At 40.2% G+C, this 128,146-nt stretch overlaps 5 protein-coding genes across 10 annotated transcripts; 3 read left to right on the top strand and 2 right to left on the bottom strand.

Annotated features, from left to right (window-relative positions):
• Positions 1-62,406: 62,406 nt before the first annotated feature.
• HNRNPH2 (heterogeneous nuclear ribonucleoprotein H2) lies at positions 62,407-68,156 on the bottom strand. 3 transcript variants are annotated; one of them, XM_043570885.1, is made up of 3 exons: positions 67,992-68,102; positions 65,122-65,191; positions 62,407-64,643 (listed from the first exon to the last, which is right to left on the bottom strand). In XM_043570885.1, exon 3 carries the CDS (start codon positions 64,588-64,590, stop codon positions 63,241-63,243), a length of 1,350 nt encoding a protein of 449 aa, XP_043426820.1. In that variant the 5' UTR covers positions 64,591-64,643; positions 65,122-65,191; positions 67,992-68,102; the 3' UTR covers positions 62,407-63,240. The 3 variants fall into 3 exon arrangements, with proteins under 3 accessions (XP_043426820.1, XP_043426818.1, XP_043426819.1); XM_043570883.1 differs by lacking the exon at positions 65,122-65,191 and having other exon boundaries at positions 67,992-68,156; XM_043570884.1 differs by lacking the exon at positions 65,122-65,191 and having other exon boundaries at positions 68,004-68,117.
• A 138-nt stretch (positions 68,157-68,294) lies between these two features.
• Positions 68,295-75,992, top strand: GLA (galactosidase alpha). The gene is made up of 7 exons (XM_043570886.1): positions 68,295-68,597; positions 71,032-71,206; positions 72,248-72,425; positions 73,021-73,112; positions 74,600-74,761; positions 74,971-75,168; positions 75,581-75,992. The coding sequence occupies exons 1-7, from the start codon at positions 68,404-68,406 to the stop codon at positions 75,842-75,844; spliced, it is 1,263 nt and encodes a 420-aa protein (XP_043426821.1). The 5' UTR covers positions 68,295-68,403; the 3' UTR covers positions 75,845-75,992.
• On the bottom strand, positions 69,978-79,934 carry LOC122477650 (60S ribosomal protein L36a-like). 3 transcript variants are annotated; one of them, XM_043570890.1, is made up of 6 exons: positions 79,808-79,934; positions 79,292-79,397; positions 79,036-79,103; positions 77,833-77,955; positions 70,793-70,803; positions 69,978-69,990 (listed from the first exon to the last, which is right to left on the bottom strand). In XM_043570890.1, the coding sequence occupies exons 1-6, from the start codon at positions 79,916-79,918 to the stop codon at positions 69,987-69,989; spliced, it is 423 nt and encodes a 140-aa protein (XP_043426825.1). In that variant the 5' UTR covers positions 79,919-79,934; the 3' UTR covers positions 69,978-69,986. The 3 variants fall into 3 exon arrangements, with proteins under 3 accessions (XP_043426825.1, XP_043426822.1, XP_043426824.1); XM_043570887.1 differs by lacking the exon at positions 70,793-70,803 and adding an exon at positions 75,449-75,451 and having other exon boundaries at positions 69,980-69,990; positions 77,810-77,955; XM_043570889.1 differs by lacking the exons at positions 69,978-69,990; positions 70,793-70,803 and adding an exon at positions 77,426-77,551.
• A 4,650-nt stretch (positions 79,935-84,584) lies between these two features.
• BTK (Bruton tyrosine kinase) lies at positions 84,585-116,246 on the top strand. 2 transcript variants are annotated; one of them, XM_043571535.1, is made up of 19 exons: positions 84,585-84,701; positions 92,790-92,960; positions 93,504-93,602; positions 96,864-96,932; positions 98,490-98,571; positions 104,557-104,685; positions 104,998-105,065; positions 106,004-106,191; positions 106,618-106,680; positions 107,256-107,310; positions 107,587-107,666; positions 107,825-107,952; positions 108,650-108,724; positions 109,201-109,372; positions 109,893-110,109; positions 111,379-111,443; positions 112,252-112,370; positions 112,888-113,045; positions 115,745-116,246. In XM_043571535.1, exons 2-19 carry the CDS (start codon positions 92,820-92,822, stop codon positions 115,814-115,816), a joined length of 1,980 nt encoding a protein of 659 aa, XP_043427470.1. In that variant the 5' UTR covers positions 84,585-84,701; positions 92,790-92,819; the 3' UTR covers positions 115,817-116,246. The 2 variants fall into 2 exon arrangements, with proteins under 2 accessions (XP_043427470.1, XP_043427471.1); XM_043571536.1 differs by having other exon boundaries at positions 92,715-92,960.
• A 621-nt stretch (positions 116,247-116,867) lies between these two features.
• On the top strand, positions 116,868-119,716 carry TIMM8A (translocase of inner mitochondrial membrane 8A). Its single transcript, XM_043571537.1, has 2 exons — positions 116,868-117,085; positions 118,632-119,716. The coding sequence occupies exons 1-2, from the start codon at positions 116,954-116,956 to the stop codon at positions 118,791-118,793; spliced, it is 294 nt and encodes a 97-aa protein (XP_043427472.1). The 5' UTR covers positions 116,868-116,953; the 3' UTR covers positions 118,794-119,716.
• The last annotated feature ends 8,430 nt before the right edge of the window (positions 119,717-128,146 follow it).

Here is a 128,146-nt window from a genome sequence, read left to right as displayed (position 1 = left end):
GTCTGTAAATGAAATCTTTGTCATTTTTCCCTCACAAAAAGCACAGTTTACAGGATCTCAAGCAGTCACCAGAAGAAAGAGGCCTTTTCACTCGCTGCCTTCTGTAACAATTTCACTGTACCACCCATACAAGCCCCTCAGAATAATACCAGAACTCAGGGACAAAGTATGCAGAAATTAGTCCCCATTCAGCTGTCCCAGCTAGGGAATCATACTCTAAATATGGACCCTTAGGCAGCCTCTTTCTTTGAATGCTGAAATATGACACTCTAGCAGGAAGCTCTCCCTACAATGGGCCTCTGTGTGGGGGACGCCCCTCTAGGAAGCAAGCCAAGGAGCCCAGAGTGCTCTAGAACCTTGATATGACTTCTCAGAACTCAATTGCTCATGACTAACTTATATTCTCCATCAAATTGAAAGATTCATAAGTTGATTACATAAACATTTAATATTTTATTAAAGTAAAATACAAACCCCACAAGCATAGGATGACAAATGGCTAATTTGTGATAATCTAAAAACTTACAAATCATTAGTAAAATGAGAACTCAATAGAAAAATGAACCAAAGACATGAACAGATTTGTTCTCAGAAAAGAAATACAAATAACTGATAAATATATGAAAAGATGCTCAATTTGAAAGAAATGCAAATCCAAACAACTGTGTCTTACGTGTTTCAGCTAGAAGTTTGTCAAAATATAGAAATTTGATAATGTCGATTGGTTTGTGGGGAAATGGGCACTCCCACACTGTTGGGCCACATATTGTGATGCAAACTTTTTTCAGAGAGCAATTTGACAAAATCTATTAAATGATAAATACAATATCCCATAAATTCTTTGACCCAGCCATGCTTTTACTAGGAATTTAACCAGCCCATATACCTACACAGTTTCACAAAGCAATGTATATGTATTGTATATATGTATTATAAATACATTTTATATATGTAATGTATAAACATTGTATTATGTATTATATATACATTGTATATATGTATTGTATATACATTGTATTTATATATATATGTGTGTGTCTGTGTGTGTATATATATATATACACATATATATATATGTATATCTAGTAAAGAATATCTATTGGATATCTATTGCAGTACCTATAAAGGTTAAAAAAGCTGAAGAAACATACAATGTCCATCAATAAGGAAAAAATTAAATACATCATGTTAAATTTATACGATATGGGGACGCCTGGATGGCTTAGTCAGTTAAGCATCTGACTCTTGATTTCTTGATTTTGGCTCAGGTCGTGATCTCACAGTTTGTGAGTTTGAGCCCCATGTCAGGCTCAGCACTGACAGTATGGGGCCTGCTTAAGATACTATTCCTCCCTCTCCCTCTGTCCCTCCTCTGTGCTTTTTCTCTCTCCCCTCTCTTTCTCTCACACACACACAAAAAATAATAAATAAACTTTACAAAAATTGTACAATATGGCTAATAAAAAGATTTAGTTGTGTGTATTCTGATGTAAATATACTTAGGGTATTTTATTATTTGCTGTTTCTTTTCTGTAATTACATGCAAATTCCACAAAAATATATTCTGGTATAAGAGTCAAAACCAGAAAAACACTAGTATCACTTTAAATCCACTGTCCTCACCCAAAGTGCAGTTACCTCCCCATTGTTATAAATTTGCTGTGTTAACTGCTGGTGGGAATGCAAACTGGTGCAGCCACTCTGGAAAACAGTATGGAGATTCCTCAAAAAATTAAAAATAGAACTACCCTATGACCCAGCAATGGCACTACTAGGTATTTATCCAAGGGATACAGGTATGCTGTTTCAAAGGGACACATGCACCCCCATGTTTATAGCAGCACTATCAACAATAGCCAAAGTATGGAAAGAGCACAAATGTCCATTGACCAACGAATGGATAAAGAAGATGTAGTATATATATATATATATATATATACACAATGGAGTATTACATGGCAATCAAAAAGAATGAAATCTTGGCATTTGTAACTACATGGATGGAACTCGAGTGTATTATGCTAAACGAAATTAGTCAGAGAAAGACAAACATATGAATTCACCCATATGAGGACTTTAAGATACAAAACAGATGAACATAAGGAAAGGGAAGCAAAAATAATATAAAAACAGGGAGGGGGACAAAACATAAGAGACTCTTAAATATGGAGAACAAATAGAGGGTTGCTGGAGGGGTTGTGAGAGGGGGGATGGGTAAGGGGCATTAAGGAATCTACTCCTGAAATCATTATTGCACTATGTGCTAACTACCTTGGATGTAAATTTTAAAAAATAAATTAAATTTTAAAAATGCTGTGTTAAATGCTTTTCTATACATTATATACAAACAAATATCTTATTGAAATATATAAATGGTATCATATTTAACATACTGTTTTGCAACTTTTTTTCCCATTTAACATTGTATCTCAGAAAGCTCTAAGTTCTAGTACATTTATATCTGTTTTATTATTTTTAATTGCTACATACCATTCCACAGCTTGGCTACACTATTGTGTATCTAATTTCATTCCCCCACACTAATTAATGAACATAAAATTGTTCTCGGTCTGGGGCTAATAAAAACAAGGCTACAATGATCAATCTGGTACATACACCTTTGCCCACAGGTGGAAGAATTTCTTCAGGATATTCTCATATAAATAGAATTGCTAAGTTATACATTCAATGCTGCCCAATGAAGGATATGAGATTTTATATATTTAATGGGTATGCCACCAAACTGCTCTCCAAAGACATCAGGTAATTTATACCCTTGTCAAGCACATGACAGGACCCTTTCCCCCATGCTCTCATGCACACTGTAAATTAGCAATTAGTACCAATATAAGAGGCAAAAAAAAAGGTATGAGGTTGTCCTTTTAATTCACATTTTCCTAAATATCTATAAGCTTGAGCATCATTGCATACGCTTATTGGTCATTTGCATTTCTTCTCCAAAATATCCTTTGAGTATTTTTTCATTTAGTATTTTTCTCACTGATTTGTAGTTCCTTGTGCATACCTATACATTAGTTGTTTTTCTGTTATATAAGTTGGACATATATTCTACCAATCTGTCGCTGACATCTTAATTTTATGGTATTTTTTATATCAGAATTTTTATATTTTGATGTATTCAAATATATTAAATTTTTCCTTTGGCTTCTGGGGTATGTAATCCATGTATATTTGAATACATACACACATACACAAATACATATATGCATATATATCATATACATGTGTTTATATGTACATGTATGATATGTATGTGTCCATATATATTAAAATGTATGGCCAAATCCCAGTACCATTCATATAATAGTCCATTACTCCTCAACCAATTTAAAATGACTAGTGGTAAATTCTCATTTCTACTCAGATATGTTTCATGAATTGACTTTTCTGTTCCACTGATATATATATATATAATATACATATTTAATATATGTATATATACATATACATATATAATATCACACACACACACACACACACACACACATATATATATAACTGCCTCAATAGCACATTTTGAATTGGTATAGCTTTGCAGCAAGTTTAGGTGTCTGGGAGAACAAAGCATTCATTGCTCTGCTATTTCAAACTGTGTTTGGATATGCTTGGACATTTCAAGTTCCAAGTTTCATTTTTTTAAAAACCCTGTTGGGCTTCTATTACAATTGCATTGGATTTGCATATTAACTTGGGGAATAATTAAAAGCATAATAATAAATTATTTTCATCCAGGGCCATGTAGTATTCTTTAAATTTATTTATAGCTTTTGTGCCCTTTAGTAAAATTGTATAGTTTTCTTCATGTAGATTGTACATATCTCTTGTTTGCTGTATTCTCACATATTTCATAGTTTTTGTTAACATTATGAATGGTACCTTTATGCACATGATATTCTTTTTTGCTTTTTAGGAAAATATTTTCAGTTTTTATAAAAATTATGCATGCTAACTATAAGCGATGCAATGCAGTAAAGTACAAAGATGAAAGGTAAACTATCACTCAGATTCCAACACTGTGAAATAACCATCAAACTTTCAAAGAACAATCAAATGTCCTGGAACATGATATGTTCTTTAGATCTGAACATTTCATCCTTAAGGAATATATTATTAATATCTGTGTACATATATCTCCTTATTTCCTTTAATTTATTCTGTCTTTCTCATCTCTAGTCATGTGATAATCTCAAGTTCTTCATTTGTCCGCAATTCAATTTTTAGCCATGTCTTTCCATTTCAGCTGTTTATAATTTATTACTTCTATGATAATGTTATTTGGGCCTAACTTGTTCCTTAGTTTGCAATCTTCCTTTTTATCTAATTCTGCAGTCTTATCATCTCATCTTTGAGCTCTTGGGGTTTTTTTTTATTAAACCTATATTCTTCGTAAGTTCTTCCATAAGTTTTTTTTTAATTTTTTTTCTCAATGTTTTTATTTATTTTTGAGACAGAGAGAGACAGAGCATGAGCAGGGGAGGGGCAGAGAGAGGGAGACACAGAATCCGAAGCAGGCTACAGGCTCTGAGCCATCAGCACAGAGCCCGATGTGGGGCTCAAACTCACAGACTGTGAGATCATGACCTGAGCCGAAGTCGGACACTCAACCGACTGAGCCACCCAGGCGCCCCTTTCCATAGTTTAAAATAGACATTTCCTTCTGTACTTTGAGGTATGTCTTTTCACATTTACATTCTTTGTCTTTCATATGCCGTATTTTATATAGCTCCTGAGGGGCAAGGTTAAGGACCTGGCTGCACACCCCCACTGGGCTTAGCTCTGCACTCTTCTCTTTCTTTACTTGCCTGTGACTTTTTGAAGATTGTGTAATTGGGATGTGCCCCTTTCTTTGCCGATGACTCCGACTTCACACCTGCTGTTTTTTCATTCCTTTTGGTTTGCATTTTTTCAAGTATTGGGACAGATTCCGTAAGGCAGCGTCTTTCCTCTAGTCTAACACTGAAGCTTCTTCTAATCTAATGTTCTAGTTGGTCATTACTGATGCAAGATGAGGCTACAGTTTTTGTATGTTGCTCTTATATCAGGCCACCCTAGTGAATATTATTAGTTCCAAAAGTTTGTCAGTTGATTCTCTCTGATTTTTTAAAAAGACAATTAAATTGTCTGTAAATGACAATTTGGTATTTTTCCTTTCTAATATTTTGTACTGCTCTTTTCTTCTTTTTAGTTTATGGACAGAACAAGAACTTCAGAAAAGTGTTCAAAAATAGTGTTGAATTCTGAACTTCAGAATAGTCAGAGTCTAGCTACTGACTATAATAGGAATGCTTAGTCTTTTATCATTAAATACAATGTTTCTGTACATCTCTGGCACAAACCTTTTGCAAATTAAAGAAACCTCCTCTATTCCTAGAATGCTAAAAGTTGTTATCAGGAATGGAGGTTTAATTTCAACAGATGATCTTTTGTACCTATTGGGATAATCATATTTTAATATTTTAATATAATTTTACTATTTAATATTTTACATGTTTTTACAAATTATTTTACCACAGTGGTTTGCAACCAAACTGTTCAAATAATAAATTGCACTTAAATTCTTACAATAAATCTCACATGGTAGCAACTGTTTTTAAAATACTGTTAATATTTGATTTTATATTTTTTGTACATGTTTGTTGATGAGATCAGTTTACAATTTTGTTTTTGTGCACCATCCTTTTCCAGTTTGGGTACTAAGATTATACTAGCCTTGTAAAATGAACTGGAAAGTTGTCTATGTTCTGGAAATAATTTATATAACAAGAAAATTTTCTACTCCTTGAAAGTTGGAAAAACTTTGCTAGAAAACATTCTGAGGATGATAATTGTATTTTTTTCTTTTTGTATGTTTTTAAAGTAGTAGATCTTAAATTACTTTTTGACATTTATTTATTTATATTTATATGTATATTTATATATATACAATAAAATACTACTCAACAATAACAAGCAATAAGATCATGATAAATGCAACAACATGGATAAATCTCAAAAGCGGTATGCTGAATGAAAGAAGTCAGACACAAAGGAATACTGTAGGATTCTATTTAAATGAAACCCAAGAACAAACAAAAACTATCTGTGATGATAAAAACCAGTAAGTGGTTATCTGGGGAATAGAGGGAAATAACTGGAAAAATATATAAGGGACCTTTCTGGAATGATGGAAATGTTCTATATCTTATTTTGTGTGGTGTTTACATGGTTATATGCAATTGTTAAAGCTCTTCAAACTAAAAATTTAAGATATGTGTGATATATTGCATGTAAATTATTATCTCAATACATCCCAATTTCACCCCCAGAAAGAGTTGCTTCATTAGTTTGGGTAACTAAACTTTTTTCTGTGAATTTCATACACACGTATGTACCTATAGAAATATTGTTAGGGGACATCATATTGTACATATGTTTCACAAATTGATAGTTTTCAGTCATCAACATATGTTGGAGCTCTTTCCATGTCAGTAAATGTGGATCTTTTTAACTCTTATAGTGTATTGCATAGTGTGGTTATAGTTTGGTTTATTTAGCCATTGTTTTACTAATAGACATTTAGGTTTTCTTTAATTTTTTTAATTTTGTTTTCATAACAAACAAGTTACAAAAATTATCTTTGAAAATTTTGCCAATCAGAAAACTGAGAAGTGCTATACCATTGTTGTAGATTACATTTTGCTATTAAGTAGTGATATTGCACATCTATTCGCATGTTTGTTAGTCATTTGTAGCTCCACAAATTGCTTGCTCACATCTTTTTCATATTTTTCTGTTGCATTATTTTTATCTTGTTTTTTCAGAAGACCTGCACTTAGTGCAGATAGCACTTGTTTCTATGTTTTGTATGTTGGAAATGTTTTTTTTCTAGTATACAGCTTATTTTGATATTATTAGTATATAGCTTCTTTTGATATTATGTTGTCTTTCCACATACTGAAATTTCTCAATTTTGATGTAATCAAATTCATGTTTTAATTTATAAATTTTTTCTTCCCCAACTGAAGCCCATAAAAATACTCTCACATATTTTTATGATACTATTATAAGTTTTAAAAATCAACTTAGAATGTAATAAGAGACATGAGATAGTCTCTGATGTCATTTTTTCCAAATAGATATCCATCTTCCCAAAAGCATGTATTGAAGAGTTTATCCTTTCTCCCACTAATTTTTTTATTGAAGTATAGTTTAAACACAGTGCTACATTAGTTCCACATGTACAACATAGTGATCCATCAAGTAAATATGTTATGCTATGCTCAACACAAGTGTAGCTACCAACTGTCACCATACAATGGTATTACAATATCAATGACTATGTTCTATGTTCCCTATGCTCTACCTTTCATCCCCGTGACTTATTTATTCCATAACTGGAAGCCTATATATTCTGCACCTTTCAACCACCCCCTCCAATCTGGCAACCGTCATTTTATTCTATTTATGGATGGTTTCTGCTTTGTGTTTGTTTATTCATTCTTTTAAAATGTTTATTTATTTATTTTGACAGAAAGAGAGAGAAAGAGAGAGAGAGAGACAGAGAAAGAATGTGCCAGTGGGGGAGGGACAAAGAGACTGGGAGAGAGAGAATCCCAAACAGTCTCCGTGCTGTTAGCATGGAGAGGCCCAAGAAGGCTCAATCCCATGAGCCATGCATGAGATCATGACCCGAACCGAAATCAAGATTCAGATACCTAACCGACTGAGCCAACCAGATACCCCTCATTTGTTTTTTTCGATTCCACATATAAGTGAAATCATATGGTATTTGTCATCTCCCACTGATTTGAAGTACAAACTTTACCATATATTTAATTCCCATATATATTTGGATCTATATGAAAATATATAGGTTAGTATTATTTAATTAATTTAAAAATTTAGCACTATGTACTCAAACCAATTCTTTTCTTCAGTTTTTTTATTTAGAGCAAAAGCAAGGGAGGGGGGAGAAAGGGAGAGAGAGAATCCCAAGTTTCTGTGTGGGCAGAGCCCCAAGTGGGTTGATCCCATGAACCGCCTGTGAGATCATGACCTTAACCGAAATGAAGAGTGAGACACTTCACCAACTGAGCTACCAAGATGCCCCACTAATACTTTTCTGTTTTGCTTTGCTTTGTTTAATTTTATTTTTTTTAATTTACATCCAAATTAGCATATAGTGCAACAATGATTTCAGGAGTAGATTCCTTAATACCCCTTACCCATTTAGCCCATCCCCCCTCCCACAACCCCTCCAGTAACCCTCAGTTTGTTCTCCATGTTTATGATTATAGTACAGGGTTCTACATTTGTTGATTATGTTAATATTAATTTTGCTATTCAAATATGTATTCTTACTGGGGTTTTTGTCTTTATTATAATTTTATCAATACGGAGAGAGACCTGCTAAAAATCTCCCATTATTTTTACCATGAAATATTATTCCACAATATGAACAAACTGTAACTGCATGCAACCAAATGGATAAATCTCACAAATGCAATATTGAATGAAAGAAGGCAGATACAAAATAGCACAGAGTGTATGATTCTATTTAGATAAAATTTAAAAACAGGCAAAAGTAATATATGTTTCTAGGAGTCTGAATAATGGTTATTCTTGCTAGGGGGAGAGAGTTTTGTTACTGGATGGGGACACCAGTAGAGCTTCTAGGGTGCTGATAATGTTATCTTTCTTGATCTGGGTTCTGGCCACACAAATATGTCCATTTTGTGAAAATTTATCAAGGTGTACATTTATGGTTTCTGCACTTTCTGTTATATTTTCATAGGCTTACTCTAAAAGCGAATTCAATCTCACTAATGATCAAAAATCTTCAACATCAAATGACAGTGAAATATTGTATTTTCTTACCAGAAATATAATTCTTAATATTTGTGTAGAAGTAGATAAATGGATAGTGGCTTTGTATTGAAGGCAGATCTTTTTTTAGGCACCATGTAGTTATTTTTTTAATCCAGTCTGACAAGTTTTGTCTTTTAATTGGAATGTTTAGGCTGTTCATCCATGATGTAATTATTGGAATATTTGGGCTTAAATCTACCATTTTACTAACTTGTTTTCTATTTGCTTTGCCTATGCTGTATTCATTTTTCTCTTTTCTCTTTCCCTCTTTTGGATTGCTTGACTTTTTTAGAAGTCCATTTTCCTCTGTCTGGTATAGAGCACTCCTAAATAAGTTTTAGATTCCTTGGCTGTATTCCTCAGTCTCCTCTGTGATTCCAAAGCCTGTGCTTTTTCCTCCATACATCACTGCCTTGGAAACCAAATGATGTTGGTTCTATACTTTGCCCTTTAGCACAAGGAAAGGATTTTTATCTCCCTTTCTCATCTCAAGAGAAGTTGATCAACTAGTACCCATATGTACGTGTCATCTCATGATATATGTGCACCATTCCAATCAGCTGTAACACAGCCAAATCCTGATCCCTATAAGTTCATCATCCAAAAAGGGAAGCAATGTGGTAAAATTGCAAAAATATGCATATCAAAGACAAGGTAAGAACCCAGTCTGGATGTAACCTAGATATGTTTTTATCCTATCTTCATTTATAGGCACAATTTGATATTCTTGACTCTACCACTAGATGTCAGCAAATTCTAGAAAAGGATGGGCTGTTTGTGTTGTGGGATTGTGGGTGTTTATCCCTCTTCTCTTTTTGTCTTATTGTACGTTCCAAATGTTTACAAAGAACATGTATCACTTAAATTCTAGGAAAAATAAAATTACTATCACCCATAGCAGACACTTAATAGTGGTGAGCACCATACCTATTCTTGTTATAGAGCAAAATAATATAGTTCATTATCACTACTAAGCTATCACTGGATACCTTCTGTAACCCCAATATCTTTTCCAAACACAAGGCTGGTTCTCACCTTCTTTGGGACTCAAGTTTCTACACCTTTAATATGTGGATAACAGTCTTCCTTCAAAGGGTTGATCTGAGTATGTAATGCCACCATCTGTGTGCAAGGGCCAAGCTCTGTGCAAATTACTCCCCACCCAATTAAAGAGGCACACACAGAAAACACAGGAGTCCCTTGAGGAAACAGCCCATGGTTCAGGCTGCTCAGACCACATAACATTTGGTAGACAAGGCTGGATATGTAGTCTGGATCTACCAGGTAAGGAATATCAGCAGGGGAAAGGAGTTTGCAATTCTCTTGGTGGATTGCTTCTAAGGGTGTTTCTGGGGGAATTATAGAGTCAGTTTTAAAGAAAATGTTCTGGGACAGCCTGGGTGGTTCAGTTGGTTAAGCACCCGACTTTGGCTCAGGTCATGATCTCATGGTTCGTGGGTTTGAGCCCCACATCGGGCTCTGTGCTGACAGCTCGGAGCGTGGAGCCTGCTTGGGGCTCCGTCTCTCTCTCTCTCTGCTACTCCCCCACTCATCGTCTGTCTCTCTGTGTCTCTGAAAAGTGAATAAATGTTTAAAAAAATTTTTTTAAAAGAAACTGTTCTTGGCATCTGTGCATGACCTGGAAAGAGGCAGGTACAAGATTTGGGAAGCCATCACAGGGGGTTGGTATTTGGAGCTTAAGCCACCTGCTTTTTTCCCAGAGGGCCCTCTCTACAATGTGGAAAGGTTAGCAAACCTTGATGAAGAGAGAGAGAGAGAGAGAAGGGGGAGGGAAAGGAGAGAGAGGAGAGAGAGATATCAAAGAATAAAGAATATATGAAAGTGAATGGATAGCCTTTTTAAGTCTTTGTATATGAAAAAACATTTTCTTTTTTTTAATATACGAAATTTATTGTCAAATTGGTTTCCATACAACACCCAGTGCTCATCCCAAAAGGTGCCCTCCTCAATACCCATCACCCACCCTCCCCTCCCTCCCACCTCCCATCAACCCTCAGTTTGTTCTCAGTTTTTAACAGTCTCTTATGCTTTGGCTCTCTCCCACTCTAACCTCCTTTTTTTTTCCTTCCCCTCCCCCATGGGTTTCTGTTAAGTTTCTCAGGATCCACATAAGAGTGAAAATATATGGTATCTGTCTTTCTCTGTATGGCTTATTTCACTTAGCATCACACTCTCCAGTTCCATCCACGTTGCTACCAAGGGCCATATTTCATTCTTTCTCATTGCCACGTAGTACTCCATTGTGTATATAAACCACAATTTCTTTATCCATTCAGCAGTTGATGGACATTTAGGCTCTTTCCATCATTTGGCTATTGTTGAAAGTGCTGCTATAAACATTGGGGTACAAGTGCCCCTATGCATCAGTACTCCTGTATCCCTTGGGTAAATTCCTAGCAGTGCTATTGCTGGGTCATAGGGTAGGTCTATTTTTAATTTTCTGAGGAACCTCCACACTGTTTTCCAGAGTGGCTGCACCAGTTTGCATTCCCACCAACAGTGCAACAGGGTTCCCGTTTCTCCACATCCTCTCCAGCATCTATAATCTCCTGATTTGTTCATTTTGGCCACTCTGACTGGCGTGAGGTGATATCTGAGTGTGGTTTTGATTTGTATTTCCCTGATAACGAGCGACGTTGAACATCTTTTCATGTGCCTGTTGGCCATCCGGATGTCTTCTTTAGAGAAGTGTCTATTCATGTTTTCTGCCCATTTCTTCACTGGGTTATTTGTTTTTCGGGTGTGGACTTTGGTGAGCTCTTTATAGATTGAAAAAACATTTTCAAGCACAATCTGTACCATCCTATATATACTACTTAATATTTAATAAAAGGCTTTAAAAATAACGTTTTGTTTCTTTAAAAATGCCTTTTTATAACAGAATAATATTCCTGTGTGTGTGTGTGTGTGTATACACTACATCTTGGAGGGATGGGTGAAACAGATGAAGATGATTAAGGGTACAAATTTTTAGTTATAAAATAAATAAGTCATGGGGATGAAAGTACAGCACAGGGAATATAGTCAATAATATTGTAATAAAGCTGTATGTTGACAAATAGTAACTACATTTATCATGGTGAGCGTGCATAATATATAGAATTGTGGAATCACTAGGTTGTATATTTAAAACTAATATACCATTGTATGTCAATTATACTTCAATAAAAAAATTAATGTCGCTTCATTTAAAAATAGAAAAAAATGGAGACGGATGCCCCCTGGTGATCAGAATCAGAATTGCAGTACTAAAAGATTCAGGACAAGAGGCTTTTCAAGGGAAGGAAGAAATAAAGGGAGGGATTTGCATGTGGCCTTGTCCAGGTGTTCCTAGAATTTACCATCCACTGGTAGCAATCTCTCTGAATATAGGACCTTCTGTGGTCTCTAATCTCTAAAATTGGACATTTGTCTCCTCCCTGAGTTGAAGAGAAAGCTGCATATATGAGTGTATTATTACTTGGAGTGAAGAAGTTTGAAACATAGAAACACATTCACAGATACAGTGTCAAATCAGTTAGTTTAATCTGTTCTTTTCTCAACAAACCAGTATATTGTGAACACATTCCCAAAACATATGTGTACATAAATTTTGTCAGTTGGGTTACATATTTTTACTCTTTATAATTTTTATATTAATAAATTTTCCTGACTACAAATTTTAAGCATGACAAAAATATATATGTGTAAATTAAATTATCTTGAACATCTCTTTTGCCTAACCCTCAGTCCCTGACCCAAAGATATGCACTGAAAATAAACAGGTGAATGTTCTCCAGGTGTGTTTCTCTGTATATAGTTTATTAATGTAGTTACATATAAGCAAAAATTCATAAAATATCCTGAAGTACACCTGTTCTTCAAAATTGTAATCATGTTATACATATTCTTCTGCAATTTTCCTATTTCACTTAATATGAAAATCTCTGATTTTCACTAATATTTCATTAACTAGTGTTTATTGTGCACAATATTGCCCTTTAGGTGAATATTCTGTCGATATCATCAACCTACCTATCTGCCTAATATACCACATATGTGAACTCCATAGAGTGTGCAAATATTATTTCTGTTTTTTATATAACTTTTACATTTTTCTTGCCATACACAGTGTTTTAAATTTTGAATATTATTAATTAAAATTATACAGTTTTGTAAATCTAAAATTATTACAAAATAAAGTTTATGTTAAAAATAAATAATAAGGGGTGCCTGGGTGGCTCAGCCAGTTGAGCATCAGACTCTTGGTTTCAGCTCAGGTCATGATCTCATGGTTTGTGGGTATGAACCCCACATCGGGCTCTGTGCTGATGGTGTGGAGCCTGCTTGGGATTCAGTCTCTTTCCCCCTCTCTGTGCTCCTCTTCCACTCGTGCTTTCTCTCTCTGTCAAAATAAATAAATAAACTTAAAAAATAAATCATCACATCCATTAGGATGGATATTGTTTTTTAAAAAATAGAAAATAACAAGTGTTGGTGAGGATGTGGAAAGCAGGGACTCAAACAGATATTTCTGCACCAATGTTCATAACAGTATTATTCACACTGACAAGACTATCTCCTGGACCAAACTTTAGTCATGCATCTCTGAACCCCTTTCCCAACCTTTGGACTTCCATGTTCATTTTTGCATAGCCTAATTTTAGCAAAAAATCTTGTTAAGTCAATTCAGCACAAATCCCTACAATCAATGCATCACCCCAAGCCTGCCTTCAGCAAGGATTCTAGTTGTGTCAATTTAAACAGAATCCCTACCATAATCCTGAGGTTTCCTCTTCTATTTTCCAACCTGATCTCTACCCTGCTCCTTGGCTATAAATCTCCAAGGAAGATTTATAACCGCATTCACAATTGAGCCCCATTCTATACTGAGGTCTCTTTCTATCATCACAATCATTCCTGAATAAAATCTGTTGTTACCACTTTAACTACTATACAGCTGTTTTTCTTTAACAACAATAGCCAAAAGATAGAAATGATCCAAATGCCCATTGATGGATACATGTATAAACAAAATATGGCACATTCGTACAACGAAACATAAAATTCTGATACATGCTACAATATGGATGAACCTTGAAAACATTATCCTAAGTGAAAGAATCCAGAGACAAAAAGATAAATACCATATAATTCCACTTATGAGGTACCTCAAATAGTGAAATTCATAGAGATAGCAAGCTTAATGGTGGTTTCCAGGGGCTGAGAGGAGGGAAGAATAGGAAATTGCTATATAGAGGATATGGAGCAATATGAAACAAGTTCTGGAGATGGATGGTGGTGATGGCTCTACAGCAAAATAGATGTATTTAATGCCACTGAACCATATACAGAAAAAAAAAGATTCAAATGGTAAATTTATGTAATGTCTATTTTATAAATACATACATATATAAGTACATATTACAGTCCATTTAACAGAAACTGAAAAATACTCTGCCAAGCATCAAATGCTAGCCCCCAGGGAGATTAGAGCACTCAGAACCTGGAGGATTCAGGACACAAAGGGCAAGGCCTTAGAGTAATTCCAGCTTTAACTACTTATCTCTGCTAACTCAGCCCACACTCAGTGATAGGGATTGCACATTACTCACATGCATGAATACTAGGAGGCATGGCTCACTGGGTCCATTTTAGGGACTGCCTACTACAAATTTTCCCAATCTCTTTATATTGATCACTGGGAATGTTTTCACATATCGTGAAAATTAGCCCCAGGTAATTTGCAAATATTTACTCTAACCATTTCAGACAAGCGTGGCTTATTTCTTTGCCAGACAGCATTTTAAGTTTATTTATTGTTTTATTTTTGAGAGAGAGAGAGAGAACAAGCAGGGAAGGAACAGAGAGAGAGAGGGAGAGAGAATCCAGCACCCAGCCTGATGCAGGGCTCAATCTCACAAACCTTGAGATCATGACCTGAGCTGAAATCAACAGTCAGCTGCTCAACCAACTGAGCCACCCAGGTGCCCCTTTGACATACAGCATTTTAAAGTTTTGGGGCACCTGGGTGGCTCAGTAGGTTGTGCATCCGACTTTGGCTCAGGTCATGATCTCGCAGTTTGTGAGTTCGAGCCCCGCATCGGGCTCTGTGCTGATAGCTGGGAGCCTGGAGCCTGCTTCAGATTCTGTGTCTCCCTCTCGGTCTGCCCGCCCCCCGCTTGTGCTCTGTCTCCCTCTGTCTCTCAAAAATGAATAAATGTAGGGGCGCCTGGGTGGCGCAGTTGGTTAAGCGTCCGACTTCAGCCAGGTCACGATCTCGCGGTCCCTGAGTTCGAGCCCCGCGTCGGGCTCTGGGCTGATGGCTCAGAGCCTGGAGCCTGTTTCTGATTCTGTGTCTCCCTCTCTCTCTGCCCCTCCCCCATTCATGCTCTGTCTCTCTCTGTCCCAAAAATAAATAAACGTTGAAAAATTTTTTTTTAAAAAAAAATGAATAAATGTAAAAAAATTAAAGTTTTCAGTAATATTGTAATTTAAAAGCAATACAACTCCCTATTAAGAAAATAAAAAAGCAATACCCAGGCCAGCATCAATTCCCCAAGGAGATTAGAGCATTCAAAGCCCTGGCAGATTCAAGACACAGTAGGAAAATTTTAGCATAATTCCAGGTTTCACTACTAACCAAGAATTTAGAAGGGCAGTTCCCTGATTTGCTTCAACTCCCCTAATTTCCTGTAGCCTGATCTGAATTGGTGATTTCATAACAAGTAGCTTGAATAGCTGTTAAGATCAAAAGAGATCTTGGAAGCCTGGTGCTTAGTCCTTCACACACAGGGCTTTCCAGAGTGGGAGACATGATGACATCACAATGTCACATGAGCTACTTTGTAGACCAGTGATTGGTCCCCTCACACTTTAAAGGCATTACATACTATCACCCACTGCCTGAGTGTATGGCCCAAATAATGAGCCTGGCTAATTGATGCTTTTGTTTATTTTTCTATTAGCCACATCAGTGGTTCTCAAACGGTTGTCCTTGGACCAGCAGCATCAGCAGTACCTGGGAACTTGTTAGAAATGCATATCCTTGGGCCTTTCCCAGTTTCAGTCAAGTAATTAGTATTTAATGTCCTACAGGTGATAAAAAGCAATGTTTGAAATCCTCTGTTCTGGTCCAGAAATGACTGACAGACTCTTATTATATGTTATCACCTCTCTGATCCTCAGTCTCCTCAGTTAATGTGAAAAATACCCCCCACTTCACCACAGTGGTGAGAGGAATAAATGGGAAATCCGTTGCAAATGGTATCTGTTGATACTTCTGTGTTGTAAGATGAATTACCTCCTGGAGCTGGGAAAAGAATAAAAAATCCTTATACCATTTACTTTTATGTTAAGGTTTTTTTTTTTGAGAGAGAGAGAGAGAGAGACAGTGAGCATGCATGCACACACAAGCTGGGAACGGGCAGAGGAAGAGAGAGAGAGGGAGAGATAATCTACATGCCCAGTGCAGAGCCCGACGTGGGGCTCGATCTTATGACTCTGGAATCATGATCTGAGCTGAAATCAAGAGCCAGATACTTAACCGACTGAGCCACCCAGGTACCCATCCACTTCCTTTTTTTAATGTGTCAAAACTACCCTAAAAAATAGATTATTTTAAAAATGTGCTTTCTTGTCCTTACTTTTTCTTCTAGTTGACTATAATAGAAAATATAGTGAGAAAACTATTTTATAATGTCTGGCACACAATAGCACTTCAACAAATACTAGTCTTGGCCTATTTTAATTTTTCTCTTACGTAAAAGAGATGGCTTTGAAATAAACTACATGGAACATAGCTATCATAGCATCTGAAAATGTAAGCAAGAAGTAAAAGATGCACACATTTGCATAATGTGAAAAAATATTCAACCTTACTCATAATAAAAGGAATATAAGTTAAAACTAAAATGAGATACACTTTCTCACTTACCAGACTGGCAAAGACTCAAAGGTTTGATCACATAGTCCTTTGGTGAGGTTATGAACAGGAATTCTTATGTTTTGACCAGGAGAATGTAAAATAGTACCACCCAGTGGAAGGAAAATGGTCAAATCTAGCAAAATTACATGAGTATTCCCACTTTGAGGAGTCTATCCCAAGAGTACACTGGTAAAATTTAAGACATACACAGTTTTATATGAAATAGCAGAAGATAAAAAAAAAACAGTGATCAATAATGCACTAGTTGGATCACCTGCTATATATTCACATGTTGGAGTATTATGCAGCTGTAAAAAGAATGAGGAATATGTACTCTATCCACTACTTTTTTTTTTACTTTATATATATATGAAATTTATTGACCAATTGGTTTCCATACAACACCCAGTGCTCATCCCAAAAGGTGCCCTCCTCAATACCCATCACCCACCCTCCCCTCCCTCCCACCTCCCATCAACCCTCAGTTTGTTCTCAGTTTTTAACAGTCTCTTATGCTTTGGCTCTCTCCCACTCTAACCTCTTTTTTTTTTTCCTTCCCCTCCCCCATGGGTTCCTGTTAAGTTTCTCAGGATCCACATAAGAGTGAAACCATATGGTATCTGTCTTTCTCTGTATGGCTTATTTCACTTAGCATCACACTCTCCAGTTCCATCCACGTTGCTACAAAAGGCCATATTTCATTTTTTCTCATTGCCACGTAATACTCCATTGTGTATATAAACCACAATTTCTTTATCCATTCATCAGTTGATGGACATTTAGGCTCTTTCCATAATTTGGCTATTGTTGAAAGTGCTGCTATGAACATTGGGGTACAAGTGCCCCTATGCATCAGTACTCCTGTATCCCTTGGATAAATTCCTAGCAGTGCTATTGCTGGGTCATAGGGTAGGTCTATTTTTAATTTTCTGAGGAACCTCCACACTGCTTTCCAGAGCGGCTGCACCAATTTGCATTCCCACCAACAGTGCAAGAGGGCTCCCGTTTCTCCACATCCTCTCCAGCATCTATAGTCTCCTGATTTGTTCATTTTGGCCACTCTGACTGGCGTGAGGTGATATCTGAGTGTGGTTTTGATTTGTATTTCCCTGATAAGGAGCTGAACATCTTTTCATGTGCCTGTTGGCCATCCGGATGTCTTCTTTAGAGAAGTGTCTATTCATGTTTTCTGCCCATTTCTTCACTGGGTTATTTGTTTTTCGGGTGTGGAGTTTGGTGAGCTCTTGATAGATTTTGGATACTAGCCCTTTGTCCGATATGTCATTTGCGAATATGTTTTCCCATTCCGTTGGTTGCCTTTTAGTTTTGTTGGTTGTTTCCTTGGCTGTGCAGAAGCTTTTTATCTTCATAAGGTCCCAGTAATTCACTTTCGCTTTTAATTCCCTTGCCTTTGGGGATGTGTCGAGTAAGAGATTGCTACGGCTGAGGTCAGAGAGGTCTTTTCCTGCTTTCTCCTCTAAGGTTTTGATGGTTTCCTGTCTCACATTTAGGTCCTTTATCCATTTTGAGTTTACTTTTGTGAATGGTGTGAGAAAGTGGTCTAGTTTCAACCTTCTGCATGTTGCTGTCCAGTTCTCCCAGCACCATTTGTTAAAGAGGCTGTCTTTTTTCCATTGGATGTTCTTTCCTGCTTTGTCAAAGATGAGTTGGCCATACGTTTGTGGGTCTAGTTCTGGGGTTGCTATTCTATTCCATTGGTCTATGTGTCTGTTTTTGTGCCAATACCATGCTGTCTTGATGATGACAGCTTTGTAGTAGAGGCTAAAGTCTGGGATTGGGATGCCTCCTGCTTTGGTCTTCTTCTTCAAAATTCCTTTGGCTATTCGGGGCCTTTTGTGGTTCCATATGAATTTTAGAATTGCTTGTTCTAGTTTCGAGAAGAATGCTGGTGCAATTCTGATTGGGATTGCATTGAATGTGTAGATAGCTTTGGGTAGTATTGACATTTTGACAATATTTATTTTTCCAATCCATGAGCAGGGAATGTCTTTCCATTTCTTTAAATCTTCTTCAATTTCCTTCATAAGCTTTCTATAGTTTTCAGCATACAGATCCTTTACATCTTTGGTTAGATTTATTCCTAGGTATTTTATGCTTCTTGGTGCAATTGTGAATGGGATCAGTTTCTTTATTTGTCTTTCTGTTGCTTCATTGTTAGTGTATAAGAATGCAACTGATTTCTGTACATTGATTTTGTATCCTGCAACTTTGCTGAATTCATGTATCAGTTCTAGCAGACTTTTGGTGGAGTCTATCGGATTTTCCATGTATAATATCATGTCATCTGCAAAAAGCGAAAGCTTGACTTCATCTTTGCCAATTTGGATGCCTTTGATTTCCTTTTGTTGTCTGATTGCTGATGCTAGAACTTCCAGCACTATGTTAAACAACAGCGGTGAGAATGGGCATCCCTGTCGTGTTCCTGATCTCAGGGAAAAAGCTCTCAGTTTTTCCCCATTGAGGATGATGTTAGCTGTGGGCTTTTCATAAATGGCTTTTATGATCTTTAAGTATGTTCCTTCTATCCCGACTTTCTCAAGGGTTTTTTTTTTTCAACGTTTATTTATTTTTGGGACAGAGAGAGACAGAGCATGAACGGGGGAGGGGCAGAGAGAGAGGGAAACACAGAATCGGAAACAGGCTCCAGGCTCTGAGCCATCAGCCATCACCCCAGAGCCTGACGCGGGGCTCGAACCCACGGACCGCGAGATCGTGACCTGGCTGAAGTCGGACGCTTAACCGACTGCGCCACCCAGGCACCCCAAGGGTTTTTATTAAGAAAGGGTGCTGGACTTTGTCAAAGGCCTTTTCTGCATCGATTGACAGGATCATATGGTTCTTCTCTTTTTTTTTGTTAATGTGATGTATCACGTTGATTGATTTGCGAATGTTGAACCAGCCCTGCATCCCAGGAATGAATCCCACTTGATCATGGTGAATAATTATTTTTATATGCTGTTGAATTCGATTTGCTAGTATCTTATTGAGAATTTTTGCATCCATATTCATCAGGGATATTGGCCTGTAGTTCTCTTTTTTGACTGGGTCTCTGTCTGGTTTAGGAATCAAAGAAATACTGGCTTCATAGAATGAGTCTGGAAGTTTTCCTTCCCTTTCTATTTCTTGGAATAGCTTGAGAAGGATAGGTATTATCTCTGCTTTAAACGTCTGGTAGAACTCCCCTGGGAAGCCATCTGGTCCTGGACTCTTATTTGTTGGGAGATTTTTGATAACCGATTCAATTTCTTCGCTGGTTATGGGTCTGTTCAAGCTTTCTATTTCCTCCTGATTGAGTTTTGGAAGAGTGTGGGTGTCCAGGAATTTGTCCATTTCTTCCAGGTTGTCCAATTTGTTGGCATATAATTTTTCATAGTATTCCCTGATAATTGTTTGTATCTCTGAGGGATTGGTTGTAATAATTCCATTTTCATTCATGATTTTATCTATTTGGGTCATCTCCCTTTTCTTTTTGAGAAGCCTGGCTAGAGGGTTGTCAATTTTGTTTATTTTTTCAAATAACCAACTCTTGGTTTCGTTGATCTGCTCTACAGTTTTTTTAGATTCTATATTGTTTATTTCTGCTCTGATCTTTATGATTTCTCTTCTTCTGCTGGGTTTAGGCTGCCTTTGCTGTTCTGCTTCTACTTCCTTTAGGTGTGCTGTTAGATTTTGTATTTGGGATTTTTCTTGTTTCTTGAGATAGGCCTGGATTGCAATGTATTTTCCTCTCAGGACTGCCTTCGCTGCATCCCAAAGCGTTTGGATTGTTGTATTTTCATTTTCGTTTGTTTCCATATATTTTTTAATTTCTTCTATAATTGCCTGGTTGACCCACTCATTCATTAGTAGGGTGTTCTTTAACCTCCATGCTTTTGGAGGTTTTCCAGACTTTTTCCTGTGGTTGATTTCAAGCTTCATAGCATTGTGGTCTGAAAGTAAGCATGGTATAATTTCAATTCTTGTAAACTTATGAAGGGCTGTTTTGTGACCCAGTATATGATCTATCTTGGAGAATGTTCCATGTGCACTCGAGAAGAAAGTATATTCTGTTGCTTTGGGATGCAGAGTTCTATAAATATGTCTGTCAAGTCCATCTGATCCAATGTGTCATTCAGGGCCCTTGTTTCTTTATTGACCGTATGTCTAGATGATCTATCCATTTCTGTAAGTGGGGTGTTAAAGTTCCCCTGCAATTACCACATTCTTATCGATAAGGTTGCTTATGTTTATGAGTAATTGTTTTATATATTTTGGGGCTCCTGTATTCGGCGCATAGACATTTATAATTGTTAGCTCTTCCTGATGGATAGACCCTGTAACTATTATATAATGTCCTTCTTCATCTCTTGTTACAGCCTTTAATTTAAAGTCTAGTTTGTCTGATATAAGTATGGCTACTCCAGCTTTCTTTTGGCTTCCAGTAGCATGGTAAATAGTTCTCCATCCCCTCACTCTCAATCTAAAGGTGTCCTCAGGTCTAAAATGAGTCTCTTGTAGACAGCAAATAGATGGGTCTTGTTTTTTTATCCATTCTGATACCCTATGTCTTTTGGTTGGTGCATTTAATCCATTTACATTCAGTGTTATTATAGAAAGATACGGGTTTAGAGTCATTGTGATGTCTGTATGTTTTATGCTTGTAGTGACGTCTCTGGGACTTTGTCTCACAGGGTCCCCCTTAGGATCTCTTGTAGGGCTGGTTTAGTGGTGACAAATTCCTTCAGTTTTGTTTGTTTGGGAAGACCTTTATCCCTCCTTCTATTCTAAATGACAGACTTGCTGGATAAAGGATTCTTGCTGCATATTTTTTCTGTCTAGCACACTGAAAATCTCGTGCCAATTCTTTCTGGCCTGCCAAGTTTCAAAAGAGAGATCAGTCACGAGTCTTATAGGTCTCCCTTTATATGTGAGGGCACGTTTACCCCTTGCTGCCTTCAGAATTTTCTCTTTATCCTTGTATTTTACCAGTTTCACTCTGATATGTCGTGCAGAAGATCGATTCAAGTTACGTCTGAAGGGAGTTCTCTGTGCCTCTTGGATTTCAATGACTTTTTCCTTCCCCAGTTCAGGGAAGTTCTCAGCTATTATTTCTTCAAGTACCCCTTCAGCACCTTTCCCTCTCTCTTCCTCCTCTGGGATACCAATTATGCGTATATTATTTATTTTTAGTGTATCACTTAGTTTTCTAATTTTCCCCTCATACTCCTGGATTTTTTTATCTCTCTTTTTCTCAGCTTCCTCTTTTTCCATAACTTTATCTTCTAGTTCACCTATTCTCTCCTCTGCCTCTTCAATCCGAGCCGTGGTGGTTTCCATTTTGTTTTGCATTTCATTTAAAGCGTTTTTCAGCTCCTCATGACTGTTCCTTAGTCCCTTGATCTCTGTAGCAAGAGATTCTCTGCTGTCCTGTATACTGTTTTCAAGCCCAGCGATTAATTTTATGACTATTATTCTAAATTCACTTTCTGTTATATTATTTAAATCCTTTTTGATCAGCTCATTAGCTGTTGTTATTTCCTGGAGATTCTTCTGAGGGGAATTCTTCCGCTTGGTCATTTTGGATAGTCCCTGGCGTGGTGAGGACCTGCAGGGCACTTCCCCTGTGCTGTGGTGTATAACTGGAGTTGGTGGGCGGGGCCGCAGTCCGACCTGATGTCTGCCCCCAGCCCACCGCTGGGGCCACAGTCAGACTGGTGTGTGCTTTCTCTTCCCCTCTCCTAGGGGCGGGATTCACTGTGGGGTGGCGTGGCCTGTCTGGGCTACTTGCACACTGCCAGGCTTGTGATGCTGGGGATCTGGTGTATTAGCTGGGGTGGGTAGGCAAGGTGCATGGGGGCAGGAGGGGCGGGCTTAGCTCGCTTCTCCTTAGGTGATCCACTTCAGGAGGGGCCCCTGGCAGCAGGAGGGAGTCAGATCTGCTGCCGGAGGTTTGGCTCCGCAGAAGCACAGAGTTGGGTGTTTGCGTGGCGAGCAATTTCCCCGGCAGGAACCGGTTCCCTTTGGGATTTTGGCTGGGGGATGGGCGGGGGAGAGGGCACTGGCGAGCGCCTTTGTTCCCCACCAAACTGAGCTCTGTTGTCAGGGGGCTCAGCAGCTCTCCCTCCCTTTGTCCTCCAGCCTTCCTGCTTTCCAAGCAGAGCTGTTAACTTATGACCTCCCAGACGCTAAGTCGCGCTTGTTGTGGGAACACAGTCCGTCAGGCCCCTCTGCTTTTGCAAGCCAGACTCGGGGACTCTGCTTGGCCGGCCAGCCGCCCCTCTGCCCCTGCTCCCTCCCGCCAGTCCGTGGAGCGCGCACCGCCTCGCCGCCCTTCCTACCCTCTTCCGTGGGCCTCTCGTCTGCGCTTGGCTCCGGTGACTCCGTTCTGCTAATCCTCTGGCGATTATCTGGGTTATTTAGGCAGGTGTAGGTGGAATCTAAGTGATCAGCAGGACGCGCAGTGAGCCCAGCATCCTCCTACGCCGCCATCTTCCCCTCCCGGTTGCCTTGGAAATTCTATACACTACTTTGAAGTGATCTACTGAGGTATTGTCAAGGTGGAGAGATGTGTAAATAGTATGTTACCATTTATCTGAAAAGGGAGAGAGGGAGGGATGAGTACATAGATGACAGAGGTAGAAGATAATATATTTAGATAGATGATAGATAGATAAATAGATGACTGACAGATGATAGATACATGGATAGACAGATAGATAGATCCTTTATATCAAATCAAGATAATAGGCAGACTCCCAATCCACTTCCATCTGGAATTCAAGCTGTGAGAGTGGCAATAGCCAGGTGGCCCAGCTTGGCAAAGATCCACAGGCATCTAGACACCCATCTTCCCCAATGAGGCCACCACCCAGATTTTTACGAAGAAGGTCAGTTCAGCTGAAGAGACAGTAAAGAAAGAGCCCAAGAAGAGATCCACAGGTTGTTGCCAAGCCCATTTCTGCAAAAGTTGAAACTAAGTCAAAAACAAAATGCAACAAAAAAGGTAAACCTTTAGGAAAAATGTGCAAACATGAGAAAAAGGAGGAGAAAAAAGGGAAATTCACTGGAGCAGCTAACAAAAACACTAAAGACTCAGGAAAGAAGAAACAAAAAAAAGGAAAGCATGGTCTCTGATTCATCAAGAGAGAAAGAAGTTGAATCTGGCATAGTTATTCCAAGTCTGATCAGCTGTCCCAGTATGCCCCTTCTTTTACAGTACAGATGAATGGTTTTTATCACCCATTTTGAAATTTAAAATTTCTTAGTACCTCCAGAAACACATTTTTAAAGGATTAAATACAACCTTATATTATGAAACTAAAATATATATTTAGATAAGTGTAAATGCTTTGCTTAGGAGGTGAGATCATGTGCTGGCTGCTTGTTTTTCTGTTAAGCCGGAAATTAGTAGGATATTGAATTGAAAGAGGCTTTGACTGCATTTCATAGACTGGAAACAAGGGTAGTTTTTATATCCTGTTATATGAAGCATAACTAAATTGTAGTTTACAGTCATACAGTTAACATGTCACAAATATTTCAAATCATTTATTCATGCTGTTGTATTTATTGTCATATGAGAAATCAGGAAAGCTATGAAGGATAATTGGGATTGTGTCAAAAGAATTCAGGAACCAGTTTTAAAATGGCCAATTTTAGTGTCATTAAGAATAATAACTTCCTATTTACAGTTACACAAAAAAAACATAAAATACCTAGGAATAAATCTAAACAAAGAGGTGAAAAATCTATACACTGAAAACTATAGAAAGCTTATGAAAGAAATTGAAGAAGACACAAAAAAATGGAAAAAGATTCCATGCTCCTGGAGGGAAGAACAAATATTGTTAAAATGTCGATACTACCCAAAGCAATCTACATATTCAATGCAATCCCTATCAAAGTAACGCCAGCATTCTTCACAGAGCTAGAACAAATAATCCTAAAATTTGTATGGAACCAGAAAAGACCCCAAATAGCCAAAGCAATCTTGAAAAACAAAACCAAAGGAGGAGGCATCACAATCCCAGACTTCAAGCTATGCTACAAAGCTGTAATCATCAAGACAGTATGGTACTGGCACAAGAACAGACACTCAGATCAATGGAACAGAATAGAGAACCCAGAAATGGACCCACAAATGTATGGCCAACTAATCTTTGACAAAGCAGGAAAGAATATCCAATAGAATAAAGACAGTCTCTTCAGCAAGTGGTGCTGGGAAAACTGGACAGCGACATGCAGAAGAATGGACCTGGACCACTTTCTTACACCATACACAAAAATAAACTCAAAATGGATGAAAGACCTAAATGTAAAACAGGAAGCCATCAAAATCCTCGAGGAGAAAGCAGGAAAAAACCTCTTTGACCTTGGCCGCAGCAACTTCATACTCAACATGTCTCCAGAGGCAAGGGAAACAAAACAAAAATGAACTACAGGGACTTCATCAAAATAAAAACGTTCTGCACAGCAAAGGAAACAATCAGCAAAACTAAAAAGCAACTGAAAGAATGGGAGAAGATATTTGCAAATGACATATGAGATAAAGGGTTAGTATCCAAAATCTATAAAGAAGTTATCAAACTCAACACCCAAAAAACAAATAATCCAATGAAGAAACGGACAAAAGACTTGAATAGACACTTCTCCAAAGAAGACATCCAGATGGCCAACCGACACATGAAAAAATGCTCAACATCACTCATCATCAGGGAAACAAATCAAAACCACAATGAGATACTACCTTACACCTGTCAGAATGGCTAACATTAACAACTCAGGCAACAGATGTTGGCAAGGATGTGGAGAAAGAGGAACTCTTTTGCACTGCTGGTGGGAATGCAAGCTGGTGCAGCCACTCTGGAAAACAGTATGGAGGTTCCTCAAGAAACTAAAAATAGAACTACCCTACAACCCAGCAATTGCACTACTAGGCATTTATCCACGGGATACAGGTGTGCTGTTTCGAAGGGACACATGCACCCCCATGTTTATAGCAGCATTATCAACAATAGCCAAAGTATGGAAAGAGCCCAAATGTCCATCGATGGATGAATGGATAAAGAAGATGTGGTATATATATATACAATGGAGTATACTTGGGAATCAAAAAGAATGAAATCTTGCCATTTGCAACTATGTGAATGGAACTAGAGGGTATTATGCTAAGTGAAATTAGTCAAAGACAAAAATCCTATGACTTCATTCATATGAGGACTTTAAGGGACAAAACAGATGAACATAAGGGAAGGGAAGAAAAAATAATATAAAAACAGGGAGGGGGACAATGCATAAGAGACTCAAATATGGAGAACAAACAGAGGGTTACTGGAGGGGTTGTGGGAGGGGGGATAGGCTAAATGGGTAAGGGACATTAAGGAATCTACTCCTGAAATCGTTGTTGCACTATATGCTAACTAATTTGGATGTAAATTTTAAAAAATAAAGTTAAAAAAATAAAAAAGAAGTGGTATATATACAATGAAATATTATTCAGCCATAAAAACGAATGAAATCTTGCTATTTGCAACAACATGGATGGAGCTAGAGAGTATAATTCTAAGTGAAATAATTCCGGTCAGAGAAAGACAACTACCATATGATTTCACTCATATGTGGAATTTAAGAAACAAAACAAATGTGCAAAGAGAAAAATGAGAGAGAGAGACAGAGAAACCAAGAAACAGACTCTTAATTAGAGAGAAAAAACTAAGGGTTACCAGAGGGGAGATGGGGGGGGGATGGGTTAAACAGGTGATGCAGATTAAGGAGTAACTTGTAGTGATGAGCACTGGGTGATGAATTGTTGAATCACTGTATTAGACACCTGAAACTAATGTAGCACTGTATGTTAACTAACTGGAATTAAAATAAAAACTTTTAAAAAAACTTGCATCAATATATCAAAATTTCTGAGAACTCTATGAAAAAAAGTTTAATAAGTGCAATGAACTGATTGAAACACATCAAATATGTTAAAAATCCATGAGTTCAAGATATTGAAACAAAATCTCATTGGTCACTTTTGGAGGATAGTGCTGAGGGAATCCAAACTGCATCTCACAGTGACAAATAATTTTTTAGAAGAATTTTCCCTTTATAGAAGTATTTCAATTAATAAAGAATTAATTAAAGAATTTTAATATTATCATCTTATAAACCCCTAAAAAATAATGAATCTAGGTAATGATTATAAATGGCCACTAATATTACAAAAAAAAAAAACAATTCAGCCAGATATTCTGTATCTCTAAATGGAAATACACATGACACTTATGAAATATTCTTACCAAAAAAATCAATCCTGAATCAGATGGAGACTCTAGGTCTACCAGTTTACAGGGATGTTGATAATTGTTCAAGTTGCTTGGTGAGAATGTGGTAATTCATTACCATTCTCATTTTATGTATGTATGTTTGGAAAAGTCCATAATAAAAAGTAAGAGGCATACACTATAAATTCATGTCCTTAGTAAGAGTTAATCTCACCATGGACATTCATGTCCCTAATAAGAGTTAAACTCACCATGGACATAAATGTACCATTGGTCTAGTTTGGTGGAAATGATTCTGAAAGGCATTAATGGCGTTGGAAAAGGAAGTATAACTAATTATAAAGGTCAAGCATAGCAAGTCAAAAAAATTAAGCTAAACCCATAAATCATCCATAGGCACTCAAGATATTAAGAAAGTAAAAGTAGTAATAGATCTTTTTAGATATTAAAAAGTAGTAATAGGTCTTTTTAGATATTCGTGGTATTTTATTGGATTGGAGTCTATGCACCTGGTTAGAGAATGATGACAATGACTTTGTGCTTTAAAAAAAAATTGAGGGCACCTGAATGGCTCAGTCAGTTAAGCATCTGACTTTGGCTCAGGTCATGATCTCCCAGTTCATGAGTTTGAGCCCCACATAGGACTCTGTTGCTGGCAGCTGGAAGCCTGCTTCAGATTCTCTGTCTCCCTGTTTGTGCCCTCCTCCGTTCTCTCTCGTTCTCTCTCTCTCTCTCTCTCTCTCTCTCTCTCTGTCTCTCAAAAATAAATAAATAAAAATATTTTTAAAACTTTCATCATCTGAAACCTCTACATTACCCTCAGCCTCCTCCTCTCCCACTTTTCTAATCTCAGTAAAGGCTACCATCATCCCATCCAACCAGTTGCTCAAGCCAAAAACCTCTGCCTGGAGCATTTCTTCAGGCGCTATTTCTTAACCACATTCCTCTATTTATCCTTTATTTATCCTCAGTATTTATCCTTCAAGCACCACCCTAATAAATCTCTCAAGGGGTCCTCTGACCCTCACTCCTCCAATCCCACATAAGGTAAAATGCCTTTCCTATGTGTTGACAGAGTACTACTTCTCCCACTGTAGCCCTTATCACACTGCATTATAATTATTTGTTTAATATACTTTTCTCTCATTAGTCTCTAAGCTCCATAAGATAAATAATCATGTATGTTCAATATTTTATTTCCAGGATTTAGCACATTGCATGACATAATGTAAGTACCCAAAAAATAGTTGTTAAAACAAAAGACAAATAATCCCCTTGTTGTTTTGGTGCGTTCCCTGGTCTGAAGGTGACATAACTGCTTTAGTAGTGAAGAGATAGGATACTGGTTCAACAAACATCAGAAGTCTAAATGTTATAATGTTTTTCTGTCCTGATGCTCCACTTAACTGCAGATTGTGAGACAGTCTATCAATAAGACTTACACCTACAAGTGAGCTTACACATTATGAATGCCTGCTGTTAAAGTCAATTCTCTAACTGTACTCTGCATCCATTCCTGTCCAATATCTCAGGGACTTTGCCTACCTTGTTAATTTCTCCATCTCTATTAGATCATTCTAATAGATTATAGTAAGCCTGCTCTAGTATCACTCATTTTGAAAAGTCCTCTTTTGATCCATATTCCTGTTCACTTACCCACGACCCAATCTCTCAACAGTTCTTGAGAATGAAGTTTTTCCAAAGAATTATCTATTCTCGGGGTACTCGGGTGGCTAGGTCGGTTGAGCGTCCAACTTCAGCTCAGGTCATGATCGCTCGGTTCGTGAGTTTGAGCTTTGCATCTGGCTGTCTGTTCTCAGTGCAGAGTCTGCTTTTGATACTCTGTCCGCCCCCCTCTCTCTCTGCCCCTCCCCCGCCCATTCTCTCTCTCTCTCTCTCTCTCTCTCTCTCTCTCTCTCTCTCTCTCTCTCTCTTTCTCTCTATCAAATAAATACAATTATTTAAAAAAAGAATGATCTATTCTCATTGACTCATCTTCCTAATATCCCATTCACTCTTCAGTGCACTCCGAAATAGCACCCATCTTCATCATGCCACTGAAACTACCTCTGTGAAGTCCACTAAAGACTTCCATTTTGCCAAATCTAGTGGACATCTTACTTGAGTTATCACCTTACTTGAAAATTCCTTTTCTGAAACAGTTACGTCTCTTGAATTCTGGGATATCACTGCCACTAATGTTCCTTTTGCCCCACTAACCACTCCTTCTCAGTCTCCTTTGCTGGATTGTTCCCTGTGTTGGGGTTCCTTGGGTCTCTTGTCTTGACCCTCTTCTCTTTTGCTACTGTATACCCTTTCTCTGAGGCTTATAATTACATTCTATATACTAGTGACTCTCAAACCTATAACTGCAGCCCAGTCCTCTCTCCTGAGCTTTAAATTCAAAAACTGACTGATTACTTATCATCTTTAATTGGTGTCTTTTGGGTGCTTAAACTTGACATGTCTGATAGTAGAGTCATCATCTTATTTCCAAATGTACTCCTATGCCAATGTTACCTATCTCATGACCACTACCATCCAATCATTTGCATAAGCTAGAAAACTGGAGTAATTCTTCATTTATACCTCTCCTTTATCCCTAATCATTTATGAAATCTTACAATTTCTACAGCATTAATATCTTTTGACTCTCTCCAAATCTCTTTTCCCTCTTCCCAAGACCAGAAGCCCTAAGAACATGGTGTTCTCATTCCTACTATAATTCAATAATACTAAACTCACATGTGTGTTAAAATTAAAATTGCTACTGACAAAAACACTCTCCTTGGCCAAACTTTAGTTAAGCTCCTGTGAGCCCTCTCCTTGACTAGGCTTCAACATTGTCCTGTCTGTAGAATCCTGTTAAGATAGTCAAGCAGGAATATCTCTCATCTTGGTGACTTCTCTGAATAATTTTTCATCCACTGACCCCCTCACTCTGCTCGTTGCCTATAAATCCCCAGCTGTATTTGCCATATTCAGAGTTGAGTTCAGTCTGTCTTTCCTATAGCAATTGTTTCTCCCTGTTGCAATAGTCTTAAATAAAGTCCTGTTTGCAATTTTAACAAGTATCACAATAATTTTTTTTTTTTTTTTTTACCAATCTGGTGCCAAGACTTACATAGAACCAGATTCATCATTGGACCCACGGATTTCTCACTCACAAATCCAGGTACATACATTTTATGCCTTTGTCTTCAGTCCTGAATGATTAATTAGGGATCCATTGGTGAGTCTGACTCCTGATTCAGTGGGCAGAAACACATTAGGCATTTTTAACCCATTAAAGCACAGTAAGGACAAATTTTGAAACTTAAGATTCTGGATATGCTCCAGAAGCTGGGTTGGAGTTACAGACTATATAGAGGTGGGGTTAAAAACCCAAGCTTCTTTGTGAGTTATCACTAGTTAAAAATATTGGAGCTTCTCAGCTGACTGAAAACTCGCTTCTTGAAACCCTGCTCACAATATGCTCTTCCAACTCTGTCTGCTTCTTTTCTTATTGGCATGCTTTTATTAAGATAATTTGAAACTGCAAAGGCTCTTTGAGAAACTTAAGATCTCCTCCAAATTGCCTCCTCTAAAGCCTTTTCCTTCCTATCACCTCTGCTCTTCCTTCCTGATTTCACTTTTGATCTTTCTTCTAGTTCCCTTGAATCCTTTGTTATGTCTTCCTTAAACTCTTACCTCCTCCATCCCTGTGTCCACTCTATCAGACTTTTACCTTTTACTTTCCCACTTTGGCTCCCCACAGTCACCTGAACTTTAGGGCGCTAACTCTATTGAGGTCTCCCAAGGAATTCAAGGACCCCCCCAAAAGCAACCACCTGAAGCTGAAAGGGAAAAAAAGATTATTTGGAAACATAACTAGGTGTTTTATCTACTCAGATGGCTGTAGAGACATCTAGACAGGTACTAGATGTCTCCTCAGTCACTTGCCTAAAATTTGGTCCACAGCCTCCAAAGGGTACACATAAGGGCAAAAGAAAATCATAAGTCTCTGCTACAAAATATTAGTAAATGGGTGACCTTAACTTGTCCCATTTGCCAGAAACACTAATTTTTTTAAATTTTTTTCTTTATTTCTGAGAGAGAGAGAGCATGAGCAGGGAGAGGCAGAGAGATGGCAGGGGGGACAGATGATCTGAAGAAGGCTCTGTGCTGACAGAAGTGAGTTCGATGGGGGGCTCAATTGCACAAACCATGAATGATATCATGACCTGAACTGAAGTCAGATGCTCAACTGACTGAGACACCCAGGGCGCCCAGAAACACTATTTAAATAAAAACATAATGTGGAGAAAATATGAGAGGTAATTATTTTATATAAACCAATGAGTTTGTATTCCTATATTTAACTGACGGCTAAAATTTTAGAGTGAAAGATATAAGGTCTCTATTTGTGTCTGTGTATGTATGTATGTATGTATGTATGTATATAATGTTGTGTATAAGTGTTATTTTTCTACATCTGAATGATATTACCAAAATAATTTATAAAATCACTTAAAGGACTTCTATTCAAATTGGCTTAGTGATAAATGAGCATTTATATAAATTAAGTATTCTCCAAACTCTCTGAAATATAGAAACTAACCCAAATGTGTTTTTAAAGTTCACATGACCTAAGATAATCTTTGGTAAATAAAGCTAGTTTTAAAATTATTGGTAAAATCACAGGCACAAGGGTGTCTCAGTTGCTTGAGCATCCGACTCTTGATTTTGGCTTAGGTCATGATTCCAAGGTTGTGGGATTGAGCTCTGTGTCAGGCTCTGCACTGAGCATGGATCCTGCTTAAGATTCTCTTTCTCTCTCCGCTGCCTCTTTCCCTCACTCATACTCTCACTCTCTCTCTAAAATAAAAAAAATAATTAAAAAATTTTTAAATACAATACAACTATTGGTAGAATCAAAATAAGTATGTCTTAAGAATTGTCAGCATTAAATATAATGCAGACATAAAAATTTTTGTACCTAGGTTTACTCCTCAAACAAGCTTATGTTATCGTTACTGAATGTTAAAAATTATAAAACTACAAACCCAAACTAACAACAAAATGTAAAATAAATATCAATCACTTGATACATGTCGAGCATGCCAGTAAAAAAAAAAAGAAAAAAGAATGGAAGAACCATATGTTTAACTTTTCAGGATCTTTGATTCTATATTTTTTGATACTTTTCAATGAGAAAAATAACTGAATATGATGGCTAATTTTGTTTAATGTCTCATGAACTTTTTATTTTTTTTTTATTTTTATTTTTTTAATTTATTTTGAGAGAGAGAAAGAGTGAATGCGAGTAGGGGAGGGTCAGAGAGAGAGGTCAAGAGAGAGAATCCCAAGCAGGCTCCATGCTGTCAGCACAGAGCCCAACACAGGCCTCGAACTCACAAACCATGAGATCATGACCTGACCAGAAACCAAGATTCAGATGCTCAACCAACTGAGCTACTCAGGAGCCCCCTCATGAAATTTTCATAACTAGTTCATGCCATAATTGTTAAGAACAAGTAAATTAAATATAAGTGGGATAACAGTTTATCAATGAACTTTTCCACAATAATTATGTTTTATATCTACTTAAAAGTAGGTTCAAAAATCTTTTTGATAACTTGAAACCCTAAAGCTATACTATGTTAACTTAAATTATGGATGTTCATTAAATATCAAGGTCATTTCTAAATAAGATAAAATATTGGAACATTAATTGCTGAACCAGACACCCCTGAAACGATATAGTCTTATATTTGCTACAGAATGGTACTTTGTGGCAGACAGTTCACAATTGCTTACTTTCCAGTTTTCTCTGTAAAAAAGGGGGTGCTGTTGGGGCACCTGGGTGGCTCAGTTGGTTAAGCTTCCAACTCGTGAATTTGGCTCGGGTCATGTTCTCAAGGTTCATGAGTTGGAGCCCCACATCGAGCCCAGCATCAGGCTACCGAAGCCTGCTTGGAATTCTCCCTCTCCCTCTCTCTCTGCCCCTCCCCTGCTTGTGTGCACACACATGCTGTCTCTCTCACTCTCTCTCAAGATAAATAATTTTTTCAAAGGGGGGGGTGGGCTTTTACTAATGCTTAAAAATGTTTAATCAATAGATGTAAATGAAACTACTAGGAGTAATAAAAGTAAAGAAAAAACTCTGTATGCAAGTAATAAGATGTGTTTTTATAAGGAAAAAAAAGCAGTTTTGTCCTAAAGTAGAATGACTGATTGTTCCAGAATGAAAAAGAGGAAAAAGTAGGACAAAAGCCAAATGGATATCTAAAACATAAGTTGTAGAAAGTTTGTGGAAAAGTATATGTGTGATCAAGTTGCTAAGATCGAGCAAATTTTTAAGTTTTTTAAAAATGAGTTGTAATATACAAAGCACACTTGTGCAAAACTATTATTTGGTTTTCTATTAAAAATTACAATGTTTTCTTAGATTATTGGACTTCTCTTTATTTTTTTAATGTTTATACATTTTTGAGAGAGAGAGAAACAGTGTGAGCCAGGGAGGGGCAGAGAGAGAGGGAGACATAGAATCCGAAGCAGGCTCCAGGCTCTGAGCTGTCAGCACAGAGCCTGATGTGGGGCTCGAACCCACAAGCGGTGAGATCATCTTTTTGATAACGTGAACTCACAAGCCCCCAAGATTATGACCTGAGCCACCCAGGCACCCCGATTAGTCTTCTCTTTGAAAATAAATTATATAAAGGTTTTTCTTTACCTTTTAACTAATCTGCCTGGGAAATCAAGATTTTGTCTTATCAAAATAATTTCCTGTGCTTCATGTTGTCTTTATTGGGTCTTTGATTACTTAAGAAAACTGAATTTCTCATATTAAGAGCTAAGATTTTTTTACAGCTATGTAACTTTCTGCATTGGCCTTTTGAAATCTTTTAATTGTCAGGGTGCCTGGGTGGCTCAGTCAGTGAGCATCCAACTTCAGCTCAGGTCTTGGGGGTTCATGAGTCCGAGCTCCTAGTTGGGCTCTGTGCTGACAGCTCAGAGCCTGCTTCAGATTCTGTATCTTCCCCTCTTTCTGCACTTCCCTTGCTTGCACTCTCTCTCTCTTTTTCAAAAATAAATACACATTAAAATTTTTTTAAAGATATCTTTTGTCACTTTGTTTAAATGGATAACTAAGTATTGTTTCACAATTATCTCTGACCCTATTTACCTGTGTACAAACATTTTGACATTTTCCCCAAATAAAATTTTAGATGGAGTACTTTTGAGCTCAAATTAATTTTGAGTTTTCCCATAATGTCCCTAGAAATTCTCAAAAGAATTTGTCTCTTACATTGTAAAAGAGAACTATTAAACCAATTAGATTTATTTGGTATGTTAAATTACATGGGAAGCATTGTCAAATAAGTGATTATAAACCTTCTTAGGTTATATGTGAATGGATATATGTTACAAATATAGATACTCCAGAAATTGTTTGAAGTCCTCAGAAATTTATCAATGCCTTCTTTGTCCAGTTATTTATGTTAAAATATATTTCACAGAAATAACTAAATTTCCTTAGCAGAGAAACTCTCATGAGATCTATAACCATGACCATTTTAAGTCATTTGTGATTCACAGTTATTCTTCTCTGAAAGCATTTGATTCTTCTCTGAAAGCATTTATAATCAGCTACAGCAAGAATGCTCTGTGATGGCATTACTTGAATAACTTTGGGGCCATGAGACTGGACTGAGTGAGAATTTCTAGAACTATTGAAGAAGCTGATATATTCGTAAAATTGCTAACTCAAGAGTAAGCAGAACCAGAACTGAATTAATTACATGGGACTGAATAAACAGATGAGGATGATTATAATTTTTTGGTGACTCTTTGTTTGAAACATTGCTAGTTCTTTAATGTCTTGTTTTCCGTATCTAAGGAAACTTTTTTTCTCTTTTCTCTTAAGCTATCTATAATTTACAGCAATTTGATAAAGTATTTTTTGTGAACAAAGATAAAACAATTACTTTTACTCTCTTACTGATTCCTACAAAATTTGGAAACTCTCATTTTTATGGCAGTATAGTTAGTTGAATAAGTTCAATAAGAATCTGTTCTCCTTGAAACAGGACAAAATTGGAAACGTTGGAAACGTTGGTTATAGAAAAGTTTATATAAATATATATATTTGGCTGGAATATCATATTTGAGAATATGCATAGAATTAGATATGATAAGATAGCCTTAAGGAACTATGGTTGACTTTATGGAGCCAATAAAGCCCCTTGGCAAAGCCACCTGGTATCTTGCTTAGGGCTTCCAGCCTTACAATGTGAATCAGGAAGGTCAATTCCTGGCAGACCCAGGAACCTCTGAATATTTGGGAGACCTCAAAAAGAGAGGAATTCACCTGATCTATAGCTATTTCAGGCAAAGTCTGATGACTATTCCTTGGCTTGTTTTATTTGCCTTGAGAGTCTTTTAAAAGTCCAATCTGAGGGGCCTGGGTGGCTCAGTAGATTAAGCATCCGACTGCGGCTCGGGTCTCACGATCTCACAGTTGATGAGTTCAAGCTCTGTGTCAGGCTCTGTGCTGACAGCTGAGCCTGGAGCCTGTTCCGGATTCTGTCTCCCTTTCTCTATGCTCCTCCCTCACCCACACTCTGTCTCTGTCTCTCTCAAAAATAAATAAACATTAAAAATTTTTAAAGTCCAATCTGAAATACTTTTGAAAAGTTCCAGCAAAGCAGACTTAAAAAGAGTTTACATGGCCAATCACTATTCTTGCAGCACTTATGTAAATAATCAGGCCAAGTTTAATAAGACTAGGTTTATTCTGCAAACTAATTATTCTTATTGTGATGATCTTTGATAGAAATGTGGGTATTGAGAAAAAAATTATGTTTAATAGAAAATTATAGTATACCCTTGTAGGTTTTAAATTCTAGTCCTGTTCATTGTCTTTAAAGTTTTGTTATGTACCTGTAAATTGGATTGGGTCCTGAATTCTTTTTAGTTTTCTCCAATGTCTGGCTACAATTCTCCAAATTAACATTTCCAATTTTTCTCCCTTCTGACAGAAATCATTGAGAACAAAAACTTTCCTTTTCCCAAAGCCCTGCAAGGTGAAGCTGGATGACTTGGTAAAAGCTTCAAGAAAATCAGCATAACAGATCATGAATAAGCAACCTTTGTTCCTGTCCCTGTATGGGTTACTCAGAAAGTTCACTGAAATATGATGCCATCACCATGGACATTCAAACTGTAAACCAGGAAATCCATTGGATTACCACTGCTGTCCTCACTCCACCATTTAAAAATAGTTTGAGTCCAACATCCAGAAATCTTCTCAACTAAAGCCACCTTCTGGACCCAGAAACTGGGTTTCAAATTATTAATATTTGTTTTTCTTTTATTTTCATAGAAATTTGTCTCATTAAATGCTTGACTGTGAGCACCATCCAGAAAATATCCCCTACTACCAAGTCCCAGTAGATGATTCAGCTGGTCCCTAATGAACAAAAGGCAATCATCCAAGAACTGAACTTATATTGTTCCAGGAAAAGAAAAATGTCCCTTCCTTCCTTGAACAAGAAGTGTAATTAATAAAGACTCTTTGTGTGACCAAACTTTAGTTACGCTCCTGAACCTTCTCCTAGGCCCATGTGTGCACTTCCTTGTAAAATCCGCTTGCAGCAAGAAACCTGCTAAGTTTAACCAAAACACTCCACCCTTGATATCTGATTGGATTTCTCATTTTTTACCACCCCCTGGGTAATATCTGATCACCCTAAAATGTCTTCAGCAAAAACTCCTGTCAGGTTGCTTTCACCAAAATTCCCCTTAACCTTGACACTTCCCCTTAATTTGTCATCCACTGACCTCCATCCGGCTCCTTGGCTATAAATCCCCATTTGCTCATGCTGTATGGTATGTGCTTAATCTGCATCCTTTGTTAGATTTCTAACACCATACACTCCCACTCTTTAATTCAGACTATCATCACTTATTGCCAAAGCACCATGTTTCCTACCACATTGAGTCATTTGTATCTGCTATTCCTTCTACCTGGAATCCTGTTGTCTGTCCTCCACATTTAATGGACTAATTTCTGCTTTTTTTTTTCAAATCTTTTCTTAGACATAATTTACTTTGGGAAGCCTTCTTTACCCCAATGGTGTCCTAGCTTTAGCTTGCCTTTTCACAAACCTACTATGCACATCTCTTTCCAACTCTGTGTTCAGTGACATCAAGTTGATAGCTTTGAAATTGGCCACGAGGAAAGCACTTACAACATGAAAATCAGCAAAAGCTACAAGTCAGGACTTTTCTTTTTTCAGAGAACTGATTTTTAAACATTTACCAGCACACTGCTGCCCTGCCTCCTCCTCACCTATCCCAAATTTGTATCAGATGGCTCTGCTATGAGTTCTGATGATTCCCTAAAACCCATCATTATGTACTGTAGGTTATATGTGTGTCTCACCCTCCAGACTGAAATTTTCTTGAGGGTAGAGATACTATATCTCTAGAATCTTATCTATCTGGCTCACAGAAGGTACTAATTAGTACTAGTGCTCTTGGACATACTGGTCATCTGAATGAATTACTGTCAGAATGCATGCCTTGACAAACACTTGCAAATCCTGGGAGAAACATTAGCAGAGAAGACAGTTCCTGGCTGCCATCTGCAGTAACCACATATTCACCTGGAAAACAAGCAATCAGAGCAACGGGGAGTGAGTTAGATACTTTCTATCACCTGTGCCATTAAGCTGTGACTTGATGTAGGTATTTCATCTACACCACAAGTTTTAGGTCTGCCCTACAGAATAGACCATGCTATATATGGTCCAGGGCTCCTTACCTCTCTTTCCTATAAAGCAACAGAACAGACTGTAGTATTTGCCTCTCTGATTCATGCTGCTCTTGGCTGCTATTGTTCATCAGCCACCGCTTACAGTTAACATCAAAGGCCTGCAAGAGTCTGCATACAGATCCAGTAATTCTTGGCATAAAATATTTCCAAATCCACTTATCTACAAGAGATAGAAATGGTATCACGAGCAGAGCTCTGGTGCAGAAGAGAGTCACTCTAAAATAACTGTGCAGGGGCATCTGGGTGGCTTAGTAGGTTAAGCGTCTGACACTCGGTTTCAGCTCAGGTCATGATCTCATGGTTCATGGGTTCGAGCCCCACATCAGGCTCCGTGGTGACAGTGCAGAGCTTGCTTGGGATTCTCTCTCTGCCCCTCTCCTGCTCTATCTCTCTCAAAATAAATAAACATTTTTAAAAATGAAAATCTTGTAAACAGCTCTGTGAAATATCTCAGAAGTGGGTCCTTTAACACTAGTCAAACCTTTAAATGACTGCAGTCAGTCCTGGCCATCTTAACTGCAACCTCATGAGTGACCCAGAGCCATAATCGCCCAACTTAGCCACTTCCAGCTGACCTTCAGAACACGTGAGATAATAAAGGTTTGTTGTTTTAAGATGCTAAATTTGCAGCTAAGTATTTTTTCAACAATAGATAACTAATAAGACATTTTTCAAATAATTTACTCCCCTCAAAAAAGCAGACTTACATATATTACTAGCAGCAATGTACGAAGCTGCTATTCTATTACCCTGGTTTTGCTTAACAATTCTTTCCATAAGAGATATCACATATCTGCTCTTCTCAATCAGCTTTTGTGGAGGCTATACCGTTTGTTTCGGGGTAAAACTGAATGGGCAAAATTAGCACATTGGAAACTATAAGAGACCAACCAAGAGGGACTGAAAATCTGCTTAAAAATAACCAAGAGACAAGAAATCAAGGTGACTACAAAATTTAAAAATGGTTTCAAAGAGGAGGTAAATCATTTGCAGTATATTCTGCAGAGAATAAAATTATTTTTCCTAGCCAACAAAAAATAAACTGATATAATTGAAAACTACTAAATTGGAAAGAAATGGAAAAGCCAAGATCATATATAGCAAATTTTCCTATCCAGTTCATGTACTCTTCTATAAATTTGAAAACAGTGCTGTAACTGTGGGTGAACTATTTGTCTTTGATATGCTCAGAGATAAGAGCTTCTAGAAAAGAACACAAGCATGTCATCTAAATCCCCAAACATTAAAGGCAACTGTCAATTGGAAATAAATGTATTGAGCACCTATTGTGCTCAGGCAAGGGACTCTGTGGGGGAAAGATGGCTTACTTTAACTACCCTCTATTTGGTAGCTGGAGCCCAAATACAGACCCCTTCTCCTCAGGTCTACCCCTCATCTCCTTCCTCAACACTCTTCCTCCACAAAACAGGTAAGGGTAAGGGCAGGGGATCTAAAAATAGAGCTAGAAGGGGAGGGGAAATTCCTGCCGCTGCTGCTAATGGGACTTTATAATAATAAATATCATTTATGTAACTTCAATATATACTAAAGATTTGTATTCATCTTATCATTGAACCCAAAATAACTTCATTTCCTCCACTCCTCTCTAATCTCAAGAAACCTGCTTCTTTACCAAAGATAAGGCTGGTTTTCTCCTTCCTTGAGATTTGATTTCTTCCCTAAAATGAGGATAACAATGCTTCTTATGGGGTTGATCTGAACATGTAATGACATCATGTGTGTGCGTGAGGGCCAAGCCCTATGAAAATTGAACCTTAGCATGTTAAAGGGTTATGGAAAATGCAGGAGAAGCATTTTCAGGGAGCAGAAAATGGTCCAGTTTGCCAAGAGCACAGAGGGCTTGGGAGAGAGGACTGGAAATGTACTCTGAATCCGTGGGGTGGGGTGCATTGAATGTCAACTGAGGACTTTATAAATAATGTCAGAAAATCCAACTTGGTAAATATACTGTTGCCTGGGGCAGGAGTAGGGGTAGTTTGGTATAAGAATGTGAAGAATATTATTTCAAGTGATAATGACATACAAATGTTATATTTTATTTCCTTCTACTTATTCAAGATCTTATTTATTGTGGTTAATATACATCATGTCTTATTTTCTAGAATTCTGACTCCTAAATTTAATCCCAAATAAAGCTGTGTACATATGTAACACTTGCATTTTACTCACAACTTTCTGGCAGCAATACTATTTCAAGACCTTAGGAGATGGGGATGGAAGGAGGTGACAGCCAGTGCAAGCAGTATGTCCTTCTGTTGATAGGCAGTAGTATGCCTCTGAAAGTGTCTAGGTAAGGAGATTATATCCAGCTTTGATAAAACTGACCTAGGCAACTGTGAGCTATTAAAGAGAAATTATTCTGACATTTGCTAAAACAATAAGGAAGACTTCATTCAACACTATTGCAGTAAGGGAGAGAGATTGAACTCAACTCCAAATACAGCAAAGACAGCTAGGGATTTACAGCAGTGAGTAAAGTGAAAAGGGTCAGTGGATGGAAAATTATTAAGAGGACACATCAAGGTGAGGGAGATTCTTGCTAAAGGCAGGCCAAGGGCTTAGATATGAAAGGTGTAGGATAAGGAACTTGATCATATATCAAGGATGGGGGATTCCTAATAAACTGATCTTGGCAGGATTCTTGCTAAAGACAGGCCAAAGGTAGCAAGCCAAAGTCATGGCCTAGTTTAGAAAAGGTCTCTGAAGAGGTCTCAGAAGAGAAGTTTGACTAAAGTTTGGTCAAGAAGAATATCTTTGCCGGGGCATGGTTACCCAGAAAGAGTATGACAGAGGTAAGGAGAAATGTGGGTAGCCTCTATAGAGGTAGAATACTGGGAGTGTAGATGTGTTGCTTTCTCTGGTGGGCCCTCCCTACTGTGTGGAAAGGTCCCTTGATATTGGATGGGAAAGAAGCAGATCACCTGGGAGAGTGTCCTCTCAATGATCTCTAGGTATCTAGTCACAAGGCATTGGTCAGTAAGGTAGTCTAAAAATGGCTCCCAAAGATATGTTCACGTCCCAATCCCCAAAACCTGTAAAAACCTTATTTGGAAAATGAGAATTTGCACATGTAATTAAATTAAGGATTTTGACATGGGGACATTATCCTGGATTATCTGGGCAAGCCCTAAATGACAGTACAAATTAATTTATAAGAGGCAGGAAAGCAGAGGGAGGTTTGCATACAGAAGAAGAGGACACAATGTGACCATGGAAACAGAAATTAGAGTGATGTGGCCACAATCCAAGAAATGCTGACAGCCACCAGAAGCTGAGAAGAGGCAAAGAATAGATTCTTCCCTAGAAACCTCTGGAGTGGGTACACTACTGCCAACACCTTGGTTTTGGCTCAGTGAAACTGATGTTGAATGTCTTGCCTCCAGAATTATGTAAGAATGAATAAGTTTCTGTTCTAAGCCAGCAGTTTGGTTACAATTTGTTACAGCTGTCTCAGGAAACTAATACAGTCAGGCAAAGCAACCACATGGTTAACATCAGTATTGTCATCTGAGTGGCTGCCTGTTACACACCAGCCACTCAGTATGTGGTCATGAATGAATGGAAGTGACTACTGGGCTCAATCTCTGGTTAAGCACATGCATCCTCATGCAGGAGATTGCAAAAGCAGGGTCTGAGTATCTCTGACCCATGACCACTGTATGCTATGTCCTCCAGAGTCAAAATGCAGCATATTCAGGAGACCCTAACCTTTCTCCTATGTAAACCCTGAGCAAATCCCCCTACAGGAGTCTAAACACAACCCTGCCTCCAATCCTGAGCATTAAATTGGGTTTCTCTGTATTGAGGCCTTTTGGTAAATGGCTGTCAGGAATACGATGAAAAATGCCCATAATGTAGAGATCTCTCTAGTCTCTCATTGTAGTGTGAGAGACTTAATAGGCCCATCTTGAAGAAAGCCCCCTTTTGCTGATAATCACTGATTTGGGCTGGATGAAATAGAACCTGATCATAAATATGTACTTACATGTAAGGCATGATCAGCCTTTGCTGATAATGGCACAGATACTAAAATCCTGAGAAGGTGGAGTGATCTCCCAGAACATTGCTCCACTGCTGCTTTCTGTGGGTATGATGGCTTAGGACCTCAGCAGAGGCTCTTTGCTGTAATAAAATGAAAGCTGGACACTATGATGTATTGCAGCTGTGCATGGCCAGAGATGGGTGCAGCTGGACTGTGGTCACTGTCCTACTGGCCTCCAAACCATTTCTTCCTCCTTTCAGTAAGGGATACTGGGTGTTAATGGGCTCTGCAGCTGCCCCTGCCTTGCCCCTGCTCTGCGTTGATCCTATTCTTTCTTTCTGCAAAGTCATGCCTGCCTTTCCTTCCTGGTCCCTTTCTTATCTTTCTAAATTCAGGTATAAGTCTGAAGGTTTATAGGATGTAGGAAACTTTATCTGAACTGGCACCTGGCAATTCTGGCGGTGCCAGAACTGGCACAAGGTTTACAGCTGACTTGCAAATGGATCTACTGCAAGTTGATGAATGTTTACAGGTGAGCTTGGAATTTATTTAATAAGTGACAAGTACTGTTCCAAATCACAAGCTGTAACAATATCATGCTGCCACATTATTAATATCTCCATGTCTCAGGTGAGGAAAATAACTCAAATAGGGCTTCATGTCCAAAGTCACAGATCAAATAAAAGATTGAAGCAGGATGCTAACCTACATCTGTCTGGCTGCTAAGCACTATTTATTTTATATTAAGAATGGATTCTGGTCTAACAGATTGCAGTAGCCATGGTTTCACTCCCCAGGGCATCCACTACCACCTGTGTAACCTTGACTTGCCCCAAAATCTAGATTTCAGAACCAAACAACCCCCAAGCATTAAGCCTGGGATACAGGCTGATTCATCGTAACTACAGCTTTGCCCCACTCCCAGCCTCACCCCCACCTCCTACAAACATGCATGCGAGCTTTCACAATGGTGTATCCCTTGTCTGTGCAGCATCCATGATCTCCTCTTGTCCTTCTCAGTCTTGTGGACACAAACCTGGTTTTGCCCATTTAGCTTAACTTGGCTCTCTTCTGTCCTTCATGTGCCTTAGGTAAACCTGCCTTTTAGTCATGTTCAAATCAGATCCTGTGTATTCTTAGAACATATGCCTTTTCCCATCCCTGAGTTGTTCAAACTTTACACAGGTCTCCCACAGTCAGGAACCAGCAGGTCAGGTGGTCAGGGATGAAAAAGTTACACAAGAGGGGGCATGGCCCAAGGAAGGCTAACAGTCTGACACCCAGGGAGTCATTCATTTGCTGAATTTACCAAGTTTTCATCATGGCAGAGGTCAGAAACCTGCTTTGCAACATGAATCTATCTCATCTTCAGGGACTGACTTATATGCCCCTACTCAGGAACCTACTTGAACTGGGCATATTTGAAAGACTGCAGAAAATACTTGCACAAGGCCATCTGTATGTGGGCTGAGAAGACTACTTGGAAAGTACTCATGATTTGTATATTTGGGGGAAGCCTAAGAGGTTGTTGGTGGCTGTTGGTGATAAAATGGGCCCAATCAAAATCAACTTGTAGTAGAGGCTCAGGAGCCTCAAGGAAATGATTCAAGCTGTGTCTACTGCTTCAGGCAAGCCACAACTGAAGAACTGGTGGGGAGGCCTGACACAAAACTATTTCAGGTCACAGTGGGGGTAGAGAGGTCTGATGCAGGGGCATCTGGGTGGCTCAGTCAGTTAAGTGTCCAACTTTCATGATCTTGTGGTTTCTGAGTTCCAGTCCTGCACTGGGCTCTCTGCTGTCATCACAGTGCCTGCTTTGGGTCCTCTGTCCCCCTCTCTCTGTCTGGCCCACCCCTGCTCACATGAGTGCTCTCTCTCTCGCTCTTTCAAAAATAAATAAATATTGAAAAAAAGAGAGGTCTGGTGCAAAAGGAAATTCATACTGAGGGAGAACAGAGCCAGATACAATCATGTCATCCTGGAAACAAAATCTTGTCATTAGGGAGGTAGAGCTATTCCAATGACAGCACTGGGACTGGGACTCCTGGTAGTACCTGTTCCAACACCCCATAGTCTAGTGTAGGTAGATGATTCAAAAATAATTACTGAAGAAATCACAATGATTCTCAGATGTTGTCTCTCAGGCTTTTGTCAGAAGCCTAACAGTCTCTTTTCAGCAGCTGGCGGCTGACAGCTGGAGAGAGGTGCATTCTGTGCATCTGTCTGTGCAGATCACTGCTGGCGGCGGGGGAGGGGGGGGAAGGGGGAAGGGGGCTCCCACAGACAGGCTCCAAAAACAAACTAACCTTCTGAATGGGGCCCTGCACCGCACTAACCTGGTGACCCCACACACATGCTTGCTTTGCATTCAGAAAAGCTGACTTTCAGTCACTGTGAGAGCAGGTTGTGAAATGGTCCCTGTGACACTCCCAGCTTAGTGTCAGGTGCGGTGAGTGGAATCCCATTTCACCAGTTGCAATCTGGTTTTGCAATAGCCCTCGAGGCACATCTTAAAGAAATCTTCCTTTTTGCTGACATTTTAGGAATTCTCCCTAAGGAAAAAGGACCTTGATTTGTAAGTGAATTCGTAATGCTTTTCCATATCAGTTTGGGAGGGAGGATACAGAAGTTGTGTCATGCTGACATATAAGATTGTCTCTGGAATAGAGACCTCCTTTATGGATGGATGAATAAATGCAGAAATATGAGTGCCTGGGTGGCTCATTTTGTTGAGCATCAGACTTCTGATTTCAGTTCAGGTCATGATCTCAAGGTTCATGGGATCAAGCCCCACATGGGGCTCTGTGCTTACAGTGTGGAGCCTGCTTTGGATTCTCTCTCTGCCCCTCCCATGCTTTCTCTCTCTCTCTCTCTCTCTCTCTCTTTCTCTCTCTCTCTCTCTCTCTCTCTCTCTCTCTCTCTCTCTCTCTCTCAAAATAAATAAAATAAACATTTAAAAATTTAAAAAATAAATGCAGAAATAAATGAATGGGTGAAGGACGGGATGCCCACATAAGTTCCCTTCCTACCCTCTGCTCCACTCTCTTCGTTTTGATGTTTTCTAAGAAGACTCTAGGATAAAATGTTCTCTAAGGTGGTCTCAAGAGTTATTTTGCAATTTGTGAATGTATCAGATCAGTATGTTATACACTTTAAACTTACACAATGTTGCCTCAATAAAGGTGAGGGAAAGGAAGGAAGATTATATACAAGATTTGTTTTTGGTTTTTTTTATGTATAATGTAGTTTTATGTATTTTTTTATGAAATTTATTGACATATTGGTTTCCATACAACACCCAGTGCTCATCCCAAAAGGTGCCCTCCTCAATACCCATCACCCACCCTCTCCTCCCTCCCACCCCCCATCAACCCTCAGTTTGTTCTCAGTTTTTAACAGTCTCTTATGCTTTGGCTCTCTCCCATTCTAACCTCTTCTTTTTTTCTTTCCTTCCCCTCCCCCATGGGTTCCTGTTAAGTTTCTCAGGATCCACATAAGAGTGAAACCATATGGTATCTGTCTTTCTCTGTATGGCTTATTTCACTTAGCATCACACTCTCCAGTTCCATCCACGTTGCTACAAAAGGCCATATTTCATTTTTTCTCATTGCCACGTAATATTCCATTGTGTATATAAACCACAATTTCTTTATCCATTCATCAGTTGATGGACATTTAGGCTCTTTCCATAATTTGGCTATTGTTGAAAGTGCTGCTATGAACATTGGGGTACAAGTGCCCCTATGCATCAGTACTCCTGTATCCCTTGGATAAATTCCTAGCAGTGCTATTGCTGGGTCATAGGGTAGGTCTATTTTTAATTTTCTGAGGAACCTCCACACTGCTTTCCAGAGCGGCTGCACCAATTTGCATTCCCACCAACAGTGCAAGAGGGCTCCCGTTTCTCCACATCCTCTCCAGCATCTATAGTCTCCTGATTTGTTCATTTTGGCCACTCTGACTGGCGTGAGGTGATACCTGAGTGTGGTTTTGATTTGTATTTCCCTGATAAGGAGCTGAACATCTTTTCATGTGCCTGTTGGCCATCCGGATGTCTTCTTTAGAGAAGTGTCTATTCATGTTTTCTGCCCATTTCTTCACTGGGTTATTTGTTTTTCGGGTGTGGAGTTTGGTGAGCTCTTGATAGATTTTGGATACTAGCCCTTTGTCCGATATGTCATTTGCAAATATCTTTTCCCATTCCGTTGGTTGCCTTTTAGTTTTGTTGGTTGTTTCCTTTGCTGTGCAGAAGCTTTTTATCTTCATAAGGTCCCAGTAATTCACTTTCGCTTTTAATTCCCTTGCCTTTGGGGATGTGTCGAGTAAGAGATTGCTACGGCTGAGGTCAGAGAGGTCTTTTCCTGCTTTCTCCTCTAAGGTTTTGATGGTTTCCTGTCTCACATTTAGGTCCTTTATCCATTTTGAGTTTATTTTTGTGAATGGTGTGAGAAAGTGGTCTAGTTTCAACCTTCTGCATGTTGCTGTCCAGTTCTCCCAGCACCATTTGTTAAAGAGGCTGTCTTTTTTCCATTGGATGTTCTTTCCTGCTTTGTCAAAGATGAGTTGGCCATACGTTTGTGGGTCTAGTTCTGGGGTTGCTATTCTATTCCATTGGTCTATGTGTCTGTTTTTGTGCCAATACCATGCTGTCTTGATGATGACAGCTTTGTAGTAGAGGCTAAAGTCTGGGATTGGGATGCCTCCTGCTTTGGTCTTCTTCTTCAAAATTCCTTTGGCTATTCGGGGCCTTTTGTGGTTCCATATGAATTTTAGAATTGCTTGTTCTAGTTTCGAGAAGAATGCTGGTGCAATTCTGATTGGGATTGCATTGAATGTGTAGATAGCTTTGGGTAGTATTGACATTTTGACAATATTTATTTTTCCAATCCATGAGCAGGGAATGTCTTTCCATTTCTTTAAATCTTCTTCAATTTCCTTCATAAGCTTTCTATAGTTTTCAGCATACAGATCCTTTACATCTTTGGTTAGATTTATTCCTAGGTATTTTATGCTTCTTGGTGCAATTGTGAATGGGATCAGTTTCTTTATTTGTCTTTCTGTTGCTTCATTGTTAGTGTATAAGAATGCAACTGATTTCTGTACATTGATTTTGTATCCTGCAACTTTGCTGAATTCATGTATCAGTTCTAGCAGACTTTTGGTGGAGTCTATCGGATTTTCCATGTATAATATCATGTCATCTGCAAAAAGCGAAAGCTTGACTTCATCTTTGCCAATTTGGATGCCTTTGATTTCCTTTTGTTGTCTGATTGCTGATGCTAGAACTTCCAGCACTATGTTAAACAACAGCGGTGAGAGTGGGCATCCCTGTCGTGTTCCTGATCTCAGGGAAAAAGCTCTCAGTTTTTCCCCATTGAGGATGATGTTAGCTGTGGGCTTTTCATAAATGGCTTTTATGATCTTTAAGTATGTTCCTTCTATCCCGACTTTCTCAAGGGTTTTTTTTTTTCAACGTTTATTTATTTTTGGGACAGAGAGAGACAGAGCATGAACGGGGGAGGGGCAGAGAGAGAGGGAAACACAGAATCGGAAACAGGCTCCAGGCTCTGAGCCATCAGCCATCACCCCAGAGCCTGACACGGGGCTCGAACCCATGGACCGCGAGATCGTGACCTGGCTGAAGTCGGACGCTTAACCGAGTGCGCCACCCAGGCGCCCCAAGGGTTTTTATTAAGAAAGGGTTCTGGACTTTGTCAAAGGCCTTTTCTGCATCGATTGACAGGATCATATGGTTCTTCTCTTTTTTTTTGTTAATGTGATGTATCACATTGATTGATTTGCGAATGTTGAACCAGCCCTGCATCCCAGGAATGAATCCCACTTGATCATGGTGAATAATTCTTTTTATATGCCATTGAATTCGATTTGCTAGTATCTTATTGAGAATTTTTGCATCCATATTCATCAGGGATATTGGCCTGTAGTTCTCTTTTTTGACTGGGTCTCTGTCTGGTTTAGGAATCAAAGTAATACTGGCTTCATAGAATGAGTCTGGAAGTTTTCCTTCCCTTTCTATTTCTTGGAATAGCTTGAGAAGGATAGGTATTATCTCTGCTTGAAACGTCTGGTAGAACTCCCCTGGGAAGCCATCTGGTCCTGGACTCTTATTTGTTGGGAGATTTTTGATAACTGATTCAATTTCTTCACTGGTTATGGGTCTGTTCAAGCTTTCTATTTCCTCCTGATTGAGTTTTGGAAGAGTGTGGGTGTCCAGGAATTTGTCCATTTCTTCCAGGTTGTCCAATTTGTTGGCATATAATTTTTCATAGTATTCCCTGATAATTGTTTGTATCTCTGAGGGATTGGTTGTAATAATTCCATTTTCATTCATGATTTTATCTATTTGGGTCCTCTCCCTTTTCTTTTTGAGAAGCCTGGATAGAGGGTTGTCAATTTTGTTTATTTTTTCAATAAAACAACTCTTGGTTTCGTTGATCTGCTCTATAGTTTTTTTAGATTCTATATTGTTTATTTCTGCTCTGATCTTTATTATTTCTCTTCTTCTGCTGGGTTTAGGCTGCCTTTGCTGTTCTGCTTCTAGTTCCTTTAGGTGTGCTGTTAGATTTTGTATTTGGGATTTTTCTTGTTTCTTGAGATAGGCCTGGATGGCAATGTGTTTTCCTCTCAGGACTGCCTTTGCTGTGTCCCAAAGCGTTTGGATTGTTGTATTTTCATTTTCGTTTGTTTCCATATATTTTTTAATTTCTTCTCTAATTGCCTGGTTGACCCACTCATTCGTTAGTAGGGTGTTCTTTAACCTCCATGCTTTTGGAGGTTTTCCAGACTTTTTCCTGTGGTTGGTTTCAAGCTTCATAGCATTGTGGTCTGAAAGTAAGCATGGTATAATTTCAATTCTTGTAAACTTATGAAGGGCTGTTTTGTGACCCAGTATATGATCTATCTTGGAGAATGTTCCATGTGCACTCGAGAAGAAAGTATATTCTGTTGCTTTGGGATGCAGAGTTCTAAATATATCTGTCAAGTCCATCTGATCCAATGTGTCATTCAGGGCCCTTGTTTCTTTATTGACCGTGTGTCTAGATGATCTATCCATTTCTGTAAGTGGGATGTTAAAGTCCCCTGCAATTACCACATTCTTCTCAATAAGGTTGCTTATGTTTATGAGTAATTGTTTTATATATTTGGGGGCTCCGGTATTCGGCGCATAGACATTTATAATTGTTAGCTCTTCCTGATGGATAGACCCTGTAACTATTATATAATGTCCTTCTTCATCTCTTGTTACAGCCTTTAATTTAAAGTCTAGTTTGTCTGATATAAGTATGGCTACTCCAGCTTTCTTTTGGCTTCCAGTCGCATGATAAATAGTTCTCCATCCCCTCACTCTCAATCTAAAGGTGTCCTCAGGTCTAAAATGAGTCTCTTGTAGACAGCAAATGGATGGGTCTTGTTTTTTTTATCCATTCTGATACCCTATGTCTTTTGGTTGGCACATTTAATCCATTTACATTCAGTGTTATTATAGAAAGATACGGGTTTAGAGTCATTGTGATGTCTGTATGTTTTATGCTTGTAGTGACGTCTCTGGGACTTTGTCTCACAGGGTCCCCCTTAGGATCTCTTGTAGGGCTGGTTTAGTGGTGACAAATTCCTTCAGTTTTTGTTTGTTTGGGAAGACCTTTATCTCTCCTTCTATTCTAAATGACAGACTTGCTGGATAAAGGTTTCTTGGCTGTATATTTTTTCTGTCTAGCACCCTGAAAATCTCGTGCCAATTCTTTCTGGCCTGCCAAGTTTCAAAAGAGAGATGAGTCACGAGTCTTATAGGTCTCCCTTTATATGTGTGGGCACGTTTACCCCTTTCTGCTTTCAGAATTTTCTCTTTATCCTTGTATTTTACCAGTTTCACTATGATATGTCGTGCAGAAGATCGATTCAAGTTACGTCTGAAGGGAGTTCTCTGTGCCTCTTGGATTTCAATGACTTTTTCCTTCCCCAGTTCAGGGAAGTTCTCAGCTATTATTTCTTCAAGTACCCCTTCAGCACCTTTCCCTCTCTCTTCCTCCTCTGGGATACCAATTATGCGTATATTATTTCTTTTTAGTGTATCACTTAGTTCTCTAATTTTCCCCTCATACTCCTGGATTTTTTTATCTCTCTTTTTCTCAGCTTCCTCTTTTTCCATAACTTTATCTTCTAGTTCACCTATTCTCTCCTCTGCCTCTTCAAGCCAAGCTGTGGTGGTTTCCATTTTGTTATGCATTTCATTTAAAGCGTTTTTCAGCTCCTCATGACTGTTCCTTAGTCCCTTGATCTCTGTAGCAAGAGATTCTCTGCTGTCCTGTATACTGTTTTCAAGCCCAGCGATTAATTTTATGACTATTATTCTAAATTCACTTTCTGTTATATTATTTAAATCCTTTTTGATCAGCTCATTAGCTGTTGTTATTTCCTGGAGATTCTTCTGAGGGGAATTCTTCCGCTTGGTCATTTTGGATAGTCCCTGGCGTGGTGAGGACCTGCAGGGCACTTCCCCTGTGCTGTGGTGTATAACTGGAGTTGGTGGGCGGGGCCGCAGTCCGACCTGATGTCTGCCCCCAGCCCACTGCTGGGGCCACAGTCAGACTGGTGTGTGCCTTCTCTTCCCCTCTCCTAGGGGCGGGATTCACTGTGGGGTGGTGTGGCTCATCTGGGCTACTTGCACCCTGGCAGGCTTGTGATGCTGGGGATCTGGCGTATTAGCTGGGGTGGGTAGGCAAGGTGCACGGGGGCAGGAGGGGCAGGCTTAGATCGCTTCTCCTTAGGTGATCCACTTCAGGAGGGGCCCTGTGGCAGCAGGAGGGAGTCAGATCCGCTGGCGGAGGTTTGGCTCTGCCGAAGCGCAGAGTTGGGTGTTTGCGCGGAACGAGCAAGTTCCCTGGCAGGAACTGGTTCTCTTTGGGATTTTGGCTGGGGAATGGGCGGGGGAAATGGCGCTGGCGAGCGCCTTTGTTCCCCACCAAACTGAGCTCTGTTGTCCGGGGGCTCAGCAGCTCTCCCTCCCTTTTGTCCTCCAGCCTTCCCGCTTTCCAAGCAGAGCTGTTAACTTATGACCTCCCAGACGCTAAGTCGCGCTTGCTGACGGAACACAGTCCATCAGGCCCCTCCGCTTTTGCCAGCCAGACTCGGGGGCTCTGCGTGGCAGGCGAGCTGCCCCTCCGTCCCGGCTCCCTCCCGCCAGTCCGTGGAGCGCGCACCGCCTTGCCGCCCTTCCTACCCTCTTCCGTGGCCTCTCGTCTGCGTTTGGCTCCGGTGACTCCGTTCTGCTAATCCTCTGGCGGTTTTCTGGGTTATTTAGGCAGGTGTAGATGGAATCTAAGTGATCAGCAGGACGTGCGGTGAGCCCAGCGTCCTCCTAAGCCGCCATCTTGCAAAACCATCATCCAAGATTTGTTTTTTTATTTTAAACATTTTTTTTCAACGTTTATTTATTTTTGGGACAGAGAGAGACAGAGCATGAACGGGGGAGGGGCAGAGAGAGAGGGAGACACAGAATCGGAAACAGGCTCCAGGCTCTGAGCCATCAACCCAGAGCCTGACGCGGGGCTCGAACTCACGGACCGCGAGATCGTGACCTGGCTGAAGTCGGACGCTTAACCGACTGTGCCACCCAGGCGCCCCCAAGATTTGTTTTTTTAAAAACTGGAGGTGGGGTGCCCAGGTGGCTGAGTCGGTTAAGCGTCCGACTTCGGCTCAGGTCACTCTCATGGTTCGGGGATTCGAGCCTGCATTGGGCTCTGTGCTGACAGCTCAGAGCCTGGATCCTGCTTCAGATTCTGTGTGTGTGTCTGTCTCTGCTCCTCCCCCACTCGTGCGCTCACTCGCTCTCTCTCTCTCTTTCTCTCTCTCTCAAAAAAAAAAATAAATAAACATTAATTTTTTTAAACTGGAGGAAAATATGCCAGAAAATCAACAGTAATTTCCTTTGGCATATATATTTCTTTTTTTTTTCTTTTTTTTTCAACGTTTATTTATTTTTGGGACAGAGAGAGACAGAGCATGAACGGGGGAGGGGCAGAGAGAGAGGGAGACACAGAATTGGAAACAGGCTCCAGGCTCTGAGCCATCAGCCCAGAGCCTGACGCGGGGCTCGAAATCACGGACCGCGAGATCGTGACCTGGCTGAAGTCGGACGCTTAACCGACTGTGCCACCCAGGTGCCCCTGGCATATATATTTCTATACTTTCATAAGTTCCTATAGAGAACATTGTTACTACCGTATGATCAGCAAATATAACTATTCACAAAACGAGGAAAAAAGTAGTCACTATATCTGCCTTTAAGGATTTTAGTATATAAAGTGTTATGAGACTAAGTGTGGGGGAATTCCTTAACTTATCAGTGGTTTAATAAACATTGTGTACTTCTGGAAAGGAAGTACAGAGTACAACAGAGCCATAAAACTATGCTTAAGACTGTATACAGAAAATATGTATTGAGGGATACCTTTGTGCAAGGCAGTTAATATTTAATCCAAACCTTGATCATAGCTATAGATTTCTGTACTCATTTTGGTTTGCCTTACCCAGGGGAGGGAGACCCAACTCATTCATTCTCCCAGATACACTCTATATCCTGACAGCCCCTCTAAAGTGGGGAGGATTTTCAGTTTCAAGTCTGACTCTCCCAAGTGAATAAGATATCCTTACAGCATGGGAGGAAATATACAGATAGTAAAAAGTAAGGTTTGGATAAAAGACAAGCATGACCATCTGAGACCCAGGGATACAGGGAATGGGAGAGGAGGGAAGTGAAAAGGGTAAATATGAGCCTCAGACCCTTCAGAACCCTACCTCCAAGGAAGCCATCCAAAGTGCTGCTGCCTGAAGCTGAGAACCAGGAGTCCTCTTGGGGTTAATAAGTTTCCCAGAATCCCAGGGATCTGACACAGTCCATGCCCAGCAAGGAATTGCTTCTTTCTGAAACTCTATCCCCACTTTTTACCCTAACCCCAAAGCTGCCCACTGCTAACACAGGTTCCTGTAAGGGCCATGCTTCATTTGTGGAATAGAAATGATTCCACTCTGGGGTTAATAGTCACCCTCCTAGGAGGCCTAGTATATGTCACTGGTCAATAAATATTTGTTGAATGCATAAATAAAGGGATGGATATGTTGATGAATATTTGGCCAAAATCTTTGTCTGGAAATTATGGGCCATCAGTGTTTGATTTGTTTCTATGGTTAAGCTGAATGGTTTGGTTTCAGGCAGATACTTTGACTGATGGTGACTGCAATGGGGCTGAGAGAGAGAAAGAAAGGCTGGTCTATTTTTCACATGCTCTTTATTCAAATATAAAGCAAAAAGAAATAAAATCAACGGATGGAGATATGGAATACTGCCTCTGCCACATATAAGCTGAGTGACTGTCTAGAAAGTAATTTTCATTTCCAAAATTAAGTTTCCTCATCTCCAAAATCTAATCGTGGTACTTATCTCACAGGGTTGTTTAGACCTCCTGTAAAACAGGAGTAGCTCCATGCTTGACACAGAGCAGTCATTCAACAAACATCCTTTCTCTTTCCACTGAATCTTCCTTTAAAAGAGACAATCTTGAGATCAACTAAATAGCATAACTACCATAAAAAGCTCTCTAAAATGGGTCAGCACGGAGGGAAATAAATATGTGTGTGTGTTATGGTTGACTTTCATGGTCATGTAGTAGGAATCAGCTCGTGGAGTCTAGCAGGGTCTGGGGTAGGAAGAAAAATCCTAACTGTATTTTTAAATAATTCACTTTGGCATCTGCAATGTCTTATCATGCTCCCACAAGGCAAGATACACAACACTTGTCAGTGCTAGACCTATCTCTAACTATAGGATCTTATTGAGGTCAAGATGCCTCTCTTCACTTCTGTAACAGGATAGCAACAAGTAGCTTTCATGAATCAACCACCCAGGAATGTTGTGGAAGCCAATGAAAAAGCCCTTTTCATTGTTTTTTTTTTTAATATATAGTTTATTTATTTTGAAAGAGAGGGAGAGAGTGCATGCATAAACGCACCAGCAGGAGAGGGGCAGAGAGAGAGGGAGAGAGAAAAATCCCAAGAGGGTTCTTGGCTGTGAGTGCAGAGTTGACACGGGGCTCCGTGAGATCATAACCTGAGCCAGAACCAAGAGTCAGACGCTTAACCAACTGAATCACCCAGGTGCCCCCATTGTTATTTAGTAAGAAAGAGGCTATGTGAGGCGAAGGACAGGTTTAAGAATCATACTAAAATATAAATCTTCCTCCTAGTTGTTGTAGTAGTAACAAGAGGAAAGGTTATTTAATGTCCCAATGGAGCAGGGCCACATGTCACCAGAAATTCAAAGGGTACAAGTTCATAACCGTGTAAGGAAATCAGAGAGCCTTCCAAAATCAAGAAGTTTCTCTGTGGCAGACAATGTGCTTTACCTGAATTGTATTATCTCATTGATTTTTTTAAGTTGAAGCATTGTTGGCATGCAATGTTATATTAGTTTCACATGTACAACATAGTGATTTGACAATTCTATATGTCATACAATGCTGACCACGGTAAGTGTAGTTATCATCACTGAATTTTTTTTTTAATTTTTTTTTAATGTTTATTTATTTTTGAGACAGAGAGAGACAGAGCATGAACGGGGGAGGGGCAGAGAGAGAGGGAGACACAGAATCAGAAACAGGCTCCAGGCTCTGAGCCGTCAGCCCAGAGCCCGACGCGGGGCTCGAACTCACGAACTGTGAGATCGTGACCTGAGCCGAAGTCGGCCGCTTAACCGACTGAGCCACCCAGGCGCCCCCATCACTGAATTCTTAAGGTTAGGGAATAGGGATTATTATACCCATTTTATGAATGAAAAAACTAAGAATCACAGAACTTAAGTCATTTCCCCAGAGTCAAACAGCTAGTAGTTAGTGCAGCAGGGAATCAAAGGCAAGTATGTCTGACTCCAAAGATGTTAGCTCTTAGAGAAAGACCACAACAGAAGTGAGGGCCCAAAAATGCATATGTAGTCCAAGCATATGGGAAGAGTAAAAAATGTCCATTTCCAGGAATCATCCTTTGACCATGGACTTTTAAAATCCTACTCCCTGAATAAACTGTCTTCTATACTTCCCACTTAATGGAGATGTGAACATTTGATAGGCAGGATTGTGGGTAGAATTGGCATCAGTGCCTTGATGCTCCATCAACTCTCTCCCAAAAGGATACAAAAAATAAAGAAGAGAGAGGGATGGAGAGAAGGAGAAAGAGAAGAAAGGGTCAAAGAGAGAAGGAAAGAGACTGACAAAAGCAGTTGCATCCTCTTTTAACGTTTTTATTGAGGTATAACAATTACGCAGTAAAGTGCACAAATCTTAAATGTACAGCCCAATGAACTTTACATACATATCCACCTGTGTAAGCAGACCAAGGTATAGAACAGTTCCATCACCTCATAAGGCTCTCTTGGGCCTCTTCTGAGTTAATCTCCACCTCCAGAAATAACCACAGATCTGACTACTTTAAATATACATTAATTTGCATGTCCTAGAATGTTATATAAATGGAAAAATACAGTACATACTCCTATTTTTTTTTGTTTGGCTTCTTTCACTTAGCATTATTATTTTGGGATTTATTCATTTTATTGTTAAGCAGAATCTCATTGTATGGAAGTACTACATTTTGTTTATCTACTCATTTATTTATGCATATTAAGATTGTATCTGGGGGCACCTGGGTAGCTCAGTTGGTTGAGCATCTGACTTCAGCTCAGGTCATGATCTCACAGTTCATGATTTCAAGCCCCACATGGGGCTCTGTGCTGTCAGTGCAGAACCTGCTTCAGATCCTCTGTCCCCCTCTCTGTCTGCCCCTCCCCCACTTACGCTCTCTCTCAAAAAATAAATAAAACATTAAAAAAAAAAGATTGTATCTGGTTTAGGGCAATTACAGAAAGAGTTGCTATGAACATTCATGTACAAGTCTATATACACACATGCTTTTATTTTTCTTGGGTATATACCTAGGGATGGAATTGTTGGATCATAGAGTAAGCATATGTTTAGCTATAGTAGACTCAAAAGCACTGAATCTTAGATCTCTATTCTCTGCATAGCTTGGTTTTTTTATTTAGGGAAGTTAACTTCCTTTTTTCCCCACAAAATGAAAGCTACATGTACTCTCTATAGAAAATTGGAAAATATAGCAAAGCAGAAAGGGGAAAATTACTCATGTAACTCAGACTCAAATAAACTATCTTGTTTATGGAATTCAGTGTCAACTACTGGCTGGCTTGAGAATTAAGAAACATAGTTGGAGAGTTCCTGGAAAATTAACTAAGCAGACTGTCAAGCATAAAACCAGTTTACAAATCCATGGAGTCTCCCTCTATGAGAGTCAGGGCCCAGATTGTGATGATTAGTTTGGACAGAGCCTCTGGTCAGGCCCAGAAAGTAAAACAAAAAACAAAAAACAACAAAGAACAACAACAAAAAACCATCCATATTCTCTGCCTGCCTTCCTGAACTTTCTTACTAAATGGTGCTGGGGACAAAGGAACACACAACACAGTTCCTTCCTGTCCTGGTAACTGAACTTTTGCCTATTAAAAGAAAAATGTGTAGATCACATCCTAACATGCTATATCCATACAATGGAATATAGCATAGTCATTAAATATGATTGCATAGTTGTATATTTAGCAATAGTGAAGTGTGCTCAAGACCATTTAGAGGACATATCTTCCTGTAGTAGTTAAGACCACTAGCTTTGGAGGGGGACCTGGGTGGCTCACCCAGTTAAGCATACAATTTTTTATTTTAGTTCAAGTTATGATCTCATGATTTGTGGAACCGAACCCCGCCTGGGGCTCTGCACTGACAGCGTGGAGCCTGGTTGGGATTATTTCTCTGTCTTTTCCCCTCCCCCACTTGCACACTTTCTCTCTCTCAAAATACATAAATAAGCCTTTTTTTTGAGAGAGAGAGAGAGCAGGGGAGGGGCAAAGAAAGACAGGGACAGAGGATCTGAAGCAGGCTCTGTGCTGACAGCAGCAAGCACGATGTGGAACTTGAACCCATGAACTGTGAGGGCCCAAAAATGCATATGTAGTCCAAGCATATGGGAAGAGTAAAAAATGCTCATTTCCAGGAATCATCCTTTAACCATGGACTTTTAGGCCCCAGGATAGGGCCCTAGGATGAGGTCTACTTGAAATGCGGTGTTAGAAAAACGTGTCTAAAGTTTAAGGAGTCTGTCATTTCCTTAGGCTATTGTATTGTATTCTTATCATTTTGCCCTACCTTTCCCAGTAGTCTCCCCACAGAATATATCATATCTCCACTATTTTGTACTTATTACTCCATAGGCATTTTAAGTTTCTTTGAGATATAATTTATATTCATAAAGTTCTCCCATTTTAAGTCTACAATTGAATGGTTTTTAGTAAATTTAGAGTTGTGCAAGCCATTAGCAAAATCTACACTGAGGACATTCTCATTATCTCCAAAAGACCTTAGTGCCCATTTGCAGTTAATCCCCGTGTTCCCAACCCAGAGGAACTTTTGAATACCCTCATATTTGCCTAAGGACAAAAGGTACAGACTAACCAGACAAGCAAAACTCAAAACTACCACACCTGAAATAATTTGAGAATCTCCAAGTAACAACTGTTCAGTGTGATTATTTTCTGAAAAAGATTTTGATGTTTATATTTGAGAGAGGAAGAGAGAGAGAGAGACAGAGATTGAACAGGGAAGGGGCAGAGAGAGAGAGACAGAATCCGAAGCGGGCTCCAGGCTCCAAGCTGAAAGCACAGAGCCTGATGCGGGGTTCAGCTCACAGACGGTGAGATCATGATCTGAACTGAAGTCCAAAGCTTAACTAAGTGAGCCACCCAGGTGCCCCTGCTGACAAAGATTTAACAGGAGACAAATTGGTGTCAAGTGATGAGTGGGAGGAAGTTTGAAGGAAGGGGTAGAACATTTTAAGGCTTTGCTGCAGAGAAATCATCTCCCCGCCCCGAGCGCCGCAAATAGCAAAATTATATGAGTTGAGAAAAAAAACAAACAAGAGAACCAACATGTTTTCACAACTTTTTAAAGTTCTAATATGATGTCGTGATAGAGGGTAATTATCCATGATCCAGTCAGCACTGGGAGTTTAGAGAATGGAAAGAAAAGGATTCATCACAAGCCATAAAAGCTGAATCAACACTCAACTGAAATAAACATGTATTGAGCGCCTACTCTGTGCCAGGCATGGGGCTACACGCAGGGGAAACTGGCTTCCCTCGACCCACCAGAGGATCCCTGGCGCCTGTTCTCAAGGCTGCCCTGGAGCCAAGGTGCTGTGGGCACAGGAAGCATGACTTCCCCGAGGAATAGACCAGAGCTAATCGACGGAAGGGGCGCCCAGGAAGTTCCAGGGCTGTTCCTTTTCGACCCCGTGGTCCGGTTCGGCCTTGGCTTCCCGCTCCCAGCGCCCAACTGAACCCGAAGAAGTGAGGGGGGCTGGGAGGGGGAGCGAGGTTCCTGGACCAGCCTTAACTTGTTGGGCCCCGCTTATCGGGGTGGTGGTCTCCCCTCTCAGAGATCCACTGACACGCAACTGACTCCCCTCCCCAGGCTCCCTTCCGCCCATAGCCGCGCTAACCACGCCCCCTGCGTCAAGGCCCGCACCAGTCCCCGCCCAGCCGGCCGCCATTACGCGGGCAGCCTCTTCCCGAACCCTACACGGGAAAAACACTGTAGGTGTGGTGGGGGGGAGGAGAATTGATGGTCTCTGATAAGCGAGAGGGGAAAGGAAGGAATTGATTCATGTCAAACTATCTCTCTCCGCCCCCCTGAGCTTCACGCCCTCCGCCCGACTTTACTCACCTCTGGGCGGGCTTGCAGGAGGAAAACGGGACTACCCGCTGAGAAGCCAGAGAGGAGGAACTAGAGCCAGCGCGGGTCCCCGCTACCCTTACCACACGGGGCCCAGAGCGCCGCTACTCTTAATTCTATCCCATTCGGACCTGAGCCGTGCCCTCTTGCCCATGTTAGACATCATTTCCTTCTCCCCTCCAGCATTCTGGTTCTTTCCCAAACACAAGATTGGTTTTCACCCTGCCTGAGACTCAATTTCCGCATCTCTATAATGGTGGTGGCATTAACACGTAATAGCATCGCGTGGATGAGAAAAAAGCCCCGCGCAAACAAGGGGAGGCAGGAGGAGCAAGTGCTGGAATGAGAAAAAGAACCCTGGAAAACGGCCCTCGCAATATGCAGGTAGATGTCCTAATTAGTATGTTGGTCAGACAGAGCATTGGAATAGGTAGTTTAGAAAATAATTACTGGATAAAGTGCAGTCATTCTCAGATGCTGGCGGAAGTGCATTCTGTACATCTGCAGATCACTGCTGGCGGCGGGGCCGGGAGGGGGGCTGCTCCCACAGACAGGTTCCCAACACTAGCTAACCTTCTGAATGGGGCCCTGCACCGCACTAACCTGGTGACCCCACACACATGCTTGCTTTGCATTCAGAAAAGCTGACTTTCAGTCACTGTGAGAGCAGGTTGTGAAATGGTCCCTGTGACACTCCCAGCTTAGTGTCAGGTGCGGTGAGTGGAATCCCATTTCACCAGTTGCAATCTGGTTTTGCAATAGCCCTCGAGGCACATCTTGAAGAAATCTTCCTTTTTGCTGACATTTTAGGAATTCTTCCTAAGGAAAAAGGACCTTGATTTGTAAGTGAATTCGCAATGCTTTTCCATATCAGTTTGGGAAGGAGGATACAGAAGTTGTGTCATGCTGACAGGTAAGATTGTCTCTGGAATAGAGACCTTTATGGATGGATGAATAAATGCAGAAATAGGGGTGCCTGGATGGCTCAGTCATTTGAGCATCTGACTCTTGACTTCAGCTTAGGTCATGACCTCATGGTTCATGATTGAGCTTATTGTGCAGAGCCTGCCTGGGATTCTCTCCCTCTCTCTCTGCCCCTCCCCTGCTCGTGCGCGCTCTCTCAAAGTAAATAAAATATTTAGAAGCTTTTCAAAAAATAAATGCAGAAATAAATAAATGGGTGGAAAACAGAATGCCTACATAAGCCAATGGTTCTGTGCATCAGAATCACCTGCAGGGCTTATTAAAACACAGATTTGTGGCCTCACCCCAGAGTTTCTCATTCAGTCATTCTGGGAGGGGTCTGAGACTTTTCATTTCTAACAAGTTCCAGGTCACGCTGCTGGTCCTGGAAGCACACTCTGAAAACCACTGGCATAAGCCATCAGTGGAGACCCCCTTAGGGTATGATTTTTGTGATTGAAAACTTTCAGCCTGATCCTGCCAAGTAGCTTACAGGTACAGTCTAAAATGAATCCCCTGGCTTGGTGCTCAGGAGGTCTATCGGTGGGTTTCACACTTTACCTCCCAGCAAACTCTCCTTGGTAGTGTTACAGAATTAGATTTGAGAGTTACAGGGGTGTGTATGTGTGCACATCTGTGCTGCTTCCCTGACAGGTACTACTGTCCGTTTCCACACCTCTGACTGCTGACCTTCTCCAGGGTCTCTCTCTTTTCACTGCTTCCTTTGACCTTGGGAGTTTTCTTATCCAGCAAGAAGCAACAGACACCTTTGATCTCAGGTCTCAGCCAATTCTTTCCTGGCATTTGGTGACATCTAGTGGCTAACTGAAGAATCTTCGCTCACACTTATAGAACCTTCTGGAAAATTAACTGAGCAGTCTGGAAAGCAAAAACATGTACTCATGAACCCCCTGAGAAAGGCTTCCTGAAGGAGCTCAGGAGGGCAAGGTAATGACTGGCTCAGTAGCACGAGTCAAAATGAATTTCTTGCTCTCTTAGCAACTGTTACAGAAATTAGAAGTATCAAAGAATTCCCCTCTCACTGTATCCTCAGTGTGAATGATTTTGTAGAAATGATACTCAATAAAAAGTGTTCTTGAATAAAATTGTCAGGTTATACCAATTTGGTATTTGCTTCCCATCTCAGAGCATTTCTCCGGACCCTAAGCTATAAGCAGAGCAAGGGTAACAATCCATTTCCAGGCTAGTCACAAGATCCACAAAAAGATTTGTAGTTCAGGTGCAGCTGATAGTGACCCGAGGGCATCCAGGCCTGAATGTCATTGAGAGGTGTAATTGTTAACAGCTACTACATATACAGAAATGTAAGAAAGCCTCTGGTGTCACGGGCCTTTGAAGTCCTCATAGGAGGTGCAAGATGCTATAAACAATCATATGCAATCTGTATTTAACATAAAGTTTAAATTACTTCTCATAGGAATGTAAGGGGAGACAATCAGGAATCATGAAGGAAGCTGCTTCTTAAAGCTATTTTAGGGCATTTAGTAATCAGAGAGCTGTGATGGGTCACAAAATGTGGCCACGAGACCAGCAGCATCAGGAGATTCTTAAGCACCACCCCAATATTACCAAATTTCGAAAACTGTAAGAGTGAGGCCCAGTAATCAATGTATTAACAAGCCCTGCAGAGGATTCTCTGGTACATGCTAAAGTTTGAGAACCAATGGTTAAGAACAAGTTTTAAATGCCCTGAAAAACCTTAAAGGTGTTTAGAGATGCTATTAATAAATTCATGGTGGAGACTGTATTATTTAATAACATATGCTTAATTCTTTTTTAAAACATATAAATTGGCCTTAGATCTTCTATAGGATTAAACAAAAGGAATGGGATTTATTTGCTTTCACTTCTTGGATTCTGGAGAATGCTGTCTTGATAGATTCCAGAGTAGCTCCATAGTCCTGTGGACATGGAGGTGAGACATTTAAAAACAAACAGAAAAATACTCCACCCCAAAAGTAATTAAATAGAAATTAAAATAGCAGTGAGAGGGACACCTGGTTAAGCATCCAACTTCAACTCAGGTCTTGCTCTCAGCTCAGGTCATGATCTCAATTCATGAGTTGGAACCCTGCATCAGGCTCTCAGCTGTCAGTGCAGACCCTGCTTCACCTCAGTCTCCCTCTCTGTCCCTCCCCTGCTTGCACTCTCGAAAATAAAACTTAAAAAAATAAAATAGCAATGGGATATCATTTTTCAACTAACAAATTAGCCAAGATCAATAACAATATGTATCATTGAGAAGTCTATGGGGTGAGGGGGACATACAGTCCTGGTACAAACACAAAGTACCATAATCTTTCTGATAATGCAAATCAAAAGCCTTAAAAATGTTTGTACCTTTGACTCAGCAATTCCACTTTTAGGAATATATCCTAGAAATAAATAATTTGTGATATATACAACAATGTATGTATAAAATGCTAATGCAAGTTTATAAAAATTTAAAAATTAAAAACAATTTAAATTTCAAGTGCAGAAGACTTGAATAAAAGAAAATTTTCATATGATAAAGCATTAAAAAAATCAAGCTGGGAGCACCCTGCTGGCTCAGTCAGAGGCCATGTGACTCCTGATGTTGGGGCCGAGAGTTCAAGTCCCACTTTGGGTATAGAGACTACTTAAATAAATTTTCTTTAAAAAAATCAAGCTGTACAAGATTATTTTTCCAGTTTTTAAAAGGAAGATTTATTTAACAAGTTTCACTTAGTACAATACATCTAATGGAAATCACAATACAAGGAAAGATTTAAATCAAAGCCTCAGAATCTCATACAAACGACATGACCAAACTCCTAAAGTATTGGTATTACATCTCAAAATTGTCCCAGATCTTAAAAAAAAAAAAAAAGTAAAAGTGTACAGTCACGTGCCTTACAGCATATTAAACCAAAAAGCTAGAATTAACAAACATGCCAAATGTTTTCACTTTGAATCGTAGACACAGCTCCTATATTTGAGTTTTACAGAAAAGCATGTTTCTCAACATGCATCCAAAGTTTTCAGTGTATTGTGGTATAAGAGCAACATTTAACATAAGTGAAACTGCTTTAACCTAAATACGCTTACTGCTTAGGTACACTCCTACAACATAACTAACTTGAGGAAAGCTGAAAGTTGTTTTAACAGTTATGGTCAATACTGAACGCTGTTATTACATCCTAAGTGAATGCTTCAGTGTTCAAAATTACTGAGCTTGAAGTTTTAAAACCTTGACTTCCACTTTACAGTAAGCATGAATCACAAGCCTGTAATGCGAAACTGTTAAACTTAATTTTTGTTTTCTTTAAAAAAAGGAAAGAGAGAAAGAAAGAAAGAAAGAAAGAAAGAAAGAAAGAAAGAAAGAAAGAAAGAAAAGTTGTCCAAGAGTGATCAGAATCAATGATATTTCCCAATTACCAATCACACTGGATAGGCTAGACATCCCTCCCATTCTACAACTCCCATAAATGCACAGCTTTTATTTCTGTAACAGCTGTTTAGTGTTCCTTCTTTACTTAAGCAAGGTTTGACTGATAGTCACTGGAGTTTTCCTGCAGAACTTGGTCGTATCCACTCATACTGCTCTGACCACCATAACCACCTCCATAGCCACCACTTAGCTGCTGGCTAGTAGGACCCCCATAACTAGACTGGTTGGATAAGCCCATCCCTCCCATCATTTGACTACCATAAGCACCACCACTTGCCCCTGCTGTAGAATTCAAAAAGAGTTCTACATAGCTGTGATCATAAGCACCCCCACTCGTTCCTGCAGTAGAATTCAAGAAGAGCTCCACATATCTGTGTTGCATATTAGCTTTGTCTTTTGCCATAGCTGCCACAGCATCTTCATGAGTAGCAAATTCAACATCTGCCTCACCAGTAACTCGGCCATCAGGTCCAATTTCAATGTGCACTCTCATGGGGTTAAGAGGTGAGAAAAAATTGTAAATATCATTCTCAGTGGCTCTGTAAGGTAATCCCCTCATGTGTACACAGTGCCCTGTGGTACTCTGGAAACTGGACCCACCATCTCCATATCTATGATCAGACATTCCTGAAAAACAGTAATTGAGGTCTCTTCCAAACCTATCGGACCCAAAGCCATATCCATCATTATAGCCACCATAGTCATCATAGCCTCCATACCCTCCACCATAGGCACCACGTCTCATCCTTTCAAACCCAGCCCCTCTGCCAATGCTATTATACCCTCTGCCAGCCCCTGGCCTATCATAGGGACCTGGCCGCTGCATAGCCATGAGCTTTCGAGGGGGATCATAGTGGGTTCGGACTTCAGCTCTGCTACTCTTGAAGATTTCAATGTACCTGTGCCCTATTCTTTCCTTGTGTTTCTTTAAGGCCTTTTCAGCTATCTCCTGTGAAGCAAACTGCACAAAGGCCTCCCCTGTGCTCCTCCCCTGAAAGTCCACCGGCAGTGTCATCCCATTTGGCACAATTTCCAACCCTGAAAAGAACTGAACAATCTCTTCCTTGCTACAGCCAAATGGGAGTCCTCTAAGCCGGACGAAGCCATCGTTGGCAGTATCAGGACTATTTGGACCTGTATGCTTCAACACCCAATCCATTTCAACACTGTTGGACTTGAATACTTCAACATATCTGTGTCCCATGGTTTCTCTGTCCTTCTTCAAAGCCAATTTCACTTCATCTTCGGATTCAAGTTCGACAAATGCTTCACCACTTGGTCTGCCTTCTCTGGTGTAGATGAAACGAATACCTGATGTGCCATTTTGGATTTTACAATCAGAGAAGAAGCGCATCACTTCATCAGCTGAGCAGGACCAGGGTAGGCCCCTGACCTTCACCACGAACCCCTCCCTGCCTTCCGTGCTCAGCATCATGGTGACTGTTGGGCTCTTGGTGGCAAGCTTGGCTCACTATGATTTTGATGTAGCTGAAAAAAATTAGAAGACTATTGTCATGGAAAAATGTTCACAATACAAGTAGGAAAAAAGCAAACTAATATAAAACTCAATTACACTGATTTTTTTCCAAATCATTTGTATAAATAATAAGACCACACCAAATTTTTAATTCATTCATCCAACCGTTATTTACTCAATACCTATTTATTTGTTAGATACCATTAATAGTGGTTATTTCTGGGCAGTAGGATTATGGGAACTTTTTATTTAAAGGACTGTTTTCTTTGGACATTTCTGTATGTTCTAAGTTTTCTATATTCAGCATATATTAACATCATAGTCAGAAAATGAAAGGCGTAAAAAATTAACAGCAACAATATCACTGGAAGATATGAACAAATACAAGATGGCTATACCCGATTACATAAAAATGAAAAACTTAATTACATCAAAGGTAAAATAAAACAGAATTAAAAGACAAACAATACACTTTGAGAAGATACTTACACCAATACATGAATATCCTTATTATATAAAGAATTCATGCCAATTAATAAAATCAGGGAAATATTAAGGCCTAAGAGATAAATGGAAAAAAAGACATTATGGGTAGTTCATACATTCATTTTATATTTTTCAGTTGCCAACTCCAGTACTTGGCTTCAGGATACAAAAGTCAGTAAGCCCAGAAAGGATTTATGGTCCAGGAGCATTATACATCTTTACTAAAGACAAAAGTGCAAATAAACATTATCCTTGCTATGACAGAATCCTGTTCAGGGTAAAAAGATACACAAAGCAGGGACACTTGGTCAATTCTAACAGCACAGAATTGTTAAATAAAACAGACTAACCAGTTCATGGATCCATAAATGAATTTTAAAAGTTACGATGGAGCATAAAATAGGATGAGGCCAGGCAAGACATTAAGGCTGGAAGGTAGAAATCATATCTTAAAGGCCTTATGTGATGGACAAATGAGAAAGGCCTTCAAAAGGTTTTAAACAGGGGAGTGACGGGAGGGAAGGAGAGGGGAGTGACGTCATCAAAGCCCTTTCAAACAGATCACGCTAGCAACAGTGTGGAACTCAAACAGAGGGGGGTTGGGGTGACACTAGCAAGATCAGTTAGAATCCCAGTCTCTTCGAGGCATAAGGGATTCACCTAATGCAATAGCACTTTTAAAAAAGAAAGGAAAGAGGTGATCTACACATTCAAAGCAGTGGACTCTGCAGGACTTGATAACAGATTAAATACAGGGAGAATACAGATGTGAGGATACAGAGGAGTTATTTGGGAAATGTTCAAATCTCACCAATCATCAGAAATGCAAGTTAAAACCAGAATTAATCAACATTTTTCACCCACTAAGACAGTAAAAATTAAACAGGATAAGTCAATGCTAATATTCAGGGTCTGCAAACACTCCTAAGGAGTGAAAAGTATACACAGTATTTCTGGAAAGCAACTTGTAAACATGTATCATGCCTTCTGATATAGTAAATCCACTTCAGAGTATGTGCCCTAAAGAGATGATCTGAAGTTTCAGACAAAGATTTATGGAGCTACCTATTCTTCAAAAGGTACTTTATTAAGAAAGACTATTACTTAATTTTAAAATTATACAAATATTTAATAACATGAGGAACTACATATTCTATAATCTTAAACCAAGATCACAGCTGCTTTATAATCTCAACTATGTAAAAAAACATGTATGTTCATATATCCTTTGACCCTGCTAAAATTCCTTCCAGGAACCTGGTCAACAGAAATACTCACAAATGTTCACTGCAGCACTGTTAGTAATGGCAGAAAATTAGAAACCTAACTATTCATCAATAGGGGAATGGCTGAATGAATTACAGTATATACTTTATCCTTAAAATGGAATCCTATGCAGGTATTAACAAAAAACAGCTTCTGACCTAGATTTCCAAAATGTATTAAATAAAAGAATAAGCATAGTATGATCCTATTTTAAAATATAAGCATGCAGGTATATATGTATGTAAATGCATAGAAAATCTGAAAGCATAGACTACAAATCTGTTTTTTGAGAAAACAGGAACTGGAGGTTAGAGTGAAGTAGTTTTTCACTTTTTTACCCAATTTACTTCTATATAGTTTTAATTTTTAAAAATCACTGTAACTGGAACAAAAAGTGTTAGAAAAAGATATATGCATGGGGAATATGTCAAATGTTAATACTGATTGCTCTCAGTGGCAGGCTTATGGCTTTTTCAATGTTATTTTTTCAATCTCTTGTGCATTCTTAGTTTTCTGTGGAGAGTAATTTTATTTTAGCAAAAAAAATAAATTTAAATGTTTGCTTTTCTGGGATTTGCTCTATAGCAATATTATAAAATTTTCTAATTTTGTATATGTGCATGGCTTATCTGACATGGTCTGGAAACACTGGGCCTCTTGGAAAGAAAGTACAAAGTGTAATAACTGCCATAAAACTACACTGAAGATTCAACAAACATTTACTAGTTGCCTGTCATAGGCCTGGCACACTGCATCTGCAAATAACACTCTCCCTATAAGCCATCTTCAGGTTTGAATGACATTTATGCACTGGTTTTTTGCATGCCTTATCTCTTGGTTGTACAATCCCATTTCATGTCCCTGCAGCACTCTAGACATTAATATCCCTCTGTAGTGGCAGGGAGATTCCGCTTCATTACTGTATCTCCTGGGAAGGCCACCAGGATTCCATTTGTGGGTTAAGAAATTGTGTATTTATATGCGTGTTATACACATACTTTTTATACACCCGAATGCTAAGTAGTTATTTCCTGGTGATGAATTACTTGTGTTTTTTTAAATTTATAGTATACTCTTATTTCAGAACGTCCAAAACTGAACATGTAGATTGTTGTTATAAGTAGAAAAACAAACGTTATTTAAATATTCAATACAGTAAAAACATTTATTGGGCGCCTCTGTAAGGCATGCAGCATTTGCCTAGGTGTGACTCTACAGATATAATTCACTTGGTGCCTCCCCCTACAGACAATCAGTGGGGACTGAGTGCCTGAATGGATGGACCAGCACTCCGGCCACTGGTCTGAATATTTGTTTTTCTTAATCCAGGGACATGGTTTTCAAGCGTTTTCACCTTACGGTTTCTCGTAAGGGTCCCCTGAGACCCGCCCAGACAGATATACAAAAACACATACAGTCACGAACGTCCACCATTTCCCCACCAGGCGCAGCAAAGGCGGCTTCCCGGCACTGAGAAGGGGGGAGGGGGGAGGGGGGAGCGGGGGAGGGGAAAGCACGGAACGAAAAAGGCGGAGGTGGCCCGCGAATCCTGCTTTGGTCTTCATCATCACCACCCTCGGGTCCCCAGTTCCCACCCACACACCAACCTCTAACGATACCGGATAATTTTCCTCCTTCTTCCCTCAAACGGCTATAGCGAGACGGTAGACGACGACCAGAACTACTTCTGCTCACGTAAGCGAGTGATCACGTGATCACCTACGTCATGTGAGATCTCGGTCACGTGAGCAACTCTCGGCTTAAACTCGGGATCTCTAAAGTGCCTCACTTCCTTCCGGTATGGAAATGGGGCGGGCCAATATCAAGAAACGAAGAGTGTGACTGGTTGTGGTGTGTCTTACGTGACTGATCATTGGTCCGCCTCTGGGGATAACCGTCCCAGTTGCCTGAGAAACAATAACGTCATTATTTAATAACTCACAGGTGATTGGTCCGCCCCTAAAGTTAAGCTTAAAAACCCAGGTTACCGGTGGAAATTTGTACTGCTTTACAGTGGCGATGAAGCTGGAGAACGGAATTCAGCAGCCGGGCTTCCTGCTGGCGCTTCGCTTCCTGGCCCTGGTTCTCTGGAGCTTCCCTGGGGCCAGGGCCCTGGACAATGGCTTGGCGATGACCCCCACCATGGGCTGGCTGCACTGGGAGCGCTTCATGTGCAATGTTGATTGCCAAGAAGAGCCAGATTCTTGTATCAGGTATCAGAGATATTGAGCACCCACTTGCGTTCGCTTTTCAATGTGTTTGTCTCTTTGGCGAGATAGAGGGAACATCTGAGCCCGAGTGAGAGTTCCCTTACTGCTGCTGCGTTGTTGTTGTTGTTGTTGTCGTCGTCTCCAGCAAGCTTCCCTGGATGGAAACTAGCCCTAAACTTTTGCTGCGTGACCCCTCCTGTGGTGGGAGTCTGGTCAGCAGCCCCTGCTTCTCGTGTCTCTGTGCCTCATCACCCAACTGGGGACTTTATCCATTCACCATCCAGTTCTGTTCAGATCCTTCTTGTGAACTGCCGCTCTGCCTCTGCCAGGTACTAGTAGTGAGCACAGCTGGGGCGAGTAGGCGAGACAGAGGACTAACACGTGCAACTTCTCCTTTTTTGGGTCAGGAGTTCCTTGGCTGTAACTGGAGGGAATTTAGAGGAACCGTGGAGTCACGGATCTCCTCCCCCCCTCTCCCTAGAATGTGGGATCCAGCTGGGAGGTTCACCTGGAGGAACTTTATAAAGGTTTCCCCCACTATCCGAAAGTAACGTGTTCTGTAAGCCGAAATGGCTTAATGAAGCAGTTACCATTAATTTATATGGAAAAAATTTTGAGCGTTCCCAAACCCAAAAAATAACCTCTATTGGCTTTGATGCACAAAATAAATGGAGATAAATCACAGATGCTCACACAGTTCAAAGCCATGGTGGCTTAATGCTGAGATGCTGAATGCAGTTACCATCATATATTTCTTTTTGTCTTTTCCTTTTTTTCGAAGTAGTGATTGTCTTATTTTTACATGATAATAAAACTAATGCATAATCATTGCAAAAAATGTACATAGTAGAGTATAATGAAAATAAAGTTTTCCTGGCACAGAATAAGCGCTTCACAAATGCAAACTGTATGTATGTACGATGATTTATTTAAGCAATCTCCTGTTGATATCTATTCAGGCTCTTCAGTTTTTTTTATTGTTGTGAAGCTGTGTTAACCATTCCTGTACATCATATGATTCTTTTCTTAGAAGTGTAATTACTGGACCCAAATGTATGCCCATTTTGTTATGTACTAAACTGTCCTCCCCAGAAGTTAACAAATGCACATTCCCAAGAACAGTGTATGATGAATGCCTGTTTCCCCACACTGTGGCCAGCACTCCATTTTTCTGATTCTTTTAAAACATTGCCAATCGTTTTTATTTCCATTTATTATTTTTAATTGAAATATTTTGGGTTTGGCTTTGGGGTTTTGTGTGTGTGTGGTCTGTCAATACATTATGAATAATGTGGTGGTTCTGGCTTAGGTTGGTTTTGCTATGAATGTATCAAACATCAATTTTTTCTTTTATTATTTCTGGCTCTGGTATCATGCTGAGAAAGTCTTTACCTACCTGGAGATAATAGGAGTCACCTACATTTTCTAGTAGTATTTTTTATGGATTTTTAAAATATTTAAATCTTTAATCCATCTGGACTTTATTTTACTATAAGGAATGCCACATTTAATACGTACTAAATTCCATGGTACCAAATGGCCGGAAGGATCTTCTTCTGAACTTTGTCTTTAATTCCATTGGTTTGTGTATTCTAATGCTACTGGTATATTGCAGCTTCATTTATCTTTTGTAGAATGTTTACGTGTTTAATCTCTTAGGTGAACTTTTGGATCATGTTGCCAAGTTCCTTAAAAACTCCTTTTGGGGTTTGTTCAGAGTTTATTTAATGTATAAAGGTGTGTTTTAAAGTTGAATTTTCTTATCCCAGAGCAAAATAACATCTCTCCACTTAAGTCATTTGGGAACATCATAGTTTTATTCATATGGATCCTGCACATGTGTTAATTTTATCTCTAGGTATTTTAGGTTTTTCTGTTTTTTGTTTTTTTGGTTGGTCTTGTGAACGGTATCTTTTTCTCCAAATAGGTTATTGTTAATATCTAAGAAAGCTGTTGATTATATTAACTTTGTAGTTTCTTACTTTACTGAACCTTCTTCTTAGTTCTAAATATTTGGGTTTTTTTTCCTTTTTTGAGAGAGAGAGAAAGATCCAGCAGGGAGGGGCAGAGAGAGAGGGAGAGAGAGAATCCCTAGCACACTCTGCTTCATGTTTGTCAGCAAAGAGCCCAGCATGGGGCTTGAACTCATGAACTGTGAGATCATGACCTGGGCCAGAGGCTTAACCTGAGCCATCCACACGCCCCTTTTCTTAATTCTAATAGCCTTTTCAATGTCATGTATTTCTCATTCCTAATTGTTTGAGGTTTTTGGGTGGAAGTACTTGGGCGGCAAGGAGGAAAGAAGCACAGTCCATTTTACCTTGCACTGAGTGTAATTACTACTGAACTATTACTGGGTTGAAAAAAATTGCAAAACCCTAAGATGACTAATCATTTGTTTAATGAATTTCAATGATTCTTGGCATTTCTTTTTCAGCGAGAAGCTCTTCATGCAGATGGCAGAACTCATGGACTCAGATGGGTGGAAGGATGTAGGTTATGAGTACCTCTGTATTGATGACTGTTGGATGGCTCCCAAAAGAGATTCAAAAGGCAGACTTCAGGCAGACCCTAAACGCTTTCCTGGTGGGATCCAAGGTCTTGCTAATTATGTGAGTTTATAGATAATTCTTTCATTAAAGAGACCCAAAGCACTTCTGTACTGAAACTTGTTCACAAAGACTTAGAAGGTAAAATAGCTGCCATCATGTGAATATCAAATTGTAAGACTTATCAGGTGGAATTTTCATTCCATCAGCAGATCCTTGTTTTGCAATAGCTCTTGAGGCCTATCTTGAAGAAGTTCTCCTTTTGCCAAAACCACTGAATTCTCTTAGAGGAAAAAAGGAACTTGGCTCTTGACATGTGTGCATATATTTCCATGTTAACCTTTGTGGAGCTATTCCAATTGTACTATAAACTAGAATTTTATAAGATAGAAGGACTATATTCTGAAAATTAAGGTGTAATAGAGTTGGACAACAGTTAAAGGCAATGAAGATAGATTTATTCAGTACTATTGTAATAGTCGAACTCAATTCCTAATACAACAAAGATTGTAATAGTCAAGCTCAATTCCTAATACAACAAAGACAAGTGGGGTTTTATAGTCCGTGAGCAGACTTGAAAGTGTCAGTGGAAGGAAAATTACCAAGAGGAGACATCAAGGGCAAGAGGATTCATGCTAAAGGCAGGCCAAGAACTTAGATATCAGGGGTGGGGGATGAGGAACTTTATCAGATATCAAGGGTAGAGGAATGACTTAGCAGAATTCTTGCTGAAACAACATGAGGCCTACTTGAGAAGAGGGCACAGAAGAACCTAAGGTATGATCATGGTGAGAAACTTTGTCCAGATAATTGTATCATTGCCCTGGAAAGGTAACTTTTAGGATCCCATCAGAGAGAGATTAAAGTGACTGATAGCTTTCCCTTTAGTTCTACGTTATAGCTTACATATATAGTTTGAACTCAGCAGAATTGGAGACTTTGTCTCCCAACTAACTCACCTGGATAATTTTGGGAGCTTGTAAAAAAAAAAAAAAAAGTCCCTGATACATAATGAAGTATACTTGGCTCTGCCCCCAGCCTGGAGTGATTCTCTCTGCTTCATAATTGCCCTTCTACTGTGGTGATCCTTTTCTCTCATTTCAGGTCCATAGCAAAGGACTGAAGCTCGGAATTTATGCAGATGTTGGAAATAAAACCTGTGCAGGCTTTCCTGGGAGTTTTGGATACTATGACATTGATGCCCAGACCTTTGCTGACTGGGGAGTAGATCTGCTAAAATTTGATGGTTGTCACTGTGACAGCATGGAACATTTGGAAAATGGTATGTTTCATTAAAGAGATTTAGCCATGAGCAAAGGGAGGAACTTGGAGGCAAGGGTAACTGGAACATCCAAAGAGCTAATCTTCACATTTTAAATGCCCTATCACAATACTGGAAACAATTATTCTTAATGTGCCAGAGCTCCTACCTCTTCTCTTATTTCAGTTTGTCCATGCATTCATTCATGCATGTGTGTAAAATCCATGCATGCCTAATCATGGCTAATATTGTGCACATTTCATTCAAGAGGGCTCTGAGTTCGTTACAAATATAATTGTAACTCTGCATAACATCACTTGGGGGAAAGCATCCAGAATTGTCCGTCACAGAGAAGAACATCTTCATTCCCACCTTTCCTTAGTATATGCACCATCCCACACTACCTCCTCAACAATTCCAGCAGTCTGGGAGGTACTAAACACAATTTTAAGCACAGAGCAGACACATGTCTCTGCTGCTAGTTTAAAATATAACCACAGACATTCCAGGCAACCTCTTTTTATTTTTTTTCAGGCAGTCCCCTTTTAAAAAGTAACACCGTGCCAGCTGGAAATTCCCTTCATTCCCTTATTTTACCCGTTGTTTTCTCATACAGGTTATAAGCACATGTCCTTGGCCCTGAACAGGACTGGCAGAAGCATTGTGTATTCCTGTGAGTGGCCCCTTTATGTGTGGCCTTTTCGTAAGGTGAGCTAGTGAGCCCAGAATCCAATAGAGCCTTGCCGATAGATTTTCAGAACTTGAGAACAAAGGAGACAAAGGGTCTCCTTCAAAGTCCAACCTTACTTAACAGTCTTATCCTACCATCTCTCTCAGGATCCACCACTTCTCACCATCTCTACTGCTGTAATTGGAGTCTAAGCTACCATTACCTAGGAAATCAGTCATCTTTGATTCTTCCCATTGCCTCACAGTTCACACCTGTCCAGCAGTAATCCTATCAGTACTGTCTATAAAATTCATCCTGAATCAGCCCACTTCTATCTCTCTTGCATCCACCCTGGTCCTCCAAGCCACCATCATCTCTACCCAGACTGCATCATCAGCCTGATCTACTTCCACTGTCCTCCTACTCCTATCCATTTTCCAAGCAGCACCACAGTGATCTTGTTAAAATGTAAATCATACCACTCCCCTGCTTAAAACCCTTAACTGGCTTCCCATTGCATTTGGAATAAAATCAGACTTTATTGATCTGGCCCTAGCCTGTCTCCAACCTCCCATCAGTCTTTCCATGACTGCACTGGGCTTTTGTCCTGTCCCTCAAACACCCAACCCTACTCCTGCCTCAGAGACTCTACACTTGAATTTTGCTTTCTGCTTGATACATTCTTTCTCCAAGATTTTTAAATTGCTGGCTCCTTCTTAACATTGAAGTCTCAAACCAAATGGCACATATTCAGACACCTCTTCTCTACTCTAAAATAGCCCTCTATCCATTTATTCTTTATCACACTGATCTGTGAATTTCCTTCTAAGAGCTTAGCACTGTATGGAATTATTTGTTGACTGGTTTATTGTCTGTCTTCCCCACTAGAATGTAAGCTCCAGGAGGGCAGGGACCTTGTCTGACTTTATCACTGTATCCCTAGTTCATGGTAAGTGTTGAATAATTACTTACAGAATGAATCCCTGTTATTTTCTTCTAATCCTGCAAAATACTCTCTCACCTCTTTTTAACACTGTAAACCTGATATTCTACCTCCCTATCTACAAACTTTTATTCATTCCTTTAACAAATTATATGCCTAGGATTCAGATTGCCTAATCCTGAGCTTGTATGTCCTATGTAATTTTTCAGCTTTTTACTTATAAAGATTTTAGTTACTTCTGATGACAAAAGGGATGCATTTCCATTTTAGGAAAGTGTGAAAATGCAGTAAGTTGTGAAAAAAAATTAAAAGCTTTCCATAATCCCAATATTTAGTTACTATTTGGTATATTTCCAGTATAAACAGTGTTAAAGCCATTTTAAGTAGGGATTTTAAGTTATATGTCCTGTTTCTGAAGCAAATTTCTTACAATAAAATTCCATTATAATAGGGATTTAGCTCTCCTCATAGAGACCTTTAATCTGTAAACTAAAGAACACTACAGGTGCCTCCTTTTAAACTTGACTATTTTCATCTTGCAACAATGTTAGAAGTAAACAGAAGAGTTGTTTGTTTCCATAGCCCAATTACACAGATATCCGACAGTACTGCAATCACTGGAGAAATTTTGATGATGTTTATGATTCTTGGCAAAGTATAAAGAATATCTTAGACTGGACATCTTCTAACCAGAAGAGAATTATCGATGTCGCAGGACCAGGGGGTTGGAATGACCCAGATATGGTAAGAATCTGAGCCCTCCTTGTTCAAGCCCCTGCAGTGGGCCTGTTTGCCTACTTGACTTTCAAGGTAAATCAGAAGGGAAAATTCCTGGAAGCAGGCCTTACCTGAGAGTACTACTCAGAGCAGGGTGCCATAGAAACTGGCATCTCTGTGTCTAGGCGACTAAGACTGTTTCATTTTCTTACATTCTTGTTTGTTCTTTGTCCCAGTTAGTGATCGGTAACTTTGGCCTTAGCTGGGATCAGCAGGTAACTCAGATGGCCCTGTGGGCTATCATGGCAGCTCCATTACTCATGTCCAATGACCTCCGACACATCAGCCCTCAGGCCAAAGCCCTCCTTCAGGATAAGGATGTAATTGCCATCAATCAAGACCCCTTAGGCAAGCAGGGGTACCGGCTTAGAAAGGTACAGTAAATAATGTTCTATGGGAGAAAACCTGAATTGGCCAGGATCATATTCTCTTGCCTTCTAGTTTACAGTTCATCCAAATGTTTGTGTTTAAAGATGGAATGGCTTTATGCCTAAGTACCATGTCTGTCCTGGGCCTAAATATGTTACATAAGAGGATGTGCACTGATCTTTTGAGAATATTTGCTTTTAATCTTCATATTATAATCAGCAATGAGGCTCCTTTTTTTTTTTTTTTTTTTTTTTTTTTTGCTAACCATTACTTTATTTCCAAAACACGCTGTAGGATTTTAAGTTTTTCTAGAAGTGCTCAATAGTTCTGACAATAATACTGAATGCCACTAGTAACAAGGCAGCTTACTGCTAGGTACCAAACTTATCACACCTAATTTCTTGGCTTACTTTTCAGGAAGACAACATTGAGGTGTGGGAACGCCCACTATCAGATTTAGCTTGGGCTGTGGCAATGGTAAACCTGCAGGAGATCGGTGGACCTCGTTTCTATACCATCTCTATTGCTTCCCTGGGACAAGGGATGGCCTGTATTCCTGACTGCATAATCACACAGCTCCTGCCTGTGAAGAGAAAACTTGGGTTTTATCAGTGGACTTCAGATTTAAAAATTCAGATAAATCCCACAGGCACGGTTTTACTTCGGCTGGCAGCAAATTAGACCACATTAGAAAGCTTTCTTTTAAATGTGTATCTTGTTGCCAAAGGGACTACCCCATTGGTGTCTCCTTTTTCTTCCATTTCCACTTCGGCCATCATTTCCTTCAATAAAATTTTCCCACAGTGGAGTTTAAGAACTTCCAAATGTACCTTTAGAGAACATTTTGTGAAAAAGCTTTTGAACAAATGTTAACAGATGAGAAATAACAGCGGTAATTTATTGGGCACACTCTATTTGCCAGGCACTCTTCTAGATGCATAAAGTATATGGACTCATTTTAATCCTCACCAACAACCCTGAGGCAGGTACTTATCCACTATAAACTTCAGCCAGGATTTCGGCCCAGACTTTTAACTTTTGCACTACTACATACTGAGTTGCTTGGAATTATCTTGTCAAGAAACACCCCACCACTTAGTTTTCCAAATCCCAAGGTGGTTTGCAGTCTAGATCCAACAAATGCATATGACTTACTTTGGCCAGCAATACTTGATACATTGTGACCTAAAGTACCAGGCCTTTGGCCAGAACACCCTCCCCCCTTTAAGTCACCTCCTCTAAAGAATGTGATGAGGCAATGACCTTCAGACTGGGGTATGTGGGAGTGAATCATTTGAAAGGAATTTCCAGACATTACAATTCCCTCCCTTTCCTACAGTTCATTTGCCTGAGTACCAAACCTTAAAGCTTCCAGCCAGCCTCACCACCTCCCCTTTTACAATCCCCCTTCTCCAACATGACCAAAGGCATGCAGCTCACCCATCCTAATGCACAACAGCACAAAACTAGCAGGGCACAAAAGGCCCACAAAGTACATGTTAATTCCTTTGCCTGTCAGGTGATTACCAATCATTTTCAATAAAACTGGAGGAATAATCATCAGTTGCTAAAACTGGCAATCCCAGGCTTCCTCACTCATGGAAACAAGGTAATCTGTAAGAAAACTCCATCTCATTGAGATGTACTTAGTTACCAAAATATATTGCTTATATACTTTGTCTCCAGTTTTGCTACACAAGTATGAAAAGCTTAACATCAGGAAGAATCAAGTATACAATAGTATACAAAAAGGAAAAGAATGTAAAACTTACAACTATTAGACATCTTTAATTGACAGATACCTCTGTTAAATTCCACTGAGCAGCTCAATTCACTAGAAACTTTATCTTCTGCAGTGGTTTGTACATGAGAATTTAGGTCTACTTCAAAATTTGACAGGGCACATCAAAATGTTGAGAGTAAGTCTGAGGACCCAATATAGTATACTATGCCAAAAAAACTGGGCCTAATTTCCTCATTAAATTATTGCAGTAGCAAGGGTATATGAGAATTTCACTCTTAGTAAACTTACATTCACTGTGTAATTGTTACTGATCTCACCATGTTAGTGAATGCAGATCTCTACTTATGTCCCATGATAACCAATAACCTTTAACAGCAAACAGAATCCCATGAACCCCAAGTAATTGAGGTAAAAACTGAGAAATCATGTCTCATGTGAGTTCAACCAGTTTAGATTCAATCCAAAATGAGCACAGTACCCAAAAGAACCATCAACCATAAATTTCCCCACGAACGGAATTTTGTTGAGGGTGCTAGTTTATTTCATGCTCAAAAGACCAACTGCAACCAAATGAAGTGAACATAACTTCAAGATTTTATTGTCTTCATAACAAAATATGAAGCTTAGAACTGGATCACTTGGCCCTGTAATGGAACAGAAAATAAGTGAGTTTTTTTAATGTTGCAAAGAACCTTTACTCCAAGTAGACCCTCTGTCCCTAAAGTGATCACCATCTTTTAAGTCACTTTTCATTATCCTTCTACTACTCATGCCAAAACCAACACCAAAAACCTCATACCTTCAGCTAATGGATCTAGGTATTTTAAGAGGATTGCCCAATTCTTGATTCCACAATCAGTAAGTGGGGAGAAATGTTCACCTCTTCCAGTAGAAAAGATTGCACCCTCCACCCATAATTATATACCTTTCTCTTCTTATCTCCTCCCAGTTCAAAATGCTTGCATCTCTTAATAGCCAGCATTCTCTTAGATCTGCAGTTAGGCTCAACACATTCAAGCCTCAGAACAATCTTCTTTGTGGTTTTAGCCTGGAAAAAATTAAGTCAAACCCTTCATAAATCACTAGAGAAAATCTTTCTTCAAAAATAGCACTGTTGGGTTAAGTACTACTTAAAGGAAAGCTTTTTCAAATGACAGAAATGGGTCAACCAAGTGCATGAAACTGAAATAAACCCAACTTTCTCATTGAATAGGGCTAATAATTGTTACTTAATCTACTAATTCTCTGGAGACTACATAAAACTATGTATACAATTTATGTGCATTCAGCTGTATCATTTAACTCAAGGTCCACTAATAAACTTTTTAAGCCTACTCCTATAACAAGAATCCTACTGCTACCAGTTCACAGTTCACAAAAAAGCCAAAACCTAGGCAGAATCTCCCCATCTTAAACAAATTAGCTGAATGTGAAAAGGCTATCAGGTATTCCTTTTACCACCTCGAGATCAAACCATTTACAGCACCTAAATGAATGCTAGTTATTCCTTGATATTTTCTGAAACTAGGCTGAATGAGCAAAGCACCAAAAGAAATGCTGTGTTCGTAAGAATGCTGTTCCAGGCACTGTGTACTTTAAGGGGTAGCCAATCACCTGGGGCAGAAAAGAAACTCATTTGGCCTGGATGAGAATGACAGAGAATTCAGACCAGTGGAAGGCCTAAATGACAATTTTAAAGAGCTTTACAAGTTCATGAGATAGGTAGCTGACTGCAGGCTTCTGAGCTGAAAAACAAAGCAAGTAATTCTTACTGCAAGCAAAGACTCAGGATTCACTAACGCATGACAGGAAACAGGGCAAAGGAAAAGATTTAGTGATGTACTCAAACTTCAGTTCTTAGGAAGGCAGGACACATTCATTTAACTTGATGTTTGCCTTTTCAGTAAGGGAAGGACAAAAAGAATAAAACACTGAGATGATACAGTATTGCAGACTAGGGTCAGCCCTGGGTTGCATTCCCAGCTCCACTGCCTACTGGACAGGTCACTGCAGGTTAACAGAGAACTTCACTGACACACACCTGTACTGGAGAAATGTGGGCCATAGAAAAATGCAATGTCTTTACCACAGTAGGTGGGCAGCATGTCAAACAGTAATTACTACTAACCTTTTTCCGGAAAATCGGCTTAGTTTGCCCACCATAGCCACTCTGCTTCCTGTCATAACGCCGCTTTCCTGGGAGAATAAAGTTATTTGTTATGGTATACCAAAGATAATCACAACTGCCACATGGTAAAGTCTTCTTTTCTTACCAGCATAATTATCAATACTCAAATTAGGGGAGAGGGCGCACAGGACCGCTCATTTCTTATACTAGTATACGAATGATGCATTAAAACCAAATTACGTACAGACTGTCTTACCCTGGGCATAAAGAGAATCTTTGCCTTTCTTGTACTGTGTCACTTTGTGGGGTTGGTGCTTGCCACACTTCTTGCAGAAAGTCCGGCGGGTTTTAGGAACGTTCACCTAGTAAGCACACAGTTTAGAATGAGCAGGGTTATCAGATAAAATTGCACAATGCCTTGACCTACCCAGCTGAAGCTAAGACATCCCATGAGAGCTCGACTCTCAAGATTCCTCGCTAGCACACAACACTCGACTAGAAGGTGGTACAGCCGCAAGTGCTTCCAATACAGCGGCCTCCTGTGAGCCCCAAAGTCAGCACATTCCCTCCACCCCCACCTAACTACCTCTTTGATCCCATCGCTTCATTTCCTGGCCCCAAAGCCCAGTGCCTCCGGGGTCGACCCCAGCAATACTGGGTTTCTTTGGTACATCGAGTCCACGCGCGGGCCCAGAGCCATCCTGGGACGGCACCGTCAAAGGGTATGAGAAGATTAAACTGGATGTTACAGGGACCCTCCCCAAGGTCCTACCATGGCTGCGAGAAGGCTATCAGCACGGAAAGAGAGAGGCCAGGCCGGAAACGGAAGTATATAGGAGGCTTCTGGTCGCTCTTGCTCATGGGAGTTGGCGAGAATGACCATAGAGTCTAAGGCTCTGTGAGCACCGCCCCCTGGCGACTGAGATGACCTGCTTGGTAGCCGTGGGCGGGAGTTTAAGAAAGGGTTGGGCCGGAGGCGGATCCTGTCTTTGACTTCCTCCGGTCTTCCCGCTTTGCAATGTTTCCTCACTTCATCACTTTCAGTGGACGCCGCTAGGTAGCAGCGTTAAATGAAGCAGTGTTCATTCTAGACCCTTGGGCTTCCCTGTCCCTATCTCCAAGGAAAGCAAGGACTAGGGCCAAATGGAACGGCCCTACTCACCTATGTACCATTACTGTCCCACTTCAAGGACACTGGGAACGTCTTTTGACAGTGAACTGCTGGTGGAGGGATTGGCTTGGAGGGAGCCAGTGCCCTATTTCATTTATCACATGGCTGTTTGGTCCATTCAACAAATGTTTATTGAATTCCTATTCTGTGTTGGGCACTCTTCTAGGAGAGTGACACAACAATCAAATAATCAAATACACTCTCATAAATATATAATTACAAAGTACTGTACTTTGCAAAAAAAAAAAAAAAAAAAAAAAAAAGTACCCGTTTGTTGAAGGAGCAAGCTGGCTGCTGTTCTGAAGAGACAATGAAACTTTTCACTTACCGCAATAGCAATAAACAGGCAGAGATAGAAAGTATCCACCGCTCTTCCCTTCCTATGTACCTGGCAGAAGGCATGTGCTAGGTTTCAAGAGTCCAACAGAGGGGTGCCTAGGCCTGTTTCCGGCTGAGTGACTGAATCTGAGCCTGCTTCAGATTCTCTCTTTGCTCTTCCCCTACTCGCTTGCTCTCTCTCTCAAAAATAAATATTAAATTAAAAAAAGAGTCTAGCAGAGAAAGACTTCAGTGCACTGAGTATTTAAAATTGGATGGCTTGGGACGCCTGAGTGGCTCAGTCGGTTGAGCAGCCGACTTTGGCTCGGGTCATGATCTCGCGGTCCGTGAGTTTGAGCCCCGCGTCAGGCTCTGTGCTGACAGTTCAGAGCCTGGAGCCTGTTTCAGATTCTGTGTCTCCCTCTCTCTGACCCTCCCCTGTTCATGCTCTGTCTCTCCCTGTCTCAAAAATAAATAAATGTTAAAAAAAATTTTTTTTTAATTAAAAATAAATAAATAAATAAATAAAATTGGATGGCTCAGAGGCGCCTGTGTGGCTCAGTCGGTTGAGCGTCCGACTTCAGCTCAGGCCATGATCTCTCAGTCCGTGAGTTCAAGCCCCGTGTCAGGCTTTGTGCTGACAGCTCGGAGCCTGGAGCCTGCTTCAAATTCTGTGTCTCCCTCTCTCTCTGCCCCTCTCCCACTCATGCTCTGTGTGTGTGTGTGTGTGTGTGTATCAAAAATAAATTAAAAATTAAAAAAAATTTAAATTGAATGGCTCAGTCCATTAAGTCTCCAACTTAGGCTCAGATCATGATCCCAGGTTGCAAGTTCAAGCCATGCATGGGGCTCTGTGCTGACAACATCGATCCTGCTTTGGGTTCTCTCTCTCTCTCTCTCTCTCCCCCAGCCCTCCCCAGCTTGTGATTTCTCTTTCAAAAATAAATATTTAAAAAATTTAATAAAAAAGTTAAAGTTGATTTTTTCATAAAATTCTCACAGTAATTCTAAGAGGTAGGGAGTACTATTATTCCCATTTTACACATGAGAAAGTTGAGGCCATAAGCTATTCAAATAGTATATTCAACATTTTGCCCAATGTTAATAGTATTTAGTGGAGCCAGGATATAAACACAGGTGATCTGACTCCAGATTCTGGGTTTCTTTAACATTATACAATATGGCTGTTGTGGCCTGGTAATTATAATAGCTAACAATTATTGAGGACCTCTTATATACCAGGCATTTTCCTAAACACCTTATATACTACCTCTTGTAATCCTAACAATCCATGTATTGTGTACTGTTATGAACATGTCACAGGTAAGGAAACTCAGGCACAATACAAGTGATTATTTTGTGGAGCTGAAATCTCAACCCAGGTAGTTCTAACACCACAGCCTTGCACCTAACCACAACATCACATGGGGGAAGCAGGGGCATCTGCAGGGTAGAGGATGATGAAGTGAGAGAATTGATCAGGGACTCTGGAAGGGGTACCAGTGACTAAGGGCTAAGGAACTATGAAAGCCTAGGATCTCATGCTTGCATAACTCTCCAGGAATACCCATGAGTCCAGACTTGATTCTCTGATCATCCTTTTTTTGTTGGATGGTCTCTGGGAAGGAGACAATAAAAACATTACCACTACCTGCTACATTTCCTAAAACTTTCTTTGCCAAACAGCCAGCCCATAGTCTTGACATTTTCTTCTTCTCTTTGGGCTCTTAGGCAGTCTTACTGACATTTGAAGAGTTTCTACAGGGTTTTGACATTAGTCAAATGGAAAAATGAAGACAATGAACATGGCCCCTGTTAGTCTAATCAACCTTAGTTCTTTCTATCACACCTTGTGTAACATGGCTTTGGTTTTGATTTCCTTCACTAATCCTGGTCTCTGTTTTGGACATACTCCTGCTTAATTTTTCTTAAGACAAGGCACTCAGAACTTAACACTAGAGTCTAGATATGGCCTCACCTTGCAAAGTAGGTGACCTATTCACTTTCCTCTGTCTAGATATTTTACTTCTACAAGGAAGCCTAATATGACCTTGGATTTTCTGGCAGCCATGTTACTGACCTGACATTTCTCTTGATCATTATCAGCAAAAACCTATGAACCATTTTCACAAATGCTACTGCAATCCCACTTTCACCTGGAGTCCTTTGAAGTTCAATTCGGTGCCCAATTATGGGACACATCCCTTAGCTTTGGTAAAATACACCTGGTTGAAGTTGGCTTATCACACCAGGTGACCAAGACCTTTTTTGCAAACTGCTCCAGTTCTGTCACCCAATCTAACTCATAATAGCCCTGCACCATTCCCAGATTAGCTAGGCTACTTCCTATATCTTCCTCAAAGTTCATTAAAAAATGTTCAACAGGATATCACCCAAAAAAACCTTACATTACATCGGGAATTTTCTGAGGCGACACTAGGCCATTTATTTGCACTATTTGGGTGCAGCCCTTCTGTCATCTAGAGAAGTGTGTTAGGGAAAGGCTCATGGGCAGATGGTAAAAAAGTGCATAGGTTTATTTTACCCTATCCCCTTGTCTCACTCTCCCTTTTCCAGATCCCCCATTGTATGCCTATCAATTTCCGGTCTCCACCCCAAGATGGCCCTCGAGAAGGGATAGGCCATGTGACAACAGGTAGCATCTGACTGACGAAAAGGGGAGGGGAGGAGAATGTCTGTGACCAACTCTCAGGCAGAGGACCAGAGCAGCTGTTCAGAAGTGACTAGTGAAAGGATATATCTATCTTGTGCAGATGTGACTATTATCCACTCTACCATCCCTACAAAATGTGTTTTAAAAAGTTTTGTTGCCTTAAGACTTCTGACAGACTTCTAGTGAGATCTGTGATCTTAGGATACAGCATGTAGGGCAAGTAAACATGGCAGTGCCTGATGTGTCAAGGTGGGAAAGCCAACCAGTCAGCAGGGGCTCTGCCGCCATCCTGGTCTGCAGCCAGTACTGTCTTCATTTCCTAGGAGAATCCTCCAAGAGATGATTGTGGCCAGAACACAGGCTAAGAAGTAGTTGAGGAAACATTCAGGCTTCAATTAACACACTTAGTCTGGTTTATATACTTACAGAATTAAAGAAAAAGGTGTAAATTAAGAGTTAATCCCTAAGGGGCACCTGGGTGGCTCAGTCGGTTGAGTGTCCGATTTTGGCTCAGGTCATGATCTCGTGGTTTGTGAGTTCGAACCCCAAGTCAGGCTCTATGCTGATAGCTCAGAGCCTTGAGCTTGCTTCGGATTCTGTGTCTCCTCCTATCTCTGCCCCTCCCATGCTCGTGCTCTGTTTCTGTCTCTCAATAATAAATAAATGTTGAAAAAAATTTTAAAAAAAGAGTTAATCCCTGAGGCAGAATCTGAAATGGAGAAAATCAACATCCGCAGAAAATGGGGAAGGGCACAGGTCTTTGTGAGGGCTTACATTTGTACATTTTTATCTGTAGAAAAACATGCTTTCTTAGAAAATGACTCAGCAGGGGGAAGTCTTGTCTCTACTTCTCTCAGGCTCTGCACTTTGGGGGTCCCCTTGTGAGCAGTCTCCATCTTTCGTTATCAAGTTTAACTGTGTGACCTTGAACCTCCTCTGCCTTCAAGGACATGAGACTGTAAAGACTCTTCCTCATTAGACCCTTTGATACATCTTTGAAGGTCTGCATTTCTCCTCTTTCCTGTAAGTCTCCACTCTGCTGAATATCCCCACAGTTCTTTAGGCATGTCGTCCCTTCACCTTGGGAAGGTCAGCCTGATGACCTGTCTGCTCAACCCAGACCCATCTAGAGTCTCACTGTCCCGAGTAATGTTGAGAAGGTTTCTTTCAGAGAAGACTTAAGATAGTAGTGTCAGAGGTCCCAAGCAAATGAAGGGCGGGGACAGCTGGGGGCTCGGGGAGGGGGAGGTGGTATAGGAACAGAGGCAGGGAACCAGACACCATGCTGCTGAGAAGAAAAAAAAAAAGACATCGGTTTAAGTCAGGAAACAAAAAAAGGGAACTGAGTGGCTGTGAAAGGGTGGGGTTTGCTCAGACTGTCCTTCCTCTCTGGACTGTAAGAATATGTCTCCAGGGCCAGTGTCTTCTGAGATCGAGTCACACCTTCAAAGTCCTGGCATCTCAATGCATCTGGAAAGCTACCTGCATTAAGTCAGGACTGAGGTGGGTCTGGGGCATGGCAGAGGCTGGGCAGCAGCAACAATTATTTTTCATGGGATCCCTGAAGGCTGGCGAGAAAGCGTGGCTGGTGCCATATCCTCTGCTGGCAGAGAAGGCTGACAGAGGGTGGGAGTGTCATCAGCACAAGGCCCTGGTGGTCCTTTCCAATGATCAGAATGGGATGTAAGGGTCCTTTCTGAGTAGGGTTGCGGGGGGAACAAGAAGAGAAAAAAGTGGCATGAAGTGATCATCTGAACAGGTAGCAAATGTTGGAAACGGGCACCTTGGCAAAACTTGTCAGGAAAGTAATATTGTCGATGGTGGTAGGATAAAAATAAGCCATTTGGTAAAATATTGTTTGAAGGCCCAAAATGTATACTTGTGTCACTGAGGCCCTTAGAAGAAGAAAAAGTAGGAGGCAGATTGAGAAAACAGTAAAAGTTCACGTGCCACAGTAGGTCATCAACCTGTGTAAACTGGGGAAAAGCACCGTCTAAACCAGGGTGTAAACTACCTGCCTTGGGCTGCATCGGACCCATGTTGTCTGGAGTGGGCTGGATTATTGGAATGATTATGTGTGCACCAACCTCGTGGTAATGAGGGTAAGAGCTTGGGCCGGAAGAAAACAGCCTCAGCCTCAGCCCAGAAAGTGTGGCCAACTCCTGAGGTCATGGGGAAGGTTTTTCCTATTACCATTGCCTGCCATGTGCACAGCTTTCCTTTCTCTTGTCATTATTTCTCCTCTCCTTTTCTCTTCTCTCCTCCTTTCCACCCCCCTTCTCCTTTCTCTCCTCCTCCTCTCTCTACCTGTACTCCCCTTTACACCCCCCTTTATCTTGTTCATTACCATATCCCCAGAACAGAGTTGTGCTTAATAAATAATTGTTGAATTGCATTGGATTATTCTTGCCCTTTTCTTCCCCTGATTTTTTCCATTTTTTCTCTCCCACTACTTTTTTACTACCTTCCCCATAGGATTGTTATGAGTAGGAACCATGTTAATATATATAAAACAGTTAAAACAAAGCCTGGCAATAGTAAGTACTAGCATCTCCAGGTTTGCTATTATTTTTATTCTGCCTGAGACCTGCTAGTGTCCCCAGAGGGCCTGCCTAGAGCAAATGGTGTGACATTTAGAATAAAATGGATTGCTGACCCTGATCAAGACATCCTTGGGTGGGCTATTAGACTCCAAAGGGAATCCTGGTCCCATATCCTGGTCACTCATTTCTCCAAGCTCAAAATCTCAATGCCATGCTGTGCATTTCCAGAGGCAGGCCAGCAGCAAAGCCTAGAGGCAGGGGTCTATAAAGCTGTGGGACTGTCCTCTGTGCTGTTAGTTGTGTGCTAGTTCTACTCTTTCCCTCATTTTGCATGCCAAGCCCCAGAACTAAGGGTGCTATAGCCTCTCTGGAGCCTCAGTTATTTGATAAAACAATGTCACCCTCCAAAAAAGCCACAAAATGCAAATACTCATGGAACGTAAAGCATTATACCGAAACAGTATCTCTTAAGGCTAGCCCTGTGTGCTCTATTCTGACCCCCTTTATATTCAGATATTTAAACTGCATTAAAGTACAAATTCCTGTTGTTCTTGACCAGTGATGTGTTTGGCTAGAATCCTTTGTAAACTCTTTATGGTGAGAACTAATGCAATTTCCCGTCTGCTTCTAGGGTCTCAGTGCAATTTGAAATTATCAGCACTATGATTTACTATTTCCATTTGAACAAATTTCCTATAGAGATTTTCCTTTCAGTGGACTAGACCCATACCAGGAAGTGACTTAGTATAAGGGGAAGATATGCCTTTTGAAAACCAGTTTGGATGTTCTCCAAAGAGTCATCAGATACTTGCTGCTTTTTGACCAAAGATGCTGTATTGACATCAGATCGATAATTCCTGGGAATAAGGGAGAGCTATAATTTTCAGTAAGTCAGTGCTCAACAAGAAGCTAGAGACAAGACCTTGACCTAATTCATCCCAAAGCTTCTTGGTTATGCAAATGAAGCCATCAGGGGATGGGGTGAGAGAACTCCTCTGAGGACCCTGAAACAAATGGGCCACGTGTGACTTTCAGTTTCCATAGAGATTCATGTGCACTGAGGGAGGGTGTTGGAAATACAAAAGCCTTAATTGCAGGCTTTTCTTCTCACTCTCTGAGAGCCATCATCAGAGACCCTGAGAGTTATTGTTGGTTATCTGAACCTCAGAAAGATCACTGCCTTTCTTCCCTAAAAGAAAAATAAACGATTGTCAATATAGTTCATTCCTAGAAGAAGGAAATTCTGGAGAGTCAAGATAAGTTAAACTGTACACAAGTTGGAGGTTGGAATACACTGGAGTTCAAGATCACTGGCTCAATGAAAAACACAGATTAGTCTGCAACAAAAACAGAGTATAAAACTGACTAGAAATGGAGCAGAAAATAAATAAAGGATTGGGGAAGCAGGCTCTCAAAAACTAATATCTGGAGTGGAAATTGGTAAAATGTTTCTGGAAACTATTTTGTCAATGTATTTCAAAATGCAAAATGCATATACTTTTTAACTTGGTGAATGATGCTTATATAGAGATCCTAATATCATGGAAAGATAATCAGGAATACTGTTAAACAAAACCTTTGGATATTTTGGGGAAAATGTGTGTTGGTCGGATGGATAGCTAGATAATGTTAAGAAATATAAGTAAACTACAAATTGCATGTGCAGTATGATCTCAAATATAAGAAAAATGCACAGGAAAAATGGAAGTTAATATGCCCAAATATTAATACCTCTGGATAGTGAGCTTATAATTGATGTTTTCTTTTTTAATATTCTTATAGTTTTCTTTTTTAATGTCCTTGTAAAATGGAGAAAATTTAATGTTTATTTTTGAGGCAGAGAGAGGGTGATCATGGGAGGGGCAGAGAGAGAGAGGGAGACACACACAGACTCTGAAGCAGGCTCCAGGCTCCAAGCTGTCAGCACAGAGCTCGACATGGGGCTCAAACTCACGAACCACAAGATCATGACCTGAGCCGAAGTCAGAGGCTTAACCGACTGAGTCACCCAGCCACCCCTTGAAACATTTTTTATAATGAGCATGTGTTATTTTGATATTGAAGGATAAAATAAATAAAATATTTAAACCAGGGAAAACAAAAACTAAACCGAAAAAGAAGGCCAAAGGGCCACTCAAGTCTGGAGTGAAAGATGGAAAGACCCCAGTAGTCACCCTGAGAGCCGAAGGACAGTGCTGAAAGTATTACCACCAATCTGATGTTGAGTGCAGACTTATAGATTATCTACCTGGCTCTCATGTAAAATATTTACATGAAGAACCAGAAGAACCAGAAACCTGAGGCCTCTTGGAGAGGACTATAGCAGATGAGAATTTCCCTGGTTAACATGCAGCCAGAAAACTGATTTTGGCTAGAGGACTTCATCACAAAGCTCACCCCTTATAGTGCTGAGCATGAAGCTTATCAAATAATTACGTTTCTTTGGTGCTTGAATAGAGCTTCTTGGGAACTTAGCAAGAGCAATTAGGTTTCTTTGTTGCTACAGTTATATTGGAAAGAAGACTTCTCTTCTGGTTCCAGGAAATTCTCAGTGAAAATCTCAATCAGAACCTATGATATGCTTCTTGGAACTGAGAAGAGATTTTTGGTGAGCTAAATTTAGCCCATGATACTCTACTCTAATTTCAAACAGTTGATAATTCTACCAGATTTCATAGTAAAACATCAGGAAGACAGGACTGAAATGGAAAGAAGGGATAACGCAAAGCACATAGGCCAACAGATAAGCCAGACCTGGGTTTGCCACTTTGAGTAACTGGGAATTCATTCTTAGAGTGGAAAACTATGATCACATGTACAAGGATGTCCATGGCAGCATTGTTTATAATTGAAAACAATCAACCTAAATATCCATCAGTAGGAGAACGGATAAATAAAGTGTGATGTACTCATGATATAGAATACTTTATGCATATAAAAATAGATAAAAATGTGTGAGCTAGAACTACCAAGGAAAATAAATCATAAAACATTAAGCTGAGAAAAATGCAAGTTGCTGAAGAATGTGTAACACTTATATAGAAATGTAAAACATGCAAACCAATACTAAATATCTTTTATAGATATTTACATATGCAGTAATAATATAGACCCATGCCTAGGAATGATGAACACAAAATTCAAGATATTGGTAACCTCTGAGGAAGGAGGGGATTGATTGTAGAGGAGTATACAAGGAGGTTTTGACTCTATGGATGGTATTTTATTTGTGAAAAACATCAGAAGCAATTATAGCACAATGTTGGGATTTTATACAGCTAAGTGGTGCATTTCTAAGTATAGTGTTATTCTCTCTACTGTCTATTTGCAACATTTCATAATATAAAAGAAAGTACATTCAATCAAAATTTTGTATTCACAGTGTGCAGTAACAACCCTAGGGACAAAGAGTGGATGGGGGTTCAACTTAAATCTTGTGTTTTTATCTCAACAATGAAAAATCTTGAACTAGTTAGGATCTCCTTGTGAAAGATTTAAAATGTAAGAAAATCTGGTAGGACTAAGAAGAGTCCACATGTGGGAAAAAGTACAGTTGAAAGTTAATAGGGATAAATCATCCTTTCTAGCTTGGAGGATTATTGCAGAGGAAAATTTCCCCAGGGTCCTGTACTCTCTCTTATCCCCTGAAATTACCACCATTTCCTCTTTTGCCAAATGTTCCTATAAGATGCAGAGGGGTCTGTCCCAACTACTCTTTGATGATAGCCAGGGGGGATGACAAGGTGCTGAGGTGGATAGCACCACAACTCATTGAAGGCCAAAAAAAAAAAAAAAATCCCTCTGGGAGGAGTGAGGTCGGTGTCACAGAAACAACAAGGGCTGTGGATTCACAGATGGATGAGGTTGGGCAAGTCACACAACCTCCATGAGTCTCACTTTCCTCATCAGTTTGTTGTGAGAAATAAATGAAATAATGAGTATAAAATGCCTGATAGGTAGACTGAATTGAGAGAAACAGGAGTTCCCTTCCATTCCCCTGGGAGGAAAAGGGAATAGACAGACTCTTGGGGCAATTAATGCTTTAAAGGAGAAATAAAGACAGAATGATATTTCTTGGATACTCTGGCTAAGTAGCTATTTGAACTATGACTGACTGGGTATTTCTAACTAGCATCTCCTGGACTCTTCCCAATCATAGGCAGGCTGTGTAGTCTTCTGAACATTGCTCTGGTGTTGTTTATAATAGTGTTTACCTCAGCCTGAGCGATAATAGGACCAAAGGTGGTTTAGTGTACCCATCCTGTAGGAGCTTTTCATATTAGTTCTTTAGGATAGTGCAGTTTGTAAGATGGCTGAACTCTTACTAACAAGCACCCACTTTTTGAATTCTGCTGCTCCATAGGGAGCTGGGAGGCTGCAAAAGGTGTCCACGTGAAAATCCTTGCATTTGTAGTTTAATAAAGAGAACATAATACTGGAATTCTGAATTTTAAATGAAGAGCTCTGTGTCTTTCTTTTACTTTTCCTCCTCTTTCTTTATATGAACAGCAGTATGTATGTGTGCTTGCGTGTAATATTCATGTCACTTCCGGTTTCCACCCCCACCCCACTCCCTGAGTGAACTGGAGGGTCAGCCCTCACTGTGCATCTTTTGTGGTCAAATTGACTGTCAGCTTCAGAAATAGTTAGAAAAAAAAAGTTAGAACCTTCCACAATAAGTACCTAAAGAAGCAACATTCAGGAAGACATAAAGGACAGATGCACCTTCTTTCACATTATTGGTGGATGGATCAGTGATGACTAAGGAAGAACTCCCACATTTTCAGGCTGTGTGTGCAGGGACTGGATCACAAGGAATAGGAGGAAATCTGCCAAAGAGGGTGCAGCTAGCCCTTGGAAATCCTGGTAATCCTTTAGGTCAATGATCTAGAGGTAGAGGCCATTTCACCCCTTGCTTGAAGGGGTGATGGCTAGTGAGAAGCTTGCTTACTTCCTCATACTTAGACCAGCACTAAACCCTAACCAAACACAGACATTTGAAAGAGAAGAAGGCTTCCTCTTGTACAAATTGGATTTGTTCTGAAAAGAAAAAGAGCAGAGGCAGCTTCCAGAAGGACCTATCTTATAGGAAGTAAGAGCAGATGCCAAGACTGAAGTGGATGGATGCCAGGTCAGAGCAGGGAATGTGTCCATCAAGAGCTTGCAACAAAGCTAAAGGTAAAATGATGGGTGTGCTTTACTCAGCTAAAAGAAGCAAAATTGGCTGCAGTTTGTTGGGGTGCTTCTGATCCAATTTACTGGTCATGCTGCTCACTTTCTTTTATTTTATCTTCTGTAATTCGAATCTTTTTGATTGTGAAAAGGTACTTAATTGGAATTCACCATGGAAAAAAAAGTAATATTGTTACAAGGATCTTGATGACTGACAATTCTTGAGAATATAGTATTATTACTGGGCTACCGCTACTTCTGGGAAAGTGAATAGTTTTAATGTTGAAGGAAATTTCTGTGGGCTTTGAGCTGAATCTGTGTTAAAGAGGACTCTGGTTGTATACTTTGTCACTCCTGTGAGAGACCATGTAAACCAGGGAGTCAGGGAGCTGTGTGACATGATATGGGAAAAAGTTTGCTCCTTTGACTAATTTTTCTCAAAAGATCATTTATAAACCATTGAATTGTGAACCATTCACAATTTATAAACAATTGAATTATGAACCATTGAATTAGTCTGCCACCAAAAGACAGTAGCATTGACATGGTGGATAAGTGATCATTCTGAACATCTGTGGTGTTCCTTTAACCTATTTTTGTGTCCCCAGTATGATAATAGAACCTTCTCCACCACAGGAAAGAGCAGAACAATGGTGTGGATAGCCTCAGGCTTTGATAAAAACCACTCCCTTGCTCTCCTGATGTGAGCAATAATCTGTGCTTCACAGGTATAAAAAAATGCTGACTTTATTTTGCATCCATGGTGCCACCAAAATCATTAAGGACTTTAATTTTTTTAAATGCCACCCCCCTTAAGGAAAAAACCCACCTGTAACAAATTTGAGAGGGGTTGGTGATTTTTTCAGCACTTATTTGTGCTCTGTTTTGTGGCAGTATTTATAGTTTCACTTTATCTGTCTAAGGAAGGTATGGAATTAGTAGTATACAATTGTGCATAAACCAAGCAAATAACTTATATAAAAACGTGTTTTGTGCAAATAAAAAAATGGTGACTTTTTGTAACTGTCTTTGCATTTCCATACTTCAGTTACCTAAACTGAATCTTTCTGGAGTATTATAAGTTTGGAGAGGGTGAAATAAGTTACTTTTCATAAACAGAGACGGCATCCATAAGACTAAGTTGCATCACTTTTGTATGACACTGTCTAAAAGAACCAATCTAAGAAAAAAAAAGGAGGGAGGAAAAACCAAAAAACAAAAACAACTTCCTCCCCAGAAATTGGTTTTCAATTTTAGAACAAAGATTCTATCCTTTGTAGCTCAGCCAGTGGCCGATGGACAAAATCAGTTGGGCGGCAGTTAGTACATGTCCATACCTGCAGGTGCAGCCTCCATATCCTTATTAGACCCCTCGGTTACAGACCCCAGTGGGACAGTGTTTGAAAAAATTACATTCGCTGTCTAGGAAACTGGGAACTGAAAGTCCAATATCTGCCTCAGTGGAGTTCTGGCACCTGCATTATCCCTTCTGGGAATATCAGAGTCAACAGCTGCACAGAGGCTTTTGCTGTTAACAGATATCATAAAAGGGTGGTTAGTATAAAGCTGCCTCTAGACATTACCAAGCACACAAGTACATGTCATTTGACATCCAGAGCATTCCATTGCCTTATACAAAAAGCCAGTGTATGTGAACTCACAACGTCGAACCAGTCCTCCAGTTCAATGTGCATCCATTAAACCTGAAAACTGACAGAGGTGGGAGCTGTGGAAGGAAGATGTCAAGGTAGGAAGAAGGATCTTTGTTAGCTTTGCACACTTCTGTTCCATTTGAAACTAGATGGCCAGGCTGAGGGGAAACCAGGAAGGATGAGGATTAAAGATCTGGGTCCTCAAGAACTTTCATTATCAACAGCACACAAGTGAGTTTCAGAAAGAAGAAGCGATGGCTACAGTGATACTGGAGAGCATCTTTCTCAAGCGATCCCAACAGAAAAAGAAAACATCACCTTTAAACTTCAAGAAGCGCCTCTTTCTCTTGACTGTGAATAAACTTTCCTATTATGAGTATGACTTTGAACGTGGGGTAAGTTTCTCTGCTGTGGAACTTGAGTTTCAAGGACCTGGCCTTAGATCTTCCTTGAGAAGGAAGTAGATCCTTTCTGTTTGGAGGAGGGAGGTGGTAGGGACCTGGGTACATTTCAAAGTAAGGAAAATGTTTCCTAGCCTTGAACTAACTACAGCCATGCTGGCGCAAAAATTCAAAGGTGCTAAGAAGCTGGCAGGGGTGGGAGGGATGAAATCTTACCATGGAATCTTGTAATTGGTGATCATTCATTAAATGTTGTTGAGAATGAAATCCAAGTCTAGAAAATTACTTTCTTACTTTTTATGGTAAAGCCACACACAGTCATCCACGCTTCTATAGTATGTTCCTTTATCTGATAGTCAAAAAATATTAGATTAATAGATCTGGAAGTTTTTTTTTTTTTTTTTCAAAATGACAGGTCCTGATGTAGACTGTGGGTGTCACCTCACTATGTTGAATGATTAGATAACAAAATCTAATCATCTAGTTGCTTAATCAGTCTTAACCTTTCTCCATTTTCTTCCTCATTCTCTTTCTCAGAGAAGAGGCAGTAAGAAGGGTTCAATAGATGTTGAGAAGATCACCTGCGTTGAAACAGTGGTTCCTGAAAAAAATCCTCCCCCTGAAAGACAGATTCCGGTAAGTAGAGGCCATTGTCAGAGCAGGAGTGTAGTGGTTAAGAAACTTGGAACACTTCAGTTCTCTGCAAATAAAATGGTGATGCTGTGCAATATGGTAAATCTCCCTTATAAAATTCTTCACTCTGCCACATATTGGTTATATTGAGTCTCAGCATTTTCCACCCAGATGCAGAACAGCTCACTTAACCTTGAAAGCTCCTAACACCAATTTTAAGACGACATATCAAATTTTCTTTTTGTTGTAAAGATTTTATTTTTTAAAAATAATCTCTACACCCAAGGTGGGGTTTGAACTCACAACCCTGAGACCAAGAGTCACATGCTCCACCAACTGAGCCAGCCAGAGAGAGGCCCCAATATTTAAAATTTTCAAACTGATCAGAGATTATTAGTTTTACTGTCTCAGATACCAGGATCGGATTTATAGGTTTGAGTTAGTCTGAAGGCCAGAATCTAGGGCTCTGAGTCATGAGATTCTTTAATAACTCAAGGTTTAGTCTCCTCTCATTTCCCAGAGGCTCTCTAAGGCATAACACTTACAGATTTCAGATTGAATTTTTTAAAAAAATATCATTTATTATTTTTCCTTATTATAGAAACTCTATAAAATACTTTAAAAAGCACAATAAAGAAGGTAAAACCATGCATAATCCCATTATCCAGGTAAAACAGCTATTGTATGTTGGTATACAGAGTTTCAGATGTTTTTCTCCACTAGCACGCTACACATATATTCATACTAATATGTATGTTATACATTTATTTTTTAAGCCTATTTATTTAAGTAATCTCTACAACAAACATGGAGCTCAAACTCACACCCCCAACATTAAGAGCCACATGCTTTTCTGCCTAAGTGTGCCAGGCACCCATGTTAGGTATTGAAAACATAGAATCATACTAAACATCTTGCTTTGTAACGTTTTCAATTTAACAATATATGGAATATTTTCCCATGACAATAGATACTTTTTAATAACGTGATTTTAATGACTATGTGGTATTCTCTATTATGAATATATTGCAATTTGTTTAACTGACCTATTACTACACATTTGTTTCCAACTTTATATTATAACCATGTTAAGAATATCCTTGCATACATCTTTATGTACATTTGCTATTCATTTCCTTAAAATAACTTCCTAGAAGTAAAATATTGTTCTTCCCTTTATTAAATTTGTACAATTTGGTTATGTTTATCTTTATATTCTATTTTCTAGAAGTGGAATTTAAATTTCATGCACTCCTACAAGCTATGTATGAGAGTATCTCTATTTCTCTACATTCTTTCCAGTATCAGACATTTTAAATATTTGTTAATTTGGCAGCCAAGAAAAGTGATATTTCATTTCTGACTTATTTTGCAATTTTTTGTTACTCATAAGGTTGAATGTTTATGTCTTACAGCTTATTTATATTTTTCCATCTGTGAATTGCCTGCTCATTTTTTTTGCCCAATTTTCTGCCCAAATGTTTACCTTATTCTTAGTACTTTTTAAGAGATCTTGATATATTAAGAGTATTAATGCTTAGAGTGCCTGGGTGCTTCAGTCAGTTGTGTCTGACTCTTGATTTTGGCTCAGGTCATGATCTCACAGTTCGTGAGTTCAAGCCCTATGTCAGGCTCTGTGCTGACAGTGCCGAGCCTGCTTGGGATTCTCTGTCTCCTTCTCTCTCTACTCCTCCTCTGCTCATTTTCTCTCTGTCAAAATAAACATTTTTTTATAAAAAGAGTATTAATCCTTTAACTGTAATATGTGTTGAAAATATTTTTCCCAGTTTTTCATTTATATTTTAATTTTATGGTGTTTTTTACTTGTTAATTTTTACCATACTGGGTTTTAAAGTCTATGCCATCAAATTACTTCATCTTTTTCCTAATGTTTCTAACCTTTAGCATTATATTGGAAAGGCCTTGTCTCCCACAAGATTATACATACAGTCAATATGTTTTTTTTCTCAGTCATTCATAATTCCATTTTTATATTAACCTCTTGAATCCATCCAGAATTTACTTTGGTGTATGGTGTGAAATAGCCACCTAACTCTCCCTCAACACACATACCAATATTAGTGGTAAAATGTTTGTCCCAGCACCACTGATTGAGTGACCTCCCTTTCCTTGATGGTTTGAAATGTGTGAGGTTTTTTTTTTTTTTTTTTTGAACACGTATGTGCTGGTTCTTATGGATATGTGTCCCTATTGGGTTAAAGGAAGCAATCTCTAATAAGAATTGTCTGTGCAGGAATGTCTTCTGGAGCCACTGCAAAGGACTCCCAGTACCCAAGGAAATCCAAAAGACAGCAATGTATCAATTAACAACCATGCTCTCTTCTTTTTTAAGTTTTTTTTTAATGTTTATTTTTGAGAGACAGAGAATGAGCAGGGGAGAGGCAGAGAGAGAGAATCCAAAGCAGGCTCCAGGCTCTGAGCTGTCATCACAGAGCCCGACGTGGGGCTCAAACTCACAAGGCATGAGATCACGACCTGAGCCGAAGTCGGATGCCCAACCGACTGAGCCACCCAGGCACCCTTAAGTTGTTATTTTAATTCTAGTTAGCTAACAGGCAGTGTTATATTAGTTTCAGGTGTACAGTATAGTAATTCAATAGTTCCATACTTTCCCTGAGCTCATCACAAGTGCACGCCTTAATTTCCATCACCGGTTTAACCCAACACCCACCCACCTCCCCTCTGGTAACCACCAAATTGTTCTCTATACTTATCTGTTTCTTGCTTTGACTCTCTCTCTCTCTCTCTCTCTCTCTCTCTCTTTCTCTCTCATTTTTTCCTTTGCTTGTTTATTTTGTTTCTTAAATTCCATATTGAGTGAAATCATATGTTTTTTGTCCTTCTCTGTCCAACTTACTTTACTTGGCATTATACTCTCTAGTTCCATCCATGCTTCAAATGGCAAGATTTCACTCTTTTTAATGGATGAATAATATTCCATTGTATGTGTGTGTATACACACACACACATCTATATGTCTATATCTATATCTATATCTATATATCACATCTTTAACCATTTATTAATGGATGGACACTTCAGCTGCTTCCATATCTCAGCTATTTAAGTAATACTGCTATAAACATAGGGGTGCATGTGTCCCTTTGAATTAGCATTTTTGTATTCTTTGGGTAAATGACAAGTAGTGCAATTGCTGGATCATAAGGTAGTTCTATTTTTAACTTTTTAAGGAACTTCCACACTGTTTTCCACAGTGGCATGTGCTTTCTTCTTTCATTGCAGAGAAGGGGTGAAGAATCCAGTGAAATGGAACAGATTTCAATCATTGAAAGGTTCCCTTATCCCTTCCAGGTAAGGTATTTTCTCTCACCAGCTCTCAAAGGTACCTGTAATGTAATAATTAGGGATGGGGTGCATGGCACAGTGAAAAATACTAGGTCCCAGTGAACAGAAGTTGAGGTGGATAAGGACACTCAAGTGAGAAATGACACTGACATGGGCTAAGAGTGTTTGTTTTTTTTTTTCTATTTTCCCAATTTAACACAGTACCTTTTAGTCCCTGCACCTCAAAGAGAATCCATAATGGCAGTAATTGTATTATGGCGTGTCTTGTCTATGGTAACTACATTAAGAAAGATGCTCTGTTGAGTGAGCATTTCACTTCCTTCTGGTTCTGCCTATCTGTCTAATGGTGGTCATGTGGGTTGAAAAGACAGAAAAGGGGAGGGAAGGAGTAGTATTAGGAAGTTAAGTATGGGGAAGGCTTATTAGACTTATACATAAACCTAAATTCTATTCAAGTCTGAAATAACTGAAAAGCCACATAGATATCTGTTTCATAGGTGCATTTTAATCCATGAGGGAGAGCAAGAGCTTCAGATTCAACCTTCAGTTTGGCTTGCTTACATCCTGAAAACTCTGTAGGTCATATGTTGTGAATATAGCAGCCTCTGCAAACAGTGAAAGCCAGAAAAGGAAGTGGAAAGTCTCAGGGGAGGGGGCTTTCTGTCATGGATTTATGAGCACAGCAAGACTAACAAGCGAAAAGAAAAATTTGCAAGGATCTTGTTCACATCCTTGACTGTATCAAAATTTACAAAACCTATGAAGGAGGAGTGTTTTAGACATCGTTTTTACAACTGTTGTTTTTCAACAAGATGATGTTGTTTGGCTGGGCTAGTGGATAATACCATTAATTAATTCAAATTAATTTACATTTGATTTCAGAATCCAATATGTAATGTCTGTGAGGATTGGAACCTCATGTTTCATGCACCTCTACAATACCAAACACAATGCCTTGTACATGTGAAGTTTTTAAAAAATACTGTTTGATTTGATGACAATGCTTAATATATACTCTTTTTGAAGTAAATATATACTTTACTCTTTTGTGGTTCCAAACTTGGTTTATTTTGGCAATGGGAGGTCACTAGGGCATGGGAGGAAAATTAGCTCTGAGTTAAAATTTTGTTACATATTATAATCCATATGTACTGATGAAGACTTAAGTTATACAAATCATGACTTCAATTCTCTCCTATACAAACACAAAGTTTAATAAGATCATAACATATTTTTTGTTGGATAAACACAAATCCTGTCTCCATCATGAGTAGAGGGAAATATTATGAACTATGTTTACACACAAATTGAAACACAGGTCAAGAGGATCTAGGACCATTTAAAAAGCTAAGAGCCCCTAAGTCCTACTACCCTGGATATTAATTTGTTCAGGAATTTATCAGACAGCTCACATGACCCCAGCTCCACTGCTGACTGAAGACCCTAACTTTCTTTGTTTTCCACTATGAATATACAAAGTTGTAGCTTAAGATTATTTCTTTCAAAAATTTTCTTCTTTTTTCTGAATCCTAACTGCTGAAGTCTGTGTGTCCATTGCCTCAGGTTGTATATGATGAAGGGCCTCTTTATGTCTTCTCCCCAACTGAAGAACTGAGGAAGCGTTGGATTCATCAGCTCAAAAATGGTGAGAATTATTTTGAAAATAAACTAGTTTTCAAAGAAAGAAGGGAAAAAAGGAGAGGGAGAGGGAGAGAAAGAAGAGAGAAAGGAGCAGGGGGACAGGGAAAGAGGGAGGGAGGGAGAAAAGGAGAGACTAAAGAAGAATGGATGGAAGGAGGGAGGTGACAGAGAAAAAAGAGAAGAGGTGGAAGAGACAAAAGGAAAGAGAGGAGGGAGGCAGGAAGGAGGAAGACAGGGAGGGAGGAAGGAAAGAAGACGATAAATTGTATTTTATCCAATATTAGTGATACAATTGAGTTATTAAACTCCTTTCCTTCCATTATATGAATAAAAGATAACGTACAAGACAAAGAGTTTCAATGCAGTTCCACCATTATCTCTCTAGTGCAATTCTGTAGTTGTAGGCACCTCTATTTCCCTATCTATAAAATAGTCCCGCTCTTTCCACCAACTATAAGGGTGGTATGGCATTCAATGGTTATTGCAATATTTCAAATCCTAACTATAAAATATCTAGTTCCCAAAACTTAGATGATTATGAGAATGCTTGAAGTCAGAGCAGAGAAGCTTCTTCCAAGCCCTCTTCTGCCACTAATAAACTGGGTGACCTCTAGCAAGTAGGCCAACAAGCTCCTTTTGAAGCTTAGTTTCTTCTTCTGGAATAGAAATAATAATGGTACCTGCCATACCTACCTCCAGGGTTGTCTTAATGATCAAATGATATAATGTTTATGAAAACACATGGAAAACTATAAAACACTGTATAGGAAAGCATGGTATATCTCTTTCATGGGTAAATATTTTCTAAGGAACTATTTCATGTTCCTTGTTTTGTGAGGACTTAAACTTGCAGAGTTTCAGCATTTCACAAAGACCATACAACATGCTCAGATAAACTTGACTCTAAAGTCTTGCAGCACAGGATGCATGCACACATATTTGTGTGTATATATAGCCACATGTCAAGTGACTGAGAGATTAACTGGTTGAGTTGACATCAGGAAAGGCTGCCTAGAGAAACAGGAAGGATGGCAGACTGATAACAGCATGGTTGGGTTATTGCACGACAGCCCTTTTTGTTAACATTTAGATTCTGATATTCGGTGGCTCACCATACCACCCTTGTTCACTCCCTTGAGTGCAAGTCTGATTGGCCAAAATAAAAATCACCAAATCTTTCAAGCTGAAAGAGGAGAGGAGAAAGGAAGAAAGGGGTCATTTATTGTATTCTTGCTATGTGCCATACACCAAGCTAGGTACCTTATATTTATTGTCTCATTTAATTCTCACAGCAACCGTGGGTTAAAACAACAATAATAGGGGTGCCTGGGTGGCTCAGTCAGTTAAGTGTCCAACTCTTGGTTTCGGCTCAGGTCATGATTTTGCAGTTCATGAGTTTGAGCCCTGAATCGGGCTCTGTGCTGGCAGCTCAGAGCCTGCTTAGGAATCTTTCTCTCCCTCCCTTTCTCTGCCCTTCCCTGGCGTGTGCTGTCTCTCTCTCTCTCAAAACAAATAAATAGCTAAATAAATAAACTTTAAAAATAAAAAAAATAACAACGCTTAATAAGCACTTATTATGTACCAAGCTCTGTGCCAAGTGCTTCAAATGTACTAGCTTTTAATTCTCATAAGTTTATGAAGTATGTATTATTCCCCTATTTATAGATGAGGGAACTGAGGTTCAAAGAGGTTCAGTAACCTGCTCATGGTCACATTCATGGGCACACTTGATGGTAAAGCCTGTATTTTTACCATATCCCTAGGTCTGAATGATTCCAGAGCCTAAGTTTAGTACATAGTTTCATGCTGGTTTGTTCTCAAGCCCAGAAGTTATACCTGTAGTTAGCTGCAAGATATTCTAGAGTAAGGCCATGTTGAGACGGCAAATTGGTGATATCTTATACCACAAAGTCCAGTTCTTGGGATTTTTTGGGGGGGCATGTTTTGAGGTAAGAGACCTGATTTAGCCCTAGGGGTACAAAATGAGCACACAGAAGGCATATATGCCTGTATTTCTTTGGTTTCTCTCCACAGTGCTTAATACAGTGACTTGAATGCAGAAAGGGACCAATGGTTATGCTCACTGATTTTTCTGTAAGAGTATACAGCCACCACTAACTAGGGCTCCATGTTGATGGACAGCTAGGAGTTAGTTTGGAAATAGGGGAAAGTGGGACATACTGAGCAAGAACCAGAAGAGAAAAAAAAGTGACACATGCAAGTTAGTAACTCCCTTACACTTAAACTACTAATTTCAAAACCGGTCATAAGTTAGCCTAACAAATATTTACTGAGTGTCCACTATATTCAAGGTATTAGCAACGACTGAATATCCAGTGTGTGGGGCGCCTGGGTAGCTCAGTCCGTTAAGGGTCTGACTCTTGATTTTGGCTCAGGTCATGATCTCACAGTTTGTGAGATTGAGCCCGGTGTTGGGCTCTACACTGGCACTGCAGAGTCTGTTTGGGATTGTTTCTCTCTCCCTCTCTCTCTGCCCATCTCCTGTTTGAGCTCTCTCTCTCTCTCCTCTCTGTCTCTCTCTCAAAATAAATAAATAATCATTAAGAAAATAAAAAAAAAGAATATCCAGCTTGTAAACTTGGCTTATTAACTCAAATGGCAAACTTATAATGCTGATTATGCGCGCTACTATTAAAGTTCATTAGGTAAGTAAAACTACAACAACAGTAAAAATAAAGCCAAAACAAATAGAAAACACTACCATTTGAGTTGGGTTATTAGTGTGGATAGGTAGTGTGGGAAGGTACAATTTTGCCTTTTCTTCTCTTGTGTTTCTGAAGGCATTTCATTTCCAGTTGTTCTACACCTGGGTGTATGTCTTCTTGAACCTGCTTGGGCTGACAATATGACCCAAAAAAGTAGGCAACTTGCAACAAAATACCATAGTTGCTGGGGGATTTAGGTGCAAGTCGTAACAATACCAAGACAGCCCCAGGTTCTGCAATGCCAATTGTGAGATAATCTAGGAGGCATAAAGTCCTACTCTAGGGATAAGTTATCCCACTGTAGGATAAAATGCAGCAGTTGAAAATCACAGGCATGAGAAGGAGACTTCATCTGAGTACTGGCTACCTCTGCAGGGTTATTGGCTATTAAAGTGCCTGAGGGAGCCTTCTGAGGTCCTGGATCAGAGTGGTGGTTAAATGGTTGTAGACAAATGTGGCTAGTTGTATATCTTAGATTGCACACTTCATTATGTGTAAGTTATACCTCCATTTAAAAGTAGGGCTTCAGGTACCCCATATCCAGCTGCCTTCTTTTTTCAGTGGCACTTTCCATGCAGAGGTTGTATCCCTGAGGACTTGGGCTCTCTCCTTCCATTTCCTTGAACACAACAGTGGGCACTTTAATGTTATAGCACCACAGATATGTGTCTACATTCACTGTAGAATATTGGTTTGGACAAGCTTAATAGATCCTCTCCTAATTGCAACTTCAAAAATAAGCAAAAGTCCTGACCTCACCAAACATGAAAGAAAGAGTGGCATTGACAAAACTGCAACAACTAATATAGGGAGGAAGAACTCATTCATAATGAAACAGAATTTTAGACATTATCCTGATAAATATGAACATGAGAGACCAGCCCATCAAGTACTTGGAGAAAGTGCACCAACCATTAGTGCTTCCCAGACAGAGTTGGCCCTATGCATTGGTGAAGTAGTCTTTCCTGGCCCTCTCACTTGGACACTGCCTTAGTTCAGGCTGTAATAAAAAATACCATAGACCAGGTGGCTTAAACAAAAAACGTTGATTTATCACCATTCTGGAATCTGGGGAGTCCAAGATCAATATGCCAGTGGATTTGGTTTCTGGTGAGAACCCTCTGCCTGGCTTGCAGAATGGCCACTTTATCCCTCTGTTTTCCTATGGCAGAGAGAGACAGAATCTCTCTCTCTTGTCTCTTCTTATAAGGGCACTAATCCCATCATGAGGACTCCATTCTTATGACCTAATTACCTCCCTAAGCCTCCATCTCCTAATACTATCGCATTGAGTGGCTTCATCATATGAATTTCAAGGCAGGGGGGACATAAACATTTAGTCCATAACAGATGAATGTTTTTGAAATTCCCTCCTAGGTAGCTGGAAATACCAGTTCTGGATTAGCCAGCAAGAGAAAGGGTGTCGTCTTCAAGGGACCCTGTAAGAGGCAGGCATTATTTAGCAATGTAGGGTGAGTTCTTAATGAGTCTTCTGTAGGGAGAGAGGGCAGAAAGCATTATGTGCCTTCATCCGCATATTAGCATAGCTTCGTTTTGTAGAGCAGCCAGTTATTGGTTAAGAATTCTGGTCTGCCAGTGTGCAGGCCTGCACCAGAGGGCCTTCAAATCCCTGGGTGAAGAGTAATGGTGGGAGGAGAGAGGGGCAGAGAATGGAGGTAGTGAGAGTGATCAGTCCTGGCTGACATCTGGAATGTTGTTCAGAATTGCCAGTGCCTGGTAATAATAAAAGACAGACTTTTGGTTGGTTTTACTAGTGTTTTAAAATTCTCTAGAGACAATGCAGCCCCTTAGCTTGCACCTCCATCTGACTAGGTCCCACCACCCTGTACCTGGTATGATGGTGAAGGGGAGTGCTGAGAAAGTAAAGGATGAGGTTAAGCAGGGAACAGTGGTTAGAAGTCCTCCAATCCATGTTTAGAAAAGTATCACAATAGTACTTTAAAAAAAGCAGCACTTTTGTTAATTTGCCTGTGAAATGCACCTGGCCACCAGAAGCTTCTAGGCTTCCCTCAAAGTCTTAAGTGAATGAATGGAGTGAGACTAGCAAGCTCTTAAGGACTTGAGTTGGTCTCTACAGAGGAAAAATTTCCCTTGTTTTTTTAAAAATTTTTTAATATTTATATATTTTTGAGACAGAGAGAGACAGAGCATGAGCAGGGAAGGGGCAGAGAGAGAGGGAGACACAGAATCTGAAGCAGGCTTCAGGCTCTGAGCTGTCAGCACAGAGCCTAATGCGGGGCTCGAACTCGTCAACTGCAAGATCATGACCTGAGCTGAAGTTGGACATTCAACCAGCTGAGCCACCCAGGCACCCCTGCCTTGTTTTTATCTTAAAAAAAAAAGTTACATGGGCTTCTCCTTAGCAGTAAAGGCTGAAATGTGCAAGTCCTCAAATGTGCATATTTTTAGACCAGCCAAAGTCTTTTTGTCCCAATGATAGCTATTGTCAATTATTTCAGTTGTCTTGGCTCTGTTATCTGACAACTTGATCCCATGGATGACTTATCTAATTGACTTCATGCTCAGGTTCTTGAGATGCCACAGTATTAAAAACAGTAATACCAATTCCTCCTATCTGCAAACCACTCTATTCTTTGCAAAGTACTTTGGCTTCTGGGAGACATTTTGAACCTCATGACTCTGTGAAGGAAATGGAGGTGCTGTGTTTATCTCCCACAATGAGCTGAACTCACCTTGGTGGCCCTAGGAAGACCGGAACCATGTTTATTCTTAGAGGCAGAATCACTTCATTTGCTCCTGAGCTCCATTCTATTGTCTATTCTATGAACATGGAAAGCCTGATGCAGATAATCTCACTAAAGTAGGTATCTCTAAAAGACCACTCAGGTAGCTGGGACATTGGCATGTTGAGAACTGGAGTGAGTTTGGCATGGGCTTATTGTTTCCTGTATCTGGAAAAGAACACCATAATCAACACGTTCCCTTACAGGAATATTGTAATGGTTACTGGGAAAACAGAGAACATATATATTTTGTTGTTGTTCTGGGGCTCTGGACACATAGCTATTCTTACCACAGTAGTCAGGAGATAGTCATCATGAGAGACCACTGAAGAGGACTGCACAAGAACTCTCCAGGGACAGGGATATGAGCCAACTGGTCCTGAGGAAGGGGCAGTTGTTTGGAGCTCACCACTAACCTTAGTCAAAGAGGAAAACATGCAAATGGTGGATTCTTTGGAATTTCAGATGTGATCTCTTTCTCTCTCTCTCCCATTACAGTAATCCGGTACAACAGTGATCTGGCACAGAAATACCATCCTTGCTTCTGGATCGATGGGCAGTATCTCTGCTGCTCTCAGACAGCCAAAAATGCTATGGGCTGCCAAATTTTGGAGAATAGGAATGGAAGTAAGAGATCTGATCAATATAACTTCTCCCTCTTTTGACCCTATCCACCACCCTTTCAAGGGTCTGTCAAACCCAGGTTTGTACATTTTGCCCGCTGCACAAAGGGGCCTGGGAGAGGGGTTTAGCTGGGGCCGAAATCCTGCTGGCACTCTGCTGTCCAAGCTGTGCAACCTGGTCCAGGGCTGTACGCACTTAGACTTTTTATAACTTTCCTAAAGGTAATGTATACAAAAGCTAAGTTCCTAATCAAATCTGTCCCTGGGCCCTTTCCTAAGATGCATTCTATATCAAAACTGGTTTCTTACTTTGTAGGTTTAAAACCTGGGAGTTCTCACCGAAAGACGAAAAAGCCCCTTCCTCCCACACCTGAGGAGGACCAGGTATACAGGGAAATTGGTGCTGCTACTGTTTAAATAGAAACTTACAGGGGCACCTGGGTAGCTCAGTCGGTAGAGCATGTGACTCTTGATCTTGGGGTCATGAGTTCAAGCCCCATGTTGGGTGTAGAGATTAATTTAAAAATAAAATTAAAAATTAAAAAAAGAGAAACTTACAGTCACACCCTGAAAGCACACTAGTCTTAGAACTCCCAGGGGACTTAGTAATGTTAATTGGAGTTCTTGAGGAAACATGGGATTTGTCCTAATTAGGACTTCCTATTCAGTGGTAAGATAGAGGGCTATTGCAAAGCTCTTGGCAATGATTTAATCCAATCAACTCTTTAAAACAAAACAAAGCCTGATATTTTTAAGTGAAAAATATTTTCAAACATAGAGTTGTAAGAATTTAACAGTGAAAACCCATATACACAATTTTTGATCCTACCACTAGTATATTATTATTGATTTTTTGGTTACTTTTTGAAATCTAAAAACCTCTTTCTCATATTTTATGAGTAAGCAGGGCTGGAGTTATTATGCTCATTTTACAAACAAGGAAACTAAGATTTGGAGCCACTTAGTAGATCCATGTACTTGTTTAATGCCAAGGTTTCTAGATCATGACTGTTCATGGTTTTTGTCTGGGAAGTTTTAAAAATACTGGTGCCTGGGTCCCATCCCCAGATATGTTGACACTATTGATATAGGAAACAGCCTATGATTATTAGCCACTCTCTAGATGATTCTGATGTGCACTCCAGGCTGAGAAGCCAGCATAGATACTTGAAAACTGGTTGAATAAATGCTGAATAAACATTTTTTTAAATTCCTGATTTAGGTTAGACTGGTGTCTCTAGTAAGCCTGAGAGTTGGGGGAGAAGAGGAGAGGGTTTGATATCTAGCCAAAATCCCCTACTTTTTCCTCCTCAAATACACAGATCTTGAAAAAGCCTCTGCCCCCTGAGCCAACAGCAGCACCTCCCTCTACAAGTGAGCTGAAAAAGGTTGTAGCCCTTTATGATTATATGCCAATGAATGCAAATGATCTACAGCTACGAAAGGGTGATGAGTATTTTATCCTGGAGGAGAGCAACTTACCCTGGTGGAGAGCGCGGGATAAAAATGGGTGAGTCCACTCCAGCCCTTCTGGAGCCTTGAGCCCACCTTCTCCACACACATGCAAAATCTTGCAGCATGATTCCCCCGTTCAGTATCCCAATCAGAAGTTGTTCTTCCCACACCAAAGTGACTATGCTGTCCTGCCAAGTACTTCCCAGAGTGCAGCTCTACTTGTGGCCACCTCTCGGAGCCTACAAGGTATGGCCCATATGTTGTCATGTGCATATAATCAGCGCTGCACATGCAGAAGCTACACACTTCACTGGCTTAGCCATGCATCAGTGACATGATCCTCTTTGAGGGAGGAATGTGGTTTATATACCTCCATTTGAGATCTGTTCTGAGCCAGGGGATACAAGCATATGAATCTGTATCCCCCGCCCCTGCCAGGATGGGAAGTACTGGATGATATACCACACTGTCTCCTCTACAGGCAGGAAGGCTACATCCCTAGTAACTATGTCACCGAAGCAGAAGACTCCATAGAAATGTATGAGTGAGTATGCTTATGTTCCCAGCACACAGTCTTCCCAGACGAATGGAATATAATGTATACATTCTTATACTTTCAGTAAAATTTTTATTTTAAGATACTTACTAAAGCCACTGCCAACTGGGTCAAATGATGCCACCACCCTAAGTCAGTGGGTATGTCTTACCCTCACCCCAAACACTCTTTTCTTATGAGAGCTGGAGAGGTCATCACACAACCTCACCTACCCAAATTCAGAAGAACCATTCAAAGAAAAGTATTTGACAATTTGATAAGACAGGGTGAAAACGTCAAACTTCTGTTGTTTTCCTTTCTCCCTAATCATGTAAATGGATTATCCTTGAATGTCCTGTCCCTAATCCCTTCCTTGAACCCCTTTGCCTTTTGTCCTGTGCTCTTCATTTCCAACCAGTCTTTGGGAAAGGGATGCTGTGTGCTATGCACATGATAGGTACTCAATAAATAGGAGTTAATTGAACTGACTGAACCACTGGCATAGACGAGCCGTGAAAAGTGCTGTAACCTCTAAGCTGCTAACCCTGTGGCCTAAGAGCCACTGAAGCATTCTCCCTTTACAGGTGGTATTCTAAACACATGACTCGGAGTCAAGCTGAGCAACTGCTAAAGCAAGAGGTAAGTGTGTGACCACAGGCAAATGGCATTCTCCTTGCACAACAAGTGAGAGTTTGCTTCTATCTGTCACCTCAAGGCAAGGCAGTGTCAAGGCTGTCATTTTATTTGGGGGGGTCTCAATTACACTTTTCAGTATCAAAAGCAATGAGGCTGCAGCTCAAACATGGAACTTGGCAGTAAAATCAAGGCTTCAGTTTTCTCTCAGGTTTGGGCAGGTGGGATGCAGGTGTGAGCACCACTTCCTCCTTAAAGTCAGCTTCTTTTTCATTGTTTCAGGGGAAAGAAGGAGGTTTCATTGTCAGAGACTCCAGCAAAGCAGGAAAATATACTGTGTCTGTGTTTGCTAAATCTACAGGGTGAGCATTACTGTTCCAAGGCCCTGGGGACAAAGGGGAGAGGTTATTTAATAGTGTGCCTCTCCTACTACCTGTGTGCCATAAACTCAAAATTCACTTTACTTTGGGTCCTGCTGACCTTTGTTCTCAAGTTGCTGACTCAGCACCCACTTCCTTAGGGACTCTCAAGGGGTGATACGCCATTATGTTGTGTGTTCCACACCTCAGAGCCAGTATTACCTGGCTGAGAAGCACCTTTTCAGCACCATCCCTGAACTCATTAACTACCATCAGCATAACTCTGCAGGTGAGTATCAGGGGTACCAGAGAAGAAGGGTGTGACAAGAACCAGTAGAAGCAATTCAGGACAAAGTGGTGAGGGGACAAAAAGCCTCACAAAGCAGTGAAAATTAGCTGTGAAAGAAAACCCTTATGATGCTGGGTAGAGGTCAAGTAAAGAGGCAGTCAAAGGCAGACTTTACACCCAGTACAGACTGACTTCTTATTTGGTGACTGAATCTCAGTGGTAAGGAAAGACATAGAAGATACTGGTAACTAATAAATCAGCAAGTATTCATTGAGTTCCTATTGTGTCCTCAGCAGTTTTCTTGATACTGGAGGAGAACACAGTAATTAGTCAAGGTCCTTGCCCTCAAAGAACATACAGATTAGAAAATATCAGAAGACAGTTTCTAAGTCTGGTAGGCATTTGAAAAACTGGGAGATTGATGAGGGCATGAATACATTGAGAAGACTTGTTGCTGTCTGCTATCCCCATGCAAGGCAGTGGGGAGTGTATTTCAATTAGTATTTATCTCTTTTTTTCTGAAAATCCTTTTGTGAAAGGAGAAACTTCCAGAAAAATTTGGGCTCGTGAAGATCTTCTGGGATTCAAAATGTACCAGAAAGATAAATATCAGAAGTGTAAGGCTTTAAGCGAGGGTGTGTATGACATCCCACCTCCTACACTGCACCAGCAGCATGACCCTCTTTGTATGTTTCAGGACTCATATCTAGGCTCAAATATCCAGTGTCTCAACAAAACAAGAATGCACCTTCCACTGCAGGCCTGGGCTACGGTAACTTCTTATTTCTCTAGGGTAGGGTGGACTGATCAGTTGCAAGGACCACCTTTGGCAGACCCAATTAGACCTTGCAGCACATTGTTCTGCACCAGCTGCCTCAAGGAAGATTAAAACAAAGCCAAACAAGTTATTTAATAATTCTTCTTGCCCTGGTGGCTCCTACTGGGACTGCAAAAACAGATTCATAAAGGGATTATTTTTTAATTGTGTTAAAAAAATAACCATAAAGGAATTTTAACAGATTGTCTAGTTTATCCTTCCTTTATGGCTAATTGGCACCTAAAATTCCAATTCCTTCAACCAGTAACCACCCTGTCCCTGAGATTTTCCCAGGCAAAGAGACATTAGTACTCCTGAACATTTCCTTTTTACCACTTGCCTATTACTACCCCTAGTAGAGATTCTTATCTATTGTAGGAATTATACATACATGACTCCCAAAGAATCGTATCAAGGCTTTGTTGTTATAGGATCATGGGAAATCGATCCAAAGGACCTGACCTTCTTAAAGGAGCTGGGGACTGGACAATTTGGGGTAGTGAAATATGGGAAATGGAGAGGCCAGTATGATGTGGCCATCAAGATGATCAAAGAAGGCTCCATGTCCGAGGATGAGTTCATTGAAGAAGCCAAAGTCATGATGTGAGTTACAGCCCAAACTCAACTCTCAATCCAGTTGCTGGAGTCTAGGAATTACCAGGACTGTTTCCGCTGTGGCTTAAGGTGACTTAGAGTAGGAGAGATTTAGGACCAGGGCCTGAGGTCAATCTTTGATTGGTGGGAATACTAACTGCTGAGGTAATCATTTATTTATCTTAGATATTGGTTGATAATAGTGTTGATCACAGGGTTGTACCATCTCAGTAGCATTTAAGGATAAATGTGAAAAATGAAAATTTCAAAAGGAAGACTGATTCTGATTACCCTTATTATTCAGTTAGCCCTGGGCTTATTTTCTGTTCTATTGACAGGCTTCAAATCCCTCTCTACTCTCACATATTAGGCATATTTGTGGTTTAGGGTGGGAAGGAGGAAAGTCAACTTGTTATCATGGTCCCTTACCTGATACTCTACTTCCAGGCCAACTCTTTTCCTCTCCAGCCCCTTTCTGATTAGTATGCAGAGCCAGAAAGGGAGGACTGGTTTGTTGCCTCTCCTGTAGGAATCTTTCCCATGAGAAGCTGGTACAGTTGTATGGCGTCTGTACCAAGCAGCGCCCCATCTTCATCATCACTGAGTACATGGCCAATGGCTGCCTCCTGAACTACCTGAGGGAAATGCGCCACCGCCTCCAGACTCAGCAGCTGCTGGAGATGTGCAAGGATGTCTGTGAAGCCATGGAATACCTGGAGTCAAAGCAATTTCTTCACCGAGACCTGGTAGGACCTCAGAAGGATTGGCCTGGGACCAAGGACCGAGGGGGTGAAAGTAGCAGAGGAATATATATAGTACATGGATGAGGAGGGTTGCTGGAATCATCATTTCAGTTTTATCTAGAAGGCATTAAGAGTTAGGTGAACCTATGCTCCAGTGGTCAACCAGTCAAGGATCTCTAGCCCCAACACAAGTTATGCCATGGTGGTAGCTAGAGCTGTCACTCACTCGCATCCCCTACCACAGCAAGTAAAAATGGTGGGGTCCTTCAGGACAGAAGGGCAACCCTGCTTTACACTGGGGCTGCTCCTTGGCACAGAACCTCATTTGGTTACATCAGAGTACATTTGTACATTTGGGTGCATTTGTTTTTTTATTTAAAAAAATGTTGTATGTTACTTAGCAAACACTTAAAAACACATTTAAAAAAAAACTGAGGGCACCTGGGTGGCTCAATGGATTAAGCATCTGACTCTTGATTTCATCTCAGGTCATGATTTCACGGCTTGGGCGTTCAAACCCCACATCAGGCTCTGTGCTGAGAGCGCGGAGCCTTTTTGGGATTCTCTCCCCGCCCCCTGCCCCTACTCTGCTTGTGCTCGCTCTCTCTCTCTCTCTCTCTCTCTCTCAAAATAAATAAATAAACATAAAAAGTGTTTTCATTAAAAATAAAAACTGAATTTCCAGCTTGTCTTGAAAATCTTGACCATCTTGAAACACCAGGCCCATTCTCACAGACCATGCTAACAGTCAACTGGTGCTGAGGAACAGCTGCCTCCTTCAGACCAACTGCATGCCTTGCATTTTCCTGCAATCTACCCTCCCCACTTCACTCTCTCATTTTGCCTGTGCCTGCCTAGCCTCTAGAGGCATCAGAGTTTGTGTCACTGCTTATTTCAGGGAGGCCAAGGCTCAAATTGTCTTAGCCCACTGGCAGAAAAGCAAACCAAACAAAACAAACTTGCCTTCTGTTTCCCCTAATTCTCTCAACATTTTGGTAGAGGAAGGGGTGTCATGGAATCATCACTGTGAATGGAATCATTCTGCATGCCCTCAATGTTTTACTTATGTCTACATAGCAGGTTGCTTTAGATGTATGGGAAATGTATCCAAGTTTCTCAGTGGCAACAGCTGACTCCTGCTGGGTGGGAAAGTGTCTCTGGAGTGAAAGAGATGAAGCTTCCCTGGCTTCATTCCCCTGGTGGGCAGAAGCTTTGTGCCTTTGTGACCTGTATGTCAGGGCCAGAGTCTCACTGGTAATTGTTGTACTACAGGCAGCCCGAAACTGTTTGGTAAATGATCAAGGAGTTGTTAAAGTATCTGACTTCGGCCTGTCCAGGTAAGTGTATCTTTTTCATCTTTCCCTCTACAAGTAAAATAAGGGTGCTTGGGTGACTCAATCATTCAAAGTGTCTGACACTGACTCAGGTCATGATCTTGAAGTTCATGAGTTCAAGCCCCGCGTTGGGCTCTGTGCTGACACCTCAGAGCCTGGAACCTGCTTCAGATTCTGTCTCCCTCTGTCTCTGCCCCCTCCCCTGTTCCGTCTCTCTCTCTCTCTCTCTCTCTCTCTCTCTCTTTCTCTCAAAAAATGAATTAACATTAAAAAAAGTAAAAGTAAAAATAGCACAGCACAAACATGAGGCAGCGTTATTGTTTTTCACCCTCTCCCTTTCTTTTATCCCCCTCATTCTAGTCTTTCTGTTCCTTTTCTTTCTCTGAATTAAGTCACTTCTTTTGTCCTTTGTATCCCTCTCCTCTATTTTGTCATTCCCTCTTTAGCCAATTTCTCCAAATATTTTTTTTTTGATTTGTTAATCCTGTTGTCTCTACTCCTGAGCCTCCTTCTTTACTAATTAGTCTAATTCCCACGGGCAACTACAGACTAGAAGGAAGGAGAAAAGACAAAGAAGGACAGAGAAGAAGAAGGGAGTATTATTTCACTTCATACTTTCTGTAACCATATTATTAATCAAGAAAGCTAATTCAGATAAGAAAACAGGATTACATTAAAAATAACTTTTTAAAAACATACTGATTGGCCCATAGGCATGCATTTGTGCAGTTCATATGACTGTGCCAAGAAAGTTTAAGCACATGTCAAGCTCTCCAAATCCTAACAGTAACAAGTCTTGAACCATCCACAGGTATGTCCTGGATGATGAATACACAAGCTCAGTAGGCTCCAAATTTCCAGTCCGGTGGTCTCCACCAGAAGTCCTTATGTATAGCAAGTTCAGCAGCAAATCTGACATTTGGGCTTTTGGTGAGTGGATAAAATTATACACATTATATAGCTCAAAGGAAGGGAAAGCAGTGGGGAAATTGCCACTTTGTAACCTGCACACAGAGGTTACTATTTGTTGTTTTCATTCTTCTAATCCTTAGGGAGTGCTTACTATTGTCAGGCACCACAGGGGTTCCTGGGGCTAAAAACAGTAAAATAGACATGATTCCTGCCTTCTTAGAACTCACAATATATTGAGAGGAACAATTTATTCAGTATTCCACAGCTTCTGAATACTGATTATGTACCAAGGGACTCTACCAGACCCTATAATTACAAATAAGAAGCTGTCTCTTTCCTAGAGGAGCTAATAGTCCAGTAAGACCCTGTTTACCCTCTAGTGTGGTCAGTACTACAGGAGCAGTTTAGACCAAATGCAAAATTCAAAGTGTGGGGAATCAGCTCCATCTAATATTTGACATTGATCTAGGAAGACTAGTGTCCCAACTACCTGAAGAGACTGCAAATCGACTTAATACATTTTTTCATTTTCTAGGGGTTTTGATGTGGGAAATTTACTCTCTGGGGAAGATGCCATATGAAAGATTTACTAACAGTGAAACAGCTGAACACATTGCCCAAGGTCTACGTCTCTATAGGCCTCATCTAGCTTCAGAGAGGGTATATAGCATCATGTACAGCTGCTGGCATGAGGTAAGTGTTTTGTTGGGACCTCTTAAGTTATTTCCTCAAGCTGTACTTTCCCATTTAGCCAGCCAGGCACCCAGTTCCCATGCTCCCTGGCCACATGGCAGCTGGGCACACACCGATAGCTACACACATTCTTGGACCCAGCCTGTACCCCAGTCCTTTGATGGCCAGAGGCTTTCCCAGGCTCATCCAGTTTTCCCTAGAGTATCATTAACAGACTCCATTACCAACTCAGCTTTAGGGAGAGGGGATGTTGTGGGCCCATGTCACCTAGCATAAGCAGGCAGTTAACGGTACTCAGGCAAATGTATGGACTCTTACAATGAAGAGAAAAGTCATTAAAATTTGTGTTGATTCCTTTGGAAGTCATTGGCTTTTTCTTCTACTTTACTAACTGCCAACCTTTTCTGGCTGTGGTCCTAAATGGCATTAAAAAAAAATCCTGAAAGGAACTAAAATAGGCAGTGGTCATTTTTAATTTTTTAAATGTTTATTTAGTGTTTTGAGAGAGAGAGAGAGAGAGAGAGCAAAGCAGGGGAGTGGGGGAGGGGGCAGAGAATCTGAAGCAGCCTCCATGCTGACAGCAGAGAGCCCAATGTGGGGCTCGAACTCAAGAACCACTGACCTAAGATGAAGTCGGATGCTGAACCAACTGAGCCACCCAGGTGCCCCAGTAGTGGTCATTTTTTTTTTTAAATATAATGCATCATGGGGTATGTGGATAGTAGTGGTATTTTGAAAATAAGGAGCCTATCCCACTATTACTAAAATGTTTTGGGGGCACCTGGGTGGCTCAGTTGGTTAAGCGTCCAATTTCAGCTCAGGTCATGATCTCGTGGTCTGTGAGTTCCAGCCCCGCATCGGGCTCTGTGCTGACAGCTGAGAGCCTGGGGCCTGCTTCAGATTCTGTGTCTCCCTCTCTCTCTGCCCCTTCCCTGCTCATGCTCTGTCTCTCTCTGTCTCAAAAATAAAAATAAAATAAAATAAAATGTGTTGCTGCTCTCACCTGGAGTTTTTTCAGAGGTGCTTTCTCCACTTTTCAGTAGATCCTTGGCAACTTTAATTTGGCACCCTAAATCTCTAGCAGGAAATGAATGCTCGGCTTAGTTCTGTGCCACTAGAAACAGGAAAGGACAGTGTCCAACAAGCATATATGTGAATCTGGAGTCCTCTTGGTGGGGTGAAAAGTGGGTATCTGGATCAAAGCATGGTTCCTTTCCCTTCAACAAATGACTGAAGTCACAAAGGATGTATGGAGAAAGGGACACCATTTCCCTTCTCTCTCCTGCGCCATGCAGGTTTAAGGGAGATTGACAATGCTCCTTGCCAACTAGGACATCCTCATTCTGCTAGTTAACTGTTTCATACAGGTGCTTTCTGCAGAGCCTGTTTAAAGTAGTTCTCATGAGGGGCACCTGGGTGGCTCAATCAGTTAAGCGTCTGACTCCTGATTTTGGCTCAGGTCATGATCTCATGGTTCCTTGGAGTAAGCCCCACATTGGGCTCTGTGCTGACATCATGGAGCCTATTTGGGATTCTTTCTCTCCCTCTCTCTGCTCCCCACCCCCCACCCCTGCTCATGCCCTGTCGCTGTCTTTCTCTGTCTCTCTTTCTGTCTTTTTACCAAAATAAATAAACATTTAAAGAAAAGTAATACTCATGAAATTGGCATATCATAATCCCTGGAGAACTCTTAAAACTGCAGATAACTGGGCCTTACTTTCATAGATTCCAATTAGGTATGTCTGAAGCAGAACTCAGAAAGTCTTCCAAAAAAACTTTTTTTAATGTTTATTTTATTTTTGAGAGAGAGAGACAGATCACGAGTGGGGGAGGAGTAGAGAGGGAGACACAGAATCTGAAGCAGGCTCCAGGCTCTGAGCTATTAGCACAGTGCCCTATGAGGGGCTCAAACTCATGAGCCATGAGATGATGACCTGAGCCAAAGTTGGACACTGAACCGACTGAGCCACCCAGGTACCCCCCCCCCCCACCCAGAAAAGTCTTTTTAAACATCCCTGGAAATTCTGATACTCAGCTAGGTTTAAGAACCACTGATTCAAAGGGACAAGAAATTGATGACTCTTTGGTTCTGATGGATTGAGACCTTTCTGGCATGAATATGCCCTGAATCACGAAATACCTCAGGGGTTTATGGACCATGGTGGTCACAAAGGGTCTTAGTCTAGAGGCCAGACAGTGGTAATAAAAATGTCCTAGGTGCTGAGGATCTCTGCCCACTGATGCAGCCCATGATCTTGAAATGTTAATTTCTTTGTAGAACTTTGTGGGATGATAGAAACCGTATTTGAAAGCTTACAATTTCAGTTCTGTCAAACATTTAAACTTGTTCAGTAGCCATTTTTCACTTGAGGATCCACAATAAGGATGCATTGATGTACAATTTTGTAATGAATTTACCCTCAGTTTAATCAGTGTTTGTGAGTTTAATTTGTGAATTGTCCCATCACATTAATAACCTGAGTTACTAAAGATGAAAAGTGCACAAAGACATTATGGAGCACTTCCATTTCTTTTCTTCTTTCTTTCTTTCTTTCTTTCTTTCTTTTGTGTGTAATTGACAGGTTATGCTATAGGGAATATAGTATACACTTGATAAACATTTGCTGCTTACTCAGTGCATTTCCCTTGAATTTTGGATTTTAGCCTGCTGTTACACTCTACTTTCTGTTTGGTTTTAGAAAGCAGAGGAACGTCCTACTTTCAAAATTCTTCTGAGCAACATCCTAGATGTCATGGATGAAGAATCCTGAGCTCACCAATAAGCTTCTTGGTTCTACCCCTCTCCTCCACAAGCCCCAATTTCATTTCTGAGGAAATCCCAGGTTTACAGGCACTGGGTCCTTTGTTCTCTTGCTGAATACACAAAGGCCCCTCTCTACATCTAGGAATGACTCTTTTCTATGATTCTCTGGGATAGTACCTTCTGAGCAAAAGCCAAGGAATTCTTGTGCCTGGTATTGTTCTCAGAGAAAATAATTTCCAGGAGTATTAAGACAGGACTGAATTTGGGATGGAAAGTTTGGAGGAGGGAGGGATGTAAATAGCCTGAAAAGGGATCCAACAGCTCTTTGGGTAGGCATTAGAGCTTGGGGGGCGGGAGGCAGAATTTGGCAAGAATAAAATGGTGTCATAAAAATGGGAGGGCAGGGTGTTTTGATAAAATAAAATTACTGGAAAGCACGAAGGTTTCTTGCTACCTCGATTAATCACACAACCTCCCTGAAGCGCCCTATCTCAGTGTTGCAGAGAACTGTTGTGTGGCATTGGTTTGCCATATTCCTACTTTGAGAACTCGGCAAGATCCACGGCAATTAACTCCTCTGGCTCTTGGAAAATTCTGGCTCTAAATCAGAGATAAACTCACAAGCAAAGCACCAGTGCATGCAGCATTACCGGAATGATTCTGAAAGTTGGGGACAAATTCTGCAGGAGCCTCTTTCAAAACACCATCAAAGAACTGGGGCTCCAGGATCGCTAAGAGAGGGGCCTAGCAGTCACAGCAGCAGGAAAAGCGCGGGCCAATTTGGAAGTGGGCAGGGCCAGGGATTGTCGGGCAGACCGAACCGGCCACCTGGTGTGAAGTAACTTCCTTTTTCACTTTTGACCGTTTCTCTTTGGAATAGCATCTCGACCGCATCGCAACACCCGGCTACAAGCCCGGAGGCCTCCCGGCTGACGTAGGGAGCGGCCGCTGGGTCGCGAGCTGGAGCGGGGAGCGCAAGCGGCTGGGAAGAGCGGCGGGCGGGGGTAGGGGGCCACACGCCGGCGCATTGCAGTCACGGGGCGGGTCTGGAGGCGGTGGATTGTGGTTCCGGTTCCGTCGCGGAGACATGTGAAGGTCGGTGAGTTGCTGCGGAGTTCCTCTCGGCACGCGTGGCGGCGCTGGGATGGATGCCTCCTCGTCTTCGTCCGCGGCGGGTTTGGGCTCGGTGGACCCACAGCTGCAACATTTCATCGAGGTGGAGACTCAGAAGCAGCGCTTCCAGCAACTGGTGCACCAGATGACGGAACTTTGTTGGGTGAGGAGCTGGGGCTGGGACCTAGCCACTGTCCCTGCTTTCCCCCTGCCCCTTCCGGGCGGGACTTGTCAGGACGTCCGGGATTCGGGGACGGGGAGGACCCGGTAGCATCTTGCCTTGGTTTCCTTCGGTTTCTCACACCAAGCGGGAGGGGTGAGAGGGTGACCCCGCTTCTCGGGGAATTCTCACGCCAGACCTCGGCTTTGTTGGTGCAGAGGACTGGGGATCACACTTGTCCCGAGCAGCACTTTTAGGCACCCTAGGTTGACGCTGCCTGGTGCTGGTCACCAATACTGAGCTCTTATTTTTGGAGCCCCGATTCCCAGGAAGCGAGTCCCCCATTCCTGGACTCCTCAGGGTTAACCTGGATTTCCCAGTTGCTTTAACCGTTGTCCGTGACAAATGAGTCGCTGTAGCCCACTAACTGTAAAAGTAGCGTCTCCCTCCCCCCCCCCCCCCACTTAAATTTGCTTTTTTGTTGGGTTGTTGTGTAATACCAAGCTGTTTCGGGTCTCAATGTTGAGGAATTGAATATGCCTTGTGAGGGGACTTGGCAAAAGGGTGAAAGGCATTTGCAGCTTAGGATCAAAGTGTTCTCTACCTGCCAAGGACAGCATAACTGCCCTGCCTTGAGAAAAAAAATCTCATAGAATTCAGAGGTCAAGGATAATTTTCCTTGGAAGTGGAGAGTCTGACGCTTGTGTACACAGCAGAGAATAACTAATAAAATTCATTTGAAATAACTTGAACTATATACAGTTATTGGTTCCATAGTCCCTTTCACATAAACTGATGGTATTGTGGGACTCTGACCCCTAACGAATGCTTACTTAAGTCCTGTACTACTTGGTATTTTCATTCTTTAAAAAAAAAAAAACAACAACAACAACTGTAATTCATTACATTTGGGCCAGGAGGAGGTGTGGTTGAGGATTCCTCTAAGAATCTGTAATTTGTGGGCCCTTTAGGAAAATTCATACAACTTTCCATTCATCTTGAGAGGATTCAAGAACTTCTGGCTTAAGTATACAAGGTTACAGCATCTTGGGTAATAGATGTCTTTTTTTTGTTTGATAGGTTTCAGGGTGTCACTGCTGTGATTTATGCTTTCACCCCCCTTTTTTCCCCCTGGCAGTTAGTCTAAAGGCATTTAATGGTGGCAGCATTGTGGAGTTACAGCCAAATTCAGCCAAGGGTTACTTCACTTGTATTTTGCCCCTCCCCCCCCCCCTTTTTGCTCTGTAATAGCTCCACCATTTTCTGGCCCAATAATTTTGGGCAAAGTATCTCTCCCACTGCTTCCCTGTTTGTAAAATGAGGATTAATAATAGTATCTATTAGGTAGGATTGTTGTGAGAATTTAATGTAAGGCTGTAGATAACTGCTTGCCATACGCCAAATGAGAAATATTAACATAACAGATACTGGGTTTAGGTGAAATTTTTCCTATAAATAACAAGAAGTTACCCCCCCTTTTTTTACCCCAAGTTCTCTTTGTGATTCTGTATCTTGTCCTGTTTGTGATTCTGTATCTTGTCCCGAGCAGGAAAAGTGCATGGACAAGCCTGGGCCAAAGTTGGATAGTCGGGCTGAGGCCTGTTTTGTGAACTGCGTTGAGCGCTTCATTGATACAAGCCAGTTCATCTTGAATCGACTGGAACAGACCCAGAAAACCAAGCCAGTTTTCTCAGAAAGCCTTTCTGACTGATCTCAGCATTACCTCTTTGGAAAAGGAAGGTAGTCCAAGAAATGAAGAGCTGTTGATGGGATAGTTGAAGAAAAGGCTATGGGGGGATTGGCTCCCACCTTTGTCACTCTTGGGACATCCTGTCATCTGAGAATGAACAAAGACCAGTTTTGTGTGTGTGTGTGTGTGTGTGTGTGTGTGTGTGCGCGCGCGTGCGTGCGTGCTTTGAGGGACATGTGTATTTGACTGTGTTTTTTAATGCTAATCTTGTGAAAACAATTGACAGATGAATGGAAAACTCTACTAGATGCATATTACTGTATGTGGGACTGTGCTTTCTCAAAGTCCCATTAATTGCTCTCTATAATTTTGACAGTGGAACTGCTTTCTCTAATTTGATAGTGGGACCACGTAGGTACAACCTGTCATTTGCATGGATTCATTTAGGATTTCTGGGGAGATTGTTATATATCTTTGTGTCTCTCAAAAAGGGCAGCAATGAGCAAAGGGTAATTTGCTACTTAACTGTAGGCCTCCTTATCTAGTGTTTTGACTATCAGTGTTGGAAAAAAATCAATGGGATATTCATACAATACACTTCAGCTTTCTAGATAATCTCCCCTATGCTGTGATTTACTTAAATATATAAAGGTATGGTCTCAAGGTAGTACAGGTAGCTTGAGTGTCTAGAGGCCTTTGGTTATAAAGGAATGTAGCCAGTGAGCATAATACTCATTACTAAACTGCCACAAGGAAGAAGCTTACTGACGCTGTATATCAGGGTTGAAAAAATTCAAAGATGTGCCTAAGTATGTTGTAAAGATTTAGGCCAGTCAAGAACTAACAGCAGTTTCAGGTAGAGGTGCATGTCTAATGTTAATCAGTATAGGTTCCATTGATTGCATCTTTTTAATCACTGAAATAAAAGCTTCTACAAAATTAAACTCTGATTGAGAAGGCTTTCTATTCTGGTTATCACCTGCACCCTGGAGAGATTTGGTGTAGTCTGGTTCCAAGACTGAAGGTTAATCAGTCCAGGTACCTCCTCTGTGCAAGGAACAGCATGGTATTCCAGGAATCTCTGACCTTTATGTGACAAAAAGAGAACCTTCAGATGAGATGAGATGAGATGGGGGAAATTTCACTGTTGACAGTCCATTCCTTGAGTGTAGTAGAAGAGGTTATATTGACTGGATTCCACACCCCCCCAGCTTCAAATCCTAGTAGTATACTGGAGTGTAGACCTAAAGTGGAACTGCCTGTTGGGAGTCTTTGGTTCAAGTCCACGAAGGTTGGGGAAATACACATTTCTAGAAGCCTCAAGTCCTTTTAGCTTTCCACCATATATGTACTATAAGGAAATTTTTAAAAATCCTGATGAAAAAATTCAACAAAAGTTTTTCTTTTAAGTTTTACTTATTTATTTTGAGAGCATGAGCAGGAGAGGAGCAGGGAGAGAGAGAGAGAAAGAGAATCCCAAGCAGGCTCCGCAGAGCCTGACATGGGGCTCAATCTCACAAACTGAGATCATGATCTGAGCCGAAATCAACAGTTGGATGCTTAACAGACTGAGCCACCCAGGCACCCCCAACAAAAGTTTTAAGTGATTACTCTGTGCCAGATACTTTCTTGCCAGAGACTCAGGAGTACATAAAAAATAAAGGAGTGCCATGTAGAAAAAGCAGGGAATGTTTGTGGGGGTATTGTGATTTGACATAAGATGGTTAGAGAAGGCCTCTTTGGGAACATGGCATTTTAGCAGAGACCTGAAAGAATTAAGTGACCAAGTCATGTTGGTATCTGGGAAGAATATTTCAAGCAGAGGTTACAGAAAGTCCAAAGGCCCCAAGGTCAGAGCAGCATGCTGTGATGCTAAAGTAGACTAGTCAAAAGGTCAGTATGACTGGGGTGAAATGAATAAGGAGAATGCTAAGAAATAAAGTCAGAGACCTATGCATGAGAGGGACTGGGGCTGGGAGGCAGGGATGTGCACTGATCATACAGGGCTTTGTAGGCCATTGCAAGTACTTGGTTTTTACCAAGCAAGATGGGGAGCCATTTGAGGGTTTTTAGCAGATGAGTGATGTGATATCGCTTAAGTTTTACGGGGATCTGGCTGCTGTTTGGAGAACATGTACATGTAGAGAAGTAATAATAATGTCATTTTGAAGTCCAGGAGAACTCAGGCTCTTAGGGTAGGTATCTAGCATATACTTTGTATCTATATATCTCTATTGTTTTCCACCACCACCACCCCCTCCCCGAGTTTAGTGTGTTCTCATAAAACCTCAAGTCATAAAGGGAGGGTCTTTTAGTCTTTGCCTTCTTATTAATTCTTCCTTACTCTTTTTCTTATATATTATTATGTCATTATTTATTAGCTATTTCATTCATTGTTACTCTTGCTTCACTTAGTATTAAAATATTCTCCTCACATTTAGACACAAAGTTAACTATTTTGTTTTACAGTGTTACTGCTTGCTCAGCTAGTGTACATAATGAGAAAGAGTCTGTCAGATTGATACAACATGCTTGAGCACCAAGTTTATGTGTGACACTGCTAGGTACAAGATAATAGGAAAGAAAAGGTCGAACATTTGTCACCATCTGCGAGGAAGTTAAGTATACCAGAGCAACAATTTAAGCTTTTGTTTGCTTTGTCAGTCTCCAGAATTTATTTTCAGGATCTTGATAGAAAGGTGGTAGTGTCAGCCCTAATAACATTCAAAGTTCTCATTTCAATATTCAGGGTACAATGCTTAAGACATAAAGAAATAAAAGGAATGAATTAGCAGGCTGTTCCCGAAATGCAATCTTACTTGGAAGCCTAATGTATAAAACAGAGAAGCAAAGCTGCTCCAACAGTGATGGGGATATCTGGAGGCCTGCTGTTGTCACCCCCACCCCCACTTCACCCACCCCTGTGGTGCCTAAGGCACTGTCTTAGGACCTCTAGGGTTTTACTAAGCATACTGTGAAAACTGGACCAAGACTATCCCTAAGGCCCCTGTCCATGAACCCATGAATGAACATTAGGGATGACACATGCAAGGAAATCAAGCAAGAACTTCATATTTATTTATGGTAACAAATCTCTATTAGGAGTTTAGATTTAAAAATATAACAAGTCAATAAACCCCATGTAGAATAACATTTACATGGAAAGCAATCGGGGCTTTTTTTAAACCAATTTTCATTCGTATGAGTACCTTAAAAAATCTTGGCCTGGGGAGATTTTATTTCAAAGACCACCCACTAGTGCATCTTTTGAGACTCTTCATACTCCCATCCTGTCTCATTTTCTGGATTCAAAAGAGGCTGATGCAGAAGAGTCTGGTAACGTGCATTTTTATTCCATGTAAGAGAAATGGTATTGTTCAGATTTTTTATGAAGTATTTTTTTTACGTTTATTTATTTTTGATAGAGCACAAGTGAGGGAGGGGCAGAGAGAGGAGACACAGAATCTGAAGCAGGCTCCAGTCTCCGAGCTGTCAGCACAGAGCCCCATGCGGGGCTCGAACTCACGAACTGTGAGATCATGACCTGAGCTGAAGTCGGAAACTTAACCGACTGAGCCACCCAGGCGCCCTTTGGGTATTGTTTAGATTAATTGATCCCCAGTCAATGGGCAGCAGATACCACAAGGGACCTCTCAAAAGGCATGGAGGAAAAAAGCCCAAGAACTAGGGTGAGGAAACCACAGGTGGTACCACCAAAGTTGCTGAGAGACTTTGCTGCCATTCCTTGAAAAGAATGGCAGAGAGGTGATGACAGCAGTAGGGAAAAGCAAATACTATATGAAAAGGACTGCATAGGTACTGGCAATAGCCAAAGCCTTGGTCAGATAGTTCATTTGAATGTCACACCCATCACAGACAAGTCAAGAGTATCCAGTTGAGGGCTGGTTATGTGATTGGCTTCCCTAAAACAGCTGCTTCAAGGCAATGCCCAAACTTGATACCCGACACAGAAAGTGAGCCAACAGAAGATCATATCTGAATATACATAAGGAGGCCATCATGAGGTCCCACTATGAAGACAAGCAAGTGGAACTGATCACTACACACAAATCCTGCGATAAAAGAAAATAATTGAATTACTACTTTTAGTACTTATATAAGAAATGCTAAATCAATTTGATGATTAAATCATTACATCCATTAACATTTTAACAAGAGGAACATTTCAGCCATTAACCATTAATGTATGAACTAATAAAATTTGTGTTGTGTATCTAAGGCTGTATCTTAAAAAATCACTCAAAAAGGCAAAGCCTATACAATATGATTAGGGTACTTTCTGCTACACAGAAATACATAAAAGGGATGGTTAGGATATAGCAAGCCAGGATTCAAATGTACTGATCAGGAACTCTAGATGAACAAAAGGGTCAACAGAATTTTGAGCTGTATCTATAATATAATAATAGCTATACTTTGCTGAGAAAATATATACTATTTGCCACATGTTGTACTAAGTATTTTACATGGGTCATCTAAAAATTACAACTCAGAAGAACTATTATTACATCGATTTACAGATGGAGGAGCTGAGGCCCAGAGAAATGATCTTATTCAAGGTTACACAGCTAATAAATTACAGGGATGGTTTTTGAATCCAAGCAGTTTGACCCCAGAACTAATGGTCTGAACTACTACACTAAACTACCTCCTAATGCATTTAAAGATAGGAAGATATGTTTCTTTAAAAGGCAAGGCCAGAGTGGAACATTTCATTCTGGAGATACCATGGTATAATAGAAAGAGAATAGGTTTCAGAGTTAGGCAGAACGGGTTCAAATCCTGACTTTGCCAACACCTGTATGACCTTAGGGAAGTCATTTAACCTTTGATCTTCAGTTCCTTTTTAAAAAATTTTTTAAAGTTTATTTATTTTGAGAGAGGGAGAGAGAGAATCCCAAGCAGGCTCTGCACCATCAGCTCAGACCCCGATGCAGAGCTTGAACTCACAACTGCAAGACCATGACCTGAGCTGAAACCAAAAATCGGATGATTAACCGACTGAGCCACCCAGGCTCCCCTGATTTTCAGTTTCTTTATAAAACTGAGATGGTAATGCCCACCTTAAAGGGTTGAAAGATGAGATCACATGTAAAGTACTTGGTACACCATAGATGCTTTAGCAGTAGCAATTGATTACCATTATTCAGAACTGAGCATCTTTGATAACCCTGGCAGAGTCATTATATGAGAGAACAAGAGAAAAGCAAAGAGTCACTTAATGAAGCTGACTCATTGATGAAGTGGCAGGGCTAATGGAGCATATAATATTAAGAATCTTGAGTTTTATCTTGCAATCAATGGGAAGCTATTGAAGGATTTTAAACAGTGGAGTAATATAATGATATTTGCACTTTTTTAAGTGACCAAAGTATTACATGCATGTTTTAAAACTTTCAAACAATATAGACTTGTTTAAAATAAATGAAAGTTCTCCCCTTACCCTCATGTATGTATTTAGAAAGATCACTTTAGCAGCTAGATGGTAGTTGGATTAAGACAAAGAGAACAGTAGTAAGAGTATTTTCACTAATTGAGGCAACAGACTGTGAGGGATTGGATTCAAATAATTTCAGAAATTTCAGGAATTTCAGAAATTTCTGATTCACATTCCCTTTGTTACTGATATAGTGATTAATAAGATCCCTCTCAGTCTATTCCTGAGTGAGCTTTCATCAAGCTTCCCTACTTCACACAAAACTCAGGAGCTGTAAAATAAAAGGTTGTTAATTTTGTCTATATAAAAAATTCTGAATAGCAAACACTTCATTAAGCAAAGTTAAAAGAAAAATAACAAACAGGAAGCGAATCTTTGAACCTTTTCTACAAAGGACTAATTTCCTTATATAAAGGACCCCTACAAATCAATCATAAAAGACCATTCAATAGAAAAATGGACAAAGGATATAAAAAGACAATTCAAAGAAATGGAAACACAGATGGCTCTTGAATATGTGAAAAGATGTTTATATTTAAGAGAAATTTTAAAAACCTACACTGAGCTATAACATCTCTCACCTGTTAGACTGGCAAAACAAAATTCTGGTAACATACTGTTGTGTGGGTGGTGAAAGGAAACGGTTACCCTTACACTACTAGTGGGGGTGTAAATTGGTATCATCTCCATGGAGAACAGTTTAACAATATCTACCAAGTTATATATGTACACACCTATTCCAGAAATCTGACTTCTAGGAATTCATCCTATGGATATACGCACATGTTCCAGTTGACAAATAAGATTATTCACTGCAGCATTGTAACAGAAAGGGACTGGAAACAACCCAAGTGTCTCTCAATAAGATATTGATTAAAAAATGTTCCTACAATGAGATACTTAACTATGTAGCTATGAGGCTACATACATACATACAAAAATGTATGAGGGATCTCTATACCAATATTGAGCTCCAATACATAGTTAAATTGAAACAGCAAGATTGAAGACACAATATGCTACCACTTGTGTAAAAGGGGGGGGGGGAGATTAAAACATATGTGCACATTTGCTTGAATAAGCATAAAATATCTCTTGAAGGATATTGTTAACGTTGGTTGCATCCGGGAAGAGGAACCATGTCGTTGGGGAGTAAGGATGGGAGGAGGCTTTACCATACATCTTTTCTGTATGCCTTTTGAATTTTGAATCATGTGAATGTATTACATATTCAAAAAATAAATATTATTTTAAAAATAAAATTTCTCCCCACTTCAGAACTCTGAGCTCTGTACTAAAAAGTGGAGAGGTGTGATGGAAACCACTCCCAGGAATAAAAGCTCTATATTTGAATTGCAACACTTTCAAGTCGTTTTAGTTTTGTCGTTGTTGTTTGTTTAAGAAGGCTCAACTCCCAACCTGGAGCTTAAACTCACGACCCTGAGATCAATAGTTGCATGCTCTACCAGCTGAGTCAACGAGGTGCCCCTCTTCCTTCCTATTCTTTTCATTTTTTTAAGATTTTATTTTTAAATAGGCGGATGTTCAACGTCGCTCCTCATCAGGGAAATACACATCAAAACCACACTGAGATACCACCCGACGTCAGTCAGAGTGGCTAAAAAGAACAAATCAGGAGACTATAGATGCTGGCGAGGATGTGGAAAAACGGGAACCCTCTTGCACTGTTGGTGGGAATGCAAATTGGTGCAGCCACTCTGGAAAACAGTGTGGAGGTTCCTCAAACAATTAACAATAGATCTACCCTATGAGTCAGCAATAGCACTGCTAGGAATTTACCCAAGGGATACAGGAGTACTGATGCATAGGGACACTTGTACCCCAATGTTTATAGCAGCACTCTCAACAATAGCCAAATTATGGAAAGAGCCTAAATGTCCATCAACTGATGAATGGATCAAGAAATTGTGGTTTATATACACAATGGATTACTACGTGGCAATGAGAAAGAATGAAATATGGTCTTTTGTAGTAACCTGGATGGAACTGGAGAGTGTTATGCTAAGTGAAATAAGTCATACAGAGAAAGACAGATACCATATGTTTTCACTCTTATGTGGATCCTGAGAAACTTAATAGAAGACCATGGGGTTGGGGAAGAAAAAAAAAGAGGTTAGAGAGGGAGGGAGCCAAATCATAAGAGACTCTTAAAAACTGAGAACAAACTGAGGGTTGATGGGGGGTGGGAGGGAGGGGAGGGTGGGTGATGGGTATTGAGGAGGGCACCTGTTGGGATAAGCACTGGGTGTTGTATGGAAACCAATTTGACAATAAATTTCATATTTAAAAAAATAAATAAAAATAAATAATCTCTACACCCAACGTGGGGCTCAAACTCACAACCCTGAGATCAAGAGTTGCAGGCTCCACTGACTGACCCAGCCAGGCGCCCCCTGAACTGCAATTCTTTCAGATGTCCACTAGTCTCAGATTATTTATATACCTAAGGACCTCAAGCAAATGTGGGATAAGGGTGAGATGAATAAAGCACTCACCTTGTGTGCAGAATTTAAGGGGATACCAGAAAAACCTCAATAATCTAGATAATTCAGTATTTGCCAATTGAAATTAATGCAAAAATCCATGATGAACAGAATATCAAAATTTTAAATAAGGACAGGATCAACAAAAGTGCCATACTGAGCCATACAGGAGCTTGAGGCAAAAGGAAAAATGTGGACCCCATATACATGTTTTTATGTATTCTTGAATGGTTAATGTTTTCCAGAACATTAAAGCAGTTACAAAATTGAAAAGTAGATACATTAAAACTCACAGCATTAAGTTTAAATATTTTATTTATGCCAAGACCATAATTTATTAAAGTTTTATTTTCCTGGCTTTAATGGCAGCAAACTCATGAATACATTTTCATCAAAACCAATAATATTTCATTACATGTTTAATTAGGCCGAAAAGAATATGTAGAATTTGTGGGGGTAGGGGGAGAAGAGAAGTGCTAGTAATCTGGTGCAACTGAAATGCATGGTAGACATTGGAGAATCTCTGGTGATAAGAATCACAAGGTAGGCCTGGAATATTTCATTATGCCATGCTCAGGAGCTTGGATTTTATTTTGAAGGCACTGGGGAACATATAAAGTCTTTCATTTTATTTTATTTTTTAATTTTTTAAACGTTTATTTATTTTTGAGACAGACAGAAACAGAGCATGAACAGGGGAGGGTCAGAGAGAGAGGGAAACCCAGAATCTGAAGCAGGCTTCAGGCTCTGAGCTGTCAGCACAGAGCCTGACGTGGGGCTTGAACTCACAGACCAAGGGATCATGACCTGAGCTGAAGTCCGACGCCCGACCGACTGAGCCACCCAGGCGCCCCACATATGAAGTATTTTAAAGCACAGGTTTTAGGAAAATTAGAATTATACCAGTGTGACTGAAGGACAAGACTAGAAGTAGAGACCTGATAGATTTTTAAGCTAGAAAGGTAATTCCAAGGTAAATAGGCTGGGTTTTGATGGCTGAGAGAAGAGGAAAAAATGAGGATGACCAACCATTCAAGATTCACCCATTTACAACCTGTTCGGTATCCATATTATTTATATTACACATTCCTGAAATGTGTGAAAGGAGATACATTACTCTCTCCTTTCTAAAAAGTATGCCAAACAGCTTTTATTTTTCTAACGTAGCTCACCAAAAAGCTTGAGAATCATGCATATGATCAATTTTCTCATATTAATAGTGACCCATCCATATCCACATCTCACATATGTGAGATATATCCTCCTCACCTTCACTATAGTCCTTTGCAAGAAATTGACAAGAAATCTGGTATTCTGCCAAATGTACCAAGACTTGGATAGAAAAAATAAAAGTGGCAGCAGACCTCAGGTAACTGGTAGGTTGACAGTTTTGTTTTCTTTTTAGGCAAGAA

The sequence above is a fragment of the Prionailurus bengalensis genome, chromosome X (genome assembly GCF_016509475.1).
Source record: "Prionailurus bengalensis isolate Pbe53 chromosome X, Fcat_Pben_1.1_paternal_pri, whole genome shotgun sequence".
NCBI lineage: Eukaryota > Metazoa > Chordata > Mammalia > Carnivora > Felidae > Prionailurus > Prionailurus bengalensis.
Note: the sequence above shows the minus strand (reverse complement) of the source record. Positions and strands in the feature narration are given on the sequence as shown.

What these genes read in the sequence shown, in the direction of transcription:
- HNRNPH2 (XM_043570883.1), bottom strand. Translation starts at nt 64,590, where the DNA reads ATGATGCTGAGCACGGAAGGCAGGGAGGGGTTCGTGGTGAAGGTCAGG.
- GLA (XM_043570886.1), top strand. Translation starts at nt 68,404, where the DNA reads ATGAAGCTGGAGAACGGAATTCAGCAGCCGGGCTTCCTGCTGGCGCTT. An exon ending in CATGGAACATTTGGAAAATG is followed by an intron (nt 72,426 to 73,020) that starts GTATGTTTCATT and finishes TTTCTCATACAG; the next exon opens with GTTATAAGCACATGTCCTTG. An exon ending in GTTGGAATGACCCAGATATG is followed by an intron (nt 74,762 to 74,970) that starts GTAAGAATCTGA and finishes TCTTTGTCCCAG; the next exon opens with TTAGTGATCGGTAACTTTGG.
- LOC122477650 (XM_043570887.1), bottom strand. Translation starts at nt 79,918, where the DNA reads ATGGTCATTCTCGCCAACTCCCATGAGCAAGAGCGACCAGAAGCCTCC. An exon ending in ATAGCCTTCTCGCAGCCATG is followed by an intron (nt 79,398 to 79,807) that starts GTAGGACCTTGG and finishes TGTGCTTACTAG; the next exon opens with GTGAACGTTCCTAAAACCCG. An exon ending in AGATTCTCTTTATGCCCAGG is followed by an intron (nt 79,104 to 79,291) that starts GTAAGACAGTCT and finishes TTATTCTCCCAG; the next exon opens with GAAAGCGGCGTTATGACAGG.
- BTK (XM_043571535.1), top strand. Translation starts at nt 92,820, where the DNA reads ATGGCTACAGTGATACTGGAGAGCATCTTTCTCAAGCGATCCCAACAG. An exon ending in GTGTTTGCTAAATCTACAGG is followed by an intron (nt 107,667 to 107,824) that starts GTGAGCATTACT and finishes CCACTTCCTTAG; the next exon opens with GGACTCTCAAGGGGTGATAC. An exon ending in ATCTGACATTTGGGCTTTTG is followed by an intron (nt 112,371 to 112,887) that starts GTGAGTGGATAA and finishes TTCATTTTCTAG; the next exon opens with GGGTTTTGATGTGGGAAATT.
- TIMM8A (XM_043571537.1), top strand. Translation starts at nt 116,954, where the DNA reads ATGGATGCCTCCTCGTCTTCGTCCGCGGCGGGTTTGGGCTCGGTGGAC. An exon ending in AGATGACGGAACTTTGTTGG is followed by an intron (nt 117,086 to 118,631) that starts GTGAGGAGCTGG and finishes TGTCCCGAGCAG; the next exon opens with GAAAAGTGCATGGACAAGCC.